This window comes from Globicephala melas, chromosome 7 (genome assembly GCF_963455315.2).
Source record: "Globicephala melas chromosome 7, mGloMel1.2, whole genome shotgun sequence".
NCBI classification, from domain to species: Eukaryota; Metazoa; Chordata; class Mammalia; order Artiodactyla; family Delphinidae; genus Globicephala; species Globicephala melas.
In genome coordinates, this window is record NC_083320.1 from 101,564,574 (window position 1) to 101,708,752 (window position 144,179).

Genomic DNA, 144,179 nt, shown 5'->3' on the forward strand with positions numbered 1-144,179 from the left:
CTCATCCCACAGCAAAGACTGTCTAGCCCAAAATGTCAACAGTGCTTAGGCTGAGGAACTCTGACCTAGATGGATGCAGTAAATGCACTTAGATGTTCATATGCAAATATACTAAAAGCTCTGTCTCAAAGGTACTAGTAATGTTGGTTTTAAAACAAAAGGTTGGGGGCTTCCCTGGTGGTGCAGTGGTTGAGAGTTCACCTGCCGATGCAGGGGACATGGGTTCGTGCCCTGGTCCGGGAAGATCCCACATGCCGCGGAGCGGCTGGGCCCGTGAGCCATGGCCCCTGAGCCTGCGCATCCGGAGCCTGTGCTCCGCAACAGGAGAGGCCACAGCGGTGAGAGGCCCGCGTACCGCAAAAAAAATAAATAAATAAAATAAAAAATAAAACAAAAGGTTGTCTGGCAAAAAACAAGACAACGAGATGTGTTTATCGAAGGTCTAGTGTGTGTTAGGTTTTGTTATGTGTTCTGGGGTCCTAGAAATCAACAGGACAAACTTCTTGTCCTCATGGAATTTATATTCCAGTTGGGAGGGCAGACCCCTAAGAATCAGGTACACTTCAGATCATAATTATCTATCAGCTCTTGTGAATTAACACATTGAATTCTCCCAACAACCCGTAGTGAAATATGTGCTACTATAATAACCTCATTTAAAAAGACACCGAGGCCTTGGACCGTAAGAACCTTGTCCAGGGTCCCACCACTGACAGTGAGTCGCCATCTTTACAGCATTTAAAATTGCTCTTACTGTCAAACAGACTTTAGAGCTTCACTAGCTATATGATTTTTGGTACCATAATTTAATTTCTCTTGCTTCTTCCTTTATGTGTAGAATGGAGATAATAAAAGTATCACAGAAGGTTTTTGTGAAAATTAAGTGTGTCGCGTGATAGAAAGCGCTTGCACAGGAGGGTTAATAAGTCGTATAAGGAAAGTGGAAAGTGGAGAGAGAATAGCTGAAAACCTGCTTTAGACCAGTGGGCCTCAAAGTGTGGACCCAGGATCAGCAGCTACATCTGGGAGCTCATTAGAAATGCAGACTCTTGGCCCCCAGCTCAGGTCAAACTCTGGGGCTGGGCCCCAGCTCTCTGGGTGACTCTGATGCACGTTGAGGTTTGAGAACTAATGCATGAGACCAGTCTGAGGCGGTGGTGTTTGGGCTGTGATACGGGGGTGCTTCTCCACTAGATCCTAACTTCCTCCCCAACTACAAACTTTTATATTTTTTTCAGTTTTTTTTGAAACTCTATATTTCCTCCCTTCTCTTTTGCTGTTTCTTTACTTTTGCTTGGCTTCATGCTTAACTGAACCCTTCTCTTCACCTTCCACGACCAGATATCTTCCCTGATACCCTTCCACACCCTCAACTGCTCTCTACCTTCAGTTAGCTGGTTCTTGGCTCTCTTCATTCATTCACTCATTCATTCATTCATTCACTCATTCATTCATTCACTCACTCACTCCTTCATTCATTCACTCACTCACTCATTCGTTCATTAAAAATCATCTGGGAGAACACAAGGGCAATAATATCAAAGAACAAATGCTTTTGTAATAACAGCAGAAGAAGATAATCATGGGAGATGCATGGAAACACTAAAGAGAAATAGCGGAATCAGCTGACTAAAGATGATTGAAATGTTCTACCTCTGTTTTCTTTAAAAGCAAAACCTGACAAACCAGAAGGGAATGAACTGCTGTTCAGTCAATGTCAGGCACTTCCTGATTATTCTCTGCCGGTGCCATGGGTTTGTTGTTGTTTTTGTTCTTCTTTTGCCTCCAAGCCTTTGCTCACCCTCTTCCCCCAGCCAGCTCTGCCTCCCTCCTCCTTCACCTCCGTCAGGGAAAGTCCTCCATCTTTTAATGTCCAGGTCAAAGGCTGCCTCCCCCTCTGCTCCTTCCCATCGGAGGTGACTCCTCTCCCCCAGCAAGATCAGACACCTTTGTTTCTACTTCTAATCAGCGGTTGGCACATTTTGCTGCATTCCGGTCATGCAACAGATGGATGAAAGGTCTTCGGGCCAGGACAACATCTCAGCTGCATCTGTACCACCTCAATGTCTTGCCCTCAACAGTCAGGGCTGGGCTTCGCTGCAGATGATCACACGTGGCCTGGGGATGAGAAGGCCGTCACCGTCTCCTGCTGCACCACACACAACGACTCCAGAGGAATCAAGGAGTTGAATTCCCAAATCTATCCATAAACTTGAGAAATAGAAATAAAGGGCAGCAAAGCAACTTAACAATTGCAAAGTAAATTGCAGACATTGGTGGAGACAAGATCAATGAGGCCTAGTATATAAAGCAAATAAATTATTCAACAAAATGTAATAAAATTGTAAATGTGAACACAGGAATGACAGAAAAAAGTATGTGACAATAACACAGATGAAAATCTGCTCTATAATTACACTGAAATTGATCAATAGTCATAAGGTCGGTACCCAGATTCCTGTGTAAAGTAACTAAAAGGAGATGAACGGTTTCTACACAAGAATATATAGACAATAAATCACCATGTGGAAAAATCAGGGCTTCTTTTAGCCATTGAAGAAATGCAAATTAAAACAATTAAAATAGATCATTATACACCAATTAAACTTTTTTTCTGATAAAAAAATTTATTTTGTCAAGGCTGTCAGTCTCTCTCTTGTTTCTCCAAAGCCAGGGCCAACACAACAGTCAATCCAATAAATCTCTCTAAGGTAAAGTTTGAAAATATGTAAAAAGAACAATCACACAGTTCCTACAATTCAACTCAGTTATTAGATTTGGGAGAAAATGTATCAAGGAAATAATCTCAAAGGGGCGAAAGAATTTTGCTAATTGTAATTTAAAAATCAGCAAACCGAAAAGGCCTGGCAAGTACTGTGCAGGGCCTGGAAGTCTACCTGGCTTGCAAGCTAACAAGCTACCCTGTCACTGTTTCCTAGATGCTGTCAGAAGACAGGAGACCCCCAGGTCAGAGACAGAGGACTGTATTCCTCTGGGGAAAAGCTGTAGCCAGAGCTCCAGGTTCATGTATGCCGGCTCCCCACGTTTCCCAAGTCCCACGGGGGTTACGGAAAGGGCCTGGGCTGGATCCTGCCCAGGCAGGGGTCTCTGTTACAGGAGAGGAACACTGAGCTTGGGGGGCTCACCACGGCTATAGTAATGGGAGCAAGCTTGCCTTTTGCCCAGGGGGAGAGGCTACTTCATCTTTTAAGGTCGCTGGCTGCACACACAACTCTGAGAGATGGCCTAGATAATGAGGAGCCAGGGCCTTGTAACCTTGGCCTGCCCTACATGAATGTGCAGGGGGGCTCAGAGCTCCCGGATCACCTCTCCCAATAGTGACTCATTCACTCATTCAACATATCCATTCAAATTTATTGTCACCTTCTATATGCCTTGCACTGAAATACTGTTGACACTTGAACCGTGCAGGTCCACTTATACACGGATTCTTTTTTTCTATAAATACCTACTACAGTACCGCGTGGTCCGCAGTTGGTTGAATCAGCGGATGCGGAATCACAGATAGGAGGGGCTGACCATAAAGTTATAGGTAGATTTTCCACAGCGCGGCACCCCTAATCCTCGGCATCGCTCGAGGGTCAACTGTAGAGGTTAAGGATACAGCGGTGAATAAACTTCCTGCCTGAGAAGAGCTTATATAGTCGGGGAGGCAGGTATCCAAAAGGAATTCAATAACATGATGGCACTCTGTGAACTGTTGTGAAGACAAAGCGGAGAAGTGGGATAGAGCCGTCTTTAGACAGAGCGATGGACGATAGATACGATGGTCAGGGAAGGCCTGAGATGGTGACACTGGACCAGACACCAGAAGGAAGTGAATAAGCCACACGCCTACCTGAGGGAAGAGCATCCCAGGCACACCCCAAAGCCCAGAGAATGGGATGTGCTTCAAGGAACGGAAGGCCGGGCAGCTGGGGTGTGGTGAGCAGGGGAGAGTGGTCTGAGATGAGAGTAGAAAAGCCCAAAATGACTTGTAATGGAGACAATATAATTTTCTAAAATGACAAACAGACTTTTTGCATGAAACGATTTATACAGAAGAAGTCAATGAAACCCATCAGACCGAAGCCCCAGTCCAGTGAATGGAGGGCCACTTGGTGTCATGGACAAATGGGGTATGGGGGTTGGAAGAGCTAAGCCCCCCGCATCAGTCACCAGGCGACAAACCTCTCGCTGTTTCTCCATCTGCAAATAGGAAAAATGCCTAAAAAGCTTGCGGGTAAGATCAAGTGAAATAAAATGTGTGAATGTATTTTGTAGTTACAAATATTGGAGAGAGTGAAACTGTAATAACTCGATCTGCATCAAATGTCACAAGAGAATGGAATCTAAGCTTTGAATTAGAAGTTAAAAATAGTGGCAATTGGGCTTCCCTGGTGGCACAGTGGTTGAGAGTCCGCCTGCCGATGCAGGGGACACGGGTTCGCGCCCCGGTCCGGGAGGATCCCACATGCCACGGAGCGGCTGGGCCCGTGAGCCATGGCCGCTGAGCCTGCACGTCTGGAGCCTGTGCTCTGCAACGGGAGAGGCCACAACAGTGAGAGGCCCGCGTACAGCAAAAAAAAAAATAGTGGCAATTGTCATCATTTATTGAACACTTAGTCAACTATTAAACCATACTTTTACAATAATCTCCTGACAGGTGTTAATTATCCTTATTTCTAAAATGAGAAAACTGAGTCTCCGAAAGCTTAAGTTGCTCAACGTCTCTCACCTAATACATGGAACAATATAAAAAAGTGTAACTATGAAGAGAGTATATAGCAACACGAAAAATGTTAAGAGAAATCTGGAAAACAAAAAATTGACTTTAGGCATGAAAAGTGTATGTGGATAGAAGCAAAGACGGGAAAAAAAAGCATGTCCTGCATCCAACTGGGGCAAGATGAATGCTTTTACATTTTTGATATTCTTTGCTCTCGTTTGCCCAATAAAATAGGGAGAAAATTCTTGTGAAACTATTTCAGTTGCTAGTCACCATTTCCTTCTAAAGGATGGTCTTTGTCATGTCAATTTTCATCCCAAATCCAGCTTTTTCCACGATCAAGTGCAAACCCTACTGCTTGGCATTTGCACTCTGCATGTTCATCTCCTGGTGGCTTTGCCCCAGCTACCCACACTCTGGCCAGGTCCCACCCTCCATTCATCTCATCCAACATCTAAATGCCTTCCTGACAGTTCAGTAAGCCTAAGGGCTTCTCCGACCACAGCTCCCCGCATCTCTGTGATCCCTGAACAGCACATCATTTCTGAGATTTTTTGTCAACCACTTGACACTTACGCCTGCAAGTCCAAGTATTTTTATCTTGACTCCTCTGCCTGTTGCTCTTTATGCCCCAGGAGTGTGTCTGTGTGTGTAAGCAAGACCAGTTCCACACAGGATGCAGAAGGCAAAAGTCCTCGCTCTGTGAGTGGATGATGAAGGGAGAGTAAGGAGGACATTCTTTGTGTCCCTCCTGCAGGGTCCAGATCCCCAAAGATTGCCCCAGATGCCAGGGGTGGATGCTCAGAGGACCAGGGAAGAAACACTTCCCTCCACTGCAGCCTAGGGAACCTTTCCAGAAAGAGCCTCTTCTGGGCAGCCCGCTCAGCCTGAGGCTGTTCCCAGGGTGTTGGTAAGAAGCCAGTGAATGACCGTCAGTCGAGCTGCCCTGACAAGAGAAGGGGCAGTCTGGGCTCTGTGTTCTTTAGGTTCTAGTCTACTCCCAGGAACAGAAGTATTGCGGCTTTAGGCTGATTTCATTTTGATTGAACTATTTTTTAAAGTGTAAGAGACTGAAAATGGGGGCTGGGCGGCAGGTTAGGGGAATTTCACTTCTCACTGGTTTCTACCTTTGCCCAGGGGTCAACAAAATATAACCCGATCTCCACCCTGGATGTGAAGACTGGAAGACATACACTAGGGTCAGGAACTTCCGCAGCCGCAAAGGGAGGGCGGGGTGGGAATGCGGGTAGGGATGTGATGGGACGGGTTAGGGATGGCATGGCGAGGAGGTGGCGAACCCTCCCGTGTCAGAGCCTCTGCCAAACTGCCTAGAAGCTGCGTTCTTTCTGCACAGAGCCAGAGAGGGAACTTCTCAAGGCAGCAGGAAGCCTCGCCCGGCAGAGGTGTGGCGAGTGAAGCGGCAGGCAGGATGGTGCCGGGTTGAAGAGCTCCCTGTTTGACATACCCAACACCTGAGTCTCCTAGTTCACCTAGGATGGGGATCCAGGAAACCAGAATCTCTCTGTCCGGTGCCTCTGTTTCCGGATGTCAAACTGTGCCCCAGGCTGTTCCCAGGGATCCGCGAAGGTGGCGGCCACGGGATTCCTAGGCGATTGTGAACGTTCTCCGCGGACTCCCGCGTTGGGGTTCTCTCCGCGCGGCGGGGGCGGGGAGACTCGGCGGGACAGTCTGAAGGCCCGGCTCCAGTCGGCGGGCTCTCCGGACCACCCGCCCCCGCGCACCCCGGGTGCAGCTCTGCTCCAGGGGCCGCCGGCTCGTGGTGGGGTCCACTCTCCAAGGCCGCCCTGCGCACGGACACCGCGTGCTCTCAGATTCCCAGCCCTACGACAGCCCGTTGCCCCCGGGAAGGCGAGGAGAGGCGGGAAGGACTGGCGCGCCCGGCGGAGCTGGACTCCTGAGGGGTCCCACTCTTTTTTTTTTTTTTTTTTTCCTCCACTGGAAAAGAGGTCCACGAGGGCTCCAAGCAGAGGCGCCAAAGGAGGGCTGCGGCACAATGAGGGACCATGGTAGGACGACCTGGACCCCTCTCTGCCGTCCCCGGGCACACAGGGCCCCCCTCCGACGCTCGCACCCTCCCTGTCCACGCTGAGCGCCAGGGGCGCGTGCGTCCCCGCCGAGGAGCCAGGATCCCGCACGCCCCGCGCCATGGAAGCAGCTAACCTCTCGGTGGCCTCCACCGGGGTCGCCCTTCGCCTGGGACCCGAAGCCTAGAGCAGCAGCCCAAGCCCCGGCGGGGTCGTCCAGTTGACCCCAGGCGGCACCGCCCTGCCTGGTCGAGAGCTGCCCTTCTCTGTCTTCACGGGGCTGGTGGTGACGCAGCTGGTGCTGCCGTTCGCGGCCACTTTCCTGTGGAACCTCCTGGTCTTGGTCACCATCCTGCGCGTCCGCGCCCTCCACCGTGTGCCGCATAACTTGGTGGCCTCGACGGCCGTGTCGGACGTGCTCGTGGCAGCGCTGGTGCATCACGCCCCTGAGTCTGGCGAGCGAGCTGTCGACCGGGCGACGGTGGCGGCTGGGCCGGAGCTTGTGCCACGTGTGGACCTCCTTCGACGTGCTGCGCTGCACCGCCAGCATCTGGAACGTGGCGGCCATCACCCTGGCCCGATACTGGACCATCACGCGCCACCTGCCGTACACGCCGCGCACCCGCCGCCGAGCCTCGGTGCTCATGATCGCGCTCACCTGGGCCCTCTCCGCGCTCATCGCCCTCGCGCCGCTGCTCTTCGGCTGGGGCGTGGCGAACGACGCTCGGCTCCAGCGCTGCTAAGCGAGCCAGGAACCCTCCTACGCCGTCTTCTCCACCTGTGGCGCCTTTTACCTGCCTCTTGGCGTGGTGCTGTCTGTCCACTGGAAGATATACAAGGAGGCCAAGCTTCGCTTCGGTCGCCGCCGCAGGGCTTTGCTGCCGTAGCCCGCCACCGTGCAGGTGAGGCGCGGGTTGAGCAATGGGGATTTGGGGAAGCGGGTCGCTGCGGGAGGAGGAAGCGTGGCGAAAGGGAGAGCTGGCGGTGGAAGTTTGCACACTTGGCGCACGCGCGAAAAGATTGGCCACCAGCGCAGCCCGAGCGGCCGGGGAGTTTGCCATCTGCTCTCCTGCAGCGCACACCGAGGGGCTCATCACCTGCGCCTGGCGCGCAGGCGAAGGGTTCGCCACCTGCGTGGCTGGTGCGCGCGGGAGAAGGGGAAGGGGGCGACATGGGCAGCGTTGCTCGGTAGCGGTGAGGGCACGTCTGATTTCGCTGCGCCCTCTGTTGCTTTTCCCCAGGAGCTATTGTGTCCGTGCGAGTCTTTAGCCGCCAACTTCCTAGTCCCGGCTAGACCAAGCGCGACTGCAGGGGGCTGGGAATACGTCCTGCAGATGAGCGAATTCCTGTGACCATGCGCCCCTTATTTAATGTCTCCACTGCGCCCTCGTCCACACCCTGCTGTCCAGAGACGATTCCCCAACCCTATCGGCCAGCTCCCTGCCAAGGGGGAAGTGAGGATAAAAATGAATCCAAGTGTCACTTTGCTTTCACTGTCCCAACCCCAGTGCTATCTTTTAGTGACTTTGGAACGAGGTAGAACCGTGGGTTGAAATCCCAACTGGGGACGTTGGGGCAGTTGCTTAATCTCTGTGGGTTTTGTTTCCTCAACTTTAAATAAGTGAATTCCTACTGCATAGGGCTGTTGGTTTACGTGAGATGAAGCATGCGAAGCACCTAGCACAGTGCCTGGCAAACGGGGAATGGGGGGCAGAGCTGGCTGGAGCAAGGAGATCCACAGCGCGTTGCCTGGCAATCTACAATGGGCCCGCACATAAGCCTGGAAATGAATGAGGTGGAGGAACCTGCATTTGGCAGAACTTCTCTCCATTGTATTTAGAGTCGGGGCTTTCTGCCTTTCGGCCAGACCCTAACAGATGACAGTTCCCGCCTCACCCTGGAAGCCCCAAACTCTCCTTTTGAGTGAATGGGGGTTTCAGGCTCTCAGTCCTAGAGAGTAACAGGACTTATTGCCCCTTTCCTAATACAATATATGGACTAGGGAAAGGGGGCATGAGGGGGGAAGGAAAGAGACGGGGTAAGTTCTTCTGTTGTTAGTTTTGTTTTACTTTTGAAAGTTAACTCCGATACTTAGGTTATTCAAACGTGTGTACTTTTAAAAGCAGGCGTCTCGCCAACCCGCACGCCCTTCATTAAATGGCAGAGGAGTTTTGTAGGATAAAATAGGAATGTCAACTGGAAAGTGTTGGTAGGGGAGAGCTTTATTCAGAATTAATGATGTCCTTTGAAAGGTCCCTCGGAAATCCTGGGGTGATCATCGCTTTTCTCTCTGCTGGCCGAGGTAGGGCTGACTTTTACTGGCTACATCAATCCAGTGCGCACCCAGAGAAATCATGGTGAAACGGATGCTAGAAAGGCTTGCCAAGCCTGAGTTGAGTGTTCATTTTTGACAGAACCCATTCAGGCAGGTGATACAAAGCAGATGTGCCTGGTCGGGAGCCTGGCCAATGGGGAGGCCACTGGCAGGGAGAAAGAGCTCTAGCAGGCGGGGCAGCGTGGTGCACTGATTTAGCCACCTGCTGGCGCCACCTGCTGGGGCGAGCCACTTCTGCACCTTGTGCTGCAAGTCTCTGCTCTAGGACACAGCATTGGTCTAAGTCAGGCTAAGAGTCCTGACTCATGTGATGCTGAGATACATCTACAGATGAGATGGGGTTCGAGAACACCTTGCTTCTTTAGGCTCCAGCAAGCTGTCACTCAAACTCCTGGGTAATGTTGCTGAGTCAGCATTTGCAAGCTTGGTGACCACAGGACACCCAGACAGAAATTTAAAATAATGTGCCGGGAGTACTCTCTCCATGCGTTCCCCCACCTGCTTTTGTCTGACCTCCGGGGAAATGAGTCAAGTTGCATTTAGGTCCTGCAAAGTGTCTTTACTGCTTTCTGTGGGTGATGGAAGTACTTAGGAAGGCAGAAGACCTCTGGTCATGAGGCTGTGCACACCCTTCATCTTTTTTCAGGATTCTGTGACTAGGTCCCAACACTAAAATAGTATCAGAAAGGGATCTGCAGCAGTGCCTCAATTTTTTAAAGTAGAGAAGGAAAGAAATGCTGACTGAGTTCCCTCTTTCAGGCACTGTACCACTTTACCTACATCCTCTTATTTAATCCTCAGCGTCCAGACAAATTGGCATTACAGTCTCTGTTCGTCAGGATAAGCTAAGATACGCTGCGTAACATAGAAGCCCCAGACTAACGGTTTATCTCACTCTCACTCAAAGTTCAGTGTGGGTCTGGCGGCCCTCTTCCTGCTCAGCTCTCCTCCAGCTGGTAACTCATGGATCCAGGCCCCTTGTCATCCTTGAGCTATGCTGTCCTGAACACGTGGCTTCCAAGGTTTCTGTGGAAGGGGAAGCAAGACCTGGAGATACAGCAACTTTTACCTGCCTTGCGCTGAAGTGCCCCTTCGGGTCACAGTCCATTGACCAGACACTGTGAAAACTTGGGGAGCCTATGGCTATTTGGTGAACACTAACCGTCTTCGCCACACAGCTCTCATTTTACAGATGGTCAAACTCAAGTGCCATAAAGTGAGTTCATCCACGACCACACGGTTATGGGGTGGAAAAGCTGAAGTTTGTCCCAGATCTAAAAGTCACTGTTCTTTTTCACCCCTTTTCCAGTATGCCATGCTCTCTCCAGGAACTTAACTTCTGGGCATTGTCACAAACATCTCACAAGCATCTAGACCTTCATGGGAGACAGGCAGTCATATCCCAGTCAAGGTGGGTCATGGGGATGTCAACTGAAAACAAAAGCACAACCTAAAAGATGAGAATTATATTTTATTCAGTGGACTTTCTGAGGACTTAAGCCCGAAGACAACCTCTCAGGTCACTCTGAGGGACGGCTCCAAAGAGGTAAGGAAGCAGCCAGGATATATAGAAAAACCAGGTAGTTGGAACTTCAAAAGATTACTGTTAATTAAAGAAAACCTGATATCTTAAGTTTGTTTTTGTTTTTTTATAAATTTATTTATCCATCTTTGGCCATGTTGGGTCCTCGTTGCTGCGCACAGGCCTTCTCCAGTTGCGACGAGTGGGGGCCACCCTTTGCCGCGGTGCATGGGCTTCTCATCGCGGTGGCTTCTCTCGTTGCGGAGTACAGGCTCTAGGAGTGTGGGCTTCAGCAGTTGTGGCACACGGGCTCAGTAGTTGTTGCTCGCGGGCTCTAGAGCACAGGTCCAGCAGCTGTGGCGCACGGGCCTAGCTGCTCCGCGGCATGTGGGATCTTCCCAGACCAGGGCTCGAACCCATGTCCCCTGCCTTGGCAGGCGATTCCTAACCACTGGGCCACCAGGGAAGCCCCAGATATCTTAAGTTAATGCATTTAGCGCTTGTCTATGTATGGGAAGATGCAAGAGTCTGGACTCATTGAAATCAGCCCTTTGATTTGCACCTTAGCTATCTGGGGCCTGTATCCTGCTTTTCTTTGTCCTGAATCCCCTCAGGGTTCACAGTTCAGTGGCTGATGGCTCGAGGGCCACAAGGTCCTCTGTCTACTGATATGGCAGGCGACATTTTTCATGCACAGCGAGCAGGATCTCAAAACTATGCCCGTGAACACCTTTCCAGGAGAGCTGAACACAGTTGAGCCCAGAGGTACTGCCAGCTTCTCTTGGGAGACGGGATTCATTCCCACCTGCATCCTTTTTTTCAGCCTCATAGACTGAGCGCGACACATAGCGTATATTCTGCCCTCACCATGCACCTCCCATGGGTTATGACTTTCCTTCTGCCCTGTGCCTTTTACTGCTTAGAGGAAGAAAGAAGCAAAGCCAATAGAGGTGATTTGGTTGGCTTTTAAAATGTGACATCAAACATTTTGTTCTTTTTAATTATCTGATATCTGTGCACAAGTTGATACTGGGGCCATTTTTTCATTAGGTACAGTGAGGACACCACCGAGAGCCACCATACTTATAGGGGCCCGTGGAAATAGTTTAATTTTAATTTCTTTTAGAGGAAAAAATGAATATAATTGTTAAGGAATATGTAATCATGAGCCCAGCCTCGATTATATTAGTCTTTATAGTAATATGGTCATAAAATATAATTTTTAATATTTTTTTAATGGAGGAAGGACCCACAGAGGCAAGGATGCCTCGGGCTCGTGAAGGTTATAATGTGGCCCTGGTTGATACCCTTCACTCATTCACTCAATCAATAAACATGTGTTGGGAGACAGGGTGTACAGTGGTTAAGAGCATGGGGTTTAGAAGCAGGGAGGCCTGGATTTCAATTCTTTTTGTGCCACTTATTAGCACTTCAGCTAGGTGAGTTCATCTCCATCTGCATTTCCATCTGTAGGTAAACTGGAAATATTGCCATCTGCCTCTTAAAATTCTTGTGAAGAATAGATGAGATAATAGTGTATATGGAGTAACTAAAATAGTAAACCCTAAATGATAGCTGCTGTACTGTCTTCATTATTATTTTTGAAATTCTTCTTATAAATTATAAGTAATAAACTATTATTTTATACCTCTTACCATTATAGGTGGGTTTGTTATTTATTTCTTAACAATTAGTACAAAGCTTAGCGTCTTAAGACAACAAAAACGTATGAACTCACAGTTTCCATGGGGCAGGCATTGGGAATGGCTTAGCTGGGCGGTTCTGGCACAAGGTCTCTTGTGGTTGTAACTGTGGCTTGTTTGCATGTCTGTTAGCAGGACGTCTCTACAAGGCTGCTTTAGTGTCATCACAACACGGCCGCTGGCTTCCCCTAGTCTGAGACAGTGAAGCAAGGAGGCAACTGCAGTCAGTGCCTCTTATGATCTGGTCTCAGAAGTTATATTCCATCACTTCCCTTATATTCTATTCCTTAGAAGTGAGTCACTAACCCCAGTCCATACTCAAGGGAGGGGGGATTAGGCTCCACCTTTGGGAAACGTGTCAATGAACCCGTGGACATATTTTAAAACCCCTTCAAAAGGACACGCAGATGGTTCAAGGTTACTTGACTGACTTGTAGTGACCTATGCATCAGACAATGTAGTAGCCTTTGAGGTTTCATAGAAGTGGTCTCTGATCTCAGGGGATTAATTTTAGTAAGCCACAATTACAGAATTAATAATAAATTCTTATAGGTGCTTTTCTAGAAGTCTGTCCAGAGGGCAGCGATCCCAAAAGACTGATAGTGTACGTGAAAGCACTTTGGAACCTGTAAAGGTCAAAATAAATTTGTAGTATTGAGCTATAGCATTTACGATGACTTGGATCTGAATTTTAGATAATGTTATATTACAAAATATTTGGCTCTCCAACCCAGTTCTCCACATTAGTAGATTTGTGTTGCAAGCATACAGTATATAAGCCCTAAGTGACCTGAAATCTGTACAGAGCCCTCGACGTTTTTGCCACTTTTCCAATGTTTAGTTGTCATCTGTTCCTCTCCAAAGACCAGCGGCTGGTGGGCTTGTGTACAGAACCACGTGTGGGACCTGGGTTCAGTCAGAGCTCAGATATGGGAAGAGGATGGTGGAAAATCATCACCCTTGTTCTGATTCCAACTACTAAAAGAAATAGGACTGAAACACATTCCCATGCCAGACTGCAAGGTTATTTTAACTTTAGAAAAGTAAATTGCATTAATCAAGTTGTATCAGTGGTAACAATACATCTGGCTTATGGTTTGATTCTTTTAAGATTGGCACTGAGAGTTTCCAGAACTACTTAGGTGGATGAAGGAGCGTTTTCTCTATACTTTTAGAAATATCCCTGGCTTTCCCCTCTCTATAAACTTCTCCCTTGTTCTCTTACATCATTATGCTCATTCTGGCTCTTTACATCTGCTTCCATTTCTCTTTTCTCTGATTGGACTGCTGGGGAAGAGTGGAAAGGGCAGGGGAAACGAAGGGGGATGTAGATGAGCATGGTGCAGGGATCATGTGTTTTCACCAATGACCTTTAAATCCATGTAGTTCTTGGAGAAGATTGAGCTTCTCAGTGGAAGAATGACGTCAAAACTCCTTGGTCATTAACCCTTTGGTAAGTCACAGAATTCGCTGAAGACCGAACAAACCTTTGGACTTGCTGTCCAGAAAGGCATGTAGACACTTGCTTGCCCAGCGTGTCTAGGGCACTCCCTGAAGCCCATCTCTGGAGAGTGATGCTCAGCCTTTCCTCCTACTGGCTCTCCCAAGGGATGGAACCCACAGTGCAGCAGGAACTGGAACTCTCTGAGGCAGGGCCGTGGTGGTCAGGGGAGCCATGGCCCCCTAAGAGGGCAGGTCAGAACACTGAGGCTGGACAATGCGTGTGCAAAAGGCAAAATCTCCCCTCTCTCCATTACACTGTACATCTTCTGTGCAGAGACTCTCTGGCCTGGGAGTCTAGGCACCTCAGGGTAAGAGCTCTTGCCTCAACAGATGACCTTCCATTGGCCTCCACCCATAAAGGGGGGTCACTAGATCAGATGATATAAGAGCAAAAACAAATGTCATGTAACTTTAATTAACACACTTGATTACAATTCCCCCTTCTCATCATTAACTCCAGTGGTGCCTTAGCCATTCCAGGGTGACTAACAGCCCCGCCAAATCCATGTTTTCCAAATATAAGAATAATAGTAATTGTACTTTATGTTATCATCATACCCAAAATTTTAGCAAAACTGTACTCTATGGTGTATATAATTACCCTCAAGGGAAAATTAATATTTTTCAAGCCCAGCAGTGCTCTGCTTTTATTTTTTTACAAGGAAATGTCCTTAATTTATTTTCTGGCTTCTTTTGCACAAGAGAAGCAGCTGAGAAGATTTCCTGGTCTAGTTTGTCAGACAAGCTAGACAGCTCCTGTTTACTTTGAGGGGCTATTTTGGTTAGTTATCTCTTCAAGATGCCTTTACAAATGCAGCTTGGAGCTTGGTTATCTCAGTACACCTTGGGCAGAGAGAATGGAGCTCTGGATATCCCAACTCCTGACCCTCCGAGCTCTGGTTAGAAATGGGGGATTCCAGTTACAATCCAGATTGCCTTCAACCAAAATCGGAAACGTCTCAGTGCCCTCCGCCCTCTGTCCTCTCTCAGATGTTGCAGGGCTTGATTAGTCACTAGGGTTAGTGTGTCTCCTCACACCAGCCTTGTGAAGAGCCTCACTGTACGGGGTGCCTGACCGTGCGTCACAATGCAAACAGGTTGGTCCCAGAAGTGGTTAGTAACCTTCCTTCTTTCTGCTTTCCTTTTCTAGTTCTTATTAGGTTGTTCATCTGACAACATTAGAGGTTTACATATGTTTGTGTGGTACTTTCTTTTCTTAATTGGGGGGGGGAAGGGACAAGGGGACATGAAGCTGGCATTTCTGAGGTCCTGCCATGTACTACTGGCTCACTGTCATCCTCCAGGAAGCCCACCATAGAGATAAGGTTCTTCATGGTTGGAGATGTGGAAATGGGGGCTCCGATTGGAATCCTGTCTAATCACTAACTTGCTCTGAGCCTTGGTTTCCTCATTCCCTCTTTACTGGCTGCTGTTATAACTGAGTAAGTTGGTGTGTGGGACCACATGGCAAATACTAAACGACTCTCAGGAACTGTGAAGGTCTGAGATTTTAGCCTGTTTGCAAGCAAACAAGTCGGCCTACCCTAGTTTACTGGACGCTGGCAGAAGGCAGGAGACTCCCGGATCAGAGTCAAAGGCCTTTATTACTCACGGTACACAGGCAGCACAAGCTTCATGTGTGCATCCGTTCCCCGTTCCTTCAAAGTTCCATGGGAGTCACATGGAGTGGCCCACTGGATTGGCATCACAAATAGTAGAGAAACTCCCAGATTAGGGAACTCAAGTCTGTATTGGCCAGGGTTGGCCAATAAGTAAACTTGCCCTTTGCTCTTAGGAAACATGAATCTTTTATGATGGGTTGCAAGTAAACCTGCCTTCTTTTCTACTGGGAGACACTATCTCTATCTTCCAGGGCTGTTTGCTCTTCAAACATCCTTGACAAGCTAGTCCAAAACAAGGGCTGTCAGTGTTTTGCTAGCAAAATGTGCAGAAATGCAAGAGACTTAGAGTTTTATCCCCCAAATATCTATTTATTCAGTAAGTGTTTATTGAGATTTTAATATAGGCCATATATTACAAGGTGCTGGGGACATTTCAGTGGACAGGACACACGTGGTCCCTGCCCTCCTGGAGTGTTGATCGTGACACAATATTCAGAATGACGATTCAGAATCCATGCCCTGATATCAGAGTGCTTACGGGAATAGTGGGACAGAATATTTGAAATTGGGACTTGATGGGGAATTCCAGTATGTAGTCCCTATATCCACAGTAGGTGATTAATAAATCTCTGAGAATATATTGTCTGGCTGATTTGGTCCTTAATTAATTTTAGGTGGAAAAGCCTCAGACTCTATGGAGATGTTTAGGTGAATGCATCTTTTAGGTCATGCCCCCTTCCCCTTCCCTTCCCTTCCCTGGAAGAAAGAAACCACACAGGCCTGGAACCAAACAGACTGGGCAGGCACCTTTGTTCTGCTTTGCCCTGCTCGTGTGGCCTTGGCCATGACATTTGATGTCTCCAAACTTCTGTGTGTTCAGAGCACCTGTCCTTTTACAGCAGGACCAAAAAGTGGCAGGTGCTACTGGTTGTGTGCCTTCAACAGTCCGTATTTTTGCCTTCAGATTAGTGGATTCTAAGCCAGCGTCAGAGGCTTCTTAAACCTGAATGGTCAGTTTTCCCACAGCTGTGCAGAGGAAAGTCAGGGCCAAGAGGCTGAGGAGACACCCAACCAAGAGACGCTCAGGGATGGCCCCAGAGCTGGGTGCCAGAGCCCCTAGACATTTCCTAGGAAGCCATAGATGTCCATTCTGAAAGCATCCCAAGCGCAAATGTGATCCTAAGATAGGTTCTTAGATAGATCCTAAGATAGATTCTGTGTGAAATGGAGATAATCCCTTGAAGGACTGGTGTGAGGATGAATTAAAGTCATTCGTTACAAGTGTTTAGTCTCTGTTTTACAGCAGCTTTTCTGGAGTTGTTCTTAGTGTCTTTTGGTTTACTATTGGATATTACATTTCAAGTGAAAAAAGCCAACCTTGTCAGTCTCCTAGCAAACCAGGGGGACTGCCTTTTCTTTCTACTGCCTTTTCTGTTTCTCTTCCCCCAGGATCCCTTTGAACTGAACTGACCCCATGTCTTTACTTCTGTAGCATAACAAGGATTTGGAATTGCATTAACCCAGGGAGGAACTTAAGTGCCTGGGAGGTCATTGAGGTCCCCGGAGAAATGGCTGGGAACGTGCCCATTAATGAGCTGAGCGGGAGAAAGACAAACATCACCTGCCACTTCCTCTTGTGCTCTGATACTATTTTTCCCTTCGGAAAATGGACTGCTGTGATTCACGGGGTGATTTCAGGTGACACATTTTATCCCCCAGGCTTCCTTTGGTGGATGGTGGTGGTCTACTATGAGGGAATTGGTCAGTGTTATCTCTTCTAAAGGGGAGAGGTGACCTGCAGCTCCCATCTGTCTTGGGGGGACCGGAAACCTTGGGACGGCTCATTAAAGAGGGGGTGCCCGCTGGCCCCCAGAGGGTGTGTGTTTGCCAAGACAGGCCTTTGTGAGGGGCAGAGGGATGGAGAGGAGGGAAGTGCTGGTTGGTCACCACGAGAGACCTTTTCCTTCTCTCTCCAAGTGGCAGCGGGAGGATGCTGGGTTTACACTAACAAAAGAAAGGACTCAACTTTGTCCATTTTGCCATGATCTGTTTCAGGCTGACCTAGTGGTTTTCTGAATAAATAGAGATGAGGGTGGGGGGAAGGAGCAGAGACCAAGAATTTGAAGGTAGAGCTGAGGGTGAGGTTTGCCAGGTCAGACCACGTGGTCGCCTTCTTGGCTCCCACTGTCCTGCCCCAGGCGAGAGGAGACAGGGCTCTTCCTTCTGTGGACACTGAAGTGCCCCGTGGTTGGGTGGCTCTCCTAATGCCTGCTTCCAGTTGTGTCTGGGGGGGAAACTAGATGCAATCCTTGCCTGGGAGCCCCTTGCCTCTGAGTTTTCTCCAGCATCATGACTGGCAGCATTCCGGGAAGGAAGAGAACTGCAGGTGCAGACCATGCTGTTGAAATGTCAACTTAGCAGCTGTTTCCTGGGCACCTGTCAGGTGCCAGGTGGTGTTGCCAGGCAGGTGCTGTAAAGGAAGACCCAGGCCTGCCGTTGTTCAGCTTGGACTAGAGGGGTGCCACATATAACACCCATGATCACACACATTGCTACAAAGGAGGGGAACATGGTACCAAATCACGGGGAGACGTGATTGAGTTTAGAGGGGTGCTGACTGAAAAAAAAAAGCACAACGTAGGAGTTGTGACTTAAGTTTTATTTGGGGCAAAATGAGGACTATAGCCCGGGAGACAGCATTTCAGATAGCTCTGAGAAATCACTCCAAAGAGGCAGGGGGGAAGGTCAGTATATATGTGATTCTGGTGAAGGTGGAGTACATGCAATTGAGCACAAAATCAGCTCCCAATTTAAAGTGAATCCCTTTAGCACAGGAGTGTATAATTTCTTGCAGTACTGATGTTTACAGGCTGCCTCTCCTGGGAACGTTGTGAGGGGCAGGCCTGGGTTTGTTCTCTTTGGGGCCCTAGTCCCAGCCCCGCCTGCCTCCATGAGTATTTTTTTTTTTTAACATCTTTATTGGAATATAACTGCTTTACAATGGTGTGTTAGTTTCTGATTTATAACAAAGTGAATCAGCTATACATATACATATGTTCCCATATATCTTCCCTCTTGCGTCTCCCTCCCTCCCTATCCCACCCCTCTAGGAGGTCACAAAGCACTGAGCTGATCTCCCTGTGCTATGCGGCTGCTTCCCACTAGCTATCGATTTTACATTTGGTAGTGTACATATGTCCATGCCACTCTCTCACTTTGTCCCAGCTTACCCTTCCCCCTCCCCATATCCACAAGTCTATTCTCTAGTTGGTCTGTGTCTTTATTCCTGTCTTGCCCTTAGGTTCTTCATGACTTTTTTATTTTTTTTCTTAGATTCCATATATATGTGTTAGTATATGGTATTTGTTTTTCTCTTTCTGACTTACTTCACTCTGTATGACAGGCTCTAGGTCCATCCACCTCACTACAAATAACTCAATTTCGTTTCTTTTTATGGCTGAGTAATATTCCATTGTATATATGTGCCACATCTTCTTTATCCATTCATCTGTTGATGGAAACTTAGGTTGCTTCCATGTCCTGGCTACTGTAAATAGAGCTGCAATGAATATTTTGGTACATGCCCCCCCCCTTTTTTTTTTATTTGTGGTACGCGGGCCTCTCACTGTTGTGGCCTCTCCCGTTGCGGAGCACAGGCTCCGGACGCGCAGGCTCAGCAGCCAGGGCTCACAGGTCCAGCCACTCCGCGGCATGTGGGTTCTTCCCGGACCGGGGCACGAACCTACGTCCCCTGCATTGGCAGGTGGACTCTCAACCACTGCACCACCAGGGAAGCCCGACACTTTTTGAATTATGGTTTTCTCAGGGTATATGCCCAGTAGTGGGATGGCTGGGTCGTATGGTAGTTCTATTTTTAGTTTTTTAAGGAACCTCCATAGTGTTCTCCATAGTGGCTGTATCAATCTACGGTCACCTTATCTTTGATAAAGGAGGCAAGAATATACAGTGGAGAAAAGACAGCCTCTTCAATAAGTGGTGCTGGGAAAATGGGACAGCTACATGTAAAAGTATGAGATTAGATCACTCCCTAACACCACACACAAAAATAAACTCAAAATGGATTAAAGACCTACATGTAAGGCCAGACACTATCAAACTCTTAGAGGAAAACATAGGCAGAACACTCTATGACATAAATCACAGCAAGATCCTTTTTGATCCACCTCCTAGAGAAATGGAAATAAAAACAAACATAAACAAATGGGACCTAATGAAACTTCAAAGCTTTTGCACAGCAAAGGAAACCATAAACAAGACCAAAAGACAACCCTCAGAATGGGAGAAAATATTTGCAAATGGAGCAACTGACAAAGGATTAATCTCCAAAATTTACAAGCAGCTCATGCAGCTCAATATCAAAAAAACAAACAACCCAATCCAAAAATGGGCAGAAGACCTAAATAGACATTTCTCCAAAGAAGATATACAGATTCCCAACAAACACATGAAAGGATGCTCAACATCATTAATCATTAGAGAAATGCAAATCAAAACTACAATGAGCTATCATCTCACACCAGCCAGAATGGCCATCATCAAAAAATCTACAAACAGTAAATCCTGGAGAGGGTGTGGAGAAGAGGGAAGCCTCCTGCACTGTTGGTGGGAATGTAAATTGATACAGCCACTATGGAGGACAGTATGGAGGTTCCATGAGTATTGAATGGTGAGTGCTGTGCACCCAACGTGCTCCCAGTTCTCGACCATGGGGACTTGGTCGCCCAGCTTAACAGGTCGTGGAATGCCTCGGTCAGCGGGGCGGGGGCTCAAGCCTGGATGTGACACCAAGGCGCCTGCTCTTCACTGTCTCCCCGTCCCCCGCTTTTTAGATCATATTATTTGACATTGTAGGGACCACCACTCTCACTCTCTGAAGAGCCTTCAGAATTTATTTTAATCTATGGTTTCAAGGACTTTTTTGCCTAATATTTACTGATGGAGTATGGGATCAATGCCTCTTGAATGAGGCTGGAGGGGAGGGCTCGGCCAAGGTTGGAGTGGCCTCATGTCGCTGTACCATCCAATGATATGTTTTATTTTTGAATTCCACTTTTCCTTTGTTCCCAGGTGAAGGAGGCCCCTCACGAGGCTGAGATGGTGTTCACGGCACGTTGCCCTGCGGTGGCCTTTCAGAATAACAGAGCCTCGTGGCTGGAGCATAACGTGAAGCGGGCGGCTGTGATGGTGGGCGTTGTCATCAGCGTGTTTGTGCTGTGCTGGATACCCTTCTTCCTGACGGAGCTCATCAGCCCCCTCTGTGCCTGCAGCCTGCCCCCCATCTGGAAAAGCATATTCCTGTGGCTTGGCTACTCCAACTCTTTCTTCAATCCCCTGATTTACACGGCATTGAAAAAGAACTACAACAATGCCTTCAGGAAACTTTTCACCAAGCAGAGATAAACCCAGGGCTTGGAGAGACGTGCAGGTAGGGTTGTGAGGAGGGAACTGGGATTTCTCCCCTTCACTGGAGACCTGGGTGGAAGCCTTCCCCACAGCTGAGTATTAATGACGTTTGGGAACCATACCACTTGGGCCTGGACTATAGGAGCAGCAGTGCCAAAGCAAATGGGTGGCAAGCGTGCAGCAATGTCCTCTTGCCGTGTATGTGGCAGACATTGCTAATTGATCTCGGCACATCTCCCCACTGAGGAGGAACTTGGCCTCAGAATCCTTTGCAGACAGCACATCAGGCAGTTACTGCAAATTGCCTAGAATTCATACAAGAGTCAAAGCTGATTTGCCCTTCCTTTATCTAATTACCATATTCCTCAGCACAGGGCCCCAGTGGCCTGTTTTGTGGCCCACTCAGGAGCCTGTCTTCTTTGTGAAACAGCCCTCCCCTCACCCTTATCCACCCAATTCAACGTATCTTTCCCAAATTCCAAGGCAGTGTATCCCAGTTTGGGTGATAAGGATCATCTGAACTTTTGTTTTCTAAAAAAATTGTCCAGTTCAACCCATATCTACTGAATCAGACTTGTAAAGAGGTCTGGTAATTTATATTTTATTAAATTCTCTAGATGATCTTTTTTTAATCAGTGAGAGACACTGCTGGATGCTTAGGCTGCTCTTTAGAGCAATTAAATTGGCATTTCTGGGGGTTAAGATCCAGGCAGTAATGCTTTTTTTTTTTTTTTTTTGGTACGCGGGCCTCTCACTGTTGTGGACTCTCCCGCTGCAGAGCACAGGCTCCGGACACGCAGGCTCAGCTGCCATGGCTCACAGGCCCAGCCGCTCCGCGGCATGTGGGATCTTCCCGGACCAGGGCACGAACCCGTGTCCCCTGCATCGGCAGGCGGACTCCCAACCACTGCGCCACCAGGGAAGCCCGGCAGTAGTGCTTTTTAAAGCTCCCTGGGTGATTCCACTGTGCGGCCAGCTTTGGGAACCCCTGGTGAGGCCTCTCCTCTGCTCTGTACAAGGGAGAGCAGCTGTGAGAAATGTTTCCATTACTTCACCATTCTGACTTGTATACGTAATAAAGTACTTTTGAAGCATTCATTTCTGGGTTCAGAATCATTCACATGTGATTGGTCACACACACGGATACATGTTCATATGTACATACACTCACGTGTATGTCACTGAGATGGGGAAAATGTCTGTTGTGAAACTAAAACACAAACACCACCACCACCCTCTCCCCCCAAAACTGCCATAGTGAATCTTGGCCTTCCTGAAAAGATTAAATGTGGCCACATATGGAGGAATCCAAGGGCCTTGATGAGGGGGGTGCCTGGAATAAGTCATCTTGGCCAGAGTCTACCTGACTTTGGAGGTGGCTGGCTGCCTATTGATTAGGTGTTTTAATTTACACGAAACAGTTCACCCCACCATTGACTCACTTGATGTCTGAGGTATGCAGACCATCTTTCAACTTACACTATAGAGTTATCTGTACTTTGGAGCTTATCAGAATATAGGTCCACTGGGCCTTTTCCAAAATCTTTGGGACAGATAGAATCTTTTTCTAAGTTTTAGAAATGCAATATGGTGTGTAATCCATAGATTAATTAATACCCCCAGCTGGTCTGAGCCAGCAGCCTCTAATCAAACACATGGGTACTTCTGCAGTAAAATGCATGAATATTTACACTGTGAGAAAAGAACTAAAAATAACCTCACACTGGGTCAGATCAGATTTTATCATCACATGAGTTAGAAACAACCTTTGTTTCCTGAGCTTTCTGTGCTTTGCTATTGAGGACCTGTATAACCTCAAGCCATCTGAAGTCCCAAACTTGCTCAGCCCTGCTGAGAGGAGAGATTCTGCAGGCAGTCTGGGAAGAGTACGTGGTCCAACCATTCCTTTGTTGCTAGAGGACGGGACATCACACGGTGCTTGGCATGGCCCCTAGGACAGCCTTCTTGGAGTCGCATTTTGGAAATATGTTCTTCTCTTTCATTGAAGGTGCTTCAAGAAATAGTCTTATGAAACTTAATCAATGCCTTTCACATAAAGCTGTAGTTGAAGTCATCTGATTACACTCTTTGTGAAGGCATGTTTTCTTATGATAATGGGAACTTTTAATTGACCATGTTTCTGTTTTTATTCTGTTCAGGAGGCAGAACCAAACTTATGGCTTAACTTTGGAATCTATATAGGAAGGGGTAACCTACTTGTGTTTGACGTTCCTAGCCAGTCTATAATCCCAATTCTTATTTAAGTTCTCCCTATTCTAGCGTTTTATGTCTTATTTATACTTTACCATCATATTCTGTGTATTTCCTACAAGCTACCTCAAATCTTCTGTGAACTGAGACGGGGAAGAAAGAAGCAGGAGATGACTGACAACCTGGATGCAGTGGAACAGGTGGGCACATCATTACTGATCAAATGGCGTCCTCAAACATCGTCACTGGTGGGTTTTAAGGGCTATATATAGCTCAAGCTTGGGGCTAGTGAGGATTTTCCCCTCTTGGTTGAAAGACACTAGGTGGTGTTAATGGTCTTCCCCCCATCATCCCTCTCCTCATAAAACACACAATCAGGAATACATTTAACAGTACTCTTTCTTGAGCACCCACCATGTGTAGCTGCTATACTCGGTTTCATATACAAATACTCGTTGAATCCTACATCTCTCCTACAAGGTAGGCACTGTCCTCATTTAATCATGTTCCAAGAGTGTGAGAAGCTTGCCTGTGGTCACACAGCACATGGTAGAACAGTACCTGGACTCAAGTCTGCCTGAATCCAAACATGGGAAAGTGAAGGGAACACAACAGAAATCTGACTGAACTCCACGTTTCAATGTTGGCTTGCATTTCGCAGCACGGGACCCATACCTGGTGTAGTGGCTCCACTTGCCTCGTTCTGGTTGGATTCCAGGCAGGAGTCTTAGAGGAAGAGTCTAGGTATGGTTGGGGGGTGGGAAGGGGAATGCAAGTTTCTGGTTTACTCTCACTATTGCATAGGATGCTTCCTCACTGTGTTCACTTGGCCCGGGCTTTGAGTTAATGCAGGATCATCATGGAAGCGTCCCAGGCAGAAGGAATCATTTCTGTCGAGTTCTTCTTGAAGGGAAGTTGTGTGCCGGCTAACTTGGTGACAATTTCTGTCGGACCTTTCAGAGTTGAACTTTTTCTTCAGTTAGTGAGGCCTTCCCTGACTACTCACTATAATTACAAAATGCTCAGTTTCTGAGACACATCCGTTGGTGACTAACCTTACGGAAGGATGGACTTGTAATTCTTTTCAATACAGAGTATCAGAAATAGAAATCTATAGACAAACTGACAGGTTTACAATAAACATTGCAGGAACTCCCTTAAGCCTAATGTCTCTGTTCTGCCTCAGATCTCTCTGCCTGTAGGACATGAGGGAGAGAGGGTTGGGAGGCTGTAAGAGGAATTAATCTCTTCCTTGCTAGAATTTATTTGCTGATTAAGTTATCACTAAAGGGTCTTCATGTCCAAATCCAATTCCATAAAGTTCCAGGCCTGCAGGGTGGGTGTGGCTAACCTGGCAGTTTTATTTTGTAAATTTAGTCCTGCATAAAGCGTGCTACTTTTCTCCCCTTTATCATTTTTCTCCCCTTTATCCATGTTTCTTCAGGCGAGCCTGAAGGAAATCTGGATTCTGCTCACGACTGCTGTCCTCTGTGAGCATCTCTTCCACGTGTGGGTACCAGCCCCAGAAGCCCTCTCTTCTGGCGCCTGACCTTCTCCCTCCACACTGAAGCTGGATGATATAGAGAAGTGTCTTTTAAACTCCAGGTCACAACTTGTCATGAAATCAGTGGGTGATCGTCTCAGACAGCTGTGTTCTCAGTGTCTGTACACAATCACTACAGACTCTGGGTGGCGCAGAGCAACAGGCCTTCACTCCCTGCTAAGGTGTCTGTGAGTTGCTGGGATTTCACTGATCCAGGCTGGGCTCTTCTGGGCTCAGCTTCAAGCTGTGGGTTGGTCTCCGTCTGCTCCATGTGTCTCTGAACCTTCTCGGGCCAGCAGGGCAAGTTCTTTTCCAGAGAGACGTGCAAGGGGACAAGCCCAGCACACAGCACATTCTCAAACCTTTGCTCCTCTCAAGGCTAATAACCCACAGACCAGACCGAGCCCAAAGTCAAGGGTGGGGAAGCACATTCCAGCTGCCAGGGTGCCACGACAAACGCGTCCGCTCTGGGGAGTGAAGAATGGAATCCAATCATTCAATGTTTAGCGTTGTTCAAAAGTTACGTAAGACAGGAAAAACATCAGCGTGTAGTGTGGAAAGGGTAAGCACTGTCTCATAAAACCCCTTCCAGGCACGTTTCACCTGGAGTATCAGTCACTGCTTAGCCGGACTCCCCACTTCTGTCCTTGCCCTGCCCCCCCACCCCTGCAGTCTGTAGTCAGCACAGCCGCCAGAGGGGTCTCTGCTGAAATCTTCTCAAAACCCTCCAGTGGTTTCCCACACAGGACGCCTTCCTGTCCCTCACTCACCTGCTGGGCATATGCTCGTACCTACAGCTTGACAGTTGCTCCTCCCTCTGCCTGGAATTCTCTTCACACGGTATCTATCTATGTGATTCATTCCTCCACTAGTAGTGAGGTTTTGTTTATTAATATTTATTTAATGCTAAGAACACAGATATCCTAAAGAAGGGGCCGACAATTAAAGAACAGTCTGGTTTTTTTTTTCTAAATAGGATTTTCATAATAAAACCACTAGTGATTCAAACCTCTAAAACACAAAAGCACACAGATCTAGAAAAATGCACAACATATTTTCTCTCTTACTGGAATTAATGTGACAACACCTAAATATTATCTTTAAGAGAGAGCAAGATTAAAATTGTGCAAAGAGACAGTACCCGTAGCTTTTAAACCATGAAACCAGTACCTGGCTTGTAATCAAATGAAAGCATGTAAAACAGTCTGCAGTTTATAGAATTCAAAGAAAATCAGGGTGACTAAAAAGTGAAAGAAAGGCAATAAGGCACAGGAGATACTCTGTAAAGCAGGATGCTCCCATGAGGTCTACTGCAAGCTTGGATGAAACCAGGAGGCTCTGAATGCCGAGAATCACTGATCAGACGGATAAAATGTGGCATCTATGACAGGCAGCAAATTACCTGGCTGTCTGGTAAAATTTCCAGAATATAAACTGAGGTGGTTTTCAGTAAAGAATGAAAAGTCGTATCCCCTGCCTACACATTATAAAACACCAGACACTTTGCTTAGTCAGCACACTGAGGCAAAACGCGATAGTGTACGTGTTACCTGTTGGTACACTTTCCCCTCAGAAGTGTACCTCTAGGAAAACCGGTTCCTTTGCCCGCTTGGGTCTATTCCCAGGGCCTGACCCAGAGCAGAAGCGCAAATATTTGTTGGTTGAATGAATGAGTGAACAGAGATTTATTTTTCTCATGTAATAAGAAATAAGGAGGCACGTGGTCCCCACATTGGTTCGGAAGCTCGTCGTGCCTTTGGGGAGCCAGGCTCTTCCCAGCCTTTCGCTCACGGTGCCGGATGTCCTTTGTGACGGTCTGGAAATGGCGAAGGCTGCTCCAACACCCTGCTCTTCCCCAGCCAGCTGCCGGAACAGAAGCTCTTCTCTGCGTCTCGTGCCGATCAGCAGCAGGAAGGTCTCCTCCGTACTGGCCATAACTGGGTTAGACACCCAATTACGTGCATGTCTGTAAACCAATTCTTGGCAAACAGAAACAGACTTCTCATGACTGTTTTAGGACAGCTGTCACGATTCCTCTCCTGGGGCTGGACACACTGCCACGCAGAGCTGGACAAAAGTGGTTCTGCTGGTCAGGAAAGGGATCACCCACATCAGGTTTCCACATAGGACAGGCACAGCTCCCCTTGGACCATGACTCAGAAGTCCCATCTCCATCTTTTAAAGCCCAAAAGCCAGAGGAACACGGGTTGTGCTGTGATCCTCGTGAGACGGAGGCAGCCATACAGCAGCCCTGGTCTGTCCCCAGGTCGAGCCCCGACCGCGTCCCCCTCACTGCCACCCAAACCCACTCACGTAATCAGAGCAGAGCCACTCTCACGGCTTTGTCTCCCTGGAGCTGTTCCTCCAGAAGAGGAGGGCGCCCTCTTTGCTTCGCTATTTCCCCCCAAGACCCAAGAAAAGGAGATTAACTACTTTGGGCTCAAGGACTTTCAATTCCTAAAGAAAGCAGATTTACTGAACAAGAATCTGATGTCCTGTTTCTATTTTTTAGAATAGTAAACACAGTTAAAATTTAAAAACTTTATTTTTTGAATAGATAATACATGTAGATGGTACAAAATTCAAAAGGTACAAAAGGTACAGAGTGAAAAGTCCCCCCCAGCCCTCTTCCCGGAGGCACCCAAGGCGGTCAGGTTCCCGTGGATCCCTTCAGAGGCGCTCTATCTGTACACACGCACGTACGGACATGCACAGCCACAGGCATTTTTCTCCATCCCCTTCCATTTTTTTTTCTTTTTTTTTTTAGAAACAAACACTACTAAGCGAAGAGCCTCTTTTTCCCCACTTAACCATGCATCTTAGGGAACATTCCATGGCAGTACATACAGAGTGGCTTAATATCCCATTGTATGGATTTGCCACAATTTATTTAACCATTGCCCTGTGTTGGTGTAGTTTCCAACTTTTTACTATTGCAAATAATGCTGCAGTGAAAATCCCTGTCTATAGGAAAAATCCTTAGAAGTAGCGTGGCTGGCCCGAAAGATCTGTGCGTTTGCACTTTTGATAGAAATTGTCTGACTACCCTCCACGGGGTTGTACTGTTCATACTTCTGTATCCAGAATGCTGTATCCCGGGGCTGCTTCCCACTTCTTGGTTGCACGTGGCTCAGTCGTTTCAACCAGACAAGTTACCTTTACGCAGGGTTTACTTTGAGCCAAAACAGACTCATGAGCTGATCACTGACAGTAATGTGCTTCCTTTCTTCCCCCTTCCCCCCATCTACATGGGGAGAAAATACTTCTGTAAAACATAATTCCTTTGAAAGGCCTGAAACCTCTCACACCTTTCTCATCCCAGCCATCGAGGTTAGAGTGTAACAAAGACTCTGGGATCCTCCAAAGCTGCTGAATGAAATTGCCTCCTTGTTCTCAAGCTAAGCATAAAATAGATGAAAGGTCCAATCTAAACTTTGCTAATGCGGGGACGCAGAGCTGCAGTTTGGAGAAGCTGTTTTATCCAGCCAGAATTTCCTGCTCATCCACTCCAGCCAGATGCTGAGGAGACGGCGGGGAACGATACAGGCGAGGTGCCTGCGTTTGCTGCTCTTACACACCAGAGGGGAGGGCAGGCAACACACGTCGCAAAAGACTACGTGAGAGTCCAACAGGGACGTGTGCCATTGAGACAGCGCAGGGGAGAGGGCAGTGTGTGGTCAGGGCTGCAGGCTGACACTGAGGGGTCTGTATGAGCAGCGGGGGGGTCTGGGAAAGCCCTTGCCCACGATCTGGGAGGGAGGGCGGTCCAGGCAGAGGCAGAGCAGGTGTGAGCCCGGCACTTTTGAGGAACTGACGTAAGGCTGACGCGGAGAACCCGTCGTGGTCCCCACGCTGTCAAAGAGGCGGCAGACCAGACACTGAATCTCCCCTAATGTTTTTACATATTTATTGTGAGAATAGGGGAGACCGTAACATTATTTTTTAGTAGCATTGTCAGCCTATCACCATGTGCTGTGAGAGGGAATGCTGTGGGCTGGCGGAAAAGGACCAAGAGAGGGCCTGGGGACTCTGAAGACGCATCACACAAGGCCCCTCTCCCGGCCAGCGCTCAGCCACCCGGACAGAAAGCGGGCCCTCACCCTACGGGGGCTCTTCACCGTCCGGCTCTGCGGCAAGTCGTGCTTTCCTTGAGGCCAACACTGGCCACGAGCGACTCATAAAGCACCTCCTTCCTCAGAGTGTGTTCTAAGCCAGGGATCCCCGACCCCCGGGGTGGTACCGGTCCGAGGCCAGTCAGGAACCGGGCCGCACACAGGAGGCGAGCGGCGGCGGGCAGAGCTTCATCTGCTGCCCCCCTGTCGCTCGCATCACCGCCTGAACCACCCTCCCGCCGCCTTCTGTGGAAAAACTGTCTTCCAGGAAACCGGGCCCTGGTGCCAAAAAGGCTGGGGACCGCCCACTAACTGCAGCTCAGGCTCCGCCTAGTAACCGTCAGCACGCGTTGCTAAAAGGCCCACTGCCCCCTCACACTGATCACCTGTCACCTGCAGAGAGGGCAACACAAGGCCATGCTGAGGCGACAGAGATCAGGGTGGCACAGGTGCGCAGGCCACAGCTGACGGCCCACGGTGCCCTCGGGCAGGGCTGCGTTGGTCACTACAGACGCGATCGGGGCTGTCAACGTGACAGCCTGAGGCCTTCCCCGTCCCCTGTGCCCGGTTTCAGGAGGCCCGGAGCTGTGGGGTTCGTCAGCGAGGGGATCCTCAGCCTGGGAAAGGCCTCCTGTCTTCTGGCCCTGCTGCCGGCCCAGTGGACACCGGTAGGACCCGGCTCTCCACAGAACATGGGCAATGAACCCACCCCCAATTAAAACCACACCATGCGGACTCTAAGAGAGCTCAGGCCTGACGAATTTGGGCTGTGCCCTCCCTGTTAAAAAGGGAGACAGGCCCCTGGCTTGTAACCTCAGCGCCTCCCTCGGGGGTGATCAGCTGAGCCCAGTGACCCAGGAGCCTGAATCCACGCCAAGGACAGCGACAAATACGTCCCCAGACGCCTCGCGATCGTCTAGCACGTCCCGCTCGCAGCAGCTCTGATTTCCGTTTAAACCCAAGCAGCCCCGTGTACTCCCTGAGGGGCAAGTGGGATGGAGGGGAGCCCCAGCCCACAGGCTCCCCGAGAATCCCAGGGCACCTGCCGTCAGCAAGCTCACTGCTCTGACTGAGCAGGGACAACGGACCGCTCCCTGGGGAAACCCTGTCCCTCCCGGAGCACAGGTTTCCTAAAAGTAACTTATTTTTTAGCTCCAGAAAAGCCTGTGGGCTTAGCAGAACAGCCAGCCGTACTCTGTGGGCACACAGAAGGACACAGTCCTGGGAGGGCCCCCTGAGGGGCTTCTGAAATGAAAAGGGCCTCGGGGCACCTCCTCAGCCTCTGAGGCCCAACCGTAAAGCACATTTTCTGTCCTCATTACTCACAAGGGCAGCATCCGCCCTGTGGCTTATCTGTGGCAAACAGAATTCTCAAGACGGACTTCTGTAGTTTAATCCAAAATGTGCTCAAGGAGCAGAAATTGATTTCTTATCTGTCTTAGGCCTTGTAGATTAAAGCATGGGAAAGATACCTACTGATGCCTCCCTACACCAAAACCAAACCGAACGAAACTCCTTAGAAACAGCCCAAAGCAAACGCCCCTACTTTTAGAAGAATTATCGGCTGCTTCGGGTTAGTCGTGCCCTTCCTTCCCCAGTCATCTAGAAGAAGGACCACCACAGCCTCCGATATTACCTGTTCCTCTTCCCTACCACCTGTGGATAATACACGAATAATCTAATTGCTCAAAAGTTGTTAGTTAGGGAATGGGTCCACGAGCTTCTCAGCATGATAACCAAGATGTTTCTCTGAACCCGAAATAGTTTCCAGTCAAACTGTCGTCTCCTTCCCCTGCCCTCGGAGCGCCACCTGCTCTTTGGCAGTCACTTGCTTCAACTTCATTGAGTCCTTTCAAAACCCACAAAGGACCAGGGCTCAGGGCAAGTGGAGAAGCGCATGGCCCAGGAACGGTGCCCTTATCACTCGGGCACCGGGAGTAGCCTTCTCACGGGGTGGGCCTCGCTGGGAGGACACAGAAGCCAAGGGCTGTTAGTCCAGCAAGAGACTGTTAAAGTCTGTACGCCATCAGCCCCGCTTAACGTATACATTAGGGAACTAAAAATGAGCACGGTGTCCCCGTGGCTGCACTGAGTGCCCTCCTTGCATGTCTGAGCTTTTATGTTTTATGGCCCAAAACTGCTGACTGGTACGTGTGCAAGGCTCGTGTGGAATGACGTGCAAGCCTCGTGCTGGGTTCACTGACCCCAAGCTGCCAGGTTCCCCAGGGCTGGGGCAGGAGAAGTTCTGTGTGGATGGACTGCTCCTTCCAGAGGAGAAACCTGAACCCTCCACCTTCCCTTCAAGCCCCTGCAAAGACAGGTCCCAGCCCACCTTTCCAGACTGGTCTCTAAAGCCTCCTGCAGAGACTGGCCGCTCACTCCTCTCCCCACGAGCATGCCTTGTACTCTCCCCACACCCTCTTGTACTTTATCCAAAATGGCCTTCCCACCAATCTCTGCTATTAAATTGCTATTCCCCCTTCAGATCCAGCCCAGACCCAGCCTGCTCCACGAAGCCCTCTGGATCTCCGCACACCTCGCCGCTCTTCCTGCTGGGACGCCCTCTGGCACCTGCTCACGGCCGGTCCCTCTGCCACTTACACGTTGGCCTGGATGGCAGTGGCGGGAGAGCCCATCTCCAGGCCCAGCCCTGACCCGTGCAGAGCGGACGGCACGTGATGTGCTCTTGGCGAGGGGGATGCACCGGACCACCCACAGGGTGGCTGGGACTCACAGGACAACAGGGCGAGGTGAGGTGTCATTCTTACTTACATATCCTCAAGCTGAGGCCCCTGCTTCCGATTTCTGGTGAGATGAACTTGAGCGGAGCGTGAGGGTGAAGCCAGGGCAGGTGCTGAGCTTTCTTTCTAGTTGCTACACCATCAAGCCTGCTGGCTGGCACCCGAGGGGACGGGAACAAAAGGCACCACGGGCAAGTGAAAGGCCCGAGTGAGCAACACTCACCTGGGCTGGTCATTCAGCTAAAAGCCTTGTTTGCTAAGAAAAAAAAAAAAATCCCAGTGGTCCAGCTCTGGGGCCACTCGCTGGGAGCCTGGCTGCTGGGTCTCTGCCACCCTGCTCTCGCCCTCAGTGCCTCCTTCTCAGCAGCTGCTCAATTAACATCACTTTATTCAGAGTCCAGACAAACATGGTACCTTCATATGCACAATGTCACTGGAGAAATAAGGGCTGAATCGACACAGAGAACAAATACTGCCCACATTTCTTCAGCGGAGGATGGGTGTCATCCAAGCCACAGTGGTTGCCTCATCTGATTCCATCGACAACAGTGGAAGCAGATAGGAGAAAGGGAATAGCCAGGGTGTCGAGATCATCACACCTGCATCTTTGCTGCAGCGTTCAGAACCATTTCACCATCTTGTAGTTGATACACGGCATTTAGAAAAAGACATCAATGACGTACGATGTCGCCTGGGAATTTTCAGGAGGCCTTGGCTTTCACCTTGGACAGCAGCACCTCGTTCTTGCGGCCCTCCTGGAGGGGAAGCAGAGAGAGAGAGCAGAGAGGTGGGGACCGCGTCGGCACCCGCATGAGGCTCGGACGGCCTCTGCATCCTTTCCCATCCCGCAGGGAGCCCTGTGGACCATGGACCAGCCTCCTTGCATGCTGCCACCATCATGGCGGAGCTTCCTGGCCACACGCTGACCTTCAAGGCCCCAACGGCTACAAAGACGACTGGTTTCTGGACTGTGAGAATGAGGATAGGAGAGGATTAGGCACTGTCATTCCAAAAGACTTCAAGAAGCCTCTAAAATCCCAAGGGACAGAAGCAGAAAGCAGATACTTATGTGACCCCTCCAGTGAGGAAGGGGGAAAGTCCTCGGAGACCACGGCCTAAGGAGTTATAAGAGGCAGCCCCAGTCCACACAGCAGGCAGGGCACGTAGAAAAGCTCTTAGCCCGGCAAGAGTGAAGGTTAAGAACACCCTTGGCTTTACGAGAGAAACTCACAGAAGACAGAGGGAAAGAGACGTGTCAAGGGACACCTCCCCCTCAAAGTGAGCTGAAGGAAACCCATCACTGTGTGTGCTGAGGGGTCACTGGGGCCTCCCCCGCGTGGGGAGTCTGGCGTCCAGGGTGCAAGGCCACTGCTGCATCGTTTCATATCCCCTTCTTCCAAAGCTTATCACTGTGTGTCCTCCTTCCCCCCTGTTCGTAGTGGCCTTGACATCTCAGGGTACCTCCATCAGCTAGCACACCATCTCCACACCTTCCCCGGGCCACGTCACGAGGAGCCCTGTTTAGAGGGAGAGGTGAATGCAGAAGGGGGAAGGGCCTGGAGGGGTCGAGCTCGAGGGTGCAGGCCCGGCGTGTGGCTAGGCCTCCAGTTGCCATGCTTGGCTGGAGATCCACTTAGTGTGGAAGAAGAATTTTCTGTCACCCATGGCCCGTCTGCATCCAAGCCCCCTAAAGTCAATGTTTCCATCTCCCTGGGCCCGGCCAGGTGCCCCCGCTTCTCTGGAGGCCCTTTGGTCTTTCTGGCTGCAAGGACCCTGGTTCACCTGTAGGGTTTCTGCGTATCTTCCACTCAGAGCTGGGGAGGCTCTGGGCTGGGTGGGGGTGAAGCTGAATTGTTTTACCAGAAGCAAGATACTCTGACATTTTTTAAGCACGTGTTTTTGGAGGGGTAGAGAGTTAATTTTTCCTGGGGATGGGAAAAAAAAGGTGGTGAAATAAGTAACATGTGTTGTGTTAGAAAAGTTGAGAAGAAAGTTTTCTTATTTAAAAAGAGTTACTGAGATTTGCTTGGGCGAAAAAACCTCCAGCCAAAAAAAAAAGGGCGGGGGGAGAGGGAGGGGTAAAGACAGACCAAGACGGGCAGAGTCAGGCTATCATATTGTGACACTACTTTCTCTACTTCTGTGTGTTTTTCAAAATTTCCATAATAAAAAGATAAAACAATAAAACAGTGAATAAATAACTTTTGTTACCCACCTCACCTTCTGAATAGAGAAAAAAAAAAAACCCTAAAAACCAAAACAAACAACGCGTAAGCATCAAAACACTGCTGTGGCAGAGTTCCACCTGGGGTGATTTTGGTCATCACACCACACTGAGATGATGCTGGAAGTTCTCAGTAAAAACATCCTTGGCTGTCACCTGGTACGTGAGCACTGACTACCTTTCATGGAATCTCCTCGGAGCCTTTCGGGACTACAGAATGATACTGTCGGTCTGTTCAAAGCAAATACAGAAAGGGCCCTTTAGGTGTTTCTTTCTATAAGAAAAGGGAAGATGTCTCCTCCCTCCTGCTTCTTTCCTGCTGAAGACGGTATGGGGCTCGCTAGGTGCCGGACACCCTGAGCTCCGGTCACCGGAGATTACGTGCCCGGAGCCAGCGTCATAAAGATGTGTGGCTGGCATTCGTCAGAGCCAGGCTAGAATCTGCATCTTGGTTTGGTGACCTTGTGACAGACTGTGCTTTGGGAAACACAATCAGTTGGTGTAATGATGCAATTAAGGTGATTCCAGAGTATGTGTTTTCTCCTGGCGGACTTGTTATTAATAACAAGTCCAAGAATAAGCAAGCCAATGGGATTTTAGAGACAACCCGACGTTGCCAGTCAAAAAAGGCCTTGGTCTCAGAGGAGGCTGGATCAGGCACGGAGCCCATAGGCGTCAAGGGGCTCGGTTAATATGGAGTCAACTAAACCATAAAGGGACGACGGCGGTGGTCAAAGGCCATGTTCTGGCTAACGCCCTGCTCTGCGTGAAGAGCCATTACTGCCCAGGACGGTGCTGCGGACCAGGATGCAGTGAGAACTCAGACCTGGGGAGCAGTAACCCAAGCAGGTCGAGGAGAGGCAAATGAAGGAGGCAGACAGAGGGTTCTGGGAGGAGAGTCCATCCTGGGATGAGAGTCTGACTTTTCGAACTGTGTTTCTTCCACAGATGAGATCTTACCTGACACTGCAACACGTAAAAGAACAGAATTCCTCTACCTGGAGGAATGGGGTGGAAACTGGGGAGCAGCAGGCAAGCCTCAACACCTGTGATGGCCCCAAGCTACCTCAGAGGATCTTGAAAAAAAAAATTAAGATTTGGGAATGCTAACCTGTGGTTGTTAATTTTAAATTTTTGCCAAGTAAAATGATAAAAAAAAAGGAATGTATACTGTCACTATCATTTTATAAGAGAGAGCAATTTTAACATCAAAAAACAAGGGGACATGCAATTTTTTAAAAAGGTGAGTCCTTTAAGTGAAATACACTTAGCTATCTGAGGAACATATATCATATTCCCCCTGCCCCCTTTTTTCCAACTTGTTTTGGACTGAAGAAAACTGAGGCCAGCACCTGGTCCAGTCTGGGGTCTTCTCGGGCTCTGAGGGACCCACCCTCAGTCTCTGACTGAGAGTAACGGTGCCGAAGAGGCGGGAACGTGGAAACCTCCAGCTTAACGCATCTGAGGGAACCTTCCCTTCGGAGCAGAGATCACCCCAAGCCTTCAGCCTGAGAGCCTGCAGTGCAACAGTGAGCTTTTCTATGTCACTTTTATTTGCTTTGATTCTGACAGCTTATACTTATCCTCCTCAGCTCATTTGCTTTCTGTTCCTGCTGTCAAAAGGGCAGTGCTGGCGTTCACGCAACGTGTGAAATGTAGTTCTCCTCTGGGCCTTTTCTCCTTGTGCGTTATTTGCGAACAAGGAGCTCAGATGGGGCGCAGCGGGTCCCTACTTGTTCCCTGTCAGCTCACTCACTGGTCCTTCAGCTCCAACTGCTGCCGGCCACAGGGGCCCCCGGACCCGGAGAACCTCGCCTGGCCACTCTGCCCGAGGCCAGGTCCTTCTCGTTGGAGAGAGGCCTTCCCCGACCACACCCTCTACATTAGTCCCCACCAAGGCAATGGCTGGAAGTACTTCTTATTTGTTACTACTTGTTTATGAGGGTCTGTTTCCTAGCTTGCTATCTGTCTCCCCCAACACAATGCAAGCTCCCGGACACAGGGACCCAGTCTGTTTTACGACCTGATGTATCTATCCCAGGGCCGTGGCAGGAGCTGGAAGAAAGAACATTTATTGAAAGGACGAGAGAATCTGAAATGCCTACGGTTGTGGTTCTCAAAAGTTAAGTTACAAAAAAGGGAAGGAGAAGTAGAGAAGAAAAAGACAAGGAAGGGAGAGAGAAGAGCCTCAAAACAGGTAAGGACCAAATTACTGGTATGGACAGATTGTATTTTTTATTCCACTGACCACACCCCAGGATACAACTACCTTTAGCCGCCCCCTGTATTTTCAGCAATCTCTAAATTCACTAAGCCACATGGATTTACATTAGAAAGGGGGAAAAATTCCGGAAAATAAAGCTGATGAGACAGATCTTGGCAAGCAAAAGGATAGTCTCCTTTCTGGAAATTTTCTTAAAAGGGCACGTTTCCTTCTGGAATGATGGAGAATAATCCTGCCCAAATGCAGGGAGAAAAGACAGGGGCAAACAAAGTTCGCCTGCGTGTGTGGGTGTGACAGGTGCCAGACACAGACTAGATGCTCTCCTCTCTCGTCTGACCCAACAGGGATGAAGTCCCTCCCCACCTGCACAGCTGGCGAGTGGCAGGATTTGAATCCAAGCCTGCCACACTCAAATTCACTCACCTCCCATGTGGCTTCTCAAGGTCCCTCCCCAGTCTAAGATTGGGAGGAGGGGAAACGCTAGACCTGAACCCACAGCAAACACTGTTTCCAGGTGGGCTGATGAGGCCATTTTACTTGTGAGTTTAATGTGGTTACTGAGTGTTAGGAAATTGAAGTGACGTTTCTTAGAATGTCCAGTTAGAGCCTCAAGGTGGGCCACAGAACAACGCAATCATGACGCACGCTTCACTGTCACATCCACTGCCAACCTGCTATCTCCCATTTCAGACCAGTGGAAAAACAAAGCAATGCTCTGGTTTGCAAAGGCTCATCTGGGGGTGAACACAATCTCGCCCAGCCTTACAGGCCAGCCCAGCCCTCCTCTTACCTCCTTGAACTCTTTCACAGTCTTAAAGTACAGCCTCTGTTTTTCTAACAGCTCCAAGTACTGGTCGTTCAACTGGTCTCTTCTCATTTTGTTCTCTTGCTTCTTCTTCTCCATCTGTTGAAACATTTTGGGAAATGGTGATAAAAGGCATGTTCTGACCAAGGGCGGCTGGCAACGTCCAAAAGGCAACTATTACTAACATTTTCATGGATTTCCTTCCTGTAGTTTCCTTCTATGCATCATTTTTGAGGTTGGTTTATTTATTTGCATAATATTGCACAGAGACACTATAATGTTTCAGCAATTCTCCTATCACTGGGCATTAACTGTTTCCTTTACAGTAAGCCCCCTATATACGAACCTTCAAGTTGTGAACTTTCAAAGATGAGAACGTGCGTTTGCGTGTCCAATCACGTAAGTTAGTTCACGCGTCCGGCGTACACTGTCACGTGTGTGCATCCTCTACAAGTGGTTGTGCTTTTGTGTACTTTACTGTACAGGACTGTATAGAATACAGTATCTTTATTTCAAGCCCAGGATGTCTGGAAGCAAGCGTAAAAGCAGCGGTGATGTAGCTGGTACTGTACTGTACTTTTCAAGGTACTGTACTGTAAGATTAAAAATGTTTTCTTTATTTTTTTGTGTTTGTTTTTTACGTATTATTTGTGTGAAAAGTATTATAAACCTATTACAGTACAGTACTGTAGAACTGATTGTGTTAGTTGGGTACCTAGGCCGACTCTGTTGGACTTAAGAACAAATTGGACTTACGATTGCGCTCTCGGAATGGAATTCGTTCGTAGGGGACTTCCTGTCATGAGTCTTTGTGCGTGTGAATATAAACGATTTCACAAGAAACAGGTAGGCAGTCCCCTCTTTATTCAGCAACTCTTCCATGGACACCCAGTCTATTACTTGCACTCACTGCTCGTCTGTTCCGTGCACACCCTTCACCTGCCAGTTCCGGGGAAACCTGAGCTCTGGGGTACACACGCTCCCCTGCCACCTCTATCTGAGCGGGACCCATCATGACACCTAGATACGGAGGGCTGTGATTTTGTTTCTTTTAAATAAACACAATAAAAGACATCCATCCAGATGAGCATTGTTCTGCAGAGCAGACTTACTCCATTCAAGTGCCAGTCATTATTCAAACCCTACCTGGAACCCTTGTTGAGAACTGCTTTTGGAGTCAACAGAATGAATTCACTTAAAACAAACAGTTCTTGGGTGCCTGCTACAGATCAGGTGCTGTTGTCAGCCACCAGCAGGACAGACACGAGAGGAGAGAGCCCTCCCTGCCCTGGGACCCGACCATCCTTCTTGTGCCCGGCCACCTCGCGGGCGCGACGGGCACAAGGGCTGCCTCCTTCGCTGGCCAGCACTGAGGTGCCTTCGCCATGAAGCCTGGGGGAGGATGGAGAGAATGAAGGGGTCGGGCCCATTTCTCTCCCCAAGAATGCACCCGATAGTCAACAAAGGGGAAGCCAAAGGGGAAAAAACCCCAGTAACTTCCTGTTGTTCTTTACTATGAGCAAAAGCATCTCCCTGAGGACAAGCATGGCAGCTGGAAAGGTCCCCGCATTGAGGTTGGGTTGTTATAGGCCTGTGGTTGGCCAGGCTCTCTGCCCCCCACTTCCCTTGTGCCCCAGATCATCAAGAAGGGACTCCACTCCCTCCTGCAAGAGAGCCTGTCCGCCCTGGGTAAGGATCCACGCACGTGGACAGGTGCTGCCTCATCTTTGCCCTCATTTTTGAGGTTGAATAGTCTTGTCACCAGTGACACATTTTTTCTTTTTTTTGCTCTTTTGACATGATTTTACTGACGTCCTTAATAGGAAGATGAATATTTTGCTACAGGGAAAGGGGGTATGGTGAGCTTTTGCCCGCAGTTCATCTCTGGTGAGATGGGATTACAGGCAGCTTGAATGAGTGGATTTTTAGGACAGGTCCTACAGGCAATCCTTCCTTTCATGTGTTTACACTCTGGTTGCCCTCATCGGACCACTTTGCCCCAGGATTGTGAGAGGAGATGCCCTAAGTCCCCAGAAGGTTTCACTGCCGTGCCCGAGGACCAGGTGTGTGATACGTTTTAAAAACACGACCAAAAGCAAGAGACATTGGAAGCACTAGTTAGGATTTGTCTGGCTATGGTAGTGGGAGGCTGTGGCTGCGTGCCCTGCTTTCAGACCATCAGCAAGTCGTCTTTCCTACCGACAAAGTGTGCCCGTGCAGAGCCACAGAGCGTGGAAATCCCCACGCTGCGCCCCGTCTGGAAGATTCTCTGCAAAGCTATCTCTGGAGCACCCACACCCCTCTTCAGTTCCTCTCTTTTCTCTTCTGACTTCTGAGGCTCAATATCCTCTCACTTTAGCAGAGTTCAGCAATTACTTGCACTTTTTACAGGGGGTTCCTGGAAACTAAAATGCTCTTAAGCTGCTAAGGAATGAATCCCTAATGGTAGAATGTCAGGAACCAAAGAGCCAGTGAGGATGTGTTTCTGGGCAAGAGAGAAGGCCTGCTGGTGAAAGTTTCCTCATCTGTGAAGTGGGGGGAACCCCACTCACTTAAGAGGGCTTTAGGAGGATTAGCACAGTGCTTGCCACATGGTAGGTGTTCCGTCCACAGAGCTGTTGCTAAGAGCAGCCTCTGAACGACCAGTGCGGGCAGACCGTGGAGCTAGCCTGCCCACTGCAGGGTCAGAGGCCTGGTGGGACCCCTTGCAGAGACACTGAAGATGTGTCTTCAGAATTGAGAGCACGTTCCCAGGACAAACAGAAGAGGCCTGCTTTCCCCAGGGCCTTCTCCATCACCAGTGAAACCCTGGCCGCATTACAGAAAGGAAACCATCTGACCTTCATTCGACTTTGCTTAATTCCTTCTACGATCTGTTCCATCTGACGTAAAAACTGGTCCCGGGAAGCAGGGGAGGCCATGGCTCTGAAAGAAAGACCAACAGAGGTATGACCAGCAAACAGGACTCTCAGAAAAGGGGAGGCACCGAGGGGTCAGCCCTGTACCCGGATAATGCCCCAAGAGGCAAGCAGGCATTTGCAAGGCAGGATGGACCCGTGGGGCCCCCGAGATCCCAGGCAGCCCAAGATTCTAAACTCTGAGGAAGGCATGAACATTAGCCTGGTCTTGTAACTGAATAGTAATCTTTTTTTCCCACTCTCCCTATAGTTTTCTTACTAATACATATTTTCTTAAATAAAATAAAACGTGACTAAAATTAACAATTTCATTTTTAAAATTTTGAACGATGGCAGGTTCTGCTTAAGAAATGAATTTCACTTAGTTTTTAAAAATCTGCAGGTTTAGAGGCACTGCTCGAGACTGAGAGACATTTTCTGAGATTTTCCTAAAACCAGGCTGGGAAACCTGGCCCTGTTTCCAGGAATAGCAGCTAAAGAAGCGATGCCCTAAAACTTGCCCCTTCACCTCCAGTTCTGCAGAGGAAATGACACCAGAAGGATCAGAGCACACGGATACAAGAATGAGAATTCTTCCAAAGGACAGGCTGAGAGAAAGCAGAATTGGCCACAAAAACACTCAAACCTCAGCTTCTCTCAATGATCAGGGGATAAAGATGAAGGAACCATTTTCAGAAATGTCGCAAGGTTGTTAAGTCACTAACTGAATCTGAATATTAAATGGGGCTGTGAGGATTTTTGTTTGTTTTTAGTTAGAAATGAAACTTAAAGTCTACAACTTGTTATCCATTAAGATCTTAGTTGCTGGTCACCTGCCAGGGGACAGCAGAGACCTGTGCTGGAAGGAGAGGAAGCCTGATGGATGGAGAGCCAGCCTGGGGCTGCCCGGATGGCGGGCAGGCCGATGGCCGTGCTTGAGGGCTGGTATGATTTGGCTGCAGATGGGCCTTGCCATCCAACTTTTGGAGAACATATTTACACCTGAACAAAGCAGTTTAGAGTATGCACATGACTTAAAAGCCAAAATCTACCACAGATTTGAAAAGTATTTAAAAAAATCATATAGATTATTTCATTATTTAAATTTTATTTTATCTTATTTTATTTTTTGGCCACGCCACACGGCTTGTGGGATCTTAGTTCCCCGACCAGGGACTGAAGCTGGGCCCTCGGCAGTGAAAGCACAGGGTCCTAACCACTGGACCGCCAGGGAATTCCCTCGTTATCTAAATTTTAAAGCATCTCTATGTGCTCAAAAACAAATGTTATTAATCTCATCCTAGCAGGACAAAAGTAATCTATGAAGAAATCATAGTAGTTAGGCATAGTCAAATTATTTGAAAGTTCACCTTTTCCCTAAGCTATTCCTTGGTGTTTTTTAAAATTCACTGTATCGTTAAGTTTTCGCAGGAACTCAAGCTCTGCGTAAACCAAGGCTCATCCGCATGTAGCAGCAGGGGTGAAAGCGTAAGTAAGAATCCCACCCTGAGCGCTGGGCCTTGCTCGATCGGGCAGAGGCGAGCCAACAGAAGCGCAGGGCACACAAGCCACCGATGGGAGGAGGGCTGAGAGCACTTACTGTGAGAAGTTCTCATGAACTGAGTTCAGCAGGCTAATCTGGGGAGGAAAGAAGAACAAAAACACAAAGCAAAGGCTGACAGACGCCTGTGCTGACCCCAGCCACCGCAAGCTTGCGACGTGTCTCTGGAGGCTGCTTCTGAGATGAACACACCTTGTTCGCACAGATGAAAGTAACATGAAAAAAAAGAGCAACGTGTTCTCACCTCCGGAGTTCCCCCAGAGCGTCTGTCTACCTTCCCACAGCCATGACCACAGGAATGACGGAACCCAACGCCCAGCTGGGAAGCCTAAGCCAACATTAGGGCTCTTAGGGCTGTACCACAGCCCTTTCGACCTCACCAAACACTGCCCTTTATTTTCAGGGCCATCAGCTCAGCAGAGGGTCAGTGGGCGTGGAGGGTGAGAACACCGTGGCCGTTCTACTCCTTCCCACAAAGTCTCTGCCAATGCGGCCAGCTGCTGGGCGGCCCTAAGAGCCTCCACGGGGGTGCGCCCTTCAAGGCCCCTGTGCCCTAGAAACGCCATAGCCCGCACCTAGGACTCTCTACCTGTCCTGGCGACCATCCAGGGCAGGCCTGTGAGTCTGGAGTCTAGAAACCTAGGTCCTCTTTCTGGCTCTGTCACTGACTTGGCTTGTGAGCTCAGGACTGAGCATTTACTATATTTGGACTCAGGGTCACACTCTGTAAAACGGAGATGATATTCTTGTCCTTATGGCTCCACAGGCATGTTGAAAGCTAAAGTATCACAGGTATAAATAGACCTGAGATAAAACGTACAGTTTATCCAAATGCAAACTTCTAACCGCATTAGTATGGCTTGGAATTTAAATAGCCCCACCCCGCTGCATACTCCTCGTTCTTAAAAGAATGCAACAACTTTAAACACTGCTGATGAAGGAAGGTCAGTGGGCTTCCAGGCTTCCTCAGGAGGGGCTGCCCGTCTTCCCTCACCAGGCAGGAAGAACCCAAGGCCAGGGTGTGCAGCAGAGCTACCCCCAGGGCTGACGTAAATCCCCCAAACGCGTTTATCAGATGCCTGTTCTGTGCCCATTACCGTGTACGGCCCTGGATACCGAGAAAACAGAACCCAACCCCTCCTCGAGGACTGCATCTCGGAGGAGAGAGATCGATCTGGTTTGACTGACAATAGGCAGTCAAGGACAGTACTCACTGATGCCTCCATTTGGGTCCAGGTAAAAGGCACGTCTGTTAATACTGTTCCTAGTAGACTGGTAATTAGTGCAGGTTGCAGGATGATGATAAAATAAAAATAGGTTCTGTCACCCTCAAGGGGAGGGGGAGGCAGGAGCTAATACGTATCACCACATGCGAGGGACTTCACAGGCACTGCCTAGGCCTGTCTCCGTCACTGCAGTTCTCTCCGTTTTACAGGTGAGGAAGACAAAACCGCACTAAAACCCAAACCCCTGTGAGTCCAGGGTGCCTGCTGCCGCCACCACACTGTGCTGCCGCTGGGAAGACAGCACTGCTTTTTCCTGAACACAGCTGCACACCTGCCCCAATCGTCTGCCTTCCATCGAGGGCCCTGACCACCAGGGGATCTGGCCTGAGTCGGAGTAACATGGAGGGGCCGCCCCGGTCACCCCTTCCACTCCCGCTTTCGTTCTCACAGTTCTTTTAGTTCACGCCTGTCTGCCGCGGATGATTAAACCGCCATTGCCCCCTGTCAACCCTGACAGCCCCCCCTCCCCATTTCCTTCAGCTGGCTCTTTCCTTCCCCTAAAACTCACACTAAAGTCTCAGCAGCTGCAGGCCCTCCTCCTTTTGCACCTCTCGAGCTTCCAGGATGTTTCTTTTTATGACGTCGTCGCTCACGAGGCGCCACACAACTGCTGCCCACCCTGCACCGTGGGCACTTTCTGACCCTGTAGTCGGTGCTGGGCACACGGCAGGTGCTCTTCCCACTTCAGCCGAAGGCATCCCGACAGCAGGTTCGCGCAAACTTCCCGGGCGGACAGCACTGGTAGCTGCTCACCTGATTATGTTTCTTCTTTCTACAAAGGCTCTTACCTCTTTTTCCAAATAAACCTTCTTGTCATCCAGGGTGTTATATAAAGTGAAAAACTGCTTGGTTTCTTTGTGCACTGCTGAAACTGCAAATGCAAAGAAATCAGCAGGTGAGTGAGAAAATGTATCAAAACAATCCTGAGTACCCTCTCCCCGCGGAGGCGCTGCAGGACTCGGACCTGCCAGTGCCGTCTGTGCGGAAGCCCCACGGGGCACAAAGGCCGGTGTAGGGCTGCTGCAGGCCGACGGCACGTGCGTGGCAGCCGTGACGGGCCCGCCGACACGAGGAGCCAGCGGAAGCTCCCTGTCGGCGTGCGGGACGCGGGTTTCTCCGAAGTCCTCCAGGTGAGGGGTCCCGGGAGGAAGGCAGAGGGACAAAGCAGCCCCATGCCAGCTCTTCCTGTCTGTGTGGCTCCCTCCCTTCCCACGCTCCTCAGGGGCAGGAGCCACAGCCGGCTCGCTTTTGTAAACCCCGTGCTTAGGGAGAAAGATTTAACTTAAGGCAGAAACTATTTTCTGCTGAGAAACTGCGTTGACACCTGCCGCTGATCATCTGAGTCAAACGTGAGGACCGCATAGAACGTCAGGGTGGTGAGGTAAGACATGAAAGGAAGCGTGCGTCTGGACGCATGTTCTGAGCAGGGACAGTGCTCCGGCTTGAACCAGGAAGGAGGGTTGAGACGCCAACGTCTCAAGGGAAAATCTGGGGTATATTCTGAAAGAAGACTTGGAGTTTTCCAAGTGGGAACTGTAGGGCACTGGCCTCCTGGGCCTGGGACCAGCTCACAGGGGTGAGGGGCACAGGGACTGCAGGGGGGCCAGCTGGCCCAGACGAGGCAGTAGTTAGGATTCTGAAGACTGTCCATCCAGTTAGGGGGAGCTATTAAATGTCAAGGCTTTTAAAGCAAGAGTGTAAAATGATCAAATTTTGTGTGAGAAAGATCCCTCAGGCAGGAGTGCAGACAAGGGGTTAGACTCTGGGCAGTGATGAGAAGGTGGCTACAGCAGAGAAGACAGGGGGGTCTAACTTGGCTTGACAGCGATCCCAGTGGCCGAGGGGAAAGACGGAGGGGGAGGCAAATTCAGTCTTATATGTGTTGAGTTTGAGGTACCCGGGACACAAGCAAGAGTGGGAGCCTAAGGAAGGGGTGATGGTCCAGGATCTGTTTACAGAGGATGTGAGCTGGGCCTTGAAGGATTTTGTCTAACAGAATGAAGAAGGGGTCCCAGGCGCAGGTTAACAGGAGTCAAGGCCTAGGATGTCAAAGTGCATGGTGTAGTCAGAGGCAGCGTGTGCACTGAGGAGGGCAGAGTGGGGACTGCGGGCAGGAATCGGGACCTTCAGGCAGGCCACCTAGACTGGGGAGGGTCCTGGGCAGAATTAGGAGAGAGGCTTTCTTCAGTGGGTCTAGGAAGCGCCTGAGGATTTGTCAATGGAGAGAAGTGATATGACTGGATGGGTGGATGACAGACTCAGAAGGGGCTGCAGACCAGCTAAGGCTCACTGGGCTGAGCTATGATGCCAGGGAGAACAGATATGGCAGCAGCGCTGGGAAGAGAAAGGCAATGACAGCTCTGAGTGTCACTCTGAGCCTGACGAGATGTGCTCACTGATTTAGGCTGAGGGAGACCCAGTCCTGCATCCCTGGGTGAACGTGATGCTGTTAAAGGCAAGGACCACACGAGCAAGAAGGTCTGCAGAGGAGAAGAACAATGAGCGAAGGCTGATCTAGAGATGCCGGGGTCGCGAGGTTCCGTGTGACGCTGGAAAGTGGAGCGCGATGACTGACAGGGATGAGGGTGGGCTAGAGGCATCACTCTAAGAGCTCAATCAACTTAAGCTATCTGTCCAGGGAGAGGGCAGTCAGAGCTCCATGGTGTTTCTCTTGGGCTTCTGGGCTATGTGAAGTGAGTGGGCCTGACGATGAGCTGGGGGCCTTCCCGGGGGTGGCTTTCATGGACGGTGCCACCACGCTGAAGTGGGACAGAACCCCGCGCCTCCTGCCTCCCCACCCCCCACCGCCGCAGAGTCAGCCTCAGGAGCTTGTGTGTGGTCGATGCACCTACTCTGGCGGTAGAGTTCGATAAATCTCTTCTGATACTGTATTAGCTCGGCTCTGCTGGGCACTTCGTCAATCCTGCGATGCAAAATTGCTATTTCTCGGTTTCTTCGAGCCTAGATGCAAAAGGGGAGGGGGAGACAACACTGTTTGGTGAAAGGCCTTACGTGTCCTCTGGGGAGGCAAAACACTGCCGCCACCCACCCTGTGCCCACACCCACCCTGGAAGGCAGGCACCCGACGTGGCTGCAGCCTGAGGTGCGCGTCTCAGACCCTGACTCCCCCGGCAACACAGGGCGAAGGCGTCAAAATAATGGATCGGAGGGAGGATTCTGAACAGGAGGGCATGTGTGGATGGTGCCCCCGGCCAGCCCACCAGGCCCCCAAGGACTCCAGAGCAGCTGATTCCCAGCGTCAGGCAGGGACCAGGAAACAGAAGTGCTTCCCAGATGACAAGGGATGCTGCCCTGCTGCCTCCATGCACATCCCAAATCCCTTAGCGTGTTTGAAAAGCTCCTACAGTTTCCTCCTAAAGCAGCTTTCTGGCACTTTCCCCCTCCTGTGAAACGACCTGGGCTCTTCTAGCCGAACTGCTCCAGGTGCATCTGGGGAGGCAGGGCTGTGCGTGGCGCAGGGGAGACCTCGGGCTCCGAGGTGGGCGGCTTCCCCAAGGGGCAGCGCTGAAGAGGGCCACCCAGCTCCCACCACAGGTTCACGGTCTCAGCGCTGCCCTTCTGCTGTGCCTCTCTGTCCTCCCCCTCTCTGGCCCACTTTATCACAGTGGCAGACGGGGACCTCTAATTCATTAGGACGCAAAAACCCCTCCAGGCGCAAAACCCACTATCAACTGTCGTGATCAAACCAAAATAGTGCCTGCTGCTCTGGCTCTGGCTCCTATACTTTCTCAGGAATCTAAAGATAAAATCATTCACTCTTTTCACTGTATCTTTAACCTCTCCTTTTCTACTGGCTTCTTCTCATCGGCATTTAAATATGTTCAAGTCCCTCATCCTTAGAAAGGCCCTTCCTTAAACCCTGATCATCTTTCAGCTTCCATCTTTCTCCTCCCTTTAATAGCACAACTTCCCAAGAGCAACGTACCCCAGTGCCTCTGACCCCTCCACTCCCCTCGGTCACCCTTCAACCCACTGCCGCGGGCTGCTCCCAACACCCACTGGCACCGCTCTCGCCAAGGTCACCACAGACCTTCTCTCTGCACCTATGGAAATTCTCAGCTTCCAGCTTTCCTGACTTCTGGCAACACTGACCCTTCTCTCCCCTGAGCTCTCTGTTCAGCTGCCACGAGACCTTGGGCTCCTGTCTTCCCTGGGCCTCCGGCTGCCTGCTTGGTCTCAACCCTCATTGGTGGAATCCTTCTTTCCCTCTTCTCAGCCTGTATTTTCACATCCTAGGTTACCACCTATACAGCGCTGACCCCCAGATCTCCAGCCCAGACTATTCCTACTGGGGTGAGTACCCCAACCTTTAAAAGCCCTAAACAGATCTCACTAACACTTCTGTTCACCCTCCCATCCCCTTCAGCCCTATCCTTTCTCCTTCAGGCTTTTGCTCAATGAAGAACACAAGGATGCACACTATTGCCCAAGTCAGAGATTCCCCCACCATCCTCGACTCCACTTTTCCTCTAACCCATCCCCAGTTCCATGGATAAAGCTGCTCAGCCTCTCACCTGCCAGTTTGTTTCTGTCCATATTCACTGACCCAGCCCTGGCTCAGGCTTAGGGTTCTACTGCACCTTCCCTCTAGCCAGCATGTATGACTGACCCCCAGGTCTCCAGCCTGTAGTATGCAATTCGCATATAAGCCCCCTTGTACTTTGATGCATATGGACATATCTTGGTTCTCAAACAGCCAGCCGGCTCCCAGAAGATAGAGCATCCCATTTACTATTCCTGGGATCTAATGCAACACTGAATACATAGTAAGCACACAGTCAAAAGGTTTCCAAGTATGCAGATGTCCTGTCCTGATTTTATTTAATTCTGTGTCTCTTTAAGATTGGTACAGTGTCCTTGCATCAGGACAAATTTGACTCCCCAGAATTTAGCCCAACAACTCAGCAAAATAAGCACGGGCCAGAGAAAGGAGAAAGAGGGTCCCATTGGCCCCTGCAGCCCCTTGGCCGCTCCCCCCCAGAACCTGGCCTTCCTTTCCCAGAGAACAGAGAGAAGGCCCGGGCCAAAGTGCAACACAAGTTAACTCTTGGCTTTTGAATGTGCATGAGCCAGAATCCGGCAATGTAAAAGACTGTATAACGTAATTTTGATCTATGTGAATTTAGAGCCAACTTTAAAACTCCCCATATTTGATGGCCTTCTCACAAACCCCTAAGGTTATCAACTAAGACAGCTAAAGTGGGCACTTAATTTTAGGGGAAAGGTACTAGACAAGAACACATATTTTTAAATCTACCTTATCCTCCCCCCCCCACTTTTTTTTAAACAGCTATGAGATATAATTCACAGGCCATACATTTCACCCAAAGTATACAATTCAATGGTTTTTAGTATACTGACAGAGTCGTACGACCATCACCACTACCTAAAATTGCAGAACTTTTTCATCACCCCAAAAGAAACCCGTACCAATCAGCAGTCACTCCCATGTCTCCCGACCCCTTACCCCCACCATTAGGCAGCATTAATGCACTTTCTGTCTCTACAGATTTGCCTCTTCTGGACATTTTAACAATTTTTTGTAGTTTGCAGAGTACAAGTTTTACAATTCTTTTGTATATTCCTAAGTATTCTTTTCTACTGTAAATAAAATTTTCTTAATTAAAAAAACAAAAAAGGGCTTCCCTGGTGGCGCAGTGGTTGAGAGTCCGCCTGCCGATGCAGGGGACACGGGTTCGTGCCCCGGTCCGGGAAGATACCACATGCTGCGGAGCGGCTGGGCCCGTGAGTCATGGCCGCTGAGCCTGCGCGTCCGGAGCTTGTGCTCCGCAACGGGAGAGGCCACAGCAGTGAGAGGCCCGCGTACCGCAAAAAAAAAAAAAAAAAAAAAAAAAAAGTACTGGACAAGAACATTAGACCTCTAACCTTCGCTCCGGCACTTACCAGCTGCTTGTACTTCACAGATGTGAGTTAATTTCTTCATACAGAAGATGAGGCTAATAGCTACTTTCCACCCACCTCAAATCAAACGAGACGATGGTGAAACAACATACCAATGTGAGGTGTTATAACCAACATAGTCCGCTGAGTTACACTCCAGATAGGAGAGCGAACAGCAGCTTTCCCGAGCCTCTCCAGCTCTTAGATGCTGAGGCTTCCTACTTCTGCTACAGGCACGCAAGCCTAGTTAGAGGCATTTACTGGCTCTTGTTTTCACTCACCTGGAGTAAACGGATCTTGTAAAGCTTCTCTTTCTCCATATTGTACCGTCTGTCTAGGTCTTCCTGAAATTGGAAAGAAACACAATTATCTGGGAAGAGCAAATTTTCATGTTTTGATGAAATCTTTTGAAGTTGGACAGTTTTTATATATCTCCCTCATCCTGAGGCTCCAAATTCCTTTTTTCAAATGGCCGAGTTCAGGGTCGGGTCCTAAGTCCTGGGAGACCCTTGACACTCTTTCACATCACTTTATGACAACTCTTCCTTATTCCGGGACGCAGGCTGCATCCAGGGTTCTTAAGTGAAGTATCCCTCAAGTCCACGTGCCCTTCCCTCCCGCACCAAAAAAGATCCATGAGGAGGAGAAGACAACCGTGACTTAAAGAGCCTGTCGTTCTCTGTCTCTGTGTTTGGAGGTGATGATGGCTTGCTTCCTACGTTTCTGTTTAGACCTGCACTATCCAATACGATAGCCACCAGCCACAAGCGGCTATTTAAATTTACGGTAACTAAAACTTAAAAATATTCAGTTTCTCAACTTCCCTAGCCACGTTTCAAGTGTTCAGTAGCCACATGTAGCTAGTGGCTACCACACTGGACAGCAGAGACAGAGAACATTTCCACCACTGCAGAAAGGCCCTTTGGACAGAGTTGAATTAAAAGAGAGAAACTAGCCCCTCGCTGAACCCAATGGGGTAAAAGACAGGGCTGGATGGGTTGCTGAACTGGGGAAAGCTACAGTAGTGTCAGAGGTGCCCCTTCCCCACTGTGTGCGTAAACACACACACACACACACACAACCAGCTCCTCCATGGGGCTCAGCTGCAGGCAAACCTCAACAGCCTTCACCATGGGAGGCCAGAGGCTCACTCTCTAGGAGCCTCTGAGGGCACGAAGGGAAGAGAAACCCTAAAGGAGGAGAATGTTAGAGGCTTTCCTGTTTCTCTCTTCCTTCTCTTCTTCCTTTTCTATTCCTTTCTCGTAGAAGCACCTGTTTAACTCAGAACAGGGGTCCGCAAACTACGGCCCAGCAGCTAAATCCCACAGCCCTTGGGTCAATTTCGCCTCTGTGCCTAGTTTTGTAAATAAAGTTTTACTGGAATGTAGCCATGTCCTTTCACTTATCTATAGACTACCACAACCACGGTGGAGCTGGCCCACAAAGGTGACAATATTTACTACCCAGCCCTTTACAGGCTGCTGACCCTGGAACACAGTCCCCCCAGAGAGAGCTCTCTCCCTATGCACTGCTCGCCCCTTGGAGCCTAGGCTGTGACGGGCATGTGTGGACCACACAGGCCTGTCCCCTTCCCGGCTCAGATGCCAGGGTGGGGACGGCATGCCTTGTGCCAGGTGCCGGCCGTCAGGGCCGTCCCCGGGAGGTCCTGCTCCACCCACGGGGCGGATGCACGAGATGGAGCCACGCCCTGAGAGCCCGAAGACAAGGAGGTGGCCGCAGACAGGATGAAAAGACGCGTGAGAAGCTGCCACACCAGCAGAGGACAGCGGCGGTCCTGAGAATGAACAGGTACTTACGTTGTGCGTCATGGCAGGGGTTAGGGCACCGTGCTGCTCTCCCCCGGAGAGGGTCTGCAATAAGGAAAAGTTAAAAAAAAAAAAAAAAAAAAGAAAAAAAATGCTTCTGAGGAAAGGGATGGGACAGAAAAGCTGAGGGTCCAGATGTGGGGGGGGGGATGGGCAGACCACGTCTGAACAGGGCACAGCCTGCACACGAGCCCCAGATTTTAAATTGTTCTTACATACCTGTCAGCCACACACTAACAAGCTAAACTCTAACTGTCTTTGAATGTGAGTCAATCCCTCTAACAAAGTGTGACTGCTAAGAAGAGAAACGCCATCCTGAAGGTCTGTGATTTGTGCAAACCCAGAGGCTGCTGAGCGCACGTGAGCCTCCGAGCTCAAAGTCTTAGAAACAACTGGAAAGGCTGGATGTGGGTGGGTGGTCCCAGGACACCACCCGCTGCACGGCCACACTCTGCTATCCCCGTGCCAGTCTTCACGGCTGTGGCTGGAGTGGCACAACCCATCATGACAGGGAGGTGGCACCTCTGAGGCCCATCTCCCCGCAGCCCTGGTGGAAAGCATCTGGACTCATGCTGGCTGCTTGGACAAGTCCCCTCCCCTCTCTGAGCCCCAAGTTCCCCATTTCCCCAAGAGAGAGGGTGCAGTCGATGGGGTCCAAAGCCACACCCAGCTCTCACATCTTAAGCACAGGGAGCCTCAGCAAACAAGCCTTGAATAGAGTGTGAGAAGGGACGAACCACAGCGATCCCTACAATCTAACTTGGTGAGAGAAACAGACTTATTTTTCTGTCCTTGTCCACACTAGCTCCTTGGAAGGTCAAGGTGTCTGTTCCGACAGCCAGTGGGCCGTGTTCCTGAGCCCGGGATGCTCCCGGGCTGCCAGAGCTCTGACCTCACATCCCGTGCTGCTCTCTGCTGCCTTCCTGTGTCCCCGGGCAGGAGTGCAGGGTGAAATGAGCAAACTGGCACAGAATTTACAGGCAAATGGGACGAGTGGGAACAGAGCTCAGGGGGCTCCTGCAAACACCCTGTCCCTAACAGAGGGGGCAGCCGGGCTTGTGACCCGTTAATTCTTATCTGGAGTTGCTGCTAGCCACACCTATGGGTGCTTTAACCCATAGAAGGAAGACAAAGGACAGGGACAAATATTGAAGAAAACTATTTGAGAAATGTGTGTTCAGAGGACCAGGCTGAGGGAAGTCTGGTCTTTTTCGGCACCAGACTCTTCGCTGTTGAGTCCTCTAGAAATCCTTTCACGGTGGAAGTCACACAGCCCCAGCAGACTGGAGCAGTTCTCCACAGCCCGTACCTTTTCATCTCTGCCTGGAGCCCTCTCAGCCTTCAGGTTTTCAATTTCCTGCTGCAGCCGGGCCATCTCCTCCTTTAAAAGTAACATGAACATTTGTAAGATTTGGACAGGCTAGTAATCGGAGGCAATTATTTACCTTGATCTAGAGTCTTTTTTTCACTTTTCGTGAGTTTACGTGGAGTCAGAAAGTCCATTAGGCAGTAGCTCCCCAGATCCCTCCCTGATTTTCAGCCTGGGAAGGTTAACTCAGGAGGATACAGGCAGCTGTACCTCAGTCAGAAGGGGCCTTTCTTCCTAAAGGGCAGGCGAGGCTTGCAGTAACCCCTGGGACACGGAATGAACGAGTGGCTTAGAGCCCAGTCGAAGCCTCCTTCTTGGTGCCGACCCTTCCCCACCTTTCCTGGGACCTTGCGGCCCGGAGCCCTGCCTCACCAAGGCACTCCTCTCCTGCCACACGGCCCTGCGCAAGTCAGACCAGCTTCCGGATGGCTCTGGCGCTACCGGACCACGAGGTCTCACGTGGCAGAACACGCAACATACAGACACGCCAGGTTTTCAGGGCGGCCCTGGTCTCCTAAGATGCTATGCCTTTCGCACTTTGTAAGACTTTTTCAGTACATTTGGAAATTAGAAAACATCGCTTGTTAGACTGTGCTCTCGGTCTGGGGGTCTGGCACACCTGAGTCACTTGCGGGGTCCTCAGAGGGCACCTACCATAGTCCTCTACTCCTCTCACACACTGCCACGTACCCGCCTGGTGAGCCTGTTTTTCCGACCGCACCTGGACAGGACCCTCGGCAGCGCGAGAGAGGGAAAGCAGGAGGTTTTACAAGAATCTTGTTTAACATCTGCTGACACCAAGCCACACTTACTCGACAATGTGCTTTAAACTCCTGTTCCTGACTTTTCAGATTTTCATTCATGGCTACAAGGGCTCTCAAGTTCTGCAGGATGCTGAAAAGAAAAGACCAAAAAATGACTGACTTGAAACAAACTATTATGATTTTATGAATCACGGGGAAAACCGAGACCCCAGATAAAAAGGGATTTCTTTCTTAATTTCCTTGTCTCTCCCAAGAGTGTCTAATGGGCTTCCCACAAATGGTTATGACCACCCTTTAAATGACATTATTATTCATTTATAAGCTGAGTCCATCGGGCCACATCCAAACAAACACTACAGAATTCAGCATTAAAATGTCAGCTGCAGAAACAACAAGGAGTTTCAAGATTACTGTATATTTTTAATGATACTGATTACTTAACAGACTCAGAGCACAGACAGTATCGTAATTTTAATATTTTTCATTTCCCTTCTGAAAGGAAACGAGTTTTAAGGTCATTAAAAGCACCAATTTGAAATTTAAAATGTCAAGTATCTAACAGTACTTTGCTCCACTTCATGAAAAGAGGGTTTCTAATCATAAAGCCAAGTAATCTGTAGGTACTTCTTGGCTAAGAATGTCCACCGAACCCAGAACTGCTCAACCTGTGCCTGAAGCATGTATTACTTCATGATCTCACTCAAGTGAGTGACCCTTGGGAGATTTCACCACCCACACGGTTTGGTGCTAAAACGGTCAAATGTGAGTGATTATATTTAATTTAAATGGTCTAAATACAATTAATTGAAAAATAAAACAAAACACAAAAACCCAGCAGCTGTGTCTTGGTCAAAAAAGACTGTACCTTCACTCCCAAAGGACAGGGCTAAAATGTGTGCTGTTAAAACCTGGTAACCATGGTTGACTCTAAGGGAGGGGGGCAAGGGCGGGAGGAGACTTTTCGGCACACGTCCTTCTGAACCTTGAATGTATTACTTAGTTTTTAAAAACAGAAAAACAAAACGCAAAACGAGCTGTTCCTGACCCCAGGGGGAACTGGGGGGCGGGGAAGAGGAGGCTAACTCAGAACCCCCTGGGCAACAGTCACGGCCCAGATCAGCGGTGGAGTAACTGAGCGGCACGGGGCCAGCAGCAATGACCCCCAGCTCCTCAGCCCGGTGCTCAAACCACCAGAGAGCTTCACGGAGAGAATAAGCACATGCTGAACCCTCTTACCTTGGGTCAGCTTTGGCTTCTACCTTCTCAAGGGCGGCCTGTTCCTTGTCCAGTTTCTCACCGTAATTCTTGAGCTGCGGGAGACAAGGAGGCACGTTGTGGGGACAGGAGACGTCCTCTCCTTCCCGGCTCACACCTGCACCCCTTTCCTGACAGCCCACTGGATTTGGCTGTATGTTGAGAAAATAGGTGGACGAGAGGAAGACGATGGGGGTGGAGGGACAGCATGGAAAGGTCAAAACCAGACCCTTCTTGACACATTCTGTTGGTAAATGAGACCTTAAAGGCAATACCTTTAAATCACAGCAGCAAATGGGTGGAAAGCCAAAAGTAATGCTGACAGCAGGTGTCTTTCAGGAGGAAGAGGTAAATAACAACAGTGGCTGTGAGAGACAGACCTGGGTTTCAATTTCAGGATACCACTATCATGGCTGCTTGACAGGGGCAGGGTTAAATCTCCCATCTTGAAAAATTCCACTTTCTCTTTCTGAGTCAGACAGTTGGGGGATTTTAAAAAAGAAATTTTAAAGAAATTCAGATTTTAATTTTTAAGGTGTGCAGATCTATCCCACAATAGAATACTAAGCTGCTATTAAAAAAAGAAAGAATAAACAGCTCTTTTATGATGATCTCTAACACCTACTGTTGGTTGAAGAAAACAACATATAAAACCATGATTCCAATGTGCTTCCAATGTGTGTAAAGGAATGTACACATCGGATGTACACAGGTATAAAAGAACCTACATGTTATTTGTACATGCATGAAAATTTTCTGAAAAGATTCACAAGAGACTGGTTACCCTCTGGAGAGAGTAGCTGTTTGCTTGGGTTACAGGGGGAGCACCCTTCATACTTCTTGAATTTTGAACCATGTGAATGGGTTACCCATTAAAAAAAAACAAGTTAAAGAAGTTCTAAGAGTTCCAGCTGAAAATGGAAGACCAAACACAAGCTGCAGCGAGCTCCTCTTGCCTCAAGTCCAGGCGATTCTGCTGGATCACAGGAGGTGGGTACCTCGGGGACAAGGAAGATGGCAGCAGACAGGAAGGGCCTGTGGAGGACTGCCGTGTGGACCCAGAGGACGCAGGAAGGCCTGGGGTGCAGGGCTGGGGTCTGTATCAGGATGAGCCAGCGGGCTACGCAGTGAAGCCTGGCTCCCTTAACCCAAGGGCTGGCGCATGGGTCCCAGAGGCAGGGCAGCCCCCAGAGAGCTGGCAACACTCGGCAGCAGAGACAGTGCCCCAGCCCCGAACATCAGGTACCACTGGCTGATCCCACCAAATAGTGGGACCCAACCTTCCAGAATAGTCACTGCACCAAATGGACACAGAACCCATACAGTTGGTCACAGAAAATTTCAGAATCAACAGTAAGCACATCATGAAGAATTATCAATTCTTTTATATATATCAATTATATATAATATATATAATAAAAAAAATCTATATATATATAATAATATATCAATTATATATTCAGATATAACCATAAAAAATGTTTCAATTCAACAAATGAATTCTGATCTGAAGGAATAGTTTATAGATCAAGAAAAACTTCAGACACAGTTAATGCCCTCAGAGAGGCAGGAGAGGATACTGCATATTAAAAACAGAATTAACCTCTCACGTACAAAATCAAAGCTGTGATTGCTGAAATTGCAAGCGCACAGGCTAGAACCTGGGGGCCTCCGCTAACGCAGGGGCCTGCGGCAGCCCCCAACCCCCGGCCACACGTCAGGGCTCCCGTCTGTCCTCTGCCTTCCGTGCTCTGCTTCACTTTGCCTAAGTTTACTGGGAAGGCAGATCTTCCCTGTTTTCCAGTGCTACTAGGTTATCCTGCAAGGCAGGTTTTGCTGAAAAGGTAAAACCTGGGCACACTGGCATGAAAGGGCTCAGAGTGCTCATTCTGCCCAGTCCTTGCCTTGAACAGATGAGAAGACTGAGGCCCAAAGGCAAAGCTCATTACTGATTCAGGTTCACAGTGTTCAGGATTCTGACCAAATCTGTCTTCTCTATAAGCTGTTCAGCACTAGGTTTTGGAGAGCCTCCCGTTTTTCTAGATGGGAATTAGTTTGACTGCCCTCCTGGACAGCAAGCTCGCTAAGAGGTCAGTGGTGCCGGACTGTTAGCAGTGGAATCTGAACGGCCCCTCTGCTTTAGTTTCTCCAGCTGCAGAACAGGGATATCAACAGTGTGTTGCCAGGGTTGTTATGAAGATTCAATGACTAATACAAATGATGTGCCCAGAGCACACCCAGCACACTGTAATGTTAGCTGTTACTATTATGTGAGGACAGGAAGACTATCTCCTACTATTGACTTAACTCATACCTTCCACCTTTCTAGCACATGTACAGGGTTCAAAAAATATTTGATTTAGTGTTTAATACCAAAAGTGACTTGATAACCATTCTGGATTTATATCCTAAGACAGTTAAGTGTTTAGGGAAATTGATATCAAGATGTTTTGCCTTTAATCTCTTCCAGATTGTTATAGAAAGATGGATCCATGACTTGGCAAACTTCAAGCCAGGGACTGTGTAGCATGAAAAGTAGGACAGCTGCAGGGATTCCACCCCAGGAGTTTGCCATCTAATCCAGAAGGAATGGAGTCACAGAACAGTGTAAAGAAAGCTGATGTGTCCAAATGCAACACAGGCACCTTTAGAAAGAATTTTTAAAAAATTCCTCTAATTGTCATCTTGCGTCTGCCCTTTTCAAACATTCTGACAATAACTGAAGCCACCAGTCCAGGTCAGAATTACAAAGCCTTGTCAGGTTTATAGCAAAGCAGTGAACTAAGTGCTGCATACTGCTGGATAAGTGACAATTTTAAATGGGCAAATTTCATGCGAAATTAAAAAAAAAAAAAAGGGACTGCCTTGGCTTCAGAGATGCCTTTGAAGGCCAGTCCCGCTTCCACATGGTCCAGAAAGCACTAGGTGGGGCCCTCGCAGCGAGGCCCTTGTAAAGTACAGCTGTAGCCCGAGCACGAAAATCACAATGGGGAGAGCTCTTCAGACCTGGGTGAGGATTCGCTTTCCGTGGAAAGAGGGACAGAAGTAAAAAGAACTAAATTCCTCGCATGACAGAGCTAGTACCACAAATGTTTGTTTTCCTCGCCTGGCTTCTGAGGCAGTCGCCAGTGGGAGGTAAGTATGCTGTGATGCTGATGGAGGACCGCACGGTCGCCATCTGGGTCAGGACACGGACCACAGGGTCAAACAGACCCACAGCCCCTCTTCCATTCCGCCTAGGAGATCACCGGCAATTGTGAACAACGAATTATACCCTCTGTAGTCGTGTCACCTCACAAAAAGAAACCTCCTCTCTCTCACGGAATCCAGTGTTCTGGAGCAGAGGCCCTTTGCCGTGAATGACCCACCGTGTTCTTCAACGTGGCCGCCCTGCCTGTCTGTCAGGCCCACTGTCCTCAGGAAGCTTCCCGGACCCTTGCAGCCCACGGCGACCTCTCCCACCCAGACTCTGATGGTTTAGAACACAGCAGTGTGGATAAACTTATGGCTCGAGTCATGCACTACCATGTGATTGTCCTTTGTCCCCAGATGGACCTGAGCCCTGAGAAGGGGATGGTGACCCCTCCACACGGACTGATGATGCAGGCATCCCATCAGTGTTGCAGGTCAAACGATTACCAACAAGACCCATGGAGGAAGGAAACCTGCTCACCTCTGTCAGTGTTTTCTTTTTTTCCTCATATCTGGCTTGTAGGTTGGTACGACTTGCCTGCAGCTGTAAACGAAAGATAAAAGACATCTGTTCTCATTTGAGCCTCACAATGGCACAGATTTGGGAGGTATCCACATTTCACAGATGAGAAAATGGAAGCTCAGAAAGATTTAAACTAAACAAATATGGACGTTTTTGACTCAATTAGCACCAACTACATGTCAGGTGATATACTAGGTTTTCTGCGTAAATCCTAACAGTGAATCCTTACTACATTCAATGGACGAAGACATTACCCTTATTTAACATAGGAGGAAATAAAGACTCAGAGGGGTTAAGTTACTTTACTAAAGTTTCGTAGCTGATAACTGATAAGGACTGGGTTCAAATTCAGGTCTGACTTCTTTGTATGGCTACAATCACTTCAGTTAACAAACAGAGAGATGGAAGGAGGAGTAAAAGAAGGAGAAGGAATAAAGCACATGGTCCATGTATCCCGTTCACAGGATACAAACTGCATTGCTGCACTCAAGAATCTAGCATAGAATTTGACTGGATGGCAGACAATGCCAGATAGAAGAAAGGATTCAGGACTTCAACATGCGGAGAAAGAAAATGAACTACCTTTACTGCTCCAAGTTATACAATCGTAAACTTACATCTCAAAAATGTCATTTCCCTTTTCCTTACAAAAAAGGTATATCTTGTGCTGTCTATGAACTTAGATATCTGAAAACATTCCATTCAAAGCTCAAAGCGTTTGTACATTTCTACTTTTGAAAAGGGGATGTGGTAGAAAACCACAGTTAGACTCATCAGACACTTTGGTTGTTACTAGTGTACAAATTAACAATGAGAAATTGTATTTTGTATCTCAACGATTATTTCAAAATAACTCAGCCCATTAAAAAAAATTATTTATTTATTTATTTATTGGCTGTGCCGTGTGGCTTGGGAGATCTTAGTTCCCCGAACCAGGAATTGAACCCGGGCCCCAGCAGTGAGAGCATGGAGTCCTAACCATTGGACCACCAGGGAATTCCCAACTCAGTCCATCTTTGAACCTGTAAGCAACCTATTAAGAATTATGTCACCTTCAAAAATCATTACTCTTGGGCTTCCCTGGTGGCGCGGTGGTTGAGAGTCCGCCTGCCGATGCAGGGGACACGGGTTCGTGCCCCAGTCCGGGAAGATCCCACATGCCGCGGAGCGGCTGGGCCCGTAAGCCATGGCCGCTAAGCCTGCGCGTCCGGAGCCTGGGCTCCACAACAGGAGAGGCCACAACAGTGAGAGGCCCCCGTACCGCAAAAAAAAAAAAAAAAAAATCATTACTCTTAAACTGTGCTTCTAGTTACCAGTCTCCACAACTGATGAATTTCCAGCCAGGCCTCTCAGGAAGTCACCTCAAGCAGAGGGCAGGAGAGAGAGAGGAGGGAAGCAGGGGGCTCTGGCTTCTTGCTTTTCAAAGTGTGCCAGCTGTGCAATGAGGACTGTTATTAACCTGTCTGTGTCACTAGTAGATGAGGGCATTTCTGGAGAAAGTTTGTTTTTCTCTTGAAATTCTAATGACTTAACTCTTGAAGCACCAGGAAGAGTTCCTGCTATTTTCGTACCTGCTTCACCCACCTTCCTGCCCCCCTCTCTCCCCTGCACCCACCCACCCATCTGACATTTACCCAAGGCTCTGCTCAGATGAGGTGTGCAGTGGAAGGCAAAGAGCACGGCACAGTCCTTTCCCTCAAGGAGCCGAACCAGTAAACTGGGGATTAAAGTATAAGAAGAGCTGGGCCAGAGATGGGCCCCGGTGAGGCCAAGGAAAGAGTCCGCTTGCTCATGAAGGAAGGAGTCACCGACAAAGACACACGGGCGCTGGATCCTGACAGGGAAGACACCTCTTCTCTTTAACTAATCACAGATCTGCCCAGCTTTACTCTAACAGGGGCTGTCCCAATAGCTTAGCTAAGTTTTTGTCTTGCTGGAGTCCTCCATGATTCTCCCATCTCCATCTTCTTCTTCATCATTAACCCCGAGACTTACCCCCCAAACTTCAGCTGCTGGTTAACACTTCTTTCTGGATTCCTCTTTCTTCAACCTCAGGTTTCTTGTCCGCTATCTACTAGCTGCCTTCCTGCTCTCTGCCTCTGGCAGCATATTCCCCTACTGGACCATGTTCTTTATTCCTCCTTCTTCTTTTACTCCTCCTCCCATCTCTCTGTTGGGCTAAGGCTCTCTCCGTGGTTCTCAACACCAAGGCCGCAGGAGAATCCTGGTCACTTTCTACCCTCATGGCCTTGTAGGAGAGGTTCTTGGATTTAAAGAGTTTGGATTTTCTCATATACTATTGGTAGAAGTATCAATTAGTAAAACAATTGGTGAATAATTTGACAGTTTCTAGAAAAACTGAAAATGCATATTTTTTTGATCCAGCAATTCCACTTCTTAAAATCCGTTTTACAGAAATATTTACATATTTGCACAAAGATGACTGTACAAAGACGTGCATGGTAGCATAAGTTTACAACTGGGAAAAAATCCCTGGGGAAGAAACCTCATAGATAGAGGACAGGTGAAATAAACTACAGTACATATATACTGTGTATATATACTACGTTCTTTCATCAGAGAGAATGAGGTAGATCTATAGGTTCCAGTCTTGGTTCCACTGCTAATAAGCTGTGTGACCACAGGCAAAACTGCTTCACTTCTGTGTCTCAGGTTCTTCATTTGTAAAATGAGGGTAATAATAGTACCTCCTTCACAAGGATGTTGTGTGAACTGAATGAGTTAATTTTTTAAATAATTAATTAATTTTTGGCTACGGTGGACCTTTGTTTCTGTGCATGGGCTTTCTCTAGTTGTGGTGAGAGGGGCTACTCTTTGTTGCTGTGCACAGGCTTCTCATTGCGGTGGTTTCTCTTGCTGCGGAGCACAGGCTCTAGGCATGCAGCCTTCAGTAGTTGCGGTGCGCGGGCTCAGTAGTTGTGGCCTTAGGGCTCTAGAGCACAGGCTCAGCAGTTGTGGCGCACGGGCTTAGTTGCTCCGCGGCATGTGGGATCTTCCCGGACCAGGGCTCGAACCTGTGTCCCCCTGCACTGGCAGGTGGATCCTTAACCACTGTGCCACCAGGGAAGTCCCTGAATGAGTTAATTTTGAAAAGCACTTTGTAATTACTCTAAAAGAAAGTCCTTATTAGACATTACTATTACTGACAGAGAGATATCTGTGATAAAATAAGTGAAAAACAAACTCAATTTTTATAACCAGACAACCCCCTCTCCCCAGGTGAATGAGCATATGTAAGAGCTTGCAAAGCCTAGGAAACAGCGGGTTGCTCTAGGGAATGGGACTGGTTGAGAGTACAAGGGGATTCCCATTTTTAACTTCATACAGTTCTATACTATTTTGTTTATTTACAGTGAGCTTGTATTATCCCTATAATTTAAATTTAATGAGCTGAAGCATTTAAATTTATAAAGACAGAAAAAAATGATGTATTTGTCTAGAGTATGTCCCCTCATCACTACCTTCAGACCCCTGAGAGCAGAGATCGTAACTTGTTCTTCTTTCACCACCATGGCCTAGTTCAGCGCCCAGCACAGCGGTGTTCAGCTAACCTTTGTGAATTAATAAATGCTCTTCTTGCCCTGTGATCTTCTAGAACAGAGGTTGGCAAATATTCTCTATAAAGTGCCAGACAGTAAATACTTCAGGCTCTGTAGGTCTCAATTCTGCCACTGGAGCTTGAAAACAGCCACAAAACATATGTAAACAAATGAGTGTGCATGTATTCCAATAAAACTATTTACAGAAACAGGTGGCGGCTGGACTGCCCTAGGGCCTGCGAGTATCGACCCCTGTTGTAGAATCTCCTTTGACCATTCTGACATGGAGATCTTAACGCCTTCCCCAGTGTCTCTCTTCTTGAAGAATGGTTTTATTTTACTTGAATAAAATTATGAAAAGAAAACACTAACCTCTTCCAGTTGTTTGGTCTTCTGCAGAATCTGCTTGTTCAAGGAAATGACTTTATGATGATGTAGTTGGGAGGTTCCTAATTTTTCTGGACTTTCTTCAGCTGATAGCTCAGACTGCTGTGGGAAACAGATGGAAGACCCAAAGGATTTAATTAGCCCGCCCCAGTGCATTAAGACAGCCCTGTCCCTGCTCAGTCTGGGCAGAACACCACTGGGCAGCCGGTCACAACCAAGCCAGTGGGGCCCCGGGGTCCAGTGCAAACCCAATTCAGAGAAGAAGATTTTGACCCAATGACCAAAAGCCCGATCAAGAGCGTCTACGTTCCTGGCAGAGTGAACAGCATGTGCAGAAGCACAGGGATATATAACTGTGGTTAGGTTGATATCACATAAGCAATAGGTTCTCATCAAAGGGTCTCAAATAGAGGAATAACATGGTCATCTTAGTATCTTCATTAAGACCATTCTGCAGTTATTAAGAATGATGAATTGATTCACTTTCATCAAAGTATTATAAATATATGGTTAAAAAGTTTAACCATTCGGAAGCACTTACAACGAAAAGAAACAGTCTCTCTCTCACCTTCTTCTCCCCATCCATGGGCCCATTTCTCAATTCTATTCCTCTGGTGTTCACGGAGGATAGATTTGAGAGAGGCGAGAGTTGCTGAGAGAGGCCAGGAGGAAGGTCCTGAAATTGTGTAAATGGTGAGGGGATGGAGAAGAAGGGCTGGACAGGACGTAGAGATTGTCAGGACGGTAAGTGAGCAAGGGAGAGATCTCCGGTTGGGGTGATAAGGTGAACGTCTCAACGTTACCAAGAAACCGTGCGAAGAAGGGGGCAGCTTGGTGCAGATACTGAAAACAAACCCTTGCCTCAAGACCCCAGAGAGGGAAGTCCCAGGAACAAGAAACGAGAAGTTTGACCCTATTCCAATAGGCATCTTTAAAACACTTCTTGGGTGATCACAGAATAGACAGCTTCACTGACCAGCCAATGAACACCCATTATAACCACATTGCCTTCTTTACTGGAAGTACCCCAGTTCCAAGCTAATCTCTGATTTTTAAGCCCAAGCACAACGAAACTGTACGAATATCTGATTTTCCCTGCATGTTTTAACAGTGATCACGAGTTTCAAAGTTTTGGAAGATTTACCTCTGGTGGAAAGAGACAGAAAAGCGAGAAGGAGAAGAAACTGGATGGTACAGTCACCACTTATCTTGGTTAAGGATTTCCCTGAATAAGTCAGAGGCACTATTAATAGAGGATAAGTTTTTTGCTGCTTAATGACTCTGGAGGTGGGAGTCAACCAGCAGGATATGGCTGCATAAAATGGCAGGAAACATCATTTTCTATCTTGTGAGCTGCTAGGCCATAAAGGAGAACTAGACATTACAAAACAGCTAGCTTTGAAACCTGGGATCTGTGGAAAATGTCGACTAACACATTCCAGCTTATCTGAATTTCTTCAAATCGGAGTTAACTTTTAAAATGCAATTAACTTTGGGCACATCAAGATATTTACAACCTGTAGTCAAGGGAAGGAGAACTGTTCCCGAAGATTATTTGAGAGCATAAAAAAAGGGGGAAAAGGAAAGAGCACTCCCTCTTGATTTTCAGATCACTTGTCAGAAACATAATTATAATTGACTAATCATATCTCCTCCACTTTGACTATATCATCCTGAACTATGTTATCAATTTGGCCACTTTTGTCTGTTATATATTTAGTAGCTTTCTTCTTATAGTTCATTTCAGATTTGGGTTTTAACATCCAGCTTAGATTCCTTGATACTGATTTCCAAAATGTCACTGGCATATCCTCAGAGCATTCTGCTTTACTAGCAGAATTACATAAACCCTCCACTCATGATTCATTGATGTCTGAAATGGAATTAATTCCCCAATCATAGGAACTACCCCATGTGGTATGTCTCTATGTTTGATGTCAGGATTATCTTGAGTGCCCTGACCTCCTCTGGCTGTCTCTCTGGCTTTGGATCAGGTCAAGCTGTGGGCAAGCAGGCTCCAGGGGATTCATGTCTCAGTCACCTCCCAGGGAGACTTCCTCCGGTCTGTGGGGGTGAGGGGTGGGCACATACTCATTCAGTGCTGTCCTGCACCTTTGGCAGGAGTTGGATGATGTCTCCAACTCTTAGCATGACTTCCTGCTGAGAAACTGCTTTTATGGCCAAGGTCCCAAAAGAATGAAAACTGCATTTCCCACCCAGCTTCCACACCCTCTTATCAGTGTACCTGTCAACACGCACAGCTTTGTTTAAGACTATGACCTTTGACTTCACTTCCAAGAACCCTTCTTGCAGGAAAACCAGTAGCTAGCTTGCAACCTGGAAAGAGGACTTCCAGGCTAGCTGGCTATTCCTCCCCCCTGCCCCTGCCTCTCTCTCAATTTAAATTTTTAGCCACATGGTCCCTTAAGATCCTTTCAGGGGGTCTTTGAGGTCAAAATCCTTTTCATAATGATACTAGGATATGATTTTTTTTCACTCATTCTCTCATGATTGTACAGTGAAATTTTCCACCTGTTATATGACATGTGATGGTATCACTGCTCTGATGTTAATATGTAATGCATTTATCATTGTTATTTGTAAATGAATTAATATGTAAGTTTTTAGGACCTCCTCAGTGATTTTTAAGGGTTCTTATAGGGTCCTGAAACTAAAAATTTTGAGAACCATTACTTTAAGGGGCTGGCTCTCTTGGGAATCTACTCACTGACTGGGGCAGCCTCATTAACCCTGACTCCAGCCAATGCAGTGGGCCCACCCACGAACCTGAGAGGGGAAGTGCTTTCTGATTCCACCCTCACTAGACAGCTGCTTCAACCAACCAGAGAGAAAATACTTGTAGTGCACCGAAAGGATGCTCAAGTCTCCATACAAACTTACTATTACATCTCTGTTATGACAGTGTATGTCCCAAGCAAACATGGGCTTTCAAAATCCTTTCTCTTGCTGCTAGGTGGCAATTCTCACTGCTCTGTGCAGTCCCTTAAACTTGCATCTGCAAAGCATTAATGTACACGTCAGGTTATTAAGTGCCATTTCCACATCTGACATTTCTCCAGTGCAATTAAAATGAATAATATGCACATGAACAGGCCCACAGTATATATAAATTTGTGAATTCCTCCATGTGCCTGAGTCCAGAGATGGTGCTACGCAAACTGCTTTATTTAACGGGAAGTTATTTTTGTAACAGAAAAAAATCATTTATTCCAGAGCTGCACTGAAGAGAGTTCTTAACCTAGTCAACGGGAAGCTGATTGCTCTATATTTCAAACACACTTTTTATTAAGTCATCGAAATTTTTCATTTCTTTCAAATACCCTCCTCAAAGCCAAAAGAACTAGACCAAAGAAGGCAGAAACAGGTCTTTGAAACAGTACGGCTCATCTGACATTGTGTCCACTGACAGTCACAGTGGGAAGAAAACTAAAGATCACCAAGTTGGATCTTAAAGGATGAAACAAAGTTGGACAGATGGAGAAAGGAGAACGGGCTTTACAGAAAATCCTCGACAGAAAAAAATTAAGTCCCTGGGGTGTATTAACTGATTTTTACTTGAAAAGCCCAACATCTCTCAAAGAATGCCAACCATCTATAAATATTGCATTGTGTTTACATTAGAGCAGGGGCTAAAGTGCCAATCTAATTTTGTTCAACAATTTCAGATTAAGAACGTGCTTTCAGAACCACAGGGTGGATTAAGATGACTTCTAGTGCAGATTCAATGTTTTCTAATAATTGACAGATGTTTGCAATTTCTATTCTTAGGGGAACCAGATATAAATGTCACTCGATAATATTAGTCCAGTTCAAAATAGTAAATTCCTAAGAGAAACAAAAAAATGATTACTTTAGCTAAAACTATATACTTTCATAATGAAATAGACCCAAAAGGTTATCTACATATCAACCTTCCTAATACAGGAATCTTTCCTATGTCATCCCTCTCCCATTCCCCCACTAAAATGTGGCTACTAAGCTGTCAATAATAAAAGACCCTTATCTCATGAGGGTGCCACAAGTTCTCCAGACTGAATAGAGGAACTTCAGTTTCTGGACCTTGACAAATCCTCCCACTGAAAACAAGTAAACAGACAATATAAAATATTTATTTTTTTAATCTTAAAAAAAAATCTATGCACTAGCAAGAATGTAAGAAATCCTAAAAGGCCAAAAAGTTAGTAAAAGTGGGAATCCAAGAGGTAGGTGTACCCATGGAGGCTGGCTTTTTTCTTGAGTGTTTGCCAAAACCAGTTGATCTCAGGCTTTGATTTTTATAATTCAACAACTGCTTTGCATAATCCTTGACACAGATGTAGGAGGAAAAGAAAGAATCTGCCATGAGGTTCTGTGACAACAGATTTGCCCTTGTGCAGTTCTATAATCTAAATGTACACACTACCTGGATGGTCCAAAAAACCTACAAGCCAAGACTATGTGTACAATGGGCCTGAGCTGGGGTGTGCCCAAACGCGTGTAAGAGCAAAAGACAATCCCCTCTGGAAGAACAGAGCTTCAACTCTAGGTCTCAAAGAACTTCTACAGATAAATTTCCAAGCAGTATGAACGGACAGTCAAAAATCAAAAGCACACACGAAGTCAAAGCATCATGAGAAAAAGCTGGCAGAAACGAACAGCAGAAATGGACCTGCAAACTCACACACACGCACCCGCTCCTCCCGGAAGCCACAGAGACAAACTGCAATCACTCTTGTGTAACGGTCCAACTTTTCTAACAAAGAAGCATCCACAGCTCTGCCTTCTCTCCTTTTCATAATCAGATGTCAGCTCCTTTCACCATCTTGGCTATCCCCTGGACATACCGTAGCTCATAGCCCTTTTCGAGCATTCCCAATGGAATCTGAGCACTGCAGACAGGATGGGATCATTCACTTTCCCTGATCTACACTCTGCTCCCATTAACGAAACCAGATACGTAAATGTGCTTTTCAGTATTCTTGACTCTCACTAACGAAGTCCCATGAATTTCAAAGACCCATATTCACGTAAACTTGCTGGGTCTAATGCACAGCTCTGGGTCCCAAGGTGACCAATACAGTCTATCTGCCCAGAATGCAGCTAAGATTTAGGAGGTGTGAACAAAATCCAAAACCTCCCACTTTTACCCATGAACTAATGTCAGGTCGGACGGCATCCTCATCAAATCCTGAACTGGTATGACTGATTTTTCTAAAATAAAATAGTTCACGCTTACCTTCCTTAAAAAATGAATTTATTTGTTTGGGCTTAACATTTCAGTCTAAGATATTTTTGAATGTGGATTCTATTCTCCAATCTATTAGCCACCTTTTCTACTCTAGCTTTGAATGATGTTTAAATTTGACGAAGCTAATTCCTATGTCTTTATCCAAATTGATAAAGACCCTGAAAGGTATAGGTTATGCTGTGTGACTTGAGACAATCCCACCAGGTCAACAACTCGTTAGCTTGTATCATTCTCTTCGCTGTTAGTTTCTGTGTTACGTAACTCAGAATTTAGGAAATCTTGGAGCAGTCTGGAGACACAAACATATTAGCATATTCTCTCTAGATATACAGGGTTCCTTCATCTCCGAATTCTGATTGTTTTAAATCTCTCTCCCCACCTTCCTTTGTTTCATCAGCTAACCTTTACTGGGGCACAGTGTTAGGCACTGGAAACGTGGAAAAAGACACAGAGCTCACGGTCTAGTCAGGTGACACCCGCTCATCCATAAAGGTGCTATACCCACCACATTCTCCCCAAGCCTTCATCGTGACAAAGCAAGAGAGAGTTCTGAAAGCTCTTCTCGTTCCTCCTTCTTCCTCCCTTCCTTTTCTCCTCCCTTCAACAAATGTTTATGAAAACCCCATTACGTTAGGCACAGGGCATGCACAATGCTCCCAGCCCTGGCTGACAGCACATATTCTAGTCCCGGGAGATAGAGACAAATGAAATAGTGCCTTGTGAGCAGTGCTACGAAGGAGACGACATGAGCAGATCCACACATCAGAGAAAAGCCTTAGGAAGGAGAGGCACCGGCAACTACGGGCGAGCGTTATTATGTGCCAGGCAACAGGAACAGAGATGAAAGATGAAATCTTGGCCCTCCAGAAGTTTACAGATCTGGAATATGACCTGTCTAACACCTGTGACCTTAAGTGAAAAAGTGGAGCCTAGAAAGAAGGGGCTTAAAAATCCTCCCCGACCTCGCCACCCCACCGCCCCCCGAATCCCAACCTGGGTTTTTCTATCTGCGAGAGGGCACCTCCTCCCCTGTACTGCCCTTCTTCCCCAACCCTAGGTGCTAATGCTACTAGAAGAAGAGTTTTTCGGGTGGGGTCAGGTGATGAGATTAGAATCATTCATACCTGAGCTTATTAGAAATCACACCGGTTCCAGCTCAGCTCAGGAAAGATTCTCTAACGAAAGTCAGGGTCTCCTAGTTCCTAAGCACCCCATGACCTTCTGATGCAGGCAAGGTCCCTGTGCTGGACAGGAAAGTTTCCAAAACCTATTGAGAAAAAGAATTTCCTCCACAAATAAGTCCCCTGATGACCCCAAATGCATCTCACCTTAAAATAAGATCAAGATGTTGACAGTCTTCTGGCTAGGATATTCCACTCTGGAGAGCTGGATGAGAATATTTTAATGTGGCATTTTCCAGTGATATGAAAAGCCACTCACATACCCCAAACAGAAAATCCCACAGTTTTTAGTAGCTTAGGCGTGACTGTGTGTGAGTGCTTGGGCTGCGTCAGTTTTTCACTTATTTCTGTGGTTAGTTCCCAACGTGACCTGGCTTCTTCACCCCACGCAGCCCCACTGGGCAGTCAGACAGTGGGAGAGTCTAAAGAGGCTTGGCCACTGCAAAGCCTGGGAGGCAGACACTAAAGATGGCCAAGGAGGCCATCCCTGCTGCCCCCTGAGGACACTCCACCCTGCCACAGAGACAGGTTTCAAAGTCAGACAGTCCTGTATGCAAACCTGGAACTTACTAGCTACATGGTAGTACACAAGCTACTTAACGCCTCTGATGACCATCCCATCTACAAAACAGATATAATATCACATGCTTACGTACTAAGCAGCAACACTGCCAGGCGCTTGGTGAGGCTCCAAGGTTACAGAGGAGAAGAGTAAAGTGTGGTCCACGCACACATAAACAGGTAGCTTCAATTGCACACAAGCAAGTATCAACATACGGATGGAGGAAGGCAGAGGGTTATAAGCAAGGAGGCAGCATGCTCTTTTGAAAACTAAATGAGATAGTGGTACAAAAAGTACCTGGAAAGGAGATCAATCAAAATGGTGGAGTAGAAGTGGAACTCACCCCTCCCATGAACACATCCAAAACACACCTACAGGCGGAACAGTTCTCACCGAAAACTAACCGGAAAATGGCAGAAAGGCTCCTGTACAACCAAGGCTGTAAGAAAGATCCACACGGAATCAGGCGGGAAGGGAAGAAAAGCAATCAGGTCAGGTCCCCTGGGAAGGGATCAGAGGAAAAGGGAGATCACATGGGCGGAGATCCACCCTGCGGAGTGAGCAGTTCAAGCCGCGTGTTGGGCTCCCCGTTCCCGGGGTCCAGCACCAGGAAGACGAGCCCCTCAAGCTGACTGGAGCACCAGTGGGACGGACAAACAGGAGGGCTGTGGGAAGCCTGGACTCCGCTCGAGAGAAGCATGTCTGCGGTGGCTTGCTCTCGGGGCAGGGTGGAGGGCGGACGGAGGACTGCTCCAGTGGCTGCCTCGTTTCCCACCCTGGCATGTGCCCCAGCCTGAGGCAAGTGAACACCCTAGCCCAGCTTACTTGACATCGCAGCTCCACGGTGGACTGGGGAGAGAGCTCGGCCACTGCTGGCACTCGCTCAGCCAGGGCATCAGAAGCAGCCCTGCGCTCTGACGGCACCTGGACTCCACAGTCCACACCCCGAGAGAGACTGAGAGCCCACATGGGCCCCATCTGCCCTGTGGCATGGCTCCACAACAGGGCGGGGAAGGCAGGGGCTGGGGGCAGGGGCTGGCTGTGAGGGACAAAGAAGACGTGGCCCCGAGGTTGCGTCTGAGCAGGATGGCAGCAGCCACTGTGGTGCTTGCACAGGCGGCATAGGGAGGCAGCCCTGACCTCTGTCTGTGGCTGGGTCACCACAGCCCGTGCCCCATCATGAACCGAGAACCCACACAGGTCCCATCTCACTCCAGCACTGCTCCCCCGTCTGGGGAAAGGGGCCCAGTGCTGAGAAAGGGGAGAGCATACACTTAGAGGGAACAGAGCCGGCTTGGAGCCAAACCTCAGGGCTTCTGCTACAGCAGCTGGGGATCTGCCCCTGCCCCTGCCCCTGATAGGGCAGTAATGGCCACAGAGCAGAGGGGAAGCCTGAGCTCACAGCTGGCTCCAGCTTTAGCCCCTCCATCTACAGCCCCACCTTCTACCAAGGTGAGAGCTGCCAGCACACCCTGAGGAAAGATGTGACTTGCTTTGAGGTCAAATCCAGCTCTCCCACCAAAGGCAGGAGGCAGATGTAGTCTGTACAGGGACACTGCCACATAAGGACACCCTTCAGGACTGTAACAGATAACTACTGTTTCACATAAGTTCATAGAGGCAGAGAAAGTTAAGCAAAATGAGAAGGCAGAGGAACTGGTCTCAACTGAAAGAGCAAGAGAAACCCCTGAAAAAATAAATAATGAAAGAGAAGTAAACAAATTACCAGATAAAGAATTCAAAGCATTAGTAATAAAAATGCTAACTGAATTAGGGGAAAGGATAGATGAACACAGTGAGAATTTTAACAAGGAAATAGAAAATATAAAAAAGAACCAGTCAGAAGTGAAAAATACAGTAACAAATGAAAAACACTATAAGGAATTAATAGCAGACTAAGTGATACAGAAGGACGCATAAGTGATCTGGAAGATAGAATTATGGAAGTCACCCACTTGGAAGAGCAAAAAGAAAAAAACAAATATGAAAAAATGAGAACAGTTCAAAAGATCTCTGAGATAACACCAGGCATGACCAACATTCACACTGTAGGGGTCCCAGTAGGAGAAGGGAGCCAAAAATATATTTGATGAAATTATGGTTGAAAAATTCCCAAACTTGAAGAAGGAAACAGATATTAAGGTATAGGAAGCACAGAGGGTCCCAACCAAGATGAACTCAATCAGACCCATGCCAAGACATATCATAATTAAAATGGCAAAAGGTAAAAACAAAGAGAGAATTCTAAAGGCAGCAAGAGAAAAACAGAGTCATATACAAGGCTATCAGCTGATGTTTCTGCAGAAACTTTGCAGGATAGAGGGAGTGGCAGGATATACTCAAAATGCTGAGAGGGAAAAACCTGCAACCCAGGATACTCTACCCAGCAAGTTTATCATTTAGAATTGAAGGAGAAATAAAGAACTTCTCAGATAAGCAAAAACTAAGAGACTTCATCAATGCTAAACCTACCCTAAATGAAATGTTAAAGGGTCTTCTCTAAGTGGAAAAGAAAAGGCTATATAACAAGAAGTAAGAATCTATAGAAAAGGAAAAATCCAAATAGGAAAGGCCTCAATGAGGGCTGAGGATCAACCACTTAAGTAAGCTAGTACAAAGATTAAAGACAAAAAACTGGAAAAGCAACTCTGACTACAATAAATGGTGAAGGGATAGACCTGAAGCTGTAAAATGTGACATCAAAACCACAAATCATGGGGGAGGGGAGTAAAAAAATGCAGATCTTTTAGAATGTGTTTGGACTTAAATGACTATCAGTCTACCACAAGTATCAACAGATACAGTTATAAGCCGAGATACATGAACCCCATGGTAACCACACATCAAAAACCAGCAATAGATACACAAAAACTAGAAGGAAACACAAACATACTACTAAAGAACCACAAGGGAAGAAACAAGAAGAAGAAGAAATGAACAGAGGAGAACTATAAAAACAATAGGAAAATAAGTAATAAAACAGAAATAAGTACATACCTATCAATAATTAATTTAAATATCCATGGACTAAATGTTCCAATCAAAAGACATAGGGTAGATGACTGGATTAAAAAAAAAATGACCCATTTATACACTGTTTACAAGAGACTCACTTCAGAGCTAAAGACATATACAGACTGAAAATGACGGGATGGAGAAAGATATTTTATGCAAATGGAAATGACAAGAAAGTAGGTGTAACAATACTCGTATCAGACAAAATAGACTTTAAAACAAAGTCTATAACAAAAGACAAAGAAGGGCACTATATAATGATCAAGGGGTCAATCCAAGGAGAGGACATTTTACTTGTTACCATATATGCATGCACCCAATACAGGAGCACCTAAAAGTATAAAGCAAACATTAACAGACATAAATGAAGAAACTGACAATAATACAATAATAGTAGGGGACTTTAGCACCCCACTTACATCAATGGACAGATCACCCATAAGGCAACAGTGGTCTTAAATGATACAATCGACCAGCTGGATTTAATAGATATCTACAGGACACTCCATTTCAAAACAGTAGAATACATGTTCTTTTCAAGTACAACAACTTAAAGAGGACAGAAATTATATCAAGCATTTTCTCCCCAACCATAACAGTATGAAACTAGAAATCAATTACAGTGAGAAAAATAGGAAAAGCACAAATACGTGGAGACTAAACAACATGCTACTAAAAAACCAATAATAAAATCAAAGAGAAAATCAGAAAATACCTCAAGACAAATGAAAATGGAAACACAACTTTAAAAAATCTATGGGATGCAGCAAAAGCAGCTCTAAAAGGGAAGTTTATAGTGATACAGGCCTTCTAGAAGAAACCAGAAAAACCTCAAATAAACAACCTAACCTAACATCTAAAGGAATTAGAGAAAGAAGAACAAAGTCTCAAGTCAGCAGAAGGAAGGAAATAGTAAAGATAAGACAGGAAATAGAGACCAAAAGAACAATGGAAAAAAATTCATGAACCTAACGGCTGTCTTTTTTTTTTGAAAAGATAAATAAAATTGATAAAGCCTTAGCCAGGTTCACCAAGAAGAAAAAAGAAAGAGGACCCAAATAAACAAAACAAGAAATGAAAGAGAAGAAATAACAAATGATGCCACAGCTATACAAAAATCATAAGAGAATGCTATGAACAGTTCTATGCCAACAAATTGGAAAACTCAGAAGAAACAGACAAGTTTCTAGAAACATATAGCCTGCCAAAACTGAGTCAAGAATAAACAGATAATTTGACAGATTACTAGACGTGAAACAGAATAAAAAAAAAAACTCCCTGCAAAGAAAAGTCCAGGACCAGATGGCTTCACTGGGAAATTCTACCAAACATACAAAGAACTTATACCTATCCTTCCCAAACTATTCTGAAAAACTCCCAAATTCATTCTATGAGGCCATCATTACCTGGATACCAAAACCAGACAAAGACACTACAAAAGAAGAAAATTACATGTCTTTGATAAATGTAGATGCAAAAATCCTCAGTGAAACACTAGGAAACTGAATCCAACAACACATACAAAGAATCATACACCATGCTCAAGTGGGATTTATTCCAGGATTTCAAGGGTGGTCCAATATTTGCAAATCAGTCAATGTTATAGACCACATTAACAAAAGGAAAGATAAAAATCACATGATCATAGATGCAGAGAAAGCATTTGACAAAATTCAACATCCATTCATGATTAAAACTCTCAAAGTGGGTATAAAGGGAATATATCTCAACATAATAAAGGCCATTTACGATAAACCCACAGCTAACATCATACTCAATGGGAAAAAGCTGAAAGCCTTTCCCCTAAAATCAGGAACAAGAGAAGAATGACCGCTCTTACCACTTCTATTTAACATAGTATTGGAAGTCCTAACCACAGCAATCAGACAAGAAACGAAGGAAGAAAGGAAGAAAGAAAGAAAGAAAGAAAGAAAGACATCCAATTGGAAGGGAAGATGTAAAACCGTTACTATTTGCAGATGACATGGCACTATATAAAGAAAATCCTAAAGTCTCCACCAAAAAAACTATTAGAAGTAATAAATGAATTCAGTAAGGTTGAAGGATACAAGATTAATACACAGAAATCTGTTGCATTTCTATATACTTATAATGAACTATCAGAAAGAGAAAGTTAAAAACAAAATCTCATTTAAAATTGTGTCAAAACAAAATACCTAGGACTAAACTTAACCAAGGAGGTGAAAGAACTATATTCTGAAAATTATAAAACACTGATAAAGGAAATTGAAGATAATTCAAAGATATGGAAAGATATCCTGTGCTCTTGGATTGGAAGAATTAATATTTTTAAAATGGCCATACTACCCAAAGCAATCTACAGATTTAATGAAATCCCTGTCAAAATACCCATGACACTTTCCACAGAACTAGAACAAATAATCCTAAAATTTATATGGAACCATAAAAGACTCCAAATTGCCAAAACACTCTTGAGAAAAATGAACAAAGCTGGAGGTATCATGCTCCCTAACTTCAGACTATGCTACAAAGCTACAGAAATCAAAAACAGCATGGTTCTGGCACAAAAACAGACACGTAGATCAATGCAACAGAATAGAAAGCCCAGAAATGAATCCACACACCCATGATCAATTCATCTATGACAAAGAAGGCAAGAATATACAATGGAGAAAAGACAGTCTCTTCAACAAGTGATGCTGGGAAAACTGGACAGCTACATGTAAAAGAATGAGATTAGAACATTTCCCAACACCATATGCAAAAACAAACTCGAAATGAATTAAAGACCTAAATGTAAGACCTGAAACCATGAAACTCCTGGAAGAGAAAATAGGCAGGACACTCTTCGACATAAATTGTAGCCATATTTTTTGGATCTGTCTCCTAAGGCAAAAAAATAAATAAAAGCAAAAATAAACAAATGGGACCTAATTACACTTAAAAGCGTTTGCATAGCAAAGGAAACCACTGACAAAATGAAAAGACAGCTGTTGGAGTGGAAGAAAATATTTGCAAATGATATTACCAATAAGGGGTTAGTATTCAAAATATAGAAACAGCTCATACAACTCAATATCAAAAAAACAACCCAATTAAAAAGTGGGCAGAAGATCTGAACAGACATTTTCCAAAGAAGACGTACAGATGGCTAACAGGCAAACGAAAAGGTGTTCAACATCGCTAATTATTAGAGAAATGCAAATCAAAACCACAATGAGCTATCACACATCTGTCAGAATGGCTATCATCAAAAAGTCTGCAAATAACACATTTCAATTAGGATGTGGAGAAAAGGGAACCCTTGTACACTACTGATGGGAATGTAAATTGATACAGCCACTATGGAAAACAGTATGGAGGTTCCTCAAAAGCCTGAAAATAGAACTACCATATAATCCAGTAATTCCACTCATAGGTATATATCAAAAAAACCCAAAAATGCTAATTCAAAAAGATACATGCACCCCAATGTTCACAGCAGCATTATTTATACAATAGCCAAGATGTGGAAGCAACCCGAGTGTCCATAAACAGATGAAGATGTGGTGTATACACACACACACACACACACACACACACATAAAATAAAATTCTGCCATCTGCAAAAACGTGGATGGACCTAGAGAGTATTATGCTCAGTGAAATAAGACAGAAAGACAAATACTGTATGTTATCACTTATATATAGAATCTATAAAAAAACAAATGCACAGATATAGAAAACAAACTGGTGGTTACCAGTAGGGAGAGGGGTTGGGGGAGGGACAAGATAGGGGTATGGGATTAAGAGATACAAAATACTATGTATAAGATAAATAAGCAACAAGGATACATTGTAGAGCGCAGGGAAATACAGCCATTATTTTGTAATAACTTTAAACAGAGTATAGTCTATAAAATACTGAATCACTATGCTGTACACCCAAAAGTAATGTAATGTTGTAAATCAACTATACTTTAATAAAATTTTCTTTTTTTAAAGTACCTGGCACTGAGAAGGCACTCAGGGTAGATTCTTCTGATTCCCCAAGACAGATCTGTGCCTCTAGATGTACAAAATGTTTTCAGATCCTGTCTCAGGGAGATGTTGACCAAGAATGATTTAGTCGCAGATGAGTCAAAATGGTGTACAGTTGATTAACATGTGGCATTGAGGAGAGTCCCTTCCTGCCTTTCTAGGCACCCTGCACCTTCCCTGGCCCAGCCTTGCCTGGCTCAGCTTCCTTTCCTTCCTTCTGCGATAGTACAGTGGAAGTATTTGGGGGACAGTCAAGCTTTTAGTTTTCTGCAAATCACAGTACTAGATTCTTCTTCCCTGCAAAAATGAATGCTACGATGCAGTGAGCATGTTGGACAGTAACACCACGAAGCACGGTGGTGCCTCACCAAGTACGTTCTGGGAAGAGTGTCATCCTCTGGAAACAAAGGGAGATGGTGCTCCCTGGCCAGAGCTTGCTGACACTCATGAATTATATATCTGGAAGCTTATTCACATTCCTCTTCCCTGCTTTACAGGAACCATATTAAACTGAGTTATGTATCTCAGGGACTTGCTCTGAAAAACATGGATTACGTACCATGTTATACTGTTGTAAGAACCTGTGAACTTTACAAATGAAAGAGAAGCCTGCACATGTTTTTTACTTCATTTTTATTTCTCAGTGCCTGTCGACTTTCCAACCACTCGCACCAGGCAGGCTGTTTGATTCATTCCCTAGTCACAAAATCACTTTCACACTTTCATCCTCTCCAAATTATTGCGTCCCTTTTCTTCACTAAGCAAAAAATCCATCCTGATCTCAGCCTAATTTGGGCTTCTTTCAAGTGCCACCAAAGGCTTTCCTCCTGAGCATTCCTCAATCCCATCTCTACTTTCAAGGGTTTCATTACTGAGGCCAGGAAGGTAGGGGCATGGATTTTTAGATGGATTGCCAGTGCCCTGTTTCAGCCCGATGTATGGCAGTAAGATTAAAGAGAAAAACAAATACGCTGTGGTGGGCAGCTCTAACAGAGCCCCACAGCCTCTGCAAACGCGGTGGGATGCATGTAACTGCATGTACATAATTATGTCACATAAAACTGTAATGTCTGTCTTGTGGGGAGGTGCTTCCTTTGCTGGCTTTGATGAAATAAGTGATGTTGGTGAGGCCCACCTGGCAAGGAATGGAGGGCAGCCTCCAGCTGACTGCCAGAACTGCTGACCTCAGCCAACGGGTGTCAAGGAACTGAATGCTGCCAACAACCATGTGAACTTGGAAGTGGATCCTTCTCCAGTCAAGCCTCAGATGAGACCGCAGGCCAGGTCAGCACCTTCACTGTAATCTTGTAAGAGTCTGAAACAAAGGACCCTGCTACACTGTGCCAACCACCGACCCACAGAAAGTGCAATAATAAACTATGCTATTTTAGGCCACCGCATTTATGTAATATCCCTGTGTAGCAAGACATAACTAAATTCAGAGAAAGAGAAAAGCAGCCCCTGACATCTGAGAGCTAATCTGGTACTCTCAGCAAGGCCTTGATGTTGCTGGGAGCTGGCCTGCACTCATACTAGGCTTCGGTGTTAAATATAAATAATTCCAGAGAACAGCAACATCAGACACGCACAAGCATCGACCACTCTGTAATCATGTTTGTTCATGAACATTGTTCTAATCCCCTAAATGATCAAACATCCCCCTATACCAGCTAACATGGGCATACAGCTTCAACCTTGATTCACTGCCCTTGTCTCATAGATTTCTTTAGATACTATTCACCGAATTGCCCCTCCTTAAGGCATACAGCACAGAGCAAAGCTCTACTTTCTTGAAGCTTCCCCCAAATCCCCTAAAACAAGTCTGAATCCCGTAAGTCTTTTCTGATACCTCCTTACTGAGATGCTGCATCATTCCCCATTGGTGTGTGGTCTCCCTCACTACAACCAGCAATAAACCCAACTTGTTCAACTATGGGTATGTTCCTAGTGGTCTTTGGCTGGAGGATACTGACAAGACTATAGCAAACAAATAAAGCAAATAACAAAAACAAAAAAGCAAACATGATTTTACCATGGAACTTGAATAAAAATAGAAGTTTAAACCGATAAAGCAAGAAAATACATAGTTTAAATTAGATCTAAAATACAAAGATATAACAAAGTATCTCCAAATGAGTATAAAGAAATTATTTGATAAATGATATGAAGTGGATAGGAGCAGGAAAACTAGGATGAATGTACACTTAGACTAAATAAAAATGAACTCTACACAGGTTAAAGGATTAAACATAATAAAAAATGAGCTGAAATGTAATGGATTACTTTATCAGATCCATGTGAAAACTATTCTGAAGACTGGAAACATGGAAAATGTTTAGAATTTGATGTGACCAAAAAAAAAAAAAGCAAATTGTACAAATGCAAATAAAGCCTACCAGTAGGTGCATGGCTATAACGTGCCAGGAACTGTTTTAGGCATTTTGTTCACATTTCATTTAATCTTCACAACACCGTGCCAGGAAAGTTATATGATTCCCATTTTATAGATGAAGATACTAGAGCAAAGAAGTTAAATAAACTGCCCAAGGTCACAGAGCTAGGAAGTTGAGGAGACAGGCGTGAACCAAGATAGGACTCCAATGCTGTGTTTGTAACTACACTGTTCTACCTCTTCTAGACACACATGATGATTGCAACTAGGTGTTACCATGGATATCTGGGGACAAACACTGGATTAAATATGCAAATGTGAGACAACTGTGATACGGGAACAGGATTAAAGGCAATTTAATTTTAAAAATACTTGTCTTTAATGCTATATATTTAATGCAAATAACACAGACAATCAAGCAATGAACTGGTGAACTCCAATTCTCCATGAGAAGTTTTAATTATATACGTCCTTGGAAAAAGACCTGTCCAAAACTACTATCTCACTCTTTTCTGGAAGAACAGAACAGATGCAGAGAAGCAAGAATACAGAATGCAGCCATCGGATCACTGTACAAGGGTGAGGTAGGGAACGCTCAGGGGATAGAGGTCCAGCAGGAATTGCTGAGCTGATGGGGAAGGCAGGTAAGCTTCAAGACTGGCAAGCAAGGACAGGTATACTAAGGAGGGTCTGCCTGCTTGCTTCCCCTCTTATCATCCGAGCTCCTATCTGCTTGCAGTGGGCAAGTATGAAGATAAAAATCAGAGTCCCTGTAGGAACAGCAGTGAGTGCCCCATCCATTTGTCTTTGGGTAAAAACTGGATTCAGCAATGCCATGTGGCGACCTAAGGGCAGGTACAGACTCACCCTCTTGCCATCCAGGTGTGTGTGCTGACTGCAAACCAAGATAACTTCTTCTTAGGGCAGTGAATTAATCACTCTTTCCACAACTATGTCTTCAAGTCTTTTGATTTTACTGGTACTTTTAGGATGACCTAAATCTTTTTCCGGTCAAATCTCAGATGACACTTTGACAACTGTCACCTTTTCTAGGTGGTAAATTAAAATACAGGATACTCTGGATTCTATGAAAGTTGGATTAGAAAACCCATGTTAAGAAGCATTGATTTGGAGGGCGGGGAAAACAATAGAACTCCATTCCCCAGACATTCTATGCCATTTTTAAAAAGCTGGTTTATAACATTACATGAATTTATGTGTACAACACTTTATTTCGACTTCTGAAAGTGTGTTCACCAACAAAAGTTGTTTCCATCCATCACCGTACTGTTGACTCCCTTTACCCATTTCGCCCTCCCTCCGCCTTCCTCCCCTCTGGTAACCACTACTCTGTACCATTTTACTCAGCCTTACTCAGAAGGCCCCTCACTTGGTGGGAGGTGACCACCCGCTGTGTTTACAGCAGATTATAGCTACCAGGTTACAGGTGACACCTGTTCCCCAACTACATCATCTGTGCAACTGCTTCAGAAGAATATTGCTCAGAGGGTCAGGGCAGAGCTAATTTGTCGTCAAGCCTTTTGAGACAGGGAAAGCAAAGCTGGATGCTTCAACAGACATCAACGTTTTAGTGGGGCAGCCTGAGTAGGGCTGGGGAAGGAAGGACGTGAAACAATGTCCTGTAAATCTGATTTTACTGATACTACGTTTCAGCCAGACCAGAATCAGTTATGTGCAAAATGATTAATCACTGTCTCCCTGAAATATTCAAGGTCCTGCTGCCTATTCTTAGGATGGAAAAATATCTAACGCTGAAATACGACCTTCAGGCTTTTGTTCGTTCTATACCCTTTTAATAAAGCAGAACACAAAATTTTGCCTTGGGCTTGGCTGACTTATGGGGTTTATCTGCTAAGTGGCAAAGTTTCATCCCTCAGCCCCATCACCAAACTGAGCCCAAGTTATAAGGAGCCTGGTAGAGAAGGAAAAATGCGGGTGCTGCACCTAACCCATCCATTTATCAGATGCAATAATTGCTCGGAGAGACAGGTTTTCTCTTTATATTTATAGAAAAATAGGCACTGCAGAAGAAAATGAATTCAGCTAACGGGCAAACACGGATGACTCTGCATGGTGTATGCTTTTGACAAACGTGGCTGATGAATTACAACTTGCCTCCCTCACTGCTGGGAGGGGTTAGGGAAGCAGGAGAAGTCCTTGGGGCATTATCTGAGGCAAAGGCTCCAGCTGGGTCCCCACATACCTTCTCTGCATACTCAGACACAATCTGCTTGATCTCGGCAGAGCAGAGGCCCACGATCTGGCCCACGGAGCTAGCGGTCAGACGGCTCTGCAATCACAGGGAGGGTGTGTTCTCAAGGCCGTGCACTGTCTTTCACACAACTGGAAACCCTGAACACTATTAAAGTAAAATAGATAATATTCCCAGGGGGAAAAAATAATTTGGCTTTTGCTCATGGGTTCGGAAACACGGAAGGGAGAAAACGAGCTTCAGGGCACAGGTTAAGTCACCTCCCTCCTCCTGAGTCACTCAGCAGGCTGTGTTAGATTCTCCTCCAACCCTGGGTATCCTGGAAAATCATTCCAGGGATTTTACTGCTGAGGATCACTAAAAAGAGCCTGAAGGGAACTTGGCAGGCATAGGACTCAGAGGAAAAAAGTACAAATGGGAGAGGAAAAGGGATCTCAGAATTCCTGAACTACCTCTTGACTGCCACAGGCCCTTCCTGCCCTAAAAAGGAATTCTCCTTTCAAAGCACTTGGTTAAAACTTTTAACACAGGTCATGAGCTCTGGGAAGAATGAATATAAATTTAGTACCCTATCATCTACCTAGATGGTGTAGGAGGGAAACAAGGGCTCCTTTGGCATGGGACGCCACACGCAGTTATGGAGAGGCAGGGCTGAACCACAGCTCTCCTGCGGGGGCCCTGTGATGCCATCCCAGCTGGGACATCCTGTCTTCACATGGGTCCTTCAAATCTCCCTCCTAGAGGTTCCCATGGACGGCAACACCGTGCATGTATAAAAGGTTTCCAAAAGAAAGATCCCAAGAAAACGGGAAGCAGGGTGCTGAAACGAGAGGGCCCTGAAGGTGGACACTTGGAAGAGGCCCCCTCGTAGCAGAGCCCAGGTGGTGCCGGGCCTCCACCTCCACACCACGCCCACCCACATGACCATGCCTGCCTCACCTCCTCACGTGCCATGGCAGTCATCTTGGTCATCAGGGACTGAATACGCTGCTAAAAGAAGAACGGGGAGAGGTAGCAGTGAGCAGGTCTGACCACACAAGACTTAAGCAGGGTGTTGCAATAGGTCTTCGCAGTGGAATCCAAGGGCTATTTCAGCCGGTCTCGTTTTACGGTGAGCCTCATGAGAGGTGATGAAAGGAAGCTGAAAAGGGCGCGAAAGGCCAGCAGCCAACAGCAGCTGGCTGTGAGAGGCAGCTGGCCATCCTGGAGAGCTGCGGATGAAAGTGAGATTTCCCCCAAAGACTCAGGCGGAAACCTCAGGGGCTACGTGGACCACTCACCTCTTCAGCAGCCTGAAGCTCGTCTTCCTCGAGGGCGTCGGCCTTCTCTGCAGCTAACAGCCCTGTGGGAAGTGCCATTTTCTTGTCCTCGGCCTGGAAGGGAAGGTGGGAAAACAGCTGAGCGCTGCAGTGGGAGATTCAGTAGAGAAAGGACAACACTGCAAAGGACAGTGAGTCTGTGAAAGAAAACACACAGATCTGGACAAGTCACCCAGTCTCGGGGAAAGAGAGCGAGGTTCAGAGACCGGGGCTTCCACTACAACCACAGCCCAAGCAGCTGGAGCCTCGGGTCTCACCCAACGCCCGCCTCCATTTCTGAACTGTTCGCCGACGCAATTCCTATCAGGTCATACACCTTTGCCAGACTTACCCTTACACTTTGCTTGGGTCTTCCCCTACTTTAGTTCCTGCTAAGAGCAGATCGCTGCCTTAAGATCACTGCCTGTTGTTCAACAGAGACCCATTAGTGGGATATGAAAGTAATTTAGCAGGTATGATTGGCATCTAAATAAATTAAATAAAAATAACAGAACACAACACATCCAAGTGCACTACAGGTAGTAAAGGGTTATGTACCGCTTTGTGAAACTTTTGTTTTTGGGGTTGTATCTGCAGGTGTGTGTGTGTGTGTGTGTGTGTGTGTGTGTGTGTGTGTGTGTGTGTGTGTGTGTGTGTGTGTGTGTGTGTGTGTGTGTGTGTGTGTGTGTGTGTGTGTGTACTGAAACATGATGAAAAACAGAGTTCTTACTGCCAAGAGTGGTCAGCAAAGTTGGAAAACCACTGGCCTGAAGAATAAGACTCTAAACTGCTTGCCCTGGTGATCAAGCTCCAGGCTATGGACCCAGCTCAAGCTCTAAACGTACTGCACCACACTCAGGACACCTGGAGTAACGGCTGCTCCCCAAACCTGGGCTGCAAGTCTAGGGTTCTTGGTTTTAGCTCCATCTTTGCCATTCACCAGCTGGCAACCTCAGGCTTACCTTTTTTGGATACTGGGGTCTTCTAGGGTTGAATGAGAGGACTGCTCTCAGATACCCTTCTGAGACCATCCCAGTTCTGAGATGAATTTCTATAACAAGCCTATGACTGACCCTGGGGCATGGCCTGAGCGCCTGCATATATCTACAGGGGATAAGACTTCCAGTTCAAATGTGCCATCTCACATGAGAATGATAAGGCAAGGCCAATGCAAATAATATTTCATGGGCATCTCACGATTTTTCCAATCATAACCAAACTGCCTTATTTCAGAATATAGTCATATACAAAGACATTCTTTTCAGACTTAAAATTACATATTACACATACACAGCAAATTCTTATACACTAGACGCCACATGACACTCAAATCCAGAAAAAACCTTGCTTTGGAGGAAACGGCTGTTTGGTTGAGTGAAAACACAAATGTGGAAGAAATAATAAGAAAACCAAAAAAGAAGATGTCATAATGAATGCATAAATGACTGTTAATGAGAATCATAATAATGATGATCGTTAACGCTTAGTAGATGTGCACTGTGGGTTGGATGATTCCACATCCTTTATATTTTAATCTTCACAACAACGTTGTGAGGTAGTACAATTTCTGCCCCCATTTCACAGATGCTGTGAACTAAGGCACAACAAAGTATACTGATCAAAGTCACACAGTGAAGGGGAAGAGCTAGGATTTGAAACCAGCCAGTCTGGCTTTAGAACATATGCTCCAAGTCACTGTCAGTGCCCTCCAAGGACTGAGACAATGGCTACAGAAAGCAGAGGGAGGCCGGGGTCAGGGAAGGCTTCCTGGAAGGACTGAGGAATGGGGGATCTGGGCAGAGGAGGGGTGGCAGGAGAACAGCAGGCAGAGTGGTGTCTCATTCAAGAAAATCTGGGGGTCAGGAAGGGAATGAGGGAAGAGGTTTTACTAGATCTCAAGCTGTGGACTCTCGTTTTTAAGAGGCCGCTGGCCACTTTAGTTAGCATGTTATTATTGAGAAGGCAGTGGGTAAGAGCACAGGCTTTGATGTCACACAGATGTGGGTTCAGATTCTTATTAGGGCACTTTAGGAGCTGTGTGATCTTAGACCAATCACTGAGCCTCTCTGAACCTCAGCTTTCTGCCCTGAAAAACAGAAATAAGTATCTTCCTCACAGAGCTGTTCAGAGGAATCAGTGAAAAAAATACATGTAGAGCCCTGAACAAAGGGCCTGAACACAGGAAAGGTTTGGCACTATAAGATTTATATGCCTGCCCTGCGGCTGACAATTAAGAACCATGAATGAGTACTGATACATATAAAAAAATACATGAATGAAGAGAAATCCTTGATACTCTTTTAGGAACTTATAAAACCCCATCTTGACTTTCCGTTTTTTCCACACCAGGTTGTCTTAGTACAGGGCCAGCCTGTAACGTGCTCTCTCTCACCGCCATCAGCCTGCTGACACCTGTGTAGGGCCTCTCTCATCAGATGAGGAGTGCTAAGGGCTCTGGGAGTGGACTTCATCTCTACAGTTTTAGAGTTATTACAGGCCGTCTGTTTGACCCTGGTGTCATGACTTCCAATCACCCTTCACTTCCAGTCCCATGATGAGGTGTTGCCTCAGCTCCGCAGCCTGCACGGGCAACAGACTGGGGATGCCACGAGGGAGATTCAGGGGCCAAAGGCTGCTGGCACATCCCCGCTGCCCGGGGTTGCCCAAGGACCAGGGCCCTGCTGTCCCACCCCTGCTGGGAGCCTGTCCGCGTGGGACAGAGGCAAAGGGAAGTAGCACTTGCGTCTCTCAAACATTCTCTCCCATTAGCCAAGCTTTTCTTACCTTCTCTGCTTTGCTCTGGCGGCTAAATCCATACCTCCTGCAAGCCACAAAAGAGGGGAGTTCAGTTACTATTAAAAAAATAAATTTGATCACAGGCATTTTAGTTGGATTTTTATATGAAAAGCACCACAAAGAATTTAGGCTATTTGGTGACTGGAGAACATGTTTCAAGTGCCTAAACCAAAAACATATCCCACTGTTTCTGAATAAAGGGCCCGCCGTTCTATTTGCCATATAAATACTATAAATGGGAACTCTCCCTGCAGAGTGCAACGTTCTCTTTAAGTGCGATTATTACTCTTTGAATCAGGAACTGTATCTCAGATCCACGGTTTAAGCTAAAAGCCTTAAAAATATCTGTATGATATGTGCATGTGTTGGCTCAAGCTAAACATGCCCTCTAAATGACTACTTTCATAACCTCATGTCCAGCCCATTTTTTATTCTCAAACACAATCCAAGCATGACGCCGATAACGTTGTGTGCTCACTTCACGCCAAGTTTAAATTCAAAGATGCGCACAAATGCACTTTAGTTTACATTAACTTTTCAGATTCTAATTAATATCTATTTTTTATTTTATTTATTTATTTTTTTGCGTTACGCGGGCCCTCTCACTGTTGTGGCCTCTCCCGTTGCGGAGCACAGGCTCCGGACGCGCAGGCTCAGCGGCCATGGCTCACGGGCCCAGCCGCTCCGCGGCATGTGGGATCTTCCCGGACTGGCAGACTCTCAACCACTGCGCCACCATTGGAAGCCCAATATCTATTTTTTAAAGCAATGCAAAAACCATTCGACCTAGAACAAAAACCGTAATGCAAAACATCCAAACTCACTTACCTTTAAATAGTTTTTAAAGAAATAAAATCACATGCAACCATTTAAGAAAAACAAATTAAGGGCTCCTGCTCTGCCCTCACCCTGCTTGCTGCATTGTGTGCTGGCCTCTGACCTGGTCTCGGGCCTCCACGCCCCCTCTTCCTTCCCCATCCCTTATTCAACCACCTGCTAGCCTGGCCCACATCTGTCACTGGCAGGGATCACCTGCTCTTGTGGGCACTGTCACTAGGGCCTCCCTTCCACGGCCCCGCCTAACAACCGCTGAGCTTCACTCACCGCCAGCAGGTCACCTTCCCCACTCCCGTGCATCGGCCCCTGAGCAGAGCTCTGCACACTGTGTTATTCTCCTGGCTCCTCCTACTTTCCTAATCACTCCTCACACCTCAGCTCCAAAGCCACCTCTTCTTTGAAGTGTTCCCAGACTTTGCTTTGGATGGTTTTAGTCATTTCCAAAAGTCAGTTCCGCTTTCAATCTGAAAATCTCCATCTGGGACCAGTGCTTTGCCTGCCATGTGATGAGTGTGAAGGGAAACTCACTTGGGCACAGGATTTCTTAGAACTCTGTGACAAATCACAGGCTTAGTTTACAGTTGAGTCTGGTAGAAAGTCAGGACAATGGGTTTAGCTAGAGTCTTCACTCTGGTACCAGCAAACTGTGTAACATGGGGGAAATTGCTTCACTTCTCTGAGCTTTGTACCACTGATATGGGATTGCAAACATGATCCCAAGCCCTGTTGAAACAGCTTCCATAGGATTTCTATAAATTACCACTGACGGTACGGGAGGGCCGGAAGGAGATACAAACTACAGGCTGGGTAGTTTGGGTTGGAAACTTTTCAGTTGCTCAAACATTCTGCCCTGGCTGATCCATCCCTCTGCCTGTACGTGTTCCCCCTACTTCCTGGACAGAAATCATGCCCAATTGCCTGTTTGCCTGTCTGCATCCTTCTCCAAGAAAATGAGAAATCAAGAAGCCAAAAGTATCACCCGACCTTGCAACAGGTTGTCTTATAACTGGAGAGACCAAAAGTCATTGCCGGTTACACTGTGCCCATCCTCTAGGCACAGATCTACAGGCCCAAAGTGCAGCAGACTGAAGTTATGTGTTGAGTATCCACCCAAATCCTGTACAGGACCTTATGGCAGATTCCGTGAACTGGCTTAGTCAACATCTAGCATCTTACTATACCGTGGAGGCAGGAGAACAAACAACTATTTTCCATACTCTCTTGCACCTGGGGCTCTGAATACTACTTAGGTTCCATCAATGAGATGCATTTGCTGGAGTTCTGAATGTGTACCAGGTAGAGAAGGAGACAGCAAAAGCACAAAGGATTCACTGCACTGGTGCGGATCACAGTAGCAGTAACCTGGTTCTGGGGCCAGAAGCTGTCACGGTGGTTTTCTGATTTTGGCCAAGTGGGTGGTTTCTTTGTCAGTAGCTGCAGTACCAGCTTCCCAACTCCACAGGCTGTTCACTAGCTTCCTGATGACGGAGGCAGAAGCTGCATCCCAGGCAGCCCAGATCTAATGTGACACTTGGGAAGTGACCCTGCTCAGCCTACATCACATCTCTTAACTCCTCCCATCCACCCCTGCAATCAATCCTTTCTGCTGAAACTAGTGGGAAGGTTTTGTGTCCTGAACCGGGAAGCGCTGACCAACAGAGGGTCTCTCTGAAGCTTCCCACTCCTAGAAGGGTCCTTGCACCCTGGGTATTCTTTTGTTTCCCAGGCCTTCAGTCTGTGGAGACCTTCAGGGCAGAAGACATACCCTCAGGCAGACAGGCCTTATCTAAGGCCCAGGAACTTTACAGATTTTCCAAATAAAGCAGTAAACAGCTAAATCTGAGTATTTCAATTCCCAGGTCCCAGCTACTTCTCCTTAAAGACAGAGGCTCTGGGAAGATTTTTCTGACCACCCAAAACTAGGTTAGGTCCACACAGATATGCACTTCTGTGTTGACACCCACGGAGTCCAATAATTATGTGTTATGTGCAATCTGTCTGTTGAGCCCTGGAGGGGAGGAAATTTGCTTCATTCACTTTTTTTTTTTTTTTTTGGCAGTACACGGCCTTCTTATTGTTGTGGCCTCTCCCGTTGCAGAGCACAGGCTTTGGACGCGCAGGCTTAGTGGCCATGGCTGGCTCAGGGGCCCAGCCGCTCCGCGGCATGTGGGATCTTCCCGGATCAGGGCACGAACCCGTGTCCCCTGCATCGGCAGGCGGACTCTCAACCACTGCGCCACCAGGGAAGCCCCATTCACTTTTTTTTTCTTTACATTTTTTAAATTGAGGTGTAATTCATATAACATAAAATTCACCATTTTAAAATGTATACTTCAGTGGGTTTTAGTGTATTCACTATTTTGTGCAACCACCACTACTGTCTAATTCTAGAATAGTTCCATCACCCAAAGAGCTCCACACCTAATATACATAAATAGCAGTTAGTCCAATTTTCCCTATCCCCTTCCCCTGGCAACCACTAATCTACTTTCCGTCTCTGTGGATTTGCCTATTCTGAACATTTCATATAAATGGAGTCATACAACATGTGGCCTTTTGTGCCTGGATTCTTTCAGTTAGCGTGCTTTCAAAGTTCATCAATATTATAGCATGAATCAGTACTTAATGCCTTTTCATGACTCAATAGTATCCCATTGTATGAAAAAACCACATTTTGTCCATTCAGCAGCTGATGGACATCTGGTTCGTTTCCACTTTTTGGTGACTGTGAATAGTGCTGCTATGAATATTCACTTTTGTATCCCCGGTGTCTAGTGCAGTGCCTGGCACATAGTAAGTACTTGATTAACGTTTGCTGAATGAAGAAGAGTCCTGCTGACTCTTGTAAAGGTTTCCTTCTCCATGTGACATAGTGGCAACTCTTCCATGACAAAAAAGAGCTGTCCTCAGCTGCCTATCAACGCCTGCCTCATTTGCTCACTGGTCCCACATCTCTGGGAGACTCTTCCATGCTGTTTGAGTTTCACCAGGAGAACATGATACCCTTTTGCCTATCATCCTCACGAAGAGCAGGGAGATGCTTCAACTTATTTCTACTACAAACACATTTACTTCTCTTTCATCCTTCCTAGAGCATCCTTTCATGCTGTATCCTACAACCTACCTTTCCTCTTGCCCTGTCAGCTGGGCCCTTTCCTCTCGAGCACCAGCCTGATATGCAGTGTCACGTGCTTCAGTGTGCTCCTGGATTTCCCATTGTTAGCTCTGACCCACCAACCCGGCTGACGTCTACACCGTCAACACCAACAGAGATCCAGCCCTCTCACCACCCAGTCACTTCCTCACACTCCAGACCCAGGACTCGGTCTTTATCATCAAGGATGTACATCTTCTAGAACTTTAAATCAGTGTTCACATACCCAAGTTATTCCGGACATACTTAAACATATTCCAATAACTAAAGCATGTAATAAAAAAAATTTAAATTTAACTTAACTGTTAAAATTCTGTTCCTGAGCCATACTAGTCACATTGTAAGTGCTCAACAGTCACACGTGGCTACTGGCTACCATACTGCACAGCACAGTGCTAGAAAACAAACTAACTTTCTCCCCTAGGGCAAAGTAAGACAGATATCAAATCATCTGGGATCCAGAACAAATCAGGGGCATAAAAAAGCCCTAAATACTAAGGACTGTGGATTCTGTTCTTTGTTCAGTCAACGAGCATTTACTAAATACTCTATGAGCATGTCATGGGCCTTCAGAGGGGACACAGGTTGGGAGAGACGTGTCATGTGCACTTAAAATGCATTTCCCCACAGTGACAGTTTCATAGTGTGGTTAGTTGTTTAAGTTTAGCTCTCAAAAGTTGATTGGACCCATAATATAATTGAAATACTATAAAGATACAATTGTGTTTAAGTCTAAAATTGAAACTATGAGTCTTGTTTTCCCAACAACATAACATTTAAACAAATATACCCAACATGTTTTTAACAAGACACACAGTCCGTAAGGTCCTCAGCATAGTTGGCCAGGCTCAAAGTCTAGCCTTATTTGAGCAACTGAAAGTCAAAAAAGGGAGAAGAAACTGGGATGCAGGCCTCAAAGCCAGATGCTCTGTGGGCTTAGGCTGATGACTGACCTCTAACCCCGAAGAAGAAACACTGTTTTCTGACCTTCTTATTGTAGGAGTCAAAATATTTTCCCTCTTGTCAAGAGGCGAGATGAAGAGGAAAACGGAAGTACTGACAACAGATGAGGGATTAGGATTCCTAGGTGGGGATGAGCAATTAAGGGGTGCCACAACAGTGAGGGGGAGGCGGGGAGGGGTGGAGTGAGTCCCCGAGGCAGCAGGCGCCCAGCCTTGCCGGATTAGGAAGGAAAGGGAAGAGGGTAAGGTTTCTCATAAAGGAGCTGGAGGGAGGGCTAGAGCTGGGGGTAAGGAGAACATAGGGATGAGGAGAACTGAAAGGAGGGGCTCAGGTGAGGCTCCTCATCTGAATCTAAAGGTCACATTTAAGGGCATCTGAGAACTGAAAACTGCTGCTGCTCAGGATGATGGTGATGAAGATGATGGTGGTGATGGTGATAGTGATGAAGAGGAAGATGATGGTGATGATAATGATGATGATGGTGATGATGATGATTGTGATTATGGTGATGATAGTGATAGTGATGATGATGGTGTTGGTGGTGATGATTATGGTGATGACAGTGATGGTGATGATGGTGTTGGTGGTGATGATGATTATGGTGATGATAGTGATGGTGATGATGATGGTGTTGGTGGTGATGATGATGGTGTTGGTGGTGATGATGATGGTGTTGGTGGTGATAATGATTATGGTGATGATAGTGATGGTGATGATGGTGTTGGTGGTGATGATGATGGTGTTGGTGGTGATGATGATTATGGTGATGATAGTGATGGTGATGATGGTGTTGGTAGTGATGATGATGGTGTTGGTGGTGATGATGATGTTGGTGGTGATGATGGTGTTGGTGGTGGTGGTGATGAGAATGATGATGGTGGTGATGATGATGATTGTGATTATGGTGATGATGATGGTGGTGGTGGTGGTGGTGACAGCACCTAACAGTTGACATTTCCTTTTTCTACATGAGACAAACTGTTCAAAGTCCTTCATAAAGACATTGTTATGTAATCCTCATCAAATGGGAAAGATCTCAAGCAGTGGAGAGTATTGACTTAAAACCCTAAGGGAGGAGTAAGAGAGACAGAAAGGAGGTGAGCAGCCTGCCCAAGGAAGGGGAATAAAAGGACACTTCTTGGGGCTATAAGTTTTATCCCATTTGCTCTGTCAGCTGTAATAACCACTCTCTGGTTGTTCAGTCTCAGATCAAACAACCAACGCTGGGCCTGTCTTCCTAAAATCAAGAACCAAACTCTCACCAGAGGCTCAAACAACATTTGTAGATAATAATGATGACATGTTTTTGGAGTCCAGCAAACCTGAGTTCAAGTCCCACTTTGAGGCTTTTACTAGTTCTTCATAGTTAGCAGTTGACCTTGGGCAGGTTATTTTTTAACCTTTCTGAATGCTGTCTTCATCATTCTCAAAATGGGGAATGAGCTGAATAAACCATCAGAATTCTCCACCTTCACAAACTCACCCTCTCCTTACCAGAAAAGCTTAAAAAAAAAAAAAAAAAAAAAAAAGGCAAAATAACCCCATCTCCTAAAAAGCAAACAAAAAAAGGCTTCATCAAACACCCACCCCAGGCTCAGAAATCAGGAGTCAGCATGATCCCACCAATAAGCACTAAGGCTAGTTCTGAGATACATACTGGATATTGGAAAAAATGGAGGTATGAACAATACAAACTACCAAAAACCACACTTCCCTAAGTCTTCTCTGGCTCCGGAACACGTGACACTCCCAGAGGCTGCCTCTCCAGCTCTGGCTCGCCCGGACCAGCGCAGTCTCGTGTGCCCGCCTGCAGCTGAGGGGTGGCTAGAGAGCCCCCCTCACAGTGTCCAAGGCGTGCAACTCGTCCAGTGGCACGGGACCTCACGCCCGAAGGGCCCCGCATTTGGCTGTTGCCGCTGTCATGAAATCCTTAATGATTAATCATTATTCATGATTCTCAGGGGCCTAACGTGCCCTGCATTTTCATTTTACACTGATTGGGCCCTGCAAATTATGTCGCTGGTCTGGAGGTGCCTGACTCAGAAGCAGCTCAATTCGCAGCAACAGCTGGTGAGCTGTGGGGCAGCCCTCACGCTCAGGTCAGGGCCAGAACTAACAACTTCCTTTGAATGAAACGGACTAGCTTTCATTCTCAGGAAGAAAGGATCTGAGCCCGCATTACTCTCTCAAAAACAGACAAATGAACAAACAAACAAAAAGCGGCAACTGCAATTCCATGTGAGAGGTGGCATAAGTAAGGCAATTAAGCCTTAATTTCCTTCTAGCTGTCTCCAGTACCCTAGAGGGAGAAGCCATCAGATGCTCACTTGGAGATGCTAGTGGCAGTGCTGTTACTTCCAGCCCCCCAGTGTGGGCTGGGTTATGAGCAGGGCAGCACACAGCAATCACTCCGAGCAGAGGGGGAGGAAGCACAGGAGACATACTCACATCAAGGAATCAGTGACCCTAAATAGAAAATTCAGGACACAAAGGAAGGTTAATACCCAGAGCCAAGCAAAAGATTCAACGAGGAGAAGCATTTCCGTGTGTGTGTGTGTGTGTGTGTGTGTGTGTGTGTGTGTGTGTGTGTGTGTGTGTGTGTGTGTGTGTGTATGTGTGTGTGTGTAACTGAAAACTGAGGCTGTAAGAACTGTATTTTTAAAACTTAGAGACGTTTTTAAGAAGTGACAAAACTACTTCTAAATTCTTCATTTTCCTGGTCAGGACAATTCTTCACAGGGAACCAAAACGATTAGACTCTGACACAAAGTAAAACTGCCGTAACTGCCTTCAATTCTTAGTTTACCTGAAGATGTAAACATACGGCAGGGGCATGAAGGGCAGCCCACCTGGGCCTCTGTGAACACCCCACGCTTCCCAGCTCCCCGAGGAGGGCAGAGCCGGGGATGGAGGCTTGCTGAGGAACTTCAAAGATCAGGCCTCTACTACCACCAGAGAAGCTACCCACAGAAACTGAGCTAATTCCACACCAGGGAGAAAAGTCCCCGGTGCTGGCAATCACAGGCTCAAACCCGTAGACTCAGTCAGGTGAAAACCAACCAAGTTCACCCCAGTGAAGCGATTTAAATTAGCTTTTCTTTGCAATGGTTTTATCAAATAGACACTTCAGACTGGGCCGCCTTCGTTACCTGCCATATTCCAAAAGCGTCGTGTGGACCCGTGATTCTTCATCCAGCAGCTCCTCTGCTCCCCGCTGGCGTCTGTACTTCCGACGGGGCTTGTAAGCATCCTGAGAAGTGGATGGGGAGGCCGGGAGTTACTAAGCGTGAGGAGGCTGGTCCAGCCTGCCAGGGGCGGGAGTCCTTTCCCATGGCAGTGAGTGTACAGCTCCCCTTCAGGAGGACAGCTGGCACATGGCGACTGCCTTCAAGGGGTCTGCCCCTTTGATTTTTATACTGGAGCAAATATTTCCACCCAATCTATTGCTTGTCAACTTTGTTTAATCTTCTTGGGTTTTTTTGTCCAATTTAATATTTCATGCAATCAAACTTATCAATCAACTTACTTCCTAACCCAGGGACTGTAAAAAAAGAAAAAGCTCTTGTATGTTATTTTTATAGATTATATTTAGCCTTTTAATCTATTCAGAATTTTTTTGGGGGGGTATAGTGAAAGGTAGGTATCTATAGATATATGTTTTTCTCTGAATGGAAAATTAAGAATCCCAACATCATCAGTTTAATAGTCTATCCTTTCCTTGATTTAAAATGACAACTATATACATATATATAAAACATGTACCAATATTACCCTCTTCAATTCCTCTTGCTTTATGAGTATTTATCCTGTCTCCACTGTTCTTTTTCAAATTTCCTGGCTATTCTTACACATTTTCTCTTCCAAATGAATTCTAGCATCAGCTTGTCAAGTTCATTATGAAAAACTGTTGAGCTTTGACTAGAATCACACCAAATTTATACATTACTTGGGACGAACTGACATCTCTATAATACTGAATCTTGCCTTGAAAAGCAAGATTTATCTCTCTATTCAAATCCTTTTTATTCTTGAATACAATTTTCCAGAAAACAATACAAATTTTCCAGTCACTACATATCCAGACCTTTCTACCACCCAGAGACATAAACTGTGCAACAATCATAGATATACATGTTAACCTAGAATGTTTAAAAAAAAAATTCTCTCATGGCATAGAAATCTCCATTACCAGAAAAGGAAAGTAAATACAAACCCTTCACAGATATATATCTCTTTACAAAAGTGTTTTGAGGTTTATCCTTAAAAAACTTATAAAAACACAAAATGCACTTTAAACTTTCAATGACTTTTTAAAATTATTAGAGTATTATTTAGTAATAAATGTAGAAACACAGACCTCTTTTGTGTAGCACACATTCTGAAACTGCATATATATATATATATATAAAATTTCCTAAACACAAAGTACACGGCACGTAGTAGGTGCTCAATTAATGTAGGTCTTCACCCACAGATGACCTGGTTTGTCATTCTACCCCAAATGAATGTCCTTCTTGACTGCCAAACTGGCATCAAACAATACCTTAATAATATTTGCTCAGGACTCTGGGTGCAAACAGGCAGCTGTTTGTGCAAGGTATTCCAGTTTGTCCCTGGATCTTTCCTTCTCCACTAAAGGAGTTCACCACACCTAATCTCTACCTGGACATCACCAGGACAAGCACACTATCAGGTTTCTCTAGACAGTGGTATTTTAATGCTAATTAGAATTGTTCCCCTCTTGATATTTCTTGTTAACTTTATTATTATCTCACTTTTTGTTATGGAAAGTTTCAAACATACAGAAAAACATCCTTTCTGTAACATATATAATCTCAACAATTTTGTGGAAAAGGAATGAAACAGGTGCTGGGATGGCCCTGGACGGTTGTTCTTGTAACTCACTGCCGCAAATATTCCTAGGTTGCTGCTGGTGCCTACATGAATAGGAAGCTCTAAGTAACACAAAACAGATTTACGGGGAAATGAAAAACATAATAGACCCATAGGACGTCAGTTACTGTGTACGATTTAATTTCCACGGAGCTCTACCATTACAGCAGCACTATATGACTGAGCTTAACTGCTGCTTTCCTTAGTTACCATTCATAGAGTCAACGACCCCAGACGGGAAACTGGAGTTTAAAGAAGGACTGACTCCAAAACAATAGCATACTGAAACCGACAGCCACAAGGGCCTTTTATTCTGCCAAACAATGACAAATGTTGGCCTTCGTGTAATTATCCTTATACTTTAAAGCACGCCACATACATCACACCTTTTACATTTTATAACTACACCATGAGGTAGAAGCAGGGCAGATGCCATTACCTCCCCCTTGCTACTAAAGAAGCAGAGATTAAATAATTCGCCTCTCAGTTACGGTGGGCACCCCCTTCAGGAAATACCCAGCGGGCAGCAAGACAGCCACAGCAGCCACTGCCCTCCAGAGCTCCAGGGGACCGGACCACACCCAACTCAGCAGGAAGCACATCTCAGTCTCCTAGGGCTCACCCGGCAGCCCAAACCCAAACCCTACTCTAACGGACACACCTCCGCCCACCAGCCCCTGAACAAACGCTGCCTTCCACCCAGAGGGGCTCCGCTGATGTTCCCATCAGCAAGTGCAGGGCCCTGACACACCCCAGAAGAAAGTCATTATAACTGAGACAAATCAGGTTGTTTTCTTCATTCTCACATGAATAAAACAACAACCACAACCACAAAAATGAAGCCCTGGGAACTGAGTGAGGGAATGATGAGAGACGGATGGCAATCATGTCTATGGGTAGGAAAGTTAGCTGGGGAGGTAGGGTTTTCTCCAGACTCCCCTAAACTTTGTTCTTCCTCTATTCTCTTTTACGTGAGCTCTGCTGTGCAGGCCTGTCTTCTGTTCTTTTTTATTTTCGGTACGCGGGCCTCTCACTGCTGCGGCCTCTCCCGTTGCGGAGCACAGCCTCCGGACGCGCAGGCTCAGCGGCCATGGCTCACGGGCCCAGCCGCTCTGCGGCATGTGGGATCCTCCCGGACCGGGGCACGAACCCGTGTCCCCTGCATCGGCAGGCGGACACTCAACCACTGCGCCTCCAGGGAAGCCCCTGTCTTCTGTTGTTTGAGGTCCGGCACAAGTCCCACCTCAGGTCCCCTTGAGTTTGTACCAAACAGTGTAACTTGGTGGGTAAGAATGAGGTCACTGTTTTGTATACATGAGCCAAGATGGCTTCTGTATATCGACTCCTAGCTTTACTTCTTCACAGCAGGCTGAGACCCACAGCTCAAAACCCTCCAGCGCCAACCTCAAACTTTTCACAGACCCAGTTGTTTAAAAGATGGCCCCACTAAGCAGAGTTTAGCGGTTTACAGCCTGCCCACGTTGCACGCTCTGCAAAACCGCACCTGACATTTGCAAACCACAGATACGATAAGCCCCATGGCTATAAAGACCCCAGGCTGCAGCTGCCCTTCAGATTTCTCTAACCTGCCCCGGCCGAGGCTCCCTCGTTTCCTTGCCTCCCCTTCTGAATGGTGGCCCCGGCGCCTAGGCCTCGGGATGGCCTGCGCACTGACAGCCTCCCCACCCTTCAGGCAAACCTGTCAAAGCATCGCCCAGAGACACTGTGTGTGCTACTGCTAACCCCCCGTCACATCTTTTCCCTTGATGAGTCCCGAAATCCCTTGAATCCCTTACAGCTGCAATGCTCCTGCTCTCACCTCATACCCTAGAATGTGGTCTGGCACACAGTGAGTGCTCAATTACTATTATGGAATGAATATATATGGAGTCAGACAGACAGGGTTTTAACCCGTGCCCCATTACTACCTCTCTGATTTGGGGCAAACTACTTTAACCTCTGAGGTTTTCCATCTGTAAAATAGGTATATGGAGAGAGTCGTAAGGATTAGCCAATCTACTTAACGTTATCTGATACACATTAAGGGCTAAGATATACATACATGCGTATATTTGCTATTATTGATAAAATGTACTAATATATTCTTTTTTACTTATGTTGCCTTGTTTACATTTCATGTCCTGGAAAGAAAGGCCCTCCTCACAGCGTTTCCTATGGAAGAACACAGTGGAGTCGTAGTTTTAAATGACCTGGTCTCTTAGGGGACCGATAAGAAGTCTTTTTTTTTTTCCCTCTGTCCCCTCTGTTCTCATACAAAATTCTAAACATTACCAAGAAATGCTCAACAAATAGTAAGCAAATGTATCTTTGGGGACTTTGGGTAAAATTTCACGGCTACTCTTTACTCAAGGTTGAGAGGGAGTAAAAGACCTCACTGCACAGGTCAGATACTTCATGAATATGGAAGGCTGACAGTTCAGAAAGGGAGGAAGTAGACTGTACCACAGCACATTAGGTGAGACAAATGAGCGATTACGATTACGATGCGAGAGTGGAAGGGTAAGGGGAGGCCTGTCCTGGGCAATAGTTTCATTTTCTTATGTCCTTTGAAAATACCACCTCCCATCAAGCAGGCCTTCTACAAAGCGGCCACCTATTCCGTAAAAAGGAGATATGGAGACGTCAAGAAAAGAACACATCTCAAAGGAGAAGCAGAAGTACTGGGAATAATCCCCAGGATGAAGAAAAATGAGGCCAAGACAAAAAGAGAGAACACTGGAGGGTGATGAGCTCAGAAGTTAAAAGTTCACACAACAGCCTTTCTGCCAGGCAATCTTGGCAAGAGGTACTAACAGGTTGAGGCATAACCTCTGAACCAACTCCACTTCATGGAATGTAACCCAAGTAAATAATTAAAGATAAAAGAAAAAATTTAGCTATGGGGATGTCCTACATAATAGCCAAAACAAAACAAAACAAAACCAAAAAAAACCCCAAAAGAACAAACTAAGCTAGTTAAGTTAGTACCACACAATGCGTAAGGTACAGCCACTGAAAATGCTATGGAGGTATATTTATTGGCATGGAAATATATCCTTGATTATACTGTTGAGCAGAATAACCACACAACAAAACAGAATATATAGTATCACGTCATTTTTTGTGATCTCTAATTTTCTATATTGATATCTATAACTATATATTTCCTACTTGGAATAACAGTGGTTATCCCTGGCTGGTGGTATCGTGGGTGATTAAGTCTTTGTACTTTCTCTCCATTGCCTAATTTTTCATTATTACCACAGTAGTAGTATGAAAGAAAAATAACCTTTTGTAAAACAAAAAATCATGCATCGAAAAAATAGATGAGCTACATAACCAAGGATGAATGCAAAAAACTGGAACAGTCCTACAAAGATGGCGAAAGACAAGACAAGCTTATATTCTTATAAGCTAAAACTTTTTGAAAAATATTAAAATGTTTAATATTTATTTTTAAAAAGACACATAAGCAAGAGTAAGTAAAGTCTGCTTGTTGAGGCACAGTGATAACTTGTTAATAGATGGAAGAAAAAGACAACAGGACAGTCTCCACGTGGCACCCATTCTCCAGCTGGACAAATGGTCTTCAAACGGGCAAAGGCAGAGTAGATGCCCTCACAAGGGCAGAGCACCCAACCGCTCTGCATGCACTTGAGTCTCTGGGACCCTGATAAATAACACCCCAGGGTCCTGAAATCAGTCAGAAACATTAGGGCCAAATCAGTGTCAGGGATGTGCAGGAAATCAGAGACCAGGTGAAGAGTGAGAAAACTAGAGACGCACCAACACCTGCTGTGTCTGAGGAGCCAGATGTCAAATGAAAACCTGGCTGCCTCTTCTCAGCTCTGCAACTGTGTACGGAATTTATTAACCTTTCTGAGTTTCAACTTCCTGATTTATAAAATGGAAATGTAACGCATAAGTCCTTGAGTGTTGATGAGTACATGAGATAATGCTTGTAAAACGCCTCATTAGATGTCAAGCACATAGAAGGCACTCAGTCAGTACCCGGCAGCTACATGCATATTTTATAAAAGGCTGGCTCTAGAAACCCGGCACTGTATGTAAGAGCGAATTTTAATCCTTAATTTACCATTCAGAGTTTAAATTTGGGATTCTACATTTGTCAGTAAGGGGTAGGTAAGAAACAGTGATGAGACATCTGAAGGGCAGAACTGGAGAGAGGCTGGAAGGAGAAGAAAACATTCTTGAGAAACTAAGACTTGCCAAGAGCCCCACCCTGGTCACCCAGGAAAGACTTTATTCCCTTTACGAGGGGAGGGACTCCCCTTGGAGAGAGTGACAGCAAACAAACCCCAGCAAGCTGTTTCATGTCTTACACTGACTCACAAGAAGAAGACAGGGACATGGAGCCCTGGAGTCCCTGACAAGCTCCTGGGACCCTCACTCCAAGGCCGCAAGCAAGCGTGTGCAGCAGTGGTGGGTGGGAAGGACGGAAGTTAATGGCAACAGAGCTCAGCTCAGAAACCTAAGAAGACAGCATCTAGAAATGGGGGAGTATTCTCAGTAGACAGAGAAAGTAGAAAACAAACAAACAAAACCCAAAGGCCAGCTCTGGCCATCCATAAAAATTTTTTTATCATTCCTGTTGCAAATGTATTGACAGTCAACGGAGAAGTAAGTTCGCACATAAAAGAAGGAAATAAACTAAGCAATTTGAACTATTATCAGAGACCTACAATTTTTTTTTCCATTTTCCTTTATCTTTTTATTATTTTCTAATGAGCTGCAAACAGCATTTTATCTAGCATTTTATTGCATCCTGGCTCCATCATCACCAATGTGACCTAGGGCAACCTACATGACCGATCTGTGCCTTAGTTTCCTCACCTGTCAAAAAAAAAAAAATACTATTACTTCATAGGGTTGTGGTGAGCACTAGATAAGTTATATATAAATGCTTAGAACAATGTTTGGGCCCTATATATTTGTCACTGTCATTATCTCCCTAAATTCCATTAAGAATTTAAGTCATATTGCCAAGCAGAAGATGATTATCTTTAAAAACTCCATTACAAATGAGAAGAAGAAATAATGTGTCTCTAGAGGCCTGAAATGTTGAATAGGTAAAGAGACATCAGGCCCAGTTTGATCAACAGCTACACTGGCCTTTTATTCTTGGTGATACAGCCAAAAAATGCAATGTTTCTCACTCTCTACCCAGGGCTCCAAGTGAGATTTGCACATGAAGATATTCAATTAAACATTAAATATTTTTTACACTATTGATTCTATGTATAAAATAGATAACTAATGAGAACCTATTGTATAGCACAGGGAACTCTACTCAGTGCTCTGCAGTGACCTAAATGGGAAGGAAATCCAAAAAAAGAGGGGATATATGTATACGTATAGCTGATTCACTCTGCTGTACAGGAGAAACTAACACCACGTTGTAAAGCAACTATACTCCAATAAAATAAAATAAAATAAAACAACATGCTGAAAATATAAAAAAAAAAAGAATTGGATTTTATAAGATTTGATACAGTAATATATGCCTGTAGTTATAATTTTGGAAAAATAAACTTCCTACAGCTTCTTAATTAAAAACAATTAAATAGTTTTTACGTTATTGTTTTTGCATAGGTAATACACAGACTTAGTATAAAATCCAAGTAGTACAGAGTTTATAGGGAAAAGAGAATTTCCCTTCCTCTCCTGCCACTGGCTCCCCAGCTCCCTGTATCAGAGGGAGAAATGAAAGCATTTCTTTTCACTTCTTTTAAATGAAGCATCATTTAAAACAAGGGAAAGCAACAGCACATCCAACCAATTGGTTATTATTTGTCATGAAAATGCGATTAGGAGGAACCTTTAACAGCATACAAGACTCTATATTGGTAAGTGGAAAAAAAAAACTACAAAATTACATTCAAAGTATAATTCTAATTCACTATAAAAATACACATTAAAAACACAGAAGAAATATGTCCAAACATCAAAAGTGGCTGCTTCTGTGTTGTTAGATTAAGGTTGATTTTCTTCCTCTCACCTATCAATCTTTTTAAAGAAAACTTTAAAGATGTTCTAAACTGAACATCTACCTCACAACCAGGAAAAAAAATTACTTGCTGTTCTATCATGTCCTCTTGGTATTATTATTTAATAGTGCCACCAAATCTGAAAACGGCACCTGGCTTCAGAGTATAACTATGTTAAAGGTTTTCCATTTCTCCCATTTCCAAAATGGCACTGTGGAAAAGATACAAATTACAACCATAAACTGACAAAGGCTCTTCTGTTTTAAATGAGCATTTCACGTCTTTCATCATCAAACTACTGTTATTCTTTTCAGAGTAATCACCTGGGGAGACCACACATTTATTCTTAAAAGTAAAAAAAAAAAAAAAAAATGCAGAATAACTCTAGACATTATTTTCTAAAGAAAGTGAATTTACACCCAGGCATTGCGGCTCCATTCCCCTCAGCTCAAATAGGAAGGCTGAGGGGTGAAGGCTGACAAGGTCCTGCTGGGCTCTGGCCCAGAGTGTTTTGAAAAGGCCCAAAGCTCTCCTCTGGCCCTTGTACTGGGGAAGTGGGCACATGAGTGCAGACCCTGTGGTTAAGATACACTGTGCTTGGGGACAAAGGCCATCCCAGAGTTTCCCACACAAAGCTCAGACGCTACTCTGCCTCTCTGAAGGCGTCATGGTGGTGGTCACCTCAATGCATCAGCTCTAGTTCGTCATCTGCTCTTTGGAGCTATGTGAAGTTTACAGCTGCCGCTGGCACAAATGAGGAAGGGCTTCGGGTCTGGAAAACTGGAAGTAAGGGAAACAGGGCAGTGGTTGTGGCACGTTCTACCCTGAACGCTGGCATCGGGTACCGGGCACGCACGGCAGGCAGGGCCTCCCTCACATGTGCACCTGAGATCAGCTCCTGGGCAACCCGGCAGATAGAAACCTCGGGGGGCAGGGGCTTTTGTGATTTACCTCAAAGGGCTACTTGGAGGCTACGACCCTACGTTCTTCCCTTACAGAAGAACTCGGGCAGGGAACTCACCGAGAGGTCAACAACTGTCTTGATGGCCTTTTCTTTTCTCTTGACGAAGTCATCATCCTGCCAGACAAGAAGACACAGGGATGAAACAAATCTTCCTGCGTAAAGACTGAAACTCAACTGGACTGCTCAGCAGTCCGTCTTATAAACTGACTTCTCATCACAACTTTGCCTGAAGAAGTCTCAATTTTCGAACAAATTGGAATATATCCTGCATGGGAAAAAGCTAGGGCCTCTGCCGATGGCTGCAAAACAGATCCCTATAGCCGGTGAGAAAAAGGGGGGACCACAGAGTGTAGTGGTGAAGACAAGCGTTTTCACTTCAAATCCGTATGAGCTCTGAAACCTCAGCAAGTTACCTAACCGCTAAGCCTTAGCTTTTCCACCTGCAAAACGGGGATGATACCGCCTATCTCAGGGAACAGTCATGAGGATCAAAAAATAGAAGGCATGTGATGTGCCGGGACTGGAATACAGTATCTGACAGTGACCAGCTAGTACTGTTGTTGTGATTACTATTCAGCTGTTACTATAGGTGTGTCCCAAGCAGGTGGGCTCTCAAAAACCTTTATATGACTATACAAAAATACACTCTTGTAATGCTCTTATAATTTAACAAAAGGTCCAGATCCAGTACGAAAACTGAGAGACAAGGACAAAACTGTAGGGCTTGACACTCATGCCCATTTAAACAGGCAATTCTAATGAACCAGGAGGCCCAGTTTCAGGGGTGATCAGGTGGGGGCAGGGAGGCCACGCAGGTGGGTGGGAGTGCAGGGGAGCCTGAGCGTACTCTGCGCCTTCCCAGGGGTCCCTCACCGTGCACTCAGGTTCACAACTGGGCTAGAAAAGAACACTGACCTCAGGGAGACTGTAGGTTTTCTGGAACTGGGAAATGGAGTAGGAACGGATGTAGTCGCCCATCTCTTCTTTTGTTTCTATAGCTCGCTTCACCAGCCACTGGGGAAGAAAGTGAGGAACCGTGAGCCGACGGGGATGAAACACACTGTGGTAAAGGCCAGCTCAGAGACGGCACAGGTCCTGCGCCCGAATCACAGAACGTGAACTGCCCAGGCGGCGAATAACCACCAACACGTACTGCCCGCAGGAAAAGCAGCCGCTGGGTGTCTGGATGCTGAGATCCAGGGGGACCTGAGCTGACAGCCGCGCAGGAGCCTTCGGGCCTCGCTTCAGGTGCCCGGGCCTCAGTTTCCCTCTCTGCTAAAGAGGAGGTGAGAGTATCAGTTCCCTTCACGTCACAGAGCAACTGTGGGAGCAAATGAAACACAAGTACTAGACAGCTCTGTAAACACCTGGAGCCCGACGCAAACAGAGCTGTCCCCCAAACCTCCCTGCGCCTAGTGGCAGATCTTACTGGAGCTCTCTCCTTCCCGTGCTGCTTGCACCACAGACCAGAGGGAGGGAAGGGAACCAGTGAGAATGCCTAGTGTAACCCTCGTGTGATAGGTGGGAAAAAATCCCCCCGATATTCAGACTTGAGACCAGGGGTACTGAGTACAAGCCCTAGGCTTCAGGTTAGCTCGGCACCCACAGCAGAGCTCTCGAATCCACCCAACGCTATAAGGTAATTGGCACTGGCCGCGTTTTACAGAATCGGAAGCTCGGAGAGACGACGTGATCCGCCCACCGACCCACAGCCACACAGCCGCCGGCCACATCAGGACATCGTGCGTCTGGGCTTCACGCCACGTGTCCTGGGTCGACCGGGTCGATACGCACAAGGAGCCGCTCCTCACGCCCGCTGACTTACAACTCGAGGGAACTGAAACACACACGTGCACACACCCACGCCCCACAGGCTGCGGGAGGCCCAGGTGCTCTGCGGGTGAGAATGCAAAGTGCAAAAAGAGCCTTTGCTTCTCCTCCTGACTCTTCATTCATTCCCGTTATTACTAAAGAACTTTATGGAGGGATGCCATTCTCTCTCCAGAGAGAGCTACTACATCTCAGAAGCAGTTTCTGGACAGGAGCTGTGCTTCCCCGGGGTGGGGCCACACGTGGCAAGGTTCAGATACATGCACATGGCACAGGGCTCCTGCGGGGACGGCAGGAACGTGCGCTCAGGGAGGGCGGCCAGCTCAAGTAAAGGACACACTTAGGAAGCAGCTTCCCAGGACAGCAGTGGCTGCAAATAATTCTATGAGGAGTATTCTTTTGTTGCTAGTATCTTCCATTTGTTCCCATCATTCCACTCCACCCCACCTCCAAACAATGACCTCAGGCACTGACTAAAATCCAGAAGGGCAGGGGCAGAAAGTCGGAGGGCATTCGGGGCTACTCCAGCCCCTCACCTGTACCCCAGCACCGGCCCTGGACATCTAAGGAGGCTGAGTCACTGTTCAACTCAATTTCTCTCTGCTTTGCTTTGCATCGGGAGATCCAGTTTCTGGCCTTTCATTGTTGTTGCCTTTTCAGATGTGCCTCTGTTAATTAGATCGACACTGAGTTGTAACTTGGCTGGATCCTGGAGAACATGCTCAGATGAGGAAGGCAAAGCCCGTTGATTCAAAGGATTCAAAGGATTCCTTAGAGACTCGACCGCTGTGTTTTGGAGTTCCCAGCATGAAGGGCTGCTGAGGGAACCTCTAGGACAGCTAAGCTCTGCCATAAGCCCCTAGCATTTGAGAAAAATACCTACCCTCACAGGATTCATGTGCCCCACATGGGAGAAAAAGACGTGACCTGGAACTACCAGTAGCCGGAAGTTAGCTCTTCTTTCCTCCTGGTTGCATTCAGAGAGTGTCACCACAGCTGTGCTAAACAGCGCAAACAAGGGTGGTGGGCCTCTAGTCCCACACAAGACAACCAGTGGTTCCCAGTGGCTGGTCCACGATTGCTCTTTCACTGGTGTCTGGCAAAACAGAAAACTACAGGCATGTGGCGAGTTTTTCATAAGGCTACATGTATTCCATTTGAAGGACTGTCCTTTATTCTGAGAGTGAGAGTTAAATGGCCTTTCTTTTAGGATGGTAAAGAAAGCAAAGTAATTGTTGCCTTTAAAAACGTCCCTTCTTGCCAAAATACAGGTTGCAACCGCAGGTCAACCTCTATGTGCACTTCAAAATTTTACAGATCCACGAAATTAAGATATGGGGTAACCATTGAGAGAGGCTCTCACATCCAGACAGGAAGCCCTCCGACATTCCGCTCACAACACAAACATTAGATACTCAAAATGCCCAAACCAACTGTAGACAATCACTTCCCTTTCATCCCCTTCTCATATATGGACTACAGTTTGGGTCCTCAAAGTTCTAGCAGAGTTTTGAGTAAGGTCTAGTCACTAGAGATCCAGGCTTCAGGGGAAAGGGCGACAACTTCACAGTATGATGGGGTTGGAGGCTTCTGTAAGCATCTACACAGACTCCCTACTTCTTACTTTCACAAAATGATTGGGTACCATCCATCCCCTAACAGACAAACAAGTCAAATCCTGAGTTCAAGTCCTAGCCTCAAGTTTACAAATTTCAGTTATAAATGTCAACGTATTTGATTTGCAGTCTAGTGCAGGGGAAGAGTCCCAATAACAGTTAACAACAACAGAGACAACTATATAACACTTACAGAGCACTCACTGAAAGGTGCCAGCCCTTCAATCAAGTGCTTTACACATAATAACTTACTCAGCTTCCATCCCACCAGGTAGGTACTATTATTATTTCTACTTCTCAGGTAAGAAGTTTAGTCATCTGCCCAAGATCACACAGCTGGAAAGTGGCAGAGCCAAGATGTGAACCCGGGAAGTCTCCAGAGTCCAGGCTCTTCACTGCTACGCTACATAATCTGAACAGAATCACAAAACCCCTCCTGCAGGGGCTGTGCGGCTTTCCTCGGGGTGGCTGCATGGTGGTGGAGGGGAAAGTACAGGCTTAAAGACAAGGAGTTGAGAGGAATCTGCCTCTCCGCTCACTAGTTCTCTGCCCTTAAGCAAACTGATTATCGTTTCCGAGTCTCCCTTTCCTCAGATGTAAGACAGGCATTACAATAGATGCTTCAAAGAACTCTATTAGGATCCGAGGCAAAGTACTGTCCACCCAGCAGGCAACTAAGTTAAGTCCCTTTGCTCCTCTTCTTTCTGTGGTGCCTGGAGGAGGGGCTGAGACACGAGAACTGCACAGAATACAGGGACTTGTACAGCATGGCCACTTAATCACAGGGCCTTGGGGAAAAAGTCGGGGTGGAGATAAGTCTCCCGTTAGAAATTTAGTCCTTTGTTAGGACTGAATGCCTACAAAGTGCCAGACATTCCAAGAGGTGCCGGAGACACGAGAGCAAGCAGGACAGCCATGGTACCTGCCCTCAGGAAGCTTACAGTCTGATGGGAGAGAGGTACAAATAACCGAACATTGAATGGACACGGTCACAAACTGCAGGGAGGAAGCTTCCTGTGAGGGTAGGGAATATGCCGTATAAGAGGATATAGCAAAGGAACCTGCTCTAGATCTGGCAGTCAGGGGAAGCTTTCTTGAGAAGGCTTGATGGAACTGAGATCTGGAAGATAAAGGTAAGGAGAGAAGGGAAGACCTTCCCACCCTGAAAGGCCCCGTGACAGGAGGAAGCACAGTGTGTATGAGGAAATTTGAAAGAAAGTCAGAGGGGCTAGAATAGAAAGAATAAAGAAAAGCAAAGAATAAATTGAGGCTGGAGAGGTCAAAGGGGACCAGCGCATGGGGTGCGATGGGGGGGCTATGGGCTTCCATCTTTACCAGAAGGGCAATGAAAAGCTACTAATGGAAACATTCAAAGACCAGAACAGGTGACGGTGTGAAACTAGGGTAGACTGAGTACTGGCAACGTTCTGAGGAGTGTCATCGTGTTCTGCTGCCACCAAATCCATACCACACCCATCAGATCCAGGATCTAGGCCAGACGGCCCAAGAGCCAGACCCGTTACAGGAATTCCAGTGTTTGGAGGGCAAGAAACCCCACAGATGCTCTTACCTGGACAACAGGAAATATGTGAATAAAATCCATCCCCTGGATCTGGTGGGGCTCCAGCTGGTGTGGACATTTCATTCTTGGCAGGACGGAGACAATTTTTTCTGACAGAGCTCTGCTCAGAGAAAAACAACAAGCCAAGAGTGAGGACACACCAAGTGGCTCTTAAGACATCTCTCAAGTCTGGCTGCGACCCAGAGGGATCTGAGGTTTCACAATACCAGACCATGACCATTTTTCTCCTGATGGCAAATTGAGAAAAATAAGCACAGCTGAGGCTTGTGTGTGTGTAAGGACACAAAACTACCTTCATCCTTAATTCTAAGGTCGTGCTCGTCCTACTTTTTTTTTTTTTTTTTTTTTGCGGTACGCGGGCCTCTCACTGTTGTGGCCTCTCGCGTTGCGGAGCACAGGCTCCGGGTGCGCAGGCTCAGCGGCCATGGCTCATGGGCCCAGCCGCCCCGCGGCATGTGGGATCCTCCCGGACCGGGGCACGAACCCGTGTCCCCTGCATCGGCAGGCGGACTCTCAACCACTGCGCCACCAGCGAAGACCTCGTCCTACTTTTTATATTAAAATATTTTGTTTCTTGAAGTTATGGCGATGTTTTTAACATCCTTACATGGTAAAATAAAAAGTTATTAGTGTTGCATATTCTTTTACATTTCACTTAACTGCCCTACTTTTTCCAAGTCTGGAAACCATTAGGTTAAACATTAAAAAAATTGTTCTAAATATCATTTAAGCAACAAATAATTACCAGACTCTGTGCCAGGTGCCAAGAATATTAAGACAAAACATGAGGCCTCATGCTCAAACAAACAAACAAAAAAATGAAGTTCTCTACTCCAATACAAAATATTTTTGAAATAAAAAATAGCCTTTGGGGGCTTCCCTGGTGGCGCAGTGGTGGAGAGTCTGCCTGCCGATGCAGGGGACACGGGTTCGTGCCCCGGTCCGGGAAGATCCCACATGCCGCGGAGCGGCTGGGCCCATGAGCCATGGCCGCTGAGCCTGCGCGTCCGGAGCCTGTCTCCGCGACGGGAGAGGCCACAGCAGTGTGAGACCTGCGTACTGCAAAAAAAAAAAAAAGTAGCCTTTAATTTTTTTTGATACTCTAAAATTAATCTTAGGTTTGGAGGACCCATACGCCCTCACTCTTCCTTCCAGAGAGAAGGTGCTTTCCACTTCTCACGAGGGACACTTGATCTGTCTCCTACACCTTGCTCCGCCTTCTCTTGAAGTGGCTGGAGGAAGAGAGCAGGAGTCAGGCTCCTTGAGGCCCAGACCATCGCCTGCCTCAGTCAGGAGCTGAGCACCCGCCCCGCTGGACGCACAGCTCAGCCCTGGCCTGGGTGGGGCAGTTTAATGGCAGGAGTGATAGAGGGAGTTGTGTGCAAGTTCACTTCACCACAGATTTAAATCTTCTCTAACCAGCTGCTACTTGATCTCCAACTGTCTGGTTCCTATTTCTTATACCTTAATCGGATCACATTCAAAAGGAGAGAACAGAGGATATTTAACGGGTCCGCTAACCCCCAAAGCCATGGTACAAAGCCCAGGAAGCCTGAAAAACAAGTCACAAGCGGTGGCCTTGTGAGGCCATGTGGAGAAATGGGAGCTCTGGCTCAGCCTATGGATAGTTTAGGTTACACCCCATCTAAGACACTAAAAAAAAAAAAAAAAATCGTAGCTAGTTACAGCAGCTACTGTGGCCTATCTCCAAGTGTCAGACTTTTCTCTAATAGATGAAGGCCCTGCTGAACAAGGTCACCAGGTTCTTATTAGATGCTTCAAATGCAGTAAGTTTGGGGTCTATCTATCAAAAGTATTTCTTGTTCAAAGAAATCTTGTATACTTTTGTCTTTCTGCAGTTCCATAATCCTTCTCACGGGACAGACACCCTTAAGACCGACATCTAACTCAGGCCTGGATGAGTACTTACCTTACCTATGGTCCCTTTAGTATGTCTCATGCCCTCACTCTTGGTAGGAACCAAGGTAGCAATCTAGGGACAGAAGCCAAACAGCTCCCAGAGAATGATCCCATGATCCCTGGAGAACATGCTACAAAACCATGTTTATGTCTACAGTAGCTTTACAAGGTGGGACCAAGGTTAAAACTGCCGAGTGGAAACAGTCCCAGTCCCAGCTCCACTGATATCAAGTCCAATATGTTAAGAGAAAAAATTTGGAGAGGGAACACTGATCCCTGCTGCACACATTCACGGAAGGAAGGACTACCCACCTCCCAGGAGAGAAGTACACGGGAGAACATTTCCACTGCAAACAGAAGGGGTGTGTGTGTAATTTATCCAAAAGGTCCGAGACGGGGAAGAAAAGTGTCATCTGACTCCCAGCAGCCCCTGCAGGCCCTCCTTTCTGAGCAGCCCGTTCCTAGGACACATGCATCTTCTCTGCCACGAGGTACATGTCCTGCCCCAGTTGAGAAGCCTCTGGTCGTCCAACTCTTCCTGGGGCCCAAATGGGACAGTTTAGTAGGAAGGATTGGCAAACCCATTTGGCGACATAGCTAAGGCTCTCTCTCTGATAAGCTTTACTTTTTAATGTGATTTCCATAAGATGCCCATTCCTTGTTCCTTAATTTCTTTTCAACCTGTGAGGGGAAGAGGTGGATGCCTAATTGGCCCTGCTCCCCAGACTCTAAGCTTAGCAAATGAAGATGGTCCCCAGCTCCGGCTTTGCGTCCTTGCTCAGGGCAGGTCTTCACTAGGCATTCACATCTTGGCTCGGCAGGAGGAGAGCGCCCTCTAGTGGCTACAGATCTGTGGGTCTGTGTAGGGTTACTGGTTGCCTGCAACCGGTCAGCAGCTTCCAAATCACCATCCAGCCAACCCTCTACCTTCAGACAAGGTTCTCCCTGGCCACTCCTCAGAGACGGCCCACTCTCCCAGTTCATAAGGGCCCTGAGGGAAGGACGCCCAGGGTCATCTCAGGGTTTACAACCCTCTTAAACCTGCTTCCCAAAAACGACTGCCAAGTCTGCAGTGGGGGTGGGGACCGCAGGGAAAGAGGCCGGCTGAGGGGGCAGGAGTCAGGAAGGCTTCTTGCGGAAACCTACCAGCCCCCATTCGGCTTCTCCCTGGAGCTCAGAGGAGATCCTCTGACTTGCTGAAAATCAGGGAACACGACAGTCTCAGAGGTCACCAGATGGGCTTCCTAATCTAAGATTCCTCATCTAACAAGCCCACGTTTCATTCCAGGTGACTGGCTTGACTCCTTAGCTTTCTGAGTGTTCAGTGCACTGTCTCCTCCTCCACTGCAAACAGTGTGAAAGAGAGTGAATTAAACCAGGGTCTAAACTCCAAGTTCCATCACCTACCACGGAACTTCTGGCAAGCCACCAGGTCCCACTGGTCCAATGATCCCATCATAAAACAAGGGGTAATCCCCCTGTCCTGCCTGTTCAAGGGTTGCTGTGAAGGTAAAATAATAAAATGCATGTGTAAGTGCTCTGCACACAGGTGGCTAGTAAATACGTGCTATAGAAATGAAGCCAGTTATAAGCCTAAAACCTCATTTATGGACCTCAGAACATAGCACTCTGTGGTAATGGGGTTTTAGGACAGGCTGGGGATAGAGGGTCGAAGCTCATGGAACCCACAAGAAAGAAGGCTCAAGAAGGAGGACAAGGTCCCAACGGAGCCTGGAAGATAACTGTGCCCTGTACACAGGCAAGTGTGCTCCTCAGGGGTGCTGCTGGCCCCCCCTCACAGCAGCTGGGGTGTGCGGAGGCACTGCAAACACACGGCGGTATTAGTCTGATCTGCAAGTAACCAGAAGCTTTGTGGGGGGGGCCCAAACACAGAACATATTCCAAAACCAAACAGAAAAGATTTTTGGATAATTCAGGGCCCTATGGCTATGCCATTTCTCCTGCAGATAAGAAAAGACCCAACTGTCTGATGCACTGCTAGGAGTCTGCTGGGTCTTTACAAGTTAACCCTTGTCAACAGCTTTGCCTTCAATTGTAGTTCATGGCTGTGCACTTAAAAGCTACAAATCAAATACTTACCAGGGAACACAATACGCCCTCAATCCCTTATCCAAACCCTTTAGGAGCAGAGGTGTTTCAGAAGTCAGAATTCTTTAGATGTTTGTACCTTAGTATACCTAAGGGGCATATACTGTGTATTAGGTAAGACCCAGTGAAATCTAGAGCAGCATCCTATAATCAAAGAAATGAATATTTCTGCAGTAAAACATATGAATATTCATATAAATGGGATCAGTAAAGACTATAAATAACCTTAAGTCAGTTCAGGTCATGTGTTGCTTCCAAATAAGTTTTGTATCGGCACTTGAAAGAAGAAAAACCCATTTTCAGTGTTCTTTAGATATCAGAAACACAGATAAGGGATTGAGAATCGTAGCCCAGAAGGAATGCAATGGAAAGATATCCCAGAACATGAGGGGTGCCACAGGTGGAAGAAGCAATCAGCTCAAACTGGAACAGAAAGAGGCTTCAACCAAGAGCGTACTCAAGAAGACAGTGAATGCATGTTAGTCGACAGACTGATTAAGAAGCTGGCTGATCTTCATTACAGGTGAAACTACGTGCTTCTCTGTCATCAAGGAAAAAAAAAGGCAATCAGAAATGCAAGGGAAAAAAGCCGTATAAACATGAAGCAAATTGCAGTGTGCTTGATTCTCAATGACTTGCACAGACCATCTCCACCTGCTCGGGCCAAATACTTCCGAATCACCCTCAGCTCCTCTCTTACGCTCCAAATCCAATGTCATGAAATCCTGTTGGTTCTACCTTCAGAATAGATCCAGAATGCCACCACTGCTAGTCCACCGTTCAGGGCACCATCATCTCCTGGGAGGATTACTATAATACACTAAAGAATCTCCCTGATTCCCCTTAATTCGGTAATCGGACCAGGGTTCCTTCTTAAACACAGAACAGATTATGTTCCTCCTCCGCTCAAAACCCTCCAAGGACTTGCCATCTCACACAGAGTAAACCCCAAGTCCTTACTCTGACCCACAAGGCACCGCACCTGATCTGTCCCCATGACCTCTCTGTGCTGACGTCCTCTGCTCCCCACTCCGCCCTCCACTGCAGGCAAGCTTCTGCTTGGGGCCTTCACGGTGGCAGTTCCCTTTGCCTGGAACCCTCGTCCCTCAAGTCTTAGCTCTAATATCACCCTCTCAACGAGGCCTACATTAACTGAAAACAGCTGCCTCCTGCCCTACGTCCCTCCTCATACCCCTTCCCAGCTTTAATTTTTTTCATAGCACATATTATTTCTATATATAATTTAGTTATTGATTAAATTAGTTTTTGGTCTGTCTCCCCCAATAGACTATAAGCTCCATGAGGGCAGGACATTTTTCATTAATGTATCCAGAACAATGCCTGACTGTTCAGTAAATGTAGGAGTTTGATATTTACTGAGTCTATGAATAAATGAAAACAGATCGCTTTTGACTATGATACATTGAATATTCTCCTTTAAACAGCACGATTATGGTCCAAAAGATTACAGTTCCTTCTTTCTGACCCCATCACAATTCTCAGTTCTTATTGTAAATCCTGTTTATAGATTTGCTTTTAGAATTTACCTGTAGATAAAGCACGGACAATTTAACTGCTACTACGGAAGAGACTATAAATATTATATGCTAAACATTATAAAAGTGATGTCATGAGGGTACATGGAGGCTGAAGGATAGAAGGAAAGATAGAGATACTAAAATGTTTACTCAGTTAGGACCTAGGAGAAACCACCTTATGTTAATGGGTCAAGAAACAGAAGCTTAAGTAGATTCAAATTATGCAAGGGATCATAGAAAAACCAGAAAACAATTAAAAGAGTGGAAGATGGAAGACAAAGGGGATGTAGTGAGTGGTACAGGTGAGCCAACTGCCTCCTCTCATTAGACTTGAATGAAACAGACTGTATACATTGTTGGAGATGTATTAGTGACCACTCTGAAGAATCTAAAACCTGGACAGCCAAGGATGACTGTTTCCAGGGAATAAAACTGGGGTGTAAAATAGGAAGGAGGAGAGACATCAGCTGTATGTTTTGCTCCCTTTGGTAGTATTTGAATTTTTTTTTTTTTAATCTTCAAGTATGTAACACCTAAATAAAAACAAACAAAAGAACAAGAATACCATCTACCTCTGGATTGAGCTGGACCGACAGGGAGCAGAGCCACATGCCTGGACTCCATCGTACCCTCCCAGTGGAGGACTTTTCACTGCGGGTCGCTGGACATGATGCCACAGCCCCACACAGGTGTTAGGACACAGAGCCCACTACTCATGGCCGGGCACCGATGACAGTATCTCTGTGTCAAACAGCATGTCCTCCTTAACAAGGAGCCAAGAGACGACTTTTGGTCTTAGTGTTAAGAATTTTGGTGATTCACAGGGACCTATTTTTCTTCTACTGTATGGAAACTGTATATTGGGTAATTTAGCATGTTTTTTTCTTTTTTTCGCAGTCAAATCTGTGTCCCACCCTTGGAAAAACAGGGCCTTTACGGCCCCTCACAGGTGTGTCCCTTATCCTCAACTCTGCCTTTTGTTTCCTTTTTTATCCTGCTTTGCTTCACTTTTCCAGTATTACTGCTCCCCATGCGTGTTTGTAAACTATCTTTAATCCATTTAGGGGAGGATAAGCCTTCAGAAAAATGAGGAAGTCAGTCACAGAATCATACAGATCTGAGATCACAAACCCTCCTTCCTACAGAAAAGAGAACTAAGGTTTGTCCAAGGTCACACGGCTGCCCAGGGCAGGGCTGAGCAGAACTGGGGATCCCAATGGTCTCATGAAATCACCAAGCCCCTGCTGAGCTACGGACGACCAGCCAGGGCACCCTCCCGTGACACCTCCAGCGAGGAGCCCAGGCTGCCTTCTCTCGATGGCAGGCAAAGTGGGGCTCTGCCTTACCCAGAGGCAACGGGGAGGGAAAGAGTCCCCTTCTCCCACCTATTCAACTTCCATCCACATTCACTGCCTTTGGAAAGAGATACGTGAGCAGTCGACAGAAACTGCGATCAAGGAAAAGCATCAGAAATAGCCTATATAACATCAGAATAACATTAGGTGACTCTCATATGTTAGCTGTGTGACCTTGGCTTCTTTCAGCCTATAGGTAAACCGTCTAACACAACTTCTGGCACGTAGCACACGCTCAAGAGTTAGCTCTTTTCTCCCCCTTCAGCCTCTTCCATGGAAAGCCGGGTAACTTACATTTTCTGACCTATTGTCGAGTTCTCCTGAAAGAGCAAATCAACATCCACATCAAAGTTGCAAGTGGTGATGCACCAGGTCATTCCTCCTACCACCTGGAAGACACAAAAAGATACCTATTTTCTCTTCCTAGTTTGGGACGAGGGGAAGAAGTGGAAGGTAGATAAAATATAAATCGTTTTTATATACAAAACTGGGTACCCTCAGAGAGATAATACGTGTCCTGACTCCATCCACTACAATTCACCTAAACAGCACTGCTGAACACTGTAAAGCTTTCTGCAAAGACGGGAACAGTCTGTATCTGCACTGTTTAGTACACTGCTGCTAGCCACATGCAGTTACTGAGCACTTGACTCATGGCCGGTGGACTGAGAAGCTGACTTCTATTACTAAACGGACCTATGATGCATAGATCCTCTTTGTACTGATGGGACAGACATTCACTCTCAGCTGGGTGAAGTCTTAATCCAATTATAGACGAGTGCCAGACTGCAGAGAAATGATGTATTTTATGGACCAGATATGTGGGTAACAAGGGTGACATTCTGTGACTCATTACTTAATTTCCATACAGCTCATTTTTTTCTACTACCTAAAGGAGATGAGAAACCTTGCTCTAGTTTTGTCAGGGGATTTCTCGGAGATGCAGATGAGACTAAGGCTACAAATCCATTCTGAAACAAAACATTTTTAGACACAGCCTGATGTTAGAAAAGAACAACAGTGAATCTTATCCCTGGCTATGCTGTAGACTCATGTGAGATGCATAATAAAATACAGATTCCAGTGCCCAGCCCAGACCTAACAAACCAGAATTTCAATGGCTGAGGCCTAGATATCTGTATCACAAAAGAATCTGTGATGTGCAGCCAGGGCCGTGGCCCACTGGAGGACTCAACGCTTTCTTCCACCAGGAAGCTTTCCCGGCCTGCCCCAACTGATCTGAATGCTTCATTTCTGTGCATAGTTCACTGTGGCATTTACCGAATTGTGCCCTTTAGTCTATGCACGATGTTTTACAGGCCTCTCTCCCCTACTCTTTAGAAGTCAGGCTCTTTGGGTAGAAGGCCTTTGTTCTTATCCTTGTGCCCTCAACACCTACTACTATGCCTTGTGCATAAGAACTGTTCAAGGTTCTGCTGAATTAAATGACTTCATCCCATAGTGATTTCTTCCTCCTCTAAACCCCGCGTTTACCACCCACAGAATACCTGGCAATGGTCTGTGAGTGCCCCGACTTGGGATAGCTCCCTATTACCTCAAATTATTTTATCTTACATAAACTTTATCTCCCCACCCAAGCTTTCAGTTCCTTGAAAGAAGGAACTATTTATTTTGCTTATCTGTATAGCTCAAAGCTTCGTGCACAGAAAGGACTTCAAGGTGTAGTTACGGATACGTGATTATTTTCTTTTAACAGGAAATTTGAACACTTCCATAATGAATCTGAATCCAGGAGAAATGGCAACAAGGACGTAGAGAAAGTAAAAACACAACCTCTTCCTCCTTTCCACGGTAAACCATGCCGTCCTGACAAAAACTAGCCTAACGCTTAGAAAGACTTCGTCTTACCTTGTCAAAAGGTGACAAGCCTTTAATTCTTGCCCTGAAATACCCAGCTGCCACCAACAGCTCCAGAATCTCAGTCAACTTGACGTTTTGTTCTTCATCTTCTCTTGTTTCTACCTAAAACGAAAGCAAAAGGCTGGTAAAAGCTACCTTGGATAAAGGAACACCAGGTATATTTCCGATGCCACAATCTCATTGCCAAGGAGCAGGTGACATTGGCTGTATCAGGGCATTCATGCCAGAGCGTGGGGACACAGTGCTGCCAGAGTCGCACAGAACAGGGTCCCTGGCCCTAACCTGCTGTTAATCGTCTTAGGTGGGGGGGGGGGGGGGGCGGGGCGAGAAGACGCGCACAGGTGGTATGGACTGTTCATCACGTGTGAAGGAATCCAGGGAAAGGAAGCTTCCAGCACATTACCACCCTGTTCTCTAACATGTGACTCGTATGGCAGGCTTCTCGACTGGATTATAAACTCCTTTCAGACGGAACAGGTAGTTTGTTTTGTTTAAGTTTATACTCATCTTGGTCCTAGAAGTTACTGACAAGAGGGGCAAGAACAAAGAATTCAAACATGTGTCTCCATCTGCACTTTGATCTCTACAGCAAATATAAGGAAGGCTTTCAACCCAGATATATTACGGGCAGATTACTACCACATAACAGGATTGCCTTAAAAATAAAAAATTCACTTAATACATTTAAATGAGGATTTTATTTAAATGATTTTAATTAATATCCTACCTTTGCTCTCAGGTTGTTTATCTACAAGTTCAATATATCTAAATATTCCAGTACTTTTGCCTCCATTTACTTTCCTGAACTGTACCTTTCCTGACTTCCATTATTGCAGAAAATAAAAAACTACTACCTCTCTACAGAAAACAATGCCAAGGTACCCTGGTTTAAATCCTCATACCCACCTCTGACTACTCCCTTACCCAACAATGCCTGCTAAATCTTCCTTAACTACGCAGCTCACATTGATCCTCCCTTCCCTTTTCTTTGCACATTATGCCAGGACTATGGCAACTGCCTCTCAATCTTCCTTCCTCGTTAATTTGTCTTGCTCATTCCTTCCGAAATCACAGCTTTCTCATCATCCCTCTTCAGCTCGGCCCCCAGCCCTCATCATTAAGGCATCATTCACTGTCTATCAGATAAATTCCAAACGTCTTGGTTTGGCATTCAGATCTTGGGCTGCAACCTATCTTTTCAGCTTCATCCTTTACCTCCTGCCAAAACAATACAGACATGGCTGTGGCCAAGCTAAACAAGCCCTGTTCACTCTCATTCCTTCACGGCTCTCCTGATATTCTCTAACCACCCAGACACCACCTTCAACCCCTAGCTCCTATTCAGTGTCAACCCTACAGCCTAAAGTGGTCACTCCTCTGCATTTCTATTTTATTTATAGTCTGTCATTCATACAATTATCAACCTCTCCTGAGTGAGATGTCTGGTGTTAATGGACACGCCAGTCTCTCCAAATAGACTATTAGCTGGTTCAGGGGAGGACCCATATATTCCATATATTATCCACCTACGTTTACTCCTCTGTTCTGAACAGCATTAGGCCCCAAGAACACACTTGTTAAGTATGGAATGACATGCTCAAACATTACATAAAGTGCAGGACCTAAGCCAGTCTCGTATTAACAAAATGTTTTCATAGTCGTGACACTGATAATGGAAATTCAAGTTTATTTTAAAGGACAAACTGCCAGGAGAAGGCGCACACATGTAGGGCTTCCCTGGTGGCGCGGTGGTTGAGAGTCCGCCTGCCGATGCAGGGGACACGAGTTCGTGCCCCGGTCCGGGAAGATCCCACATGCCGCGGAGCAGCTGGGCCCGTGAGCCATGGCCACTGAGCCTGTGCGTCCAGAGCCTGTGTTCCGCAATGGGAGAGGCCACAGCAGTGAGAGGCCCGTGTACCGCAAAAAAAAAAAAAAAAAAAAAAAGAAGGAGCACACAGCTGGACATGGAACTATTCACGTGACTGTTTAATCTCTTGCAGTGTGTGGTGATGGAAGAGACAGCCTTGCAACACTGCTCAGTTTACTTCCCTCTCAAAGGACCCTGGTCTGGCCTATCAAAGATTCTGAAGGTTAGCATTCACTAATTCCTAGGAGACATGCAAAAGTAAATATTAATTATTCACACATTCTCTTCATTGGCAAAAGATCTGTGATGGTTGAGAACCATCTACAAGTCAAGAGACACAAAGAGAAGAGAAAATAAAGAATAGTTATGGTTCATAAAAATAGTATAGAAAAGGAAAATGGATGGTATAAGTATTTTCTTAAAACTCCCGGGATGTAAAACAGGAACCCTTCATTCGTTCAATCATTTATCATGAAAACGCTTCCAAGAAGACGACAAGACATCTGGGGAAGGGCATCCCTGCCTCAGCCTGCACCTAATGAGCACCCACTGCCCACACCATGGCAGGTGCCTGGCCCATGCTTCCCATCCACTCCACGAATGGAGAAGTGTACTTTTGCAATGCACCCTGCGAAGTAACGTTTTAGCACGAGACAATGAATGGAGAATGTTAATAGGACTCCAAATTCAATTCACAGATTAACACTAAAACAAAATGCAAAAGAGTCACTGGCTAACGTGCAGGGAATGAAAGAATATCCTCTCTTTAAGCCATAAAAAGTCACCAGGCTGGGTAATACATCCCATTGTTAAAACTAAAATTCTGATAAAGATGAATGCTGTGAGCTCTTAAACCAGGCACACTAAATTATCAGTTGTCTGATACTGGAGTTCACATAAGCTGGAAGGCAGGGCCACGTCTAACTATATCTCTATCCTTCACATACATACAATAAAGGGCTTACAAAACTGAATTTAATGAATTAACCGGACTAGTGACAGCTTAATGACATATTCATATGTACTGGTCTTTGAACGAAGTGATAATAATTGGATTATTATATTCACGCTGTTTTCCTCCCAATTGCCAGGAACTTGGAAAAGTGACAAATTAGACCCAGTCTCCTGATAGTGAAGGGTTAAACAAAGGACAAACAGGGGCAAGTTGCTTTTTATTTTAGAAAGACTCTACTGGTAGTACAGTGGGACAATGAAAACGTCAGAAAACTTGCTAGGTTTTCTGGAGATAACAAAATGGATTTGCATTCTGGGAGCACACACTGACAGCTTAAGTCTGTCCTTCCATTAGTACACCTCCAGCTTTTATGCACAGAACAGTGATCCCTCAATTAGTGGTACTAGTGGGATTTAAGAACTAAGGATGCGGGGAGAGGGGAAAAGAAGCAAGATTGGCCACAGGCAGCTAAGTGTGAAGGGACCACGCACCATGTCAAGGAATCAGTCCCTCTGACAAATGCCTGCTTCAGAACCCTAGAAAGGGGACAGAGGTGCAGCGTGGATTCCATTTCTTTCAGGAATCTAGTAAACTAGACTAGCTTTTGAGCAAATCAATTGGAATAGAGGACAGATGCAAACCACCTATGCAAACCACCTATCTAAGTGATATTTGCAGCCAAAAGGAAATGCACTTTTCCTCTCCTTCCAGGTAATGTGTATGTAAATACAGAAACCGTTGATCATCCTGTCCCTCAGGACCAAGTGAGTACTTAATAACAAACACCTCCCTTCTGGAGAAGCAGCGACGGTTTCCGCCCGGCCACTCCGCACGGCTTCCAAACTTCCTCCCAACGGCCCGGCGGGGCGTGGGGACAAACGCAGGGCGGCATTCCCTCCCGATACCAAGGCGGCGGGTGCCGGCCGCCAGGACTCCGTGGGCCCGGGGAGGTGGCGGCCGGCGCCACAAGGTCACCGCCCTTTGCACAACCCGAGCCCGGACCGTCCCAGCGCGCGTCTCGTGACTACTGGGCGCAGCACCCCCTGTCCTCGAGGCGAGCCGAGTGGCGCCGGGGATCGCGGGACACTGCCGGGGGAAGCCGGAGAGGTGGGACCCCAGGCCCCGCGGGGCCTGGTGCTGCGTCGGCGCAGGTATTGGGCTGGGAAGGTTCCCTCCGTCCCGGGAGACCCGGCACCGGCTGAAGTTTGTCCCCGCCCACGCCCACACTTGCTCGGCCCCCAGCGGACAGGGCCGGTGCTCCCGGCGGCGGACACACCTGAGAGAGGGGGCGGGGCGCCCTAATCGCAGCCGGCCCCGTGGGCTTGGCCCTCTTTCGGAAACCCGGACGTGTCAGGGCGGGAGGGGGGTTCCTTACCTCCGGGAGACCCTGGCCTTCCGGCCCCTTGGGCAACCCCATGATCTCGTCGGACTGCCGTGCAGCGGCAGCAAAGCCCGCGGAGCGTCCGGAGGAAGCTGTCCCCAGCCCCGAAGCTGCTACCGGGGTGGAGTGCAAAGCGGTAACTTCCTCCCGCCGCCGCCGCTGCCGCCGCCGCCGCCGCCGGCCGGGAGCTCCCTAGCCCGGCGGAGCATGCGCGTTGGGGCGGGAGCGCTGCGCGACTGCGCCTGCGCGAGGGCAGGTCCGGGAGAGGTCCGGACTCGATCTGGAGCGTGAGCTGCAGTCCAGGCCGGCTGCCGAGTTCCAGGTTCTGCGGAGCTTCGCGCCGGGGCTCTGCATTTTCCTCGAGGTGCTTTATAAAAGGAATTATTCTTCTATCTTGGGGAAATTTTGCATCCTGGGTCCCGTCTCTGCTTCTCACGGGCATCAGATGCCCCAAGTGGGTTCGGTCCTCTCCGCGAGCTGGACTTCGGAAGCCCGCTTGCTTCCGGGTCAAGGCTTGAGCACTGATGAGCTTGGCGATTCAGACCCGGCTCGTTGTGGCTCAGAATCGGGGTGTCCCATGATTAACGCGCACTTGGGCAAACTTCTTGATATACGGACCAGGGAACCGAGTACCCAAAGAAGGATTCTTCAGGTCGTTGCCTCCCCAGTGTCCGAGCCAGTGCAGCGTGTTCCCCGGGAACTCACCCCCACCATCCCCAGTTTCGGGTTCTTCCTGAGGAGAAGGTCATCTCTGAGAACGCGACTCCGGTATTGACGTCATTTTAGCTACATCATTTACCTGAAGCACCCGTTGTCTGTTCCAGAGGATGGCAACTATGTAAAGGAGTGGTGTCCCTAGCCACAAGCCCCTCGCACCCGCTCCATAATGGGCTTCTCCAGCCGTTTTTGTTTAAGCGATGAAGAAAGAGGTGACATGTGAAAACTTTTCTGTAGGGAAGATCCTTCCCTCTGTGAGTATGTAGGGTGGGGCGGGGGGAGGGGGCAGAGCGAGGAGTGTGAGGCTATGAGCCCCTTGAGATCAAAGAGGTTGTGTGTGTTTTCCTCTCTGCATCCCCAGCATCTTAAAAAGTAGGTACTCAGTTAATGTTTGTCCTTGAAGAAATTCTTTGTGCCTTTTGTACTCCTCCTCGAGTTTATCCTGACAGAACAGAGATTACTCTGGAACCAGAGTATACAAATTGTTGGAAGCATCCTAAGAATGACCATTTCCTTCTAAAATGTAGTTGGTAAATATTGCTAACAGTATTTAGCAGTAATTTGAATATGCAAATTAAGGTGCTATGGGAACTCTCTTGACTGTGTTGTGTGATATTTTGCTCTCACCCATTGTGAAGCCAGTGAAACTCAGTGTCTAAGGTGCGCACACTCGTAACTTCCCAGATGTGTTATCTTTGTAATCTTAAAATTGTCCTTCCCTGAGATGGTATAGGATGAGGGGAACTAAAGGTGGATAATTTGTAGCCATTGTTGAATGACCAGACAGGTGTTGATGCCTAGGGAACGGGTAGCATAATCTCACATAGCAGCAAGCCTAAATACCTGTATTTAAAGTACCTTGGGGAATAGGGCCTGGAGAGTAATAGGACTCAGGTAGGCCACACTGGACTTCCCTGTTGTAAATGACTTTGCAATGTTTTAAATAAACATGAGCAGCTATCTTTCCCAGTAAGAAACCATCCTGTCTGTGTAGGGTGACAGTAGCAGAGTCAGGGTGGCAGCATGCCTTTTTTTTTTTTTTTAAAGATCCAGCAGGGGGTCTTCCCTGGTGGCGCAGTGCTTAAGAATCCTCCTGCCAATGTAGGGGACACGTGTTCGAGCCCTGGTCTGGGAAGATCCCACATGCCACAGAACAACTAAGCCTGTGCACCACAACTACTGAGCCTACGCTCTAGAGCCTGCAAGCCACAACTCCTCAGCCTGCGCACCACAACTACTGAAGTCCATGCACCTAGAGCCTGTGCTCCACAACAAGAGAAGCCACCGCAATGAAAAGCCTACACATTACAACGAAGAGTAGCCCCTGCTCGCCACAACTAGAAAAATCCCGTGCGCAGCAATGAAGACCCAACACAGCCAAAAATAAAATAAAAAATAAATAAGTAAATTTGTATTAAAAAAAAAAACAATCCAGCAAAATAGCCATGGCAACAATCAAGAAAGCTTGAGTAGGACCCCAGTGTTCATTGCAGCACTATTTACAATAGCCAGGACATGGAAGCAACCTTAATGTCCAACAGAAGAATGGATAAAGAAGATGTGGTACATATATACAATGGAATATTACTCAGCCATAAAAAGGAATGAAATCGTGCAATTTGCAGAGATGTGGATGGACCTAGAGACTGTCATACAGAATGAAGTAAGTCAGAAAGAGAAAAATATACCATAATATCACTTATATGTGGAATCTAGAAAAATGATACAGGTGAACTTATTTGTGAAGCAGAAATAGAGACACAGAGGTAAGGAACAGACGTATGGATACCAGGGGAGGTGGGATAAATTGGGAGATTGGAAGTGACATATATACACTACTATGTATAAAATAGATAACTAATGAGAGCCTACTGTATACCACACAGAACTCTACTCAGTGCTCTGTGGTAACCTAAATGGGAAGGAAATCCAAAAAAGAGCAGATATATGTATACGTATGGCTGATTCACTTTTCTGCACAGCAGAAACTAACACAACATTGTAAAGCAACTATACCCCAATAAAAAATAATAGAAAAAGAAAAAGAAAGCTTGAGTAGGGACTTCCCTGGTGGTCCAGTGGTTAAGAATCCACCTCCCAATGCAGGGGACGCAGGTTCGATCCCTGGTCAGGGGACTAAGATCCCATATGCCATGGGGCAACTAAGCCCCGTGCCAAAACTACTGAGCCCACATGCCACTACGGAGCCCACGTGCTCTGGAGCCCATGCACCACAACTAGAGAGAACCCTGCACACTGCAACAAAGAGCCCGTGCATCGCAACAAAGATCCCACGTGCCACAACTAAGACCCAATACAGCCAAAAATAAATAAATAAATAAATAAAATAAACATGAAAAAAAAGAAAGAGCATCTCATCACAAGAAAAACAATTAAAAAAAAAAGAAAGAACGTTTGAGTAGCCCAAACCTTCTCTAAGGTTTGCCTTAGAGAAGACCTCAAACAGATAATATCAGAAGAGGAGGTTTGTGAGGGCTCAGATAAATGCATCTCTCCCCTCCTTCTGGCTCAGGGTACCCATACACACATTTTATCTCCCTAGTGGGGTATTTGGGGATTAAGGATCAGTCTGTCCCTCCTCTGCACATCCAGTACAGAGATGTGTGATGTTCTTCTAAGTGCAAGATTCTCGGGAACTCCACAGATACTTTCCTTTTCCAGGTAAAAAGTTGCTACAGTAAAGAGCTTCCTGTTAGGATCACCTTTATCCTGGGTGACAGTTTTACAAAGCCTCAGTCATTCTGTCCTCATGTTTCTCCCAGCTCTTCCACTCCAGGGCTCTTACTGTAACCAAGAAGGGGAATTGTGAAGTCTTGAAGCAGGAAGTTAGACAGCAACTGTGGGTGTTTAGAAAAGTAGAGCGATACAATTTAGGGCACATAGCATGTTATTGGCAGTGCTTGGACTAGAGCCCCAAATTTCTGGTTCACAGTATCCTTTTATCCTTCCATCATCCATCCATCCATCCAACAAATACTCCTGAGTTCCTTTACGTCAGTGGCTCTCAAACTAGGCTGCACCTTGGAATCACCAAGGGGGTTTTAAAAGGTACCAGTGCCTTGAATTCTAACCCCAGAGATTCTGGTTTAATTGATCTGGAAAGAAGCATAAATACTGAATTTTTTCCCTTGGAATATATTGTTTATCTATAAAGCAATACAGGTATATGTACGTGGGCAACACAGTAGTAACTACAGTGACTACATTATTATTGTTTCTTTATCAATTACAGTGGCATACAAAATTTAAGATTCCTAAACAAACTAAGAGTCTTTAAGTTAAATGAGTGCTTCCTGAAAATTCTTAGTTGTATGCTGATCTATTCTCATGCAGTAAAGTTTTACAACACACTACCCTGTATTTAGCATGTCACATTTCTATAGTAAAAAATAGAGGCACAGAGGATACAAGCAAACCTAACCCTCCTCTGCTTCTGGACACAACCCAGCACACACACACACACGGAAACACACACACTTGGATGAGTTCTTCTAGTGCATTTTCCCAAACGTGGTAGTTTTTTTTAAAGAATTCCAACAATTTCCATAATTTTCACAACCACACTCTATTCGCTACCTTACAAAGGACTTGACGAGGATCCAGCTACACGGCAATGAATAAATGCTTGAGAACATCTCTTATATTCTGTATCTCCTGCAGAAAATGATATCTAACATTTTCTTGGTAAAATGATTGGGGAGGCAAGTGGATTTTTAAAGCTTCACAGGTGATTTTGATGAGCGGCCAATTTGACAACCACTCTCTCTGTGCCAAAGACTCGTTCCTGGTGCTGGAGATACTGCAGTTAGCAAACCAGACAAGATGATGACAGAAATTAAACATGTAAATTAATACGATAGTATTGGAGTTTAAGAAAAAAAAATGTCATGAAGAACCTAGGGGTAAGACAGGAATAAAGACACAGACCTACTAGAGAATGGACTTGAGGATATGGGGAGGGGGAAGGGTAGCTGTGACAAAGTGAGAGTGGCATGGACATATATACACTACCAAACGTAAAATAGATAGCTAGTGGGAAGCAGCCGCATAGCACAGGGAGATCAGTTCGGTGCTTTGTGACCACCCAGAGGGGTGGGATAGGGAGGGTGGGAGGGAGGGAGACGCAAGAGGGAAGAGATATGGGAACATATGTATATGTATAACTGATGCACTTTGTTATAAAGCAGAAACTAACACACCATTGTAAAGCAATTCTACTCCAATAAAGATGTAAAAAAAAATAGTATTGGATACAAATAAGTGTTCTTCACGAAAAAGAAACAGTGTAACGTGATAGGGAATCTTTGGAGTCAGAGGCTCTTTTAGATCTGTCATCATGTACATCTTTTAGATGAAGGGGGCAGTATAGGGCTTTCAGGTGCCATTTGAAGGGAGACCCAAATCTTAAGAAGGTGCCATGGGAAGATCTCCTTCCAGGCAGAAGGAGCATCTAGGGTGTTCTGGACAACCTCTCTTTGCCCCTCCAGACCCACTCTTACCCCTCTCGCCTTGCTTGCCGCTATACAAAGCTGGCCAGTAAGGGTCCATCAGCAGGACTTGGAGTACGGGTGCCTAGGATGTGAGGATCTGGAGTGTCGATCCTGGGGTGGCAAGTTCTGGGGTGTGGGACCTGGAAAGTAGGGTATCAATAGTAATTTGGCAAACTGTATCAAGAACTTACAACATATCCTTGCACGTGATACTTCCATTCTTAGGACTTACGCACAAAGATCTTCATCATGATGTTATTTACGAGAGGAAAACCTGGAAACTATGTAAATAGCCCATGAAAAGGGAATGGGTAAATACATCAGAGTATGTCCTTTTGGTGCAACATCATGTTGCCTGTAAAAAACGTTCACTGCAGCAGGCCAGGAAAGAAAAGGGTAAGAGATGAGGCTATATAAATATTAGCAATGTCTGCCTGTCAAAAACTCATTAAAACATTTAAAAGGCAAACTGGAAAACTATTCATTACCAGTGGCAAGAGTTCTTGCAAATGAGGAAGAAAAGTTTAATAGAAAAATGAGCCAAAGACTTGAATAGGGAATTACTCAAAGGAATTGTCACTGTATATATGAAAAATATTCTCAGCCTCACGTGAGTTATAACCTTTGCACGGAAGTCATAATTAATGTTTTGAGGACATTGAACTAATGCCATAACACTCCCTCATCATTAAGGTTTTGCAAGGGTTTTGGAGGGCAATTTGGCAAAGTTAATTTGTTACCAAATATCCATTGAGTGCCTACTGTGTGCCAGGCAGGGAGAAGGGTTCTCAGTGGGGTTGGAAGTTGTGATTCAGCACCCAAGGGGCATGTGCAGTTTTCACAGTGACTGAGAGTCATTACCAACAATTTAGCACCCAGCCATTGTGGATGTCAAGTTTCCTGTATTGAATTTGAGTCATAAGAATTGCTTTGGCTGGACAAAGTGAGAGAGTGACATGGACATATATACACTACCAAACGTAAAATAGATAGCAAGTGGGAAGCAGCCTCATAGCACAGGGAGATCAGCTAGGTGCTTTGTGACCACCTAGATGGGTGGGATAGGGAGGGTGGGAGGGAGGGAGATGCAAGAGGGAAGAGATATGGGAACATATGTATATGTATAACTGATTCACTTTGTTATAAAGCAGAAACTAACACACTGTTGTAAAGCAATTATACTCCAATAAAGATGTAAAAAAAAAAAAAGAAAAAATCAAGTAATGTTTTGAAAATTGCAAAAAAAAAAAAAAAAGAATTGCTTTAGCTGGAGGAATGAGGGAAGATACGAGACTGTGCCAGTTCTGGGTGGGGAGGCTAAGAGCCCTTCTGTTCATTCCAACCGTTATGAGAACACACCCAGGCAGCCACGGCTCCCTCTGCCTGGGTCCCTCCATGAGAAACAGAGAAGGGAGAAGACCTGAGACCCAGCCCAGCCAGCCCCATGAGTGGGGTATCAGTGTGAGCGCTGAGATTTGGCGGTTGTTTGCTGACATCATCATCACAGCGTAGTCTGACTAATGCACCACACAAGGGAGAATTGTCTCTCCAGATGCCACAAGCACCCCCAAACCTCTGACGGAAAAACACTGGGTACAGTAAGTGAACAAAATGGAGCTGTGAGATGAACGTGCACAGAAAAATAATACATCAAAATAATACAACAAAAAGAATACAGACTAATACGACGAAAAGTAATCACATCAAAGATACGTGACTGCAGGTGAAATGCGTGCCATTCATGGCAGGTTGAAAGGTGGGATGAGAAGGACGAATGGCTTTGAGTGGGAAGTCAGTGAGATGTTCTCCAGGGATATCCATTTAAGAGCTGGGGTGGAGTAAGAGACACCGCAGGGGAAAGCGTTTGGGGCTGAGGGATGTGCGCGGGCAGAGCAGAGGGTACCTGGGTGAGCCTGAGGGACTGGACTTCAGAGAGCGGGAGGTGGAGGGGCCCCGCCCACGCAGGGCCTTGAGGGCCCCCCCCCCCCCCCCGCCCAAGGTGTTCGGATTTCACCTAAGCACAAGGACAGCGATCAGAGAGCTTGAAGAAAAAGTATTTCATAAGCACGTTCGTCTTGTCCCTGGAGTCAGTTCAGCCCTTGGTTCACAGAAATGGACTTTGGGTTTCAAATGTTCCCCAGTGACAAGATTGCTCATGTAAAACTCCTACTACTGTTCATGTTATGGGGACTCAGTAAACAGCAACAGCCTAAACCCAGCCCTTACACCGTCTGGAAACGGTAGGGGAGAAAACAATTGACTCAGGAAATGTATTTCTAAATAAAGTGCGTTTATGTAACGTTATCCAAGGAACCACAGTTCCATCAAGTTTCTGTGTGAAGCTAAATGAAAAAGGTCCAAAATTACTTTAGAAGAGAGTCCAAAAAATGATGTTTTCCTGGATCAGTAGGAGAGAATTCTTAAATAGTCTTAAATAAAGGCATATTATGCTTTCATTATCTTGAAATCAAATAAAATGGAAATAATTTACTAGTAAGATTTACAATTATGTTGTAGATTTCTGAAATGTTCTCCTAAGACCCTTCATGTTTCTTGGCAAAGACAAATGATTGCTGCAGTGTTTCTGGATTATTTGATTGGATTTGTTAAAACAACAAAACTGCTCTATTTACTCTACCTGCAAACAATGACATGGAAGTCGTCAGCTTATAAGATTCACATTTAAATAATCTAAAATTAGAAAACATCATCCTAAAAATTTTAATTCTAACAGGCTTCTTTTTGAAACCCTTACTTAATAGCAATAAAAGTAAGAGAAAAAGAAATCAGAATTAAATTAGTAGAGAGAGAAAAAAATCATCTTGTTGCAGTTCTGGATCCTCAAAATTGGACTCAGCACAAGGTGGGATCAACTTGGAAGGTAAATCACTTCTGTTCTCAGGCTGTGTGGATAGAGGGCTGAATCTAGTGCTTCGGGTAGTGACATTTCTTGTTGAGAGTAGAGGATGTGATGGACCGGCAAAGACCCTCAACAGAGAACACGCCTGGGGAGTTTCCTCCTCACTTTCCAGCTGCAGGACAGAGGATCCTCTTTTCAAGAACTACATATGTGGACAAGGACACGCAGGCTCAGCGGCCATGGCTCACGGGCCCAGCTGCTCCGCGGCATGTGGGATCTTCCAGGACAGGGACACGAACCCGTGTCCCCTGCATTGGCAGGCATACTCTCAACCACTGCACCACCAGGGAAGCCCATGGCAAGCATTTTTTGAGATAGAAAAATACAATGACCTAAATATTCATCAAACGAAGGATGGATATATATATTATATATATATATATATATATATATATATATATATAATTTGGGATATCGCCCTGGTTTAATATCCAGGGGTGAAAATGAACTAGAGTTATGTGTTTGAAGATGGATAATTGTGAAACATATAAAGTTGAATTTTTAAGAAAAGCAACATTCATAAGGATTTGCTAAGTTTACACACATTCAAAATAATATTAGTCAATGCTTCTGGATACATAAATATGTAGTAAAAGTGTGAAAGCCTGCCTGGGAATTATGCTCATGACTGTGATTCTCTCGGGGTCGGGGGAGATGGAGCAGAGAAAGGAGTGGGAAGGAGGGTCAGAGATCATCTATTCTATCTGTAATGTTTTATTTCCTGGGGAAAGAAGATCTAAGGCAAATATGATATAATGTCAATATTTGATAAAGGTGGGTAATAAATACATGGGCAATTTTATTATTCTTATTTTCTGCATATTTTAGCTATTTATAGTAAAATATATTAAAAATGAAATAAAGAAAAACTTTAAAGTGAATTAGCGGCAAGAAAGGGGACAGAGGGTGTAGACTCCTCTGTGGAGAAGCTTGGTTATGAATTGAAGGAAAGAAATAAGATGGTCAGGGGTACGTGATTGATGGAGAGTTTGTTTCTTTGGCTTTGTTAAGAGACAGCAGGGACTGGAATATCTTTTATTAAATTGCAGGGAAGAAGCCAGATGAGAAAAAAAAAAAAAGTTGAAAATACAGACTTGAACCTTAGTGCCTTAGCTCTTGCAAATCTCCCTAAAAAGTGCATGTTTTTCTCCCCGTTAGATTGTCAGCTCCTCAAGGAAGGACAAGGGCTGTGTGTTTTCTGTTTATCTTAATGCCCAGAGCCTGCCTGGAACAAGTGCACCATGGATGGATGGATGGATGAAAAGATGTAGGCCAGGTGTGCAATATTAGCATAACGTGTGCATCAGAATGGCCACCAGGTGGCAGATGTGACAGTGATTATCCTTTCGGAGAAAAGAGTTCAGATGGACCACAGTTATAACTGTACTCTTGAGTAAGCTTATGTAAGTGAAATACACCCAATATTTATATGGGAATTTGGGACTGTCTTATCATCTATTGATTTCTCATTTCAAATATCAGTAGGTCAACTTAGTCATTCTTGGAAAAAGAGCTCTTGGTGTAAAAAAATGCAGTTGCATTGATTTGTGGTTAAAAAAGGGACTAGACTAGACACATGTGTCCATCTTCTTTCTGTCCTAGTATCCAGATAGTATGAGAGTAAAAGTATGATTCCACAAGGACAAAAAGAATGGAAGAGGAAACCAAAAAAAGCTATTATAACCAGTTCAGTAAATGGGTTATACTCGATAAGCTGCAAACAGGAAGAAACCTGGTTTTCCTCCCACCCATCTTCTTTAAAGTTGCTCTGTTAGAGTTCCTTTCCCCCCCATCTGGATCAGATCTTGTGCAGATTCTAAGGCTCTTATGGGCACTTTGGGAGGCTAAAATCGTCTCCTTGTCAGGTATTAAAAAGTCCAGTCTAATCTAATCTTCAGTCTTTCATCCACTTCATACCTTCTCCCCCTTCCTAGCTTGAATCTGACCTGGAATTCTGCAAAATGGAAGCAGGGGTTCATGGACTATTCTTTTTTTTTTTTTTTTTTTTTTTTTAATGCGGTACGCGGGCCTCTCACTGTTGTGGCCTCTTCCGCTGCAGAGCACAGGCTCCGGACGCGCAGGCTCAGCGGCCATGGCTCACGGGCCCGGCCGCTCCACAGCATGTGGGATCTTCCCAGACCTGGGCACGAACCCATGTCCCCTGCATCGGCAGGCGGACTCTCAACCACTGTGCCACCAGGGGAGCCCCATGGACTATTCTTTTATTGCTCTCACCCCACTTCTTCCCACATTCACTAACTGATGCTTCAGCCCCTCCCAGTGTCATGCCCAAGGGGAACCAGAATTAGAAGAGGAAAATTGTATTTGATTGGGCTGTTATGCCTGTCACTGATGCCTCTGTGTGACAGGTGCCCCAAGCTGATCCCTTCTGGTGAGCATACTGTTGTAGTATTTTTTTGCTAACTGTCTCGTGGGACTTGTGAACTTGCTCTGTTCTCCCCACACTTCACTGGGGGAAACACCATGCTGCTGACATCTCATGCAGTTCCCTCTATTCTCCTTCCATGTGCTCCTGAAGAAAGCTCATTCTGCTAGTGCATAACTGTTAGGTGGGGGGTCCTCTCAAGCTCACTCTCACCTTCCTGGTTTTCCACTTAGTTCCTGGAACTCGTGGATCTCCATCCAATCCAACTATGAAAGTTTATAGACTATTCCCACTCTAGTCTCTTCTTTGTTCTACACAGGTAATACCAGGTAGCCTCAGGTGATTAGAAGGCACTAATCTCTCCACCCCCCACCCATCAGACACCCTAAGTCCAGAGAACATGGGTCTAGTTCACCCCCAAAGCACTCTCTTCCCACACTTTGCCCGACTGCCCAGGTTGAAGCATAGAGCAGACATACAGGTGTCTGCAGCTCAGCAGAAGCTGGCTGGGGCCCAAGATGTTAGTCTCTACCCATGGCAGAGAATCCCAGGGTCTTGAGTGTGTGTTGAGAAGCTTCCCTTTGCTGGGCCTGAGGGGTAGAGACAAGCATCAGCTTAAAATGTTCCCACTCCCACGTATAATTATTTAAAAAAATCTTGACTCACTTTGAAGAATCTCCAGCCTTTCTTTTTCCCTCCCTCCCTCCTTCCCTCCTTCCTTCCTTCCTTCCTTCCTTCCTCTCTCTCTCTCTCTGTCTCTCTCCCTCCCTCCCTCCTTTCCTCTTTCTTGCTTTCTCTTCATATATGCATAGAGGTGGAAGGTAGGCTAAGGGCACAGGACCTGTTTCACGATCTCATAGTGAGTCTTATATGAATGGTCTAGCATCTTTCTTTGGAATATGGGGGTACATTACATTCTAGGTTTTAAACCTCAGCCAAAACCCCAATTTTTTTTAAAAAAACCTCACTTCACAGCCTTGTATGCTGTACTTATACAATTACAATTATAGATATTTACTAATTATAATTAATAATAATTCACATATGAAAGGGAGCCCTTGGAAATTAAAAAAAGATAGCTGATTAAAAATCAATAGAAGAGTTGTAAGATAGAGCAAAGGAAATGTCCAGGAGGTCAGACATCATAATAGAAGACAGTAGGGGAGGCGATTTTCAAAGATATAATAAAAGAGTATCCAGATTAGAAAGACCCTCCAAATGCCATGCATAACGAATGGAAAAGTGATTCACACCAAAGCACAGTATAATGACATTTCACAACACTAGTGATGAAGAGAAGATGCCAAGATTTTACAGAGAAAAAGACCAGGTCACAGAGAAATGAGAATTAGAATGGCATGATTTTGCAACAGTAGCACTGGAAGCTAGAACAAAATGGAGCGACACATTCAAAATTCTAATGAAAAATTATTTTTAACCTAGAATTCTGTACTCCAGTAAGATTTTAATCAACCAGGGGAATAGAATAAACATAAACATGCAAAATGTACTTGCTAGTCACCTGTGACGTCCATTCTTCCTTGCTTCCTTTGTAGCAGAACCTGTTTGGTGTAAAAATATGCTCAGTTGGGGCTTCCCTGGTGGCGCAGTGGTTGAGAGTCCGCCTGCCGATGCAGGGGACACGGGTTCGTGCCCCGGTCCGGGAAGATCCCACATGCCGGAGCGGCTGTGCCCGTAAGCCATGGCCGCTGAGCCTGTGCATCTGGAGCCTGTGCTCCGCAACGGGAGAGGCCACAACAGTGAGAGGCCCGCGTACCATAAAAAAAAAAAAAAATATGCTCAGTTAAATTTCTAACTAACCTTGAAACCTTCCTCTGCCTGAAGACAATAAGTTTCCTCTTTGATCAAAGCTGGTGACTTAATGTGTTTTGTTGGTGTCTGTATTCCCAATGCCCAGTGGAGTAGGTTTTCAATGACAGGTTTTTTAAATGAATAAATGAGCCGAACAGTGAAGAGATATCATCCTCCTCTATCACCTTCCAAGATTTGCCCACCCTCCTTTAAGACGTCAGCATTTAATTCATAGTTTATTTTCCTCACCATCTTTGGCTCACAACCTCCATGATTTCAATGCCCACAATATCCTTCCAACCTCAGACCTCACTGTGCCTTGACTTTTAAAGGGATGCACTAGATTATTCCCCGATTCTGTTCCTTGCATCTGTATTTTCATCTCCCAAAATTTTTTATTGCCTCTCGGCAGAACAATTACAATACCTTCCAGCACTCTTTCATCCCATGACACTGCCATCTGATTTATCATGTGAACAATGCAGCCCCCTGATATAAAAACCCATGTATTAGAAATAGTCTGAGGAGTTTGTTTTCCCTTCACAATCTCGTTCCAACATGTCCTCCTCTCCTAACCTCCCACAGCCACCCTAGATTTCTCACCTCTTCTCAGAACCCGCCTGGAATCATCCTAGTTCTTTGCAATTGTTTATACTGTTCCCTCTGCCTGGAACTGAACTTGCATTCCCTCCAGCCCACAGTGCTTCATCTCAGCCAATTAAAAATGTACCCATTGTCCTAGGACCTGTTCCAATGCCCCTGTCTCCCATGAAGCATCCCCCAATGATTCAAGCAGAATTAATCCCTGAAGCCTCTATGACTGCAAAACACTTTGCTCTTATGTCTATTACAACATTTATTAGGACAGTTAATAGTATACATGGCTACCTGCCCGTGGACACTCATTGAGGATGCTCCATTTCTGTGATACTCCAAGACGTAGCTGTATGCATTGTATGTGCCTAGCACATAGTACATACCAAAAGTTGTTAGATGAACTGAATTGACGTTCAAGGAGCTATCTCTGACTGTGATTTAAGTCTAGTGGCTTGTGGAAATGGGCAAGAGCAATGCATATCTCCTCCCTTAGGGACACTGCCTCATAATTATTTTAAAAGTTTTCTATTTTATCAGAGCCTAAGAAACTGCTCCTTTTCAAATCTCCACCAAAGTATTATTTTACTAATTAATTATTGCAGAAGGATAACTATTGCATAAATCAATTCTCAACTTAGTTTGATCGTGACCACTAATGAACTAGATTGGAGATCAGAAGCCCCAAAGAGAATGTTTTCAGATGAATAGTATATTTTATTTGTCAGCAGTCCTCAGCCTCAATTTATGGTGAAATTAACTGAAAGTGGATTGCATATAATTGTCAGCTCATTGTCAGTCTGCCTTTCCAAGTCCGGGAGAAGATAGAATGACGAAAGGTAATTTCGTTTTTCTTCATAATTGCTTCTGGATGATACCAGAGCCTTTGAAAGAGAATGTGAGGCTCTGCATTTTGAAAATTGCAAAGAAAATGCAAAGCTTGGGTTGAATACCAAAAATTCTGAATATGTCAGCTATAGCAGAATTAACATTTATATATATATATATATACTTTTGCAATCTGTTCCACTAAAATTGTCTACAACAGATAACATGATTTTGGACTTGAGATATGAAAAACATTATCTTATGTGTCATCAGTGATAGGATGGGAATTTGAGTCCAGTTAGCTTTATGGTAATTTCTGAAAAGGGTTAAAGAGCAATCAACTTTCTTTCAAATGATATAAAGAGTTGGTGGAAGTTTTTTAGGTACTTCAAATTATCAGGGAAGAGAATAGTCTACAGCCGATGCAGATGAATGAGCATCCAAAGAACAAATGCAGTGGCTTCCCTGGTGGCACAGTGATTGAGAATCTGCCTGCTAATGTAGGGGACACGGGTTCAAGCCCTGGTCTGGGAGGATCCCACATGCCACGGAGCAACTAGGCCCGTGAGCCACAACTACTGAGCCTGCGCATCTGGAGCCTGTGCTCCGCAACAAGAGAGGCCGCGATAGCGAGAGGCCCGCGCACCGCGATGAAGAGTGGCCCCCACTTGCCACACTAGAGAAAGCCCTCGCACAGAAACGAAGACCCAACACAGCAAAAATTAATTAATTAATTAATAAACTCCTACCCCCAACATCTAAAAAAAAAGAACAAATGCAGAAGATGAGCAGATAATGTTGAAGAAAGAATTAGACCTTGATGCAAGACAAAAATAAAATAGCAACTTCAGTTTTCTGTCATTTATTTATATTTATTCTAAAAATGAATTAAGATAAAGGAGGCTCTTGCTTGTTGTAATGAATCAATCACTAATTAGTAAGGAGTGCCAAAGCACTGTGCTGTCAGACTTCAGATCACCATTTCCCGCAGTGTGTTTCATCGAGTAATACCTTGACTTGTTCAACTTGTTCACCCCACGAAAGGGCTCCATGGGTCAAATAAGTTTAGAAATGTGGTGTATTGTGTCCCACCCCACCCCGCCTTAGAAAGTCACACCTGGAGGAATCTTGCCATAGAAGAACTGTGTGCTTTGTGTATTTCACAAATGTATTTGACTACAGATACCAATTGATGCCTCGTGGAACACTGGTGTTCCCATGGAAGCCTGCCTGGGCCATGGTGCACTCTGAGGACCGTGCCGGCTGGTGATGCAAGAGGGTCTTGATCCGTACATTTAGGTGGAATCCACCCTAAAGGCTCTATCTGGGAGAGGCGTGCATGCACGATCCTGTATGTATGTCAGAGACTTACGCAGCGGGACTGTTGTCTTGTAAAGAATGGGCAGGAAAAGTGGAAGAGAAGTTATATTAAATGAGGGGGTCTCTATGAAATGAGGGGATTCCCCCTAAATGCAAACTGAACAATAAAGTATTGCTATAAAGAGATCCTCAGTTGTCAACTCAGCCAGTAGAAAGAGTACCTGAATTGGACATCCACTGTTTTCTAAGTAATCTGTGATGTGCCTCTCCTTGCAAGCCCCTCGATAGGTCCCAGAGCTGAGTGCAACACCTTAACACGGGCTACAAGTAGCTGCCGGCTCTGGCCCAAGCCAGTCTGCTCATGCTTGCCTCACACACTCCCTCTTGTGGCTCTAGCCTCCCTGGCGCCCCTTCCCATCTTCCAGAGGTCAAGCTGTTCTCCCCTCAGCACCTCCCGCAGGTTCACCTCTGTGAACCCCTCTTTTCTACTTCTGACTTCCTTGGGAAAGCCATCCTGGACCCCACCCCCCAGATCAGATCAGGTGCCCTTGTAGGACACTAGTTTTTCTTGGTAGCACTTATTGCAAATGATTAACTCTATATAGGGACATTTGTTAACATTGTATTGGGGTATAACATACACCCAACGAACCGGCCAATCTTGAAGAATTTTTACATATGTCTAAATCCAAGGAGCCACCACCCAGGTTAAGCACAAAACATTTCTAACGTCCCAGAAGGCTGTGCTCTCCTCTCCCATAAATGATTCTCTTTTTTAGCTTTTATCACCGTAGGCTAGTTTTCCTATTCTTGAACTTCTTACAGATGCTCCCCATTGTGGCTGTAAGAGGCACCCAGATGGGCATGTGTAATAGTATTTTATTTTACTAGCATTTTGTAGCATTTCACTGTATGTATGTCCCACCGTTTATTTATTCTGAATATTTTTGACCCTCTTCCCCTCTTTACTGTAAACTTCATGAAGCTGCAGAGTGTGTGCCTGTGATGTGACTGGAATGTCCTTAGGCTTAGGACTGTGCTTGGCGAAGAGAGGGAACCCAGACATTTTGTCGAAAAACGGAGTGTTTTTGTTGTTATCGCTGTTTTGTTAATCCTTTTAAAAAGCTAACACAATTCTCTCATTTTATGGATGGAAGCTTTAAAACCTGAAACATAAAGAAGTGAAGCTAAAGTTAAAACAAATTCTCGAATCCAACCATATACAGTTATGCAGCTGCACACCAGGAGATGTCTCAGATGGCCAGCAAGCCACCGGAAGTAGGAAGAGGCAAGGAGAGATTCCCCTACAGGTTCCAAAGGGAGCATGGCCCTGCTGACACCTTGACTTGGACTCCTAGCCTCCAGAGCTGTGAGACAATGAACTTCTGTTACTTTAAGCCACCTCACTTTTCATACTTTGTTATGGCAGCCCTAGGAAACCAATACAGAGCGTAGGAAGAAGGAAAACCACAGGTCTCCCCCCTACCCTACTGGCTGATGACACCTTTGTGGCGCCCTTGAGAACGCATCTCTCAGATCTCCCACTGCAGTGAGTGCAGTTTGCTAGTGGCTCTGGTCCATCATTGCGCTGACCTCAGGGCCACGCTTTCCTGCTCCAGGGACTGAGCCCAGGAGGGGTACTTGGGACTCTTCTAGGCAGCTTTGACTCGAGGACTTCTTCCTTCATCTCCCTAACCTCCTCTGTAATCTGGGAAAGGGGGTGGGGTGTCTGCGATGGGGCCTCTGGCCACCTCAACCTTAGTGATGCAGGTAACCTACCAAAGAAGCTGGAGCATTTCGCCAAAGAGCTGTGTACGTGTATGACCGAGAATTCGGAGAAGCTGGAGGCGATCTGTGGGGCTGAAGATCTGTGGGGTTGCAGGCGCTGCCCTGCAGCAGGGTGAGCCAGCAGATCAGTGACAGCATGTGGGGGCTGCAGTGGTGCCTCGTTCAGAGTATAACGGAGGCTGCTTGCCTTTTCTTCTTTCCAGACTTCACACTTACCCCTCTTGTCACCCTACCCCAGAAGCACACAGGGAAGGGGATTCTGCTAAGTGTAGTTCCTATCTAGCTAAAGTGCCCCAGTACAAACCACCACTGTTCGTACTCTGCGTTGTGCCTGGAGAGCTCTTTCAGTGTCTTGGTTGGGGCATACACACCTGACTACTGGCGTCCCGGTAAGATAGGAGATAGGAGGGGGCTTGAGCTGTGAGCCACACTAATCCCTTCGTTTGGGGCACAGAGCCTCATCCATGACCTCTCTCTGCTAGGGGTTCCAGGGTTTCATTGTCTCCAGAGATTAATTCTCTGGTTTCTTGTGGGAATCAGGGAATCAGTGACCCAGCTATAAATGACAGAAGAAATTAGGGACAATTCCTCTGGTAGAGGCTTCAAACAACCTTCCTGTATCAGCCTGGAGCCTAACTCCTGCTCTCCAAGCTGCCAGGTGCCTCAGCCCTGTGGTTTTCAGGGTTCCCGGGGGTAAATCACTCCCCACCATTAACCCAAGTGGCCTCGGAGAGGGTCTCTCTTCCTCTCTTTTATGAAGCCAGATACTAGCTCTCTGTCTGTTTTCCCACTCCCGAAATGTCATCACATTTCTCATCTGTAGTCATCAAATTTCATCCACTGTGGTCTCTCTTGCGTTCATTGTTTTTGCAGGTTAAGGTTTAAGCTGTTTTTTTTTTCTTCCCATTTTAGTTGTGTCTCAGGAGAAAGTAAGTGGTCATCAATATGTGGATCCAACCTACCAATTTTGACACAACGTTTTTCCATTTACTCTTTTCTTTTTTTTTGCGTTACGCGGGCCTCTCACTGCTGTGGCCTCTCCCGTTGCGGAGCACAGGCTCCGGACGCGCAGGCTCAGCGGCCATGGCTCACGGGCCCAGCCGCTCCATGGCATGTGGGATCTTCCTGGACCGGGGCACGAACCCACATCCCCTGCACCTGCAGGCGGACTCTCAACCACTGCGCCACCAGGGAAGCCCTCCATTCACTCTTTAACCCCCAGCCCCCTGGCCTTGTTTCCCACCATCCAAGGAACTCCTGGTGGGAGTCTCCACTGTCCTAATTGCTAGGTCCCTAGACTCTGCAATCTTCATCTGGATTAAATTGTCTTACTTGGCCTTGCGCATACCTGTTTTTTTTACTCCTGCCTGGTGGACATTTTCTCCTGTAATGAGTCTCTTGAAAACTCCCCTATCGCTCCCCCAGTCTCCTTTGCTGGCTTCTTTTCCTTTGCTCTCTCCTTACATGAGCTTCCTTAGAGCTTCATCTTTGGACCTCTTTCCCTGCACTCGCATCATGTTTCAATGATCGTGTGTATGTGATGATTCTCAAATCTATATCTTCATTTGTCTTAGGTGAGGACTCCTTGTTGCAAGAGACAGAAACCTGATTCAAACTTGCCTAAGAATAAAAGGGGAATTTATTAGCTCATTCATATAACTGGAGACTCAACCAAGATGCTCAAAGCTGTACACACATGGGGACTTGTCTCTCTCTGCGTCTCTTAGCTCTGCTTTCCTCTGTGTTGACCTCGGTCTCCCACAGTCCTCTCTACATGGTGACAGTTTGGCCACTGGATGCTCCATCATTTCATGGTTTACTTGTCTCAAGATCCCAGAGAAAGAGGGTGTCTCTTTCCCCACAGCTGGACCGTGGCCCTTGTGAATCATGGGGCTTTGCCAGACCTGCCTATGGGCCTGGTGCAGGGGCTGAATGGGATGGCTGCGGCCTAGGAAAGAAGTGGGTCCCTGAAGAAAGGGAGGGCTGGGGAAGGAGTAGAGAGGGGAAATGAGATACTGCATTCGTTTCGACAATTTGAATGAGGAGATCTGGCTTCAGGAATCAGGGCTGTCATTCTGGATCTTCAGGGTTTTGGTCCCTTGTATTTACAGTGAGGAGGTTGTACTTCTAAGGCCTTCTAGTTGCCATCATCTTTATTTTTATTCTACGAATAATTGACATAAAGCAGAACCTTTTGGCGATGCCTCTGAGTGCCATCTGAGGGGCAGCAGAGCATGGCAGCTCAGAGCACGAGCTCTGGACTTGGATTGCCTGGGTTCTTCATGTGTCCATCATCTCGGCAATGGCTTCGTGGGTGTGTGACCTGTGCAGTCTCGCAGGACACCACGTGCAGGGAGCCTCAGCCTTGGTTTAACACTCTGCTGTCATTCTCTTGGAAATCTTGATAGTTTCATCTTTGACCTTATGTTTTGTAAGTGAAGTTGCACCAGACATTGGAGCCTGCCTGTGGGTAGAGGAGATGAGAGCGTGTGGGTGTCCGCTGTTCCCTGCCAGCTCATCCCCTTAGAGAGTTCACAGTGCCTCATAAGCACATAGCTCTGGTGGACCCACCTACGTGGGAGTTCAGTGAGACTCCCAGTGTGACAAGGTAAGTGTGTGGTCTATGACTGACTTTCCCTTTGAACCAGAACTTGCTTTGAACGTGGAAAGAAGGCAGTGATGGTCTAAGAAACACAAATGACAGAGAGCCCTACCACATCCTTTCTTATATTATTCCTCTGTATTAGCCAAACACTTACACTGCAAATAATGTCATAGAAGGAAAAAGGATTATAATTCCTTTTCCCTTCAGTCCTTCCTCACTCATCAGCAAGCCAAAGGTAGAGAGTGTTAGCAGAACATGCACGTATCAAGTGGAATCAAAACAGCTGAGTTAGTTCTGTGCCACCTTGCCACTGTTCTGGTAAGAGCAAAATACATACTACAGGTATAAACTGCAAAATAACGAATTGTGTAATTTTGGTTCTTTTTCATATGAGTTAAATATTTGCATTTAAAACCGGCATCGCACCACATAAAAACGAATGGTAAAGTTCATACTAATAACTTAAAATTAAATTTTTCTTTGCTTAGAATGGCATTAAATAGCAAATACAAAAATCATAAGTTGAGAGAGAGAGATGGGGAAGAATGGGTAAAGCTTTATATTTTAGTACCTTGAATGGCACTTTTTCCCTGCTTTTGAAACCAGAAACCCCCTATTTTCATTTTGCACTGGACCCTGCGAGTTATGTAGCTCATCCTGCATCAACAAATTGCTTTACTTCCCCAGTGTCTCAGTTTCCTTATTTGTAAAATGGGCACAAAAACAGTGTCTCCATCATTGGATTGTTGCAAGAATGAATAGTGGTGGGCACTCAGCAATCAATGAATGTGCGCTCTTATTATTAAGATGAGTTAGTATAGAGTCAATCTGTAGGTGATTTGGTGATCAACTTAAACTTCCCTCGGTAATGACTTTATGTAACCTAATTAGTTAACCAGCTAATTCCCGCTCTTTTCCATTACCTGCATCGCCGTAGTCTGAATATTTCACTGTAATTTGTTAGTGGGTTCACTTACTTTACCACTTAGATGATGCTATTTAAATTAGTCAGTAGAATACTTTAGTCGGTAGTGGGGCAAGTAAAGTCTAGAAAAATATTTCAGGAAGAGAACACTGTGGATCAAACTTTTTCAATTCCAAATAAAAGCTGAGGGAAGGATTAAGCTATTGTTTCTGTGAAAAAAACAGAAAAGGATACTTTCCACTTCCCAACAACAGGTGGCGATGTCGCTAAGCAAATGGAGGATGTTCCTTGTTAGAGAAATTCTGCGATCAAGTGTGAGGAAGCACAGCTACAAACAACATATGGAAAACAATGCATATTTTAATTAGGTGTTAATAACTGAATATTGAATTCTTGTCTTCCTCCTAATTCACAACAGTGTTATGACAGCTAATTAATAAGTGATTGTAGAGGAAATGATTAATTATTTACAGTAATAATTAGAATAGCTTACATGCTTGTAATCACAAAATGGTTTTCAGAAGTAGATGGAGGCAAAGCAAGTTATTGTTCTGCTGTTGGAAGGACATGGCGGCGCCTCTTTTGGAATGATTTCTATTATCATTCCACAGTGTCTGGGTTTAATAAACAGGTACCATTATGCGTTTGTTCCATCAAGGTTCATTCCAGCCATGGAATATAAAATCATGCATGTGTATTTTTTTTACAGGATCCCCTGTCATCCTTATTTGAAATTATGTACATAAGGGTAAACGTGAAAGCTTCCTCGTGTAGGTGAACTCTTTGGAAAGATACCAACCACAGAACAAACTAAAAATAAAATCCTGGACCTGAAGAATAAAGCCTCCCCCTAGAGTCTCTGTTTCTTCATATGTAAAAACAAAACTAAAAAGCAAGTGTATAAGCCCAAACTTCTCCTTCTCCACTTCTCATTCCATATTTCAGATCTCTTTGAACTGCCTCATGTCTTCAGGATATAATGAAATCCCTTGCTCCGGAAGGAAGCCACAAAAGATAGATTTCAAGACCTTTTCCTTTGCTCTCTGCTAGTAGCAGAGCTAATGCAGTTTACTTATTAGATGAGTCACCATGGATACTGGTACAGTCAAGCCAAGCCTACCCGAGTGAGGGGAATTGGAGAATTGAGGCAATTATCCTCATAACTTAAATAAACAAAGTCCCCCCATTTTTGTTTCTGTTACCTGAAATTTTCAGGTGAATGTCTAATTTTAGCTTTGAATTATTAAAGGTGGTTCTTGCCTCAACTCTTACTAAATTTGTGAGCAGAACTCTGGACTCCTTTGCCGTGAAGCACCTTAAGAAAGTTTACCCAAGGCAAATGGATTCCTGTGCTCTCGGTTTTAACATCCTGAGCATTTCTACCTGGCATTTGGGTAAACAATGGGGATAACTCAGGTCTAGGATGAAACATTTCTGAAGGGTAGACAACATTCAGATCTGGAAATGGTTGCTTGGAGAGACCAGATATTTTTAATCAGACAAAAGACATTCCTGATACCACGTCCTTCCTGCAAATATGGTCCTCAACATGTCCTGCATGGACCACATGTTTCTCCACTGGCCCCAGTCCAAGCCACAACCTGCACTGACACTTCCAGTTGGGATTTTATGGATGGTCTTGCCTGCCTCTCTGAATCTCCTTTTTCTCCTCAGGTCATGTCCCAGCTTTACCAGTGTGAATTCCCTCATCTGAGTACCCTTAACTTAATGTCAATGAACATTTTTTTTTTCGGTACGCGGGCCTCTCGCTGTTGTGGCCTCTCCCGTTGCGGGGCACAGGCTCTGGACGCGCAGGCTCAGCGGCCATGGCTCACGGGCCCAGCCGCTCCGCGGCACGTGGGATCTTCCCAGACCGGGACACGAACCCGTGTCCCCTGCAACGGCAGGCGGACTCCCAACCACTGCGCCACCAGGGAAGCCCGCCAATGAACATTTTAGAGGAGCTTTGTAAGTATGAGGCATGACTGTTATTTCCAAGTAATGAGTTATCGTATTATTGTTATTTAATATTCATGTTCAATGTTTTAATTATTTATCACCTTGACTTTAAGTCACCATTGTTAGGGTTCAAAGAGAGCCCTGGTGATGATAATTGTTATGGTGTGAGCCCCACATGACTATGCTCGGCACTTTTTTTCCCATACTGTGCACTTTTGAAGGCTGACTCAACTTTCTGATTTCACACTGCCTGCCATACGTATGGTTCTGTGACTCAGCATTGAGGGCTCCTATGGCGACCTCATCTCTGATTCCTTCCCACCATGCAGCAGCTGTGTGGCACATTCGGAAGTTGAGTATCTGTCTGATTGGACAGTATTTTGTGGTGGAAGGGGCTATATGACAGAGATGGACATCAGCAGCTGACTGACCTGGGCTTGAAGCCCATTCCTTCACTTCCATGATGTATCCCTTCCGAATATGTCTTACCTCCTCTGAACTTCAACTTGAAACAGGGAAAATAATACAGGTCTCGCAGAGTAGTGATTGGAAATAACTTATGTAAAGCGTCTGGCATGAGGTGAGTGTTTAATAATGGCGGCCATCATTAGAACTGCTGTTCAAGCAACAGGAGCCCAGGTACTTTTATTCTATTGCTGTATGGCTTCATCTCCTTTCCCCACCTTTAAACAGGACTTTATCCATCAATACTTACTTTCTGAAAACATAATGGGAACCCAACACTGTAGGGAACACAAATAATATGTGTTTGCAGTGATTCTGCCTTTAATGAATTGCTTGCTTGTTAAGAAAAGGCATGAAAGAGAGTAATAATAATAATGTTAATAATAATAGTACCTAATACTGATTGAGGATTTTACGCTGTCATGCTTTGTGCTAAGTGCTGTACAAATTGGATCTCATTTCATCACCACAATAACTCATTAAACAAACAGTATTATTTGTCATCCCTGTTTTACAAAAGAGGAAAGTGGGGCTCAGAGAGGTTAGGAGACTCGCCCAAGGTCAAGATCTTAAACTTGGGCCATCTAACTCTAGGACTTGAGCCTTCAATCATTCTGCTTACTTGTTCATATGGACAGTATTAAGTGGTACTAAGAGTGGTCTATTTTCAGAGAATGGAGAGGCCAGCATAGGGTGAATTCACCTGGAAGGTGTTTTGGGGGAGAGTTATCTGAGTTCCACAAGGCTATCTTTACGAGGGAATAGTTAATAGCAAAATGTAACAGTCACAAGAAGGTGAATTAAAAGTTGCCCATGAAACCACATGTCCATCCTTTTTCTGTTTGGCTTTATACCAGTGCCTGAATCTTCCCAAGTAATTCGCTGCTGGTCGAGGTGTCCCCTGCATCCTGTGATCTTACTTCTCTTACATCAATCATTTGGACCCCACTGTTTCCAGAATTAAGGGGTGTTGTGCCAGAAGGGATGCCAGGAGTCCCACTGTGAGCTCCAGAGAGAGGGTGTGAGTTACCCAAGTTGATACCCAGGAAGCTCAGACAGCAATCAGGCCTCCTGACTGCCACACGGGTTCTCTTTCCACTTTGCCACCTTGGGCCCTGCCTTTTAATGCATCAGAGATGGGAGTATGGATTTTACAAAAATTCTTCCAGCTCTTGTGGAAGAGCTGGATGTACAGCCCTATTTGATACCCATTTCCTCCCAGATCCTTTTCTTCTCTTAATCAGAGCAGTAAGTACTGATATTTACCAAAAGACATTATTGGTCAGTCTGCATCTCCCTCACCAAAATGCCACTCCATTGTCTTGCTTAGAACCAAACACAATATGCAAGGGCCCCCTTCTTCCTGCTGAGACGTCATGCTGCCCCTCCAACTGGAAGCCGAGAGTGTTCACGCTCAAAATCCTGAGGGTTTGCTGAGATTTTCAAGTTGGCCATACACCCTCTTCCTGTCACCCAATATATTATGTGTTTGGCTGGAGACTCTTTTGTTTGGAAATAATGTCTTTATTTCAAACAAAAATTCAGAGCCTGGTTGGACAGATGCATAAACAGGTATCCGATTCGGAGTGACTTCTTCGAAGAGGCCGCCTCTCGCCGGCTGTCAGTCGGTCCCTGCTGAGTTGTTTGATGCATTCACCGCATTTTATATTACTAAATGTGGCTTATGTATCTGCCAATAAATCTGAAATACAGGTCACAGACTATGCAGCTCAAGGAAATCCATAAAAGTAGTAGAGAGAGGCTTCGCTAACTGCATCAGATGGCCAAAAGCTGAGGTCATTTCCTCTTGCTAAAAATCTAGAGCTTCATAAATTATTTTTATCACCTCCAGAGCCAAGCAAACAGTTTTGCACAGATGCCAAAGGGGTTTCATTGCTTTTGTTTCTCTTTAAGCTGAAAACATCTCTCGTCTTCTCCAAAATGATTGCGCTTTTTTTTTTTTTTTTTTGACATTATTTACATCCTAGCAGATCGCATGTAAATCTAGCAACAGAAATGCAATTGCCTCTGGTCGGGGTCTTCAGTGACAGTGCCACAAGCACCTGCGCTCAGAAGATGGTCGTGACCTAGGTTTAATTACTCCCTGTGATGGGGAGTTGACATCGTTTCCTTTAAAACATGCATAAGGAGATGTTAGGTATGCAGAGACAGTAAAAATGAGCAGTGAACGTTCGGGGAAGAACTTTATAGAAAACACTACTGAATTAACTTACAGTACATTTGTTAAACATGAGCACTTCTAATAATGACATTTCATTTAACAATGCCCTTTGTCTTTTCAGTTCATCAGTTACCTATTTCAGTAATGAACTGCAGTCATACCATTCTGATTTTCTCCTAATGTAAAGGCTCAGCTCACTTCACTGCCAGTGAAGCATGATGCTATTATTCAGTTCCTGGCTTAGGAAAAAAGCTATAGAATATATCACAGTTCTAATTGGCTAACAAATATTAAATCCTACGA

The 144,179-nt window shown here is 46.2% G+C and overlaps 1 protein-coding gene and 1 pseudogene across 2 annotated transcripts; one reads left to right on the forward strand and one right to left on the reverse strand.

Annotated features, from left to right (window-relative positions):
• The first annotated feature begins 6,895 nt into the window (after nt 1-6,895).
• Nucleotides 6,896-21,788, forward strand: LOC115843925 (5-hydroxytryptamine receptor 5B-like; annotated as a pseudogene).
• A 9,964-nt stretch (nt 21,789-31,752) lies between these two features.
• CCDC93 (coiled-coil domain containing 93) lies at nt 31,753-119,040 on the reverse strand. Of its 2 annotated transcripts, none has more exons than XM_030840406.2 (24): nt 118,859-119,040; nt 114,650-114,763; nt 113,075-113,169; nt 105,847-105,958; nt 101,746-101,844; nt 100,888-100,944; nt 92,115-92,215; nt 84,000-84,036; nt 81,198-81,290; nt 80,857-80,907; nt 79,909-79,995; nt 61,270-61,386; nt 57,296-57,358; nt 53,605-53,678; nt 52,417-52,498; nt 51,545-51,616; nt 50,227-50,280; nt 48,691-48,753; nt 45,340-45,448; nt 43,276-43,358; nt 41,241-41,278; nt 39,584-39,668; nt 36,729-36,842; nt 31,753-32,245 (listed from the first exon to the last, which is right to left on the reverse strand). In XM_030840406.2, exons 1-24 carry the CDS (start codon nt 118,898-118,900, stop codon nt 32,192-32,194), a joined length of 1,896 nt encoding a protein of 631 aa, XP_030696266.1. In that variant the 5' UTR covers nt 118,901-119,040; the 3' UTR covers nt 31,753-32,191. The 2 variants fall into 2 exon arrangements, with proteins under 2 accessions (XP_030696266.1, XP_069902119.1); XM_070046018.1 differs by having other exon boundaries at nt 114,650-114,759; nt 118,859-119,008.
• Between the last annotated feature and the right edge of the window lie 25,139 nt (nt 119,041-144,179).

Coding starts and splice junctions, on each gene's coding strand:
- CCDC93 (XM_030840406.2), bottom strand. CDS start 118,900: ATGGGGTTGCCCAAGGGGCCGGAAGGCCAGGGTCTCCCGGAG. Junction 81,291..83,999: donor GCCAGAGCAAAGCAGAGAAG/GTAAGAAAAGCT, acceptor CTTCCCTTCCAG/GCCGAGGACAAGAAAATGGC. Junction 53,679..57,295: donor AAAAGAAAACACTGACAGAG/GTGAGCAGGTTT, acceptor TGTCTCCCGCAG/CTCAAGAATTACGGTGAGAA.